The 129,165-nt window shown below is 38.3% G+C and overlaps 4 protein-coding genes across 6 annotated transcripts in view; 3 read left to right on the top strand and 1 right to left on the bottom strand.

The window, feature by feature from the left end:
- Positions 1 to 24,948: 24,948 nt before the first annotated feature.
- On the bottom strand, positions 24,949 to 49,376 carry zgc:110045 (uncharacterized protein LOC664755 homolog). Of its 2 annotated transcripts, XM_038281427.1 has the most exons (13): positions 48,765 to 49,375; positions 39,934 to 40,044; positions 39,763 to 39,786; positions 39,641 to 39,673; positions 39,419 to 39,535; positions 36,938 to 37,069; positions 35,843 to 35,971; positions 35,200 to 35,289; positions 32,911 to 32,952; positions 32,469 to 32,544; positions 29,427 to 29,479; positions 26,145 to 26,314; positions 24,949 to 25,816 (listed from the first exon to the last, which is right to left on the bottom strand). In XM_038281427.1, exons 2-13 carry the CDS (start codon positions 40,009 to 40,011, stop codon positions 25,456 to 25,458), a joined length of 1,305 nt encoding a protein of 434 aa, XP_038137355.1. In that variant the 5' UTR covers positions 40,012 to 40,044; positions 48,765 to 49,375; the 3' UTR covers positions 24,949 to 25,455. The 2 variants fall into 2 exon arrangements, with proteins under 2 accessions (XP_038137355.1, XP_038137356.1); XM_038281428.1 differs by lacking the exons at positions 24,949 to 25,816; positions 32,469 to 32,544 and having other exon boundaries at positions 26,166 to 26,314; positions 48,765 to 49,376.
- Positions 49,377 to 55,613: 6,237 nt separating this feature from the next.
- Positions 55,614 to 83,942, top strand: mocos (molybdenum cofactor sulfurase). Of its 2 annotated transcripts, none has more exons than XM_038281431.1 (15): positions 55,614 to 56,007; positions 56,088 to 56,177; positions 59,758 to 59,824; positions 59,903 to 60,547; positions 60,633 to 60,709; positions 60,816 to 61,015; positions 61,131 to 61,247; positions 67,198 to 67,578; positions 67,676 to 67,838; positions 67,975 to 68,062; positions 68,401 to 68,525; positions 78,088 to 78,184; positions 78,333 to 78,474; positions 78,577 to 78,681; positions 83,762 to 83,942. In XM_038281431.1, exons 1-15 carry the CDS (start codon positions 55,896 to 55,898, stop codon positions 83,816 to 83,818), a joined length of 2,466 nt encoding a protein of 821 aa, XP_038137359.1. In that variant the 5' UTR covers positions 55,614 to 55,895; the 3' UTR covers positions 83,819 to 83,942. The 2 variants fall into 2 exon arrangements, with proteins under 2 accessions (XP_038137359.1, XP_038137357.1); XM_038281429.1 differs by lacking the exon at positions 83,762 to 83,942 and adding an exon at positions 80,693 to 82,716 and having other exon boundaries at positions 55,615 to 56,007.
- Positions 83,943 to 84,631: 689 nt separating this feature from the next.
- Positions 84,632 to 110,496, top strand: si:ch211-117n7.7 (uncharacterized protein LOC751622 homolog). The gene is made up of 13 exons (XM_038281398.1): positions 84,632 to 84,806; positions 96,618 to 96,733; positions 96,812 to 96,917; positions 97,024 to 97,143; positions 100,311 to 100,341; positions 100,438 to 100,483; positions 100,771 to 100,900; positions 107,335 to 107,372; positions 107,445 to 107,524; positions 107,618 to 107,700; positions 107,784 to 107,862; positions 107,943 to 108,064; positions 109,900 to 110,496. The coding sequence occupies exons 1-13, from the start codon at positions 84,718 to 84,720 to the stop codon at positions 109,919 to 109,921; spliced, it is 1,062 nt and encodes a 353-aa protein (XP_038137326.1). The 5' UTR covers positions 84,632 to 84,717; the 3' UTR covers positions 109,922 to 110,496.
- Positions 110,497 to 111,930: 1,434 nt separating this feature from the next.
- The window catches only part of tm9sf3 (transmembrane 9 superfamily member 3), a 17,733-nt gene continuing 498 nt past the window's right edge, over positions 111,931 to 129,165 (top strand). The window contains exons 1-15 of the mRNA XM_038281413.1: positions 111,931 to 112,287; positions 114,666 to 114,861; positions 114,991 to 115,113; positions 118,618 to 118,778; positions 119,250 to 119,327; positions 119,443 to 119,574; positions 119,680 to 119,846; positions 121,305 to 121,399; positions 121,490 to 121,620; positions 123,361 to 123,500; positions 124,719 to 124,787; positions 124,867 to 125,013; positions 125,105 to 125,188; positions 125,271 to 125,347; positions 129,029 to 129,165. The exon at positions 129,029 to 129,165 is cut by the window's right edge and continues 498 nt beyond it. Of these exons, the coding sequence (XP_038137341.1) occupies positions 111,946 to 112,287; positions 114,666 to 114,861; positions 114,991 to 115,113; positions 118,618 to 118,778; positions 119,250 to 119,327; positions 119,443 to 119,574; positions 119,680 to 119,846; positions 121,305 to 121,399; positions 121,490 to 121,620; positions 123,361 to 123,500; positions 124,719 to 124,787; positions 124,867 to 125,013; positions 125,105 to 125,188; positions 125,271 to 125,347; positions 129,029 to 129,096 (2,010 nt within the window). The 5' untranslated portion in view covers positions 111,931 to 111,945 and the 3' untranslated portion in view covers positions 129,097 to 129,165. The remainder of the gene's footprint in view (positions 112,288 to 114,665; positions 114,862 to 114,990; positions 115,114 to 118,617; positions 118,779 to 119,249; positions 119,328 to 119,442; positions 119,575 to 119,679; positions 119,847 to 121,304; positions 121,400 to 121,489; positions 121,621 to 123,360; positions 123,501 to 124,718; positions 124,788 to 124,866; positions 125,014 to 125,104; positions 125,189 to 125,270; positions 125,348 to 129,028) is intronic.

Below are 129,165 nucleotides of genomic sequence, written 5' to 3'. Positions count from 1 at the left end.
CTTTTTACATTTCTCTATGCCCTTTTTTACATTTCTGTACGCATTTCTATCTCATTATGCAAATGAGGTGGGGGTGTGTCCTAGAGAGTCAACTTCTGCTCATTAGTTGGCTTGGCTGTCCATCTTCTTAACTCACAGAGCTCAGAGTACTAAGTTAAATGTTCTCTTTTCTGTTGCTGTTGTTCAATAAAAGTACGTTTTAAGATCATTTGAGGCGAGAACCTTATACTTTTAAGCATCACCATATGGCCCATTCACAGATTTAATGCGTAATTTAAAAGAAAATGTGACGAACTTGAGAGGACCGCGGCACCAGCGGAGCTCCGAAGCTGACGGCAGCCAGGTCCGACCACAGCCCATCTGCAGCGGCCCTCTCTCGGCATAGCCGTGTGTGAAGCGTGTTGGTTAGCATTTTACTACATCGGTGGAATCTACAGGAGGAGAGTCTGATGTCGAGTCTGAAGTCATTAGAACTTGAGTAGGGACTTTGCCAAACTTTGCCAAATACAACAAAAAATCGCCATCATAGCCTGGCTATAGACCTGGCTGCCGTCAGCTTCGGAGCTCCGCTGGTTGCCACGGTCCTCTCAAGTTCGTCACATTTTCTTTTAAATTACGCATTAAATCTGTGAATGGGCCATATGGTGATGCTTAAAAGTATAAGGTTCTCGCCTCAAATGATCTTAAAACGTACTTTTATTGAACAACAGCAACAGAAAAGAGAACATTTAACTTAGTACTCTGAGCTCTGTGAGTTAAGAAGATGGACAGCCAAGCCAACCAATGAGCAGAAGTTGACTCTCTAGGACACACCCCCTCCTCATTTGCATAATGAGATAGAAATGCATAGAGAAATGTAAAAAGGGCAGAGAGAAATGTAAAAAGGGCAGAGAGAAATAAACAGCGGCGAAGAATAACTAAGGTAAAAAAAATACAAAGGAAGAATAAAACAGACAAAAATATAATATAACATGCACATAAATAAATACTTAAAAATATAAGTATTTAAAAAATAAAGTTGAAGATTATAAAGGACAGAAAAATAAATAAGGTAAATATTACAAAGGCAAATAAATAAAGAAGCTAATTAACAGTTATATACATTTATGTCTCACTTTTTTGTTGGCAATTAATTGTATGCTTATACATTTATTGAGCATTTATTTATTTCTGTATTTATTTTTAAATATGGCAGAGTTGGTCCTTCATAGATGTGTGCCTGTATATCGATTTGTGGGTGTGCAGCGGGATTTGAAAATGTGTAAATAAATCTGGAAATGTGTGAGATTTTTTTCTAAGGAAGAGGATTAGGGCCAATGGAAAAAAAAGAAAGTTTACCGATTTTTTAAAAAATATTAATTCAGTTCAATATGGGAAAACAGTGAGAATTGTGACTTTTTTGCTCAGAATTCTAATTTTAATCTCAGAATTCTCACTTTTTTTCCCTCAGAATTCTGATTTTAATCTGAGAATTCTGACTTTTTTCTCAGAATTCTGATTTTTAATCTCAGAATTTTGACTTTTTTCTCAGAATTCTGACTTTTTTTCTCAGAATTCTGATTTTAATCTGAGAATTCTGACTTTTTTCTCAGAATTCTGACTGTAATCTCAGAATTCTGACTTTTTTCTCAGAATTATGACTGTAATCTCAGAATTCTGATTGTAATCTCAGAATTCTGATTTTAATCTCAGAATTCTGACTTTTTTCTCAGAATTATGACTTTTTTTCTCAGAATTCTGACTGTAATCTCCGAATTCTGATTTTAATCTCAGAATTCTGACTTTTTTCTCAGAATTCTGACTTTTTTTCTCAGAATTCTGATTTTAATCTGAGAATTCTGACTGTAATCTCAGAATTCTGACTGTAATCTCAGAATTCTGACTTTTTTCTCAGAATTCTGACTGTAATCTCAGAATTCTGACTGTAATCTCAGAATTCTGATTTTAATCTCAGAATTCTGACTTTTTTCTCAGAATTATGACTTTTTTTCTCAGAATTCTGACTGTAATCTCAGAATTCTGATTTCAGTATGAGAATTCTGACTTTTTTCTCAGAATTCTGACTTTTTCTCAGAATTCTGACTTTTTTCTCAGAATTCTGATTTTAATCTCAGAATTCTGACTTTTTTCTCAGAATTCTGTTTTTTTTCCCTGAGAATTCTGGCTGAATTCTGACAGCTAACAAACATTAAAGCATCAAGCTGTATAAGTATAGTTGATAAATAATGATAATTAATCAAATAAAATAAAAACTTTTTAAAATGACAAAAATCATCACCTTTTATTGTTTTATTTCCGCTCTATTGTTTTAGATGCCGGATGGAGAATCTTAAAAAGAGACAATAGTTGATTAAAAATGGCTGCATGGAACCTGATAGTCTTTCATTTGCTTCAGATAGATTAAAATAATTTTAGATTCTTTTTTTTAAACTTATATTCTGCTTACAAACAACACGGCTGTTTTGTGATTTCTAAATGAAGCTCAGTTTTCTAGCAATCTTCCTCGATTGCTACATTTGGTTAAGTCTTCGAACTCAAAAAGCATTTAAAAGCTCCCTCTTTAAACAGGGTTTCTGTTTAAACAGAAACTTTCATTTATTATTACTTTTTTAGTTTTGTGTTATTTGAATTACTAGTGTGAATTTATCATTTTCTTTAATGGGAGGGTTCGCAAATGTTCAAGCACAACTGTATGTTATTGGTTTATGGTTTCATTTTACCAAGACTTTTGTTGATGCCCCAAATACCTAAAGAAATTTTTTAGACTGTTTATATTGTTAAAGCTTACCAAAAAAACAACTATCTGATGCTGATCAAATGTCCTTAAAGTACTCTACAGCTAATATTAAATAATTGTTTAAGAGAGCAACAATGTTTTTTTTTTTCTTTTGCTAATGGGCCAAGCATACAGCCTGGTGGAACCTCTACTGGTTCAGCAATTATGTTTTAGGACTAAGATGGTGATGGAACCTCCTTCATGTTACCTGAACCATCTTGTGTTCAGTTGATTTGGTAGATTTTGTACCATTATCTATTAAAAAACAAAGTTCCTGGGCCCACAGCATCACACATCCTCCCCTGTGCATAGTAAAGCTTGGTCTTTATCTTGATCATAATTGCGTCATTTCAAACCAATCTAGAGAGTTAGATAAGTGGTTTTTAGTAGATAGTTTCAGGAATTATGTTTTAGGACTAAGATGGTGATGGAACCTCCTTCATGTTACCTGAACCATCTTGTGTTCAGTTGATTTTGTAGAATTTATACCATTATCCATCGGGGGAAAACCCATAAGGACCCAATGTCATCTGCTACCAACTGCAATTCTAAACAAAATTAAGGCATTAGATCTAACAAAGTTCCTGGGCCCACAGCATCATACATCCTCCCCTGTGCATAGTAAAGCTTGGTCTTTATCTTTGTCATAATTGCTTCATTTCAAACCAATCTAGAGAGTTAGATAAGTGGTGTTTAGTAGATATTTGGAATTCAGGTATAGCCATTCAGGATTTTGACTTAAAATATCTTATTTCTGAAAAGGAAGATAATATATTTATCATTCACTCCAAAGCAATTTTGAAGACTTTAGGAGACAATGAGACGCACAGCATTACAAAGCCTGCAGAAGTTGCTACCATTTCTGCTTCTTAGGTGTCGTCCTTTGTTTCACATCCAATCCAGCTGCAGAGTTTGTTCTCCAGAGCACACAGACTAAAGCAACCATGGACATATTTTGGTTGCATTACTTTTAAAGGAATGGTGAGTGTGCAGTATGTTCTTTAGGTGCAAATTTTATTTAAAATGCCCAGTAATTTTTTTTTTTTTTTTGGTGGAGGTCTGGATGAAAATGCACTGTGTAAGTGTCCCTTCTCCCTGTGGCATCTTCCTCACTGATTCAGTTTCACATTCTCCATAACAGCTTATTTCGGCCCCCTCCTCTTTTCCTTCTCACCATGCTTTATATGCAGCTCAGCTGAAAATAATTTAAAAACTACTCTAATGTGATCTGCATCGATTCCTAACAATCTACAACAGTTTTCAGTTTTGCTGTGTGAATATCCTCTGGGAGTCCAGTACAGTGAGGGAGGGGGGGGGGGGGGCGGAAGATGTCTGAGCTTCCTAACAATGTCTACCCAAATTTCATGCTGTTTTTTTAACTCCTCTCATGTTCATTTCTGGAATAAGAAACAACAAGCAAACAGATTGGTGTCAGTTAGCTCAACCATCATACTGTAAGTGTACCATCAGAACAGCCTTACTCATACTCTACCTATAATAAGCACCATGTATTTCCCAGTATGACCAACGACCTGGTTTACTTTAGAAGTCACGCCTTGTTATTGTGCTGCTGCCCTTTCTGCTCTTTCCTGAAGCCGACTACTGTCTCACCCTCTTATACTCTCCAGAGTTTGAAGCTGTGCACGGATGTACATGTGGGCATGGATCATGCAGACTTCATGTCCATGCTTGGTTCATGCTGTGTGGACCGTGTGTTAATAAGCTGAACTCCTTTCTATGCTCAGTTCAGTTTATATTTTAAGGCACACTGCACAACATGACAATAGCAATTATTAATGAAGCTAGATGCTTTTGTCCGTTTCCATTATTTCCAATTATCTCACAGTGACAGCTTGTTAAAACTCCAGTCTGATATTTTAGTAAATATAATTGATCAGAAGCAGATCATGTGTACCAGTAAAAAGACTTGTGTGATGACCATGCAGCAGCTTGTCACTGGACAGCAGTAGGTAGAGGAAAAAGATCAATGAACTGTCCAAATGGCTCGAGCGTCTCACCAGGCTGTTTCAAAAAACAATGCAAGGGAGAATTAAGGTTCCTTCTCAGCGTCCTTATGTGCAGACATCGGCCCTCTGTCACGCCTCTGATTTGGTAAACAGGAAAATGGCAGATGGAAGATGTAAGAGCAAGCCATCAATCCATTCTGCAGACAGGCCAAGGTAAATGTTTCTCTGTCATGTTTGTTAAGCAGTGCAGACAATGATGGACACTGAGAGAAAGTTTAAAGATAAATGTGTACTGAGATGATTCTTCCACTGTAACTGCTGCAGTCCAGGGTGGCACACAGTGGAGATTTAAGGTTTTTGGCGATTTGGGTTGAAATCTGATCAATTTTAAAAATGGTTTCTAACAGGCGACAGAGAAGATGTCCTTTCAGGTGGAGACGAGTATGTCAACAGTCGCTGGGTTTGCAGGTATTGGTGTAGTTGTCTTATTTTCTTGTTGGGGTGGTGCATCTGAGTCAGTGGTTCCAAGAGGGCAAGCAGGGGAGCACTGAGGGGTTTCATGGATCGAGGCAATGCTAAGGAAAGTTCTCCACAAAGATGCAGGGAACTGGGAACCAGACCATCATGGGACAGAAATAGAATATCAACAAGGAAAGTGTTATTTTCTGTGGTTTAAAGGCAGCAAAGAAGTGTGTCAGATATTCCAGGAGATTTGAACACAACAAATAGAGCATCTGAACACTCCTAACGTGAGTAAAACAATCTGGCATCTACCTCAGGGAACCTGGTCCTCTTTAAACTTCTTCGTATTGGCCTTGATGAGCTCAACTGGAAGACACAGCTGCCAGCAACTCCCTGTAAAGATTTGGGGGAAATCATCCTGCAGATTGTTCAATGAACGCGACAGGAGATTGCAATCAGGAGAAAAATGGGACAAGTACCCAGGTGGAGGATTTTTAATCAAATATTAGTTCAGAAGCCGGGTATAAGCCAAATTGGCTCCTACACACTGAATTATAAAACCGCTTTTGTATTATTGGACAGTCTTTCTCCAGATTTTTAAGTCTTTTCTGATTGAAAATGTCATGATTTAATTAAAGGTCTGACCCAAAATGCCGAAGACCAAAACAGAGAGACTGGGGAAAAGTTTAACAGGTTTATTAAGAATATAGTGATGAATCCAGTGCTGCTCAAAACACTGTCAAACCGGAACTGGAAGGTGAGGGGAAGACACTGCGGTTAGTTCAGGCTCAGTGGGAAATTAGATTATTTGGCTTGAATTGGAGGAATAGGTTGCAGACTCACTTCTCCAGAAAAAGGTGTCCTTTATGGAATTCAGTCTGTGTGGAATGCTCCAGTGATTGTCTTGTTTGGTGTTGGGCGGACGGGGTTTACGGAGAAGCTGACTGCCACTCAGATTTCTTGCGGTACTTGAACGGGCTGTGGTGCAGATGAAACCTTTGCTCAGTGTGAAGCTCAAACGACCTCTTGGGGAAAGTGGATCCAAACCTCCTGTTTGTAACCCTAGTTGGCAGAAGGCCACAGGCGAATCTGTACTGTCACTACCTGCTAATCCAGGAGATGAAGATCCTGCAAAGTCAATGAGTTAATGCAATCGACTGGATTTCCTTGGAACAAAACCATTTGACCAATTTGACTGGATGATTTAATTAAGTTGACTCTGTAAAGATGAAAGATGACATGCACTGTGAATCACCGCTACAGATACACTGTATTTAATTAAAAATGTAATTAAAGTAGAACACACCTGCCTGAAAACATGAATCAGGCTCTTAAAAAGGTTTTACATCATGCCTCAATCGAACGATGCAAAGGAGCAGTTGAGGAACCAAGTCTCTGATAGTTCCTCCTTCATGGAGAAGAAGCATATTTACTTCTGCCTCAACTTAGTCTGGATCTCTGCTGGTCAGACAGTACTGGTCCTTTTGTTCAGATAGTTGACACCTGCAAAGCCTGTCAGAGTCAGTTTTTACATTTGGGTCAGAATTCCGTGAAATGCTGCATTCGGATTGGACCTGCATCCTGGACTTAAGGCAGCTCTTTTGTTTATTGTCTTTCATTACCGGATTAAATGCTAATTATTACTCTTTATGGGATTTTATTGGTGGTTGGCACGCAACGATATGGTGCACCACCACCATCAACTGTTATGGAGTGTGAATCTGAATCGCTACTACTTGCATATACTGAACAAACCAAAATCAACAAAACAAAATAAGATTCAAATCCTCTCAATTACAATGATTAATCTAAGATAATAAAAAAACAAATAACATGTTATCTCTTAAGTTCTTTAAAAAACTACTTTTTAATCCTGTATACCCAAATCTAAGTCTTGCTATAATTGTTTCTTCTCTTCTGTTTCTTTCTTCACATCTCCTTTCTCCCACTCTCCTCTGAATTATGTAAAACCACCGCTCTTTCCTCTCTTCTTCCCATTGGTTTTGCCTCCTTTACTTCAGCCTCTGTGTTATGATATTCTTTATTTCAAATCTACTCATTTTAACTGAAACATCGATGGCTTCGCTTGTTGTAGCCTCCTTTGCAGCCATTTAATTTCCTTTAACTCCACTATGTGCTGGTACCTATAAAATTATGGATGAACTGATTAATCCAGATGTGTCTAGCAATGATTACCAAGGTCAGGCACACCTGGATTAATCAGTTCATCCAGTAGAAAACAGACAGGGAACAAAAGAGCTGCCTGAACTTTGAGTGCTATAAAAAAGGATGTTGATTTAAACATTAACATAAGTAAAAATGAGTTAAAGAATATTATAAAAATGTATTTCAAGAAGAAATGGCAAGAACAGTGGGATGAAGGGGGGAATGCTAGATTTTATTATAGTATTCAAAAAAAGGTTGGAGAATTAAGAAAATGTAATAGAATTAAAAAAGAAGAAGATGTTATATCTAGGATAAGGTTCGGACATACAGGATTAAATAGTACTCTTAAAATAATGAATAAGCATAATACAGGGTGTTGTATTTGTGGGAAATTAGAAACTGTCCAACATATTTTTTAGAATTTGATAAATATACTCAGGAAAGAGAGATGTTGCGTAGAGAGTTAGGCAGGAATAAAAATAAACTAGATATAAGGGAATGGTTTCAAAGGTGGCGGTAATGCACCTATAAGTTGTTTGCCAACCGCCTTTAAAAAATAGAAGAAGAAGAGCTGCCTGAAGTTCAGGAAGCAGTGGAGTTGTGCATAGAGCCCATTACTTGACTGAGAGTAAAACAAAAGAAAGTTCCTGCTGCAAAATACCCCAACATAGCTGAATTAAATCAAATCTGCAGAGTAGAGTTGGTCAAATTTACTTTAGTGATGTTAAGACTCATGAGTCATCTCATCAAGTCTTCATGTTCAGATTGCACTCAGTTCAAGAGATGACTGGAGTCTGGTGTGCTACTGCTTGGTTGGAAAGAAAACCTGCAGCCACACTGCCCTTTCTTGAACTGGTTTGAGACCCCTGGTTTAGAGGGTTGGGGTTGTTGTATTAAAAATGTTTTGAATGCATTTTTCCCCTCTTATTAAATGAAAGAGCTTTTTTTTGTTCTTACTCAATATATCAATTTATCTGAGACAATAATGCAGAATCAGAAAAAATCTATAAGGGGTAGAATTTTTACACAACTCTTAAATGTTTCCTTTGGTGCTTTGGTTTCATCCCAGAGACCTAAAGTCTTGATTGTTTAAAAAAAAAATCTATAACTTTACATTACAAAAGTGTAGCCCTCATATAGACTCATATTGGAGTGCATTACATCAAACTGATCAAAAAATGATTTCTTTCCTTCCATAGAATAAGAGCAATCCCTTTGAGAAGAACTGCAAAAGCATAAACCATTAATTTGAGATCAAACAATTGCTCCAGTGATAAAATCCAATAGAGTAAATGGGTTAGAATCAAAGCATATAAGCATACATTTTTAGACAAAAATAATTATTCCCAATGTGATATACTGGATCTGAAAAAAAAAAAAACATTGCTTAGGAATAACAGCAGATGAAAACTGCATGCATTGAATTATATGATAATGATAGTGAGCAGAAATGCTGGGAAACAATACAAAGAAACAAGGTCTGCTTAAGGATTGCAGAGATTTTTCATCAGGAACTGAGTGACAGACTTTCCTGCTAATTTGCTGCAAACTTTTAAATAGGTTTTGCTTCTATTTTGATGTTTAGATCTATTTTTTTTTACTGCATAATGGTAAGCAGCTCTAAAAACAGTCCCTCCCCAATCGCTGCCTGTATCAGGTTGAAAAAGGAAATCATTAATATACCATTAAGGGTTGGCTGTGAACTCATCACTGCTCCAGGCGCACAGCAGCGTACATGCAGCACTGTTCTCTGGTGCTACACCTTCCCTCGAGGTTGAAATGTCATCCTTCACTGTCATTACTTTTTCTCCCCCCATTAACTATTGATTATCTGCACTTCAGCATTTTGAGACCTGCTATAGAAATGGCTCACATGCCTGGCTTGCCATGCTTTACGGATCAGCTAAAGCAGAAGTGCCCACCTTTGGGTTTTTATGCAGAAAATAGTCAAAGCATGCTGTGGGGAGGGGGGGACAAAGAAGAGCAGGGCAGCAAGGACACAGAGGAACATAAGCGTACCTTACCTGGCCCATTAGCAAGCACGCTTAAGCTGACGATTGGAGGTTAAGTTGTTCCTTTTTTAGGACCCCAGGAGAGTTTCCCGGCAGCATGTGTTGAATATTTACTGTGAGGTTAGTCTGGGCTTGTGTTTTGCTGCTCCCAGAAAGTACAGTTATGAAAGTTTGTTTGGGCAGCAGCTTTTGCACTCTCTGCGATCCAGAACACACGGACTAGTTTGTGGGGAAGTGTCAGAACATCCCACACACAGCGTGTCACTGCTACCCTCTGCAAAAATATCAATATACTCCAATCTTTCCTGTTTTGTCTCTTTAAAATCATAAAGTCCAATTAATTTTCTCCTTTTTTACATGTGATAGAGCAAAACAAAATAGTAATCGATAATGTGTGGAGAGAATCTGTGAAGACCATTGAGTAGGCATCCCTAATGTCAGTCCTCAGGTTTTAGAGGTTTCCCTGCTTTAGCACATCTCATTCTGATGATTGCAGTTCAGAAAAAGCCCGTTAATCAGCAATCAATGAAAATCAGCTGTGCAGATGCAGGGGAACCTTTAAAACCTGCAGGACAGCGGCCCTGGAGGACCGACTTTTGGGATGCCGACCATAGAGGTTTGTCAGGAAAGAAAGCATCATGGAGACCAATGAAGGCAGCAGAAAGGAAAGTTCTGTGGAGATTCTGCAACTTCTATATACTCTGATATACACTGCTCAAAAAAATAAATAAAGGGAGCACAAACGACACAGTATAACTTTAATTAAATCAAACTGTCCACTTAGGAAGCAACGCTGATTGACAATCGACTTCACATGCAAATGGAATAGACAAACGGTGGATATTTTATCAAATAGCAACACACACTCATTAAAGGAGTAGTTCTGCAGGTGGGGACCAAAAACCACTCCATACGTTTGCTTTCTGGCGAATGTTTCGATCAAAATTAAAGTCAATTGAGTTTATTCATATAGTACCAATTCACAACACACATCATCTCAAAGCATTTAACAGTTCACCAGATCATATAGTTGAATTGATTTAAAGTTTTCTACCTAAGGAAAACCAGTTGATTGCATTAACTTATTGACCTGAAGGCAATCCCTCACAATAAACATGCTTGTAGGCAGTGTTGTAGTACTCGAGATCGGTCTTGGTCTCGAGACCATTTTTTGATGGTCTCGTTTTAGACTTGACCGCATTTGGTCTCGGTCTTGTCTCGGTCTCGGGCGCTGAGGACTCGGCATTTTATTTAAAGACAGGTCAAGACTACAACTGTGGAAATAACGCTAATCATCAGAATATTATTAGTTTCTTTAAGATCCTTCTTTTTATTGGATGCTTGGATTCAAATCCAAGCAATAACCTGTCTCATTGGCAAATGCATGTTTTTTTTTGTTTGTTTGTTTTTTACTGCTGTCATGCCCACCCCCTTTCACCTGCGCCCGGGCTGCAGCACTTCGATTGAAAGTCACAAGTGGTTGTCTGAGAACGTGATAAGATGTCGGCCAAATCGTTGATTATAAAATTCGGCTATTTAAATCACAAAGAATATATTTGTAAAGCAACATTGAGAAAAAAAGCATACAGAATTTCAAAGCATGAAATTCTGTGATTACTACACAGGGGTACTAAATAAAGATGTTTATTCCAGTTCTGTGTGTTAAATATCTAGGTGCTTTTATGTGAATGTGTGTCTTTTAGATCAATTTTAGTGATTTTGATCATGTTTCACATTTTATTGTCACATACTGGTGCTGGTCTTGGTCTTGACTAGGTCTTGACTTCCCTCTGTCTTGGTCTTGACTTGGTCTCGGACCCTAAAAGTCTTGGTCTTGTCTCGGTCTCGATACACTCTGGTCTTTGTCTTGACTTGGTCTCGGACCCTAAAAGTCTTGGTCTTGTCTCGGTCTCGGGTTAGCTGGTCTTGTCCACAACACTGCTTGTAGGGACAGTGGAGATGAAAAACTCCCTTTGAACATGAAGAAACCTCCAGCAGAACCAGGCTCAGTGTGAGCTGCCATCTGCTGAGGCCGACTGGGGTTCAAGGAGACAGAAGCAGACATAGAAAAAGAAGCAGAGATACAAAAGGCAACTGTCAACCAGCTCCACAGGCGGCCCCGTTCAGGAAACACACAGCCAGCCAGTCACAGTCATTCACTTGAATGTTGGTCATGTTTACACACTTGTGGTGGCAGGAGATGGGCTCTACAACCCACACAAGTGGCTCAGGTAGTGCAGCTCATCCAGGATGGCACATCAATGTGAGCAAGAAGGTTTGCTGTGTCTGTTACCGTAGTATTTAGAGGCAGGATGCACTACCAGGAGACAGGCCAGTGCACCAGGAGACCTGGAGAATGGCAGAAAGCAAGCAGCAGGACCACTACCTCTGTCTTTGTGCAAGGAGGAACAGGAGGAGGTCTGCCAATGCACTGCAAAATGACATCCAGCAGGCCACAAATATGCAACTGTCTGCAAAAACGGTTAGAAACCATGACTGCTATTAGGTACCGAGATGAGATCTTTAATTCTGTGTGATTCCAAATCCAGGTTTCCGTTGGTTAATAAATTTGATTTTCATTCTGATTTTTGCTTGATTTTGTTGTTTGTACATTCAGCTTTGCACAGAACAAAATTGAGAATATTTCATTCATTGAGATCTGGGATGTGTTTGAATGTTCCCTTTATTTTTTTGTGCAGTGTACATCGCCCTGCAGAGTATTGCTGGCTCCTAACGGTTAACTCAGATGTATAAAGACTTGCTTTTTTGGATTACTTTTTGTTGGAAATGTGTCTGAAACCAGGTGATAACTGATTGTTGTTTCTCTTCAATTCCCCACGTTTGATTAGACTAGATGGAGGGTTTGCCACTATAAGCAAAGACATCATTAAATGCAGATTTTATTCAGGCTATGACTTTTTCATCGCTGAAGCTGCAGATTTTTGTGTCTAAAATCACACATCCTGTAGTTTATGCTGTTGTTTACCGACCACCTAAAAAGTGCAACATTTTTATTCTACAATTTTCTGACTCTCAAGAAGTTTTTTATTCCTATTTATGACAATATTTTAATTCGTAGGGATTTTAATCTTTATGTCTGCTGTCCTTCTGACTCACTGGCCTCTTAATCTTCATGTTTTATGTTTCTTTTGTCCTGACACATTCATTATTTTAACCAGCACATCACCCTGGACACATGCTAGATTTTGCTATCTCATTGATTATCTGTTTCCTTTTGTAAAATATCTGAGACTGCTTTCTCAGATCATTTCCCCGTTATCGTTGATTTTAAAGTTCCCTCCGCAGCTAGTAGGCCAGGTTGTTGCCACTGAACCATATTCTTACACCTGCAGCAGCTGGTGCTTTTATGGACTCACAGCTGCACCCCTCAGATGGATTAGATGCCTGGTTTTGTCCTGATGTTTTCTTTCATCTCTTTATGAGACGTGTCATGAGATTCAGGATTCACTTGTCCCTGTTAGTTTTAAACCTGTCCAACCAGAAGCTAAGCTTTGAATGAATAATGCCACTCATGGATTGAGGTGACAATTCATGCAAAAAGATCTTAAGCAGAAGGACAAACTGCCTAAATCTGAAAAAATATTACAAAACAATCTTGTTCAGTATCGGATATCTGTTAAAGAGAAAAATCTCTTTTCTTTTTTACTTTTTGTTTTAACAGCAGTTGTTTTCCAAGTGGTTTATTCATCACAATCACCTTTTATTTTTAATCCACCACTGCTCTACTTTAAACCTCAGTCTTCATATGATAGATTTGGAGGCTGTATTATAATTTTCTCTTTTTTTTTTAGAGACACAGGTGTTATACAGTTTGAACTGAGAAGACATTTGAGACCCACTTGCTGTCCCCTTGATTGTTTTCTATCTACATGGGAATTGCACTGGGTTTCCATACTGTTAAAAAGCCCTGCTTTCTTTATTTTTAAAGGAAAAGTCCGGTCTTATTCAGAATTCAAACTTCTGAAAGTACTTTAAATATGAAAATATTACATGCTGTTCAATAAATATATATTTTTAATAAAATAAATGTTTTCTTTTCCCTTTTAGTGTTGTATAGACCTTAGTTGAGTCACTTAAATTTTAGAGTTGATAATTATTTCTTTTTTCTTTTGTAAATGATTTGATTACGTTAATTGGTTGTGATATCGGTCCGCCTATAAGTAGGCTGGGTTTTTCCCTCTCTCTCTCTCCCTTCTGAACCTTCTGATCGATACACCGTCACAGAGAGAGCGTCCAGACGCGATGTGCACGTCTCCCGTCTTTGTAGTCCGCCACTGACCTCTCCAGCCTGCCATGTGGTATTTTTGTTCGTTAGCCTTTGTTTTTTGCTGATTTGTGTAACTTTGACCTGGTGGGACCGGTTGTCCTGTTTTCGTTCTTTTTTTATTTTTTTAGGGTTTTAACCGTTAGTTCGTTACTAGCAGAGGCTTCGACGGCCCTGTACAGGGTTGGCCCTCTGCTGTAACGTTTTGTTTCTTTGTATCGGCTCACTAGGTCCAACTTTCTGTTCATACTTTGTTTTTGTTTTGTTTTTTCTTTCTTAGAGTTTTTTTTGAACTGGGGAAAAAATCTGACTCCCTGTTTTTTTTTTTGTCTCTTTGCAGAAAAAGAGAAAACAACTGATCTAAAAAGAAGTTCCAGAGATTAAGAATAAAATTATTCTTTTGAACCTCATGTTTGTCTCGTGTCCTCAAATATGTTGTGGCCTAGGTGGTCATAACATATTTAATATTTTTAATTGAGGGTAATTTCATCTGAATTTGCTTTACTGGAGGCATCCATGTTTGTCAAAGAACACTACTGCCACCTACCGGTTTGTTTCATCACGGCGCGGTATTGGCTGTTGATCAAGTCCCAGTGCTGTGTCTGGTGTTTGTCACAACGCGCTATTATCCAAGTCATCTTGAAAACATTCTTCTTCCAAATGTTGGCTACATATTACGGGTTTTTTCTCTGGCCAGAAGTTCGATGGCAAATCCTCCCTCTTCAAGTTGGCGATCCAACGACCAACCCGTCCCCAGAGGATCAGGAATCTGAAAGGTGGAATTACTCTTTTTTTCCCTGCACACCTCAGTCGTGGAAGCATACTGATCCTGAAGATTGCAGCCAATCACCTTCTCTGCAGACCTGATGACAGAAGTTGAAGTTCAGCTCCAAATTTAGGTCCTGTGAGATGATAGTTTCCAGGAAACGGAAAGCCTCCACATTGTCAATTGTGGAGTCGCAGAGGGTGATGGGGATAGCTGGGGCAGAGTTCTTCCTGAAGTCCACAACCATCTCAAATGTTTTAAAGCGTGGAGCTCCATGTTGTTCTCCCTGCACCAGGTCGCCATATGGTAAACCTTCCACCTGTAGGTGGATTTTTCACCATCAGAGATAAGTCTGATGAGATCAGTGTCGTCCGCGAGCTTCAGAAGATTGACAGACAGCTCAAAGGGTGTAAATACTTTTGTTTTTACTTTGGTTCTGCTCACTGTAAAGGTATTTCTTGCTATTCTACATCCTATGATTTTGCATTTATTCAGATTAGCAAAAAAACAGTGCACATGACGTCAGATGTCTGTTTGCTTTAGAGATCTGCATTAATAGAATTTGAGAACAGATTTGCATTAATCTATTTAATAAAAAGTAGAATTCTTCTTTTCTGAAGGTGATTAAAGTGAACAAAACAACTTCGGTCCCAATGCCTCACTGCTTTTTCTCCTTTTTTTTTTTTCTTTCAAACATTTCATTGACCCTGATTTTCCACCTGATCCTCTGCGTTCCTTTGCTTTTCTGACTTCAGCTTGCCGATCAGCCCCTCCAGGATTCGGGTTTATTCCCAACACTATTTGTCTGCCAGATTGTCTGTGTGTTTGGTGCCTTGTTTGTTTCTAGCTCTCTGCATTTTCTTGCTTTCCAGCAGTGCCACTTCCTTGGCCTCAGCCTGAACCTGTTGTTTGTTGCTCGAGGTAGTTTTTTTTTCTCGCTTTGCTTTGCTCACTGGCAAAAGTAGCCTCAACACATCATGATTCTGTGGATTATCCACCCGTCTGTGCGCCTGTCCAGTTCTTGAGAGCACGGCGTCTCTTGCACACTTTTTTGGAAATTTTGCATAAATCGGCCTAAATGTGATGCTCTTCAAAGATGATGAGATTAGATTGAGTTCAGAGATCTTTTATTGCTGTAAAATACTATAAAATGGCTTTTCTGAGTCATTACTCAGAAACATGACTCATAAAGTGGGAACCCATCATTTGCATTTGTCTGAATGAGTTTTCTGTTCAATTGAAACCGTCTTTAAAGATTTTCTGTAGTGAAAGGTTGAAAATGTCAAATGGTATCTTGGTGTCTGATATTACTTTGCAGCATGCCTCTGAATTATATTATCTGATATTATGAAAGCAGAAATGTTACACTGTGCAAAATGAAAATGCAAGTTTAAAAAAATCTAGAATTGCTTTCATCTATATTTTTTTCATCTATAATTTTGCAAGGACAGTTGATATCATCCTCCACTTTTATTTGCAGCCCTAATACAGATGTCAATAGAGGCTTCAGGCAAATTCATCTTTTCTGGCACTGATATAATCTCCTATTGTTAAAAGTAGAAAAATCCCACCATTCAATGGTGCACATTTATTACTGTAAGTGTGAAAACTTGTCCCCATGTGGTAGCATTTGTTGCAACACAATCCTTGTAAAACTTCATGCAGCAGAAACACTTAATTTCCTACAGAAGCGTATTGCATTCACCAAAGGAAAAAAAAAGGTTTTCTCATAATTACGAGGTCAGTATCTCGGTATATCTAAATAATAACGAGATACTGATCTCGTAATTATGATCTAGTAGGGGTGTGCATTGGCACTGCCCTCACGATTTGATTCGATTACGATTCACCAGGTAACGATTCAATTCGATTCTACGATGCATTGCGATGCATCAAAATCCCATTGACTTCGTAAAATCCAAAATGTGCCCAGATATCCGCTTTCCAAGCTTTTGGTGCGTTTTTAATTAGGCCTACCCGTCTATCGCGGTCATCTTCCTCCGCCTCAGCCATCTTGATTGTTGTTGGTATGCCCCCGGAAGTAATGGAAACTTCACAACTTGTCCATTTGAGGCCAGAAAGTAAACAGTGACATAATTGATTATGCACGTTGCTGCATCGATGCTGAATCGTGCATGCCCCGCATTGCAATGCATCGCTGAATCGATTATTGTTGACACCCCTATGATCTAGTTATGGTTCTTATATTAACTGACTAATTATTATCATTTTATCTATATATTTGGTTATAATTACATGAGCTAATAATGTAGCATCTCTCAGAAAACTGGTCTTCATGATTACTTCTTACATCTGCACCTGTTCCACTGAACAGTTCCCTGTACCGAGGTCTGACCTGATAGGCGTTGGAGTTCCGCTCCTTTTTTTTCACTTCATTAATAAAGTACCCAGAATTAACCCTAGGATTACTACCTGTGCAGTAAACATGCAGCCTTATGACCAAACGTGGAAATCCGTCAACGGCTCCATTAATACAGATTCCACACGGTTGTAGTTTCTGTGATGCTGCATGAAGTTTGGACCTGGGTTTCTCTAGAGACGTCATTTTTAAACAATTCTGAAGTCTCAGCTATACTCCTTGAGGATCCTCAGTTCTTTGGGCTGTTTTAAATGCTCCTGCAGGAACAGTGCGACTTCCAGCAAGTCAGAGTAGAGCAGGCTTTTCGCCTAATGCTGACAAATTAAAACTAATTCCATCCACATTGAGGAAACTCCCTACATTGTGTGCAGAATTATTACGCAAATAAGTATTTTGACCACATCATCCTTTTCATACATGTTGTCCTACTCCTAGCTGTATAGGCTTGAAAGCCAACTACCAATTAAATAAATCAGGTGGTGTTCATCTCTGTAATGAGAAGGGGTGTGGCCTAATGACATCAACACCCTATATAAGGTGTGCTTAATTATTAGGCAACTTCCTTTCCTTTGGCAAAATGGGTCAGAAAAGACATTTGACAGACTCTGAAAGTCAATAATTGTCAGATGTCTTTCAGAGGGGGAGCAGCAGTTTGGAAATGGCCATTTGCCATGAACCGCTTGATTGTGCAATGATCCCACTTCAAAAGCTTGGCAAACAGGGGCGCAAGAAGGGTGTCGAAAAAAGAAGACGCAAAATAACTCCCCATGAATTGAGAAGGATGAAGCGTGAAGCTGCCAGGAAGCCATTAGCCACCAGTTGTGCCATATTTCAGAGCTGCAACATGTCTGGAGTGCCGAGAAGCACAAGGTGCTCAATACTCAGGGACGTGGCCAAGATAAGGAAAAGCGAAAAACGGCCACCTTTGAACAAGACGTACAAGACAAAACGTCAAGATTGGGCCAAGAAATATCTCAAGACTGATTTCTCCAAGGTGTTTTGGTCTGATGAAATGAGAGCGAGTCTAGATGGGGCAGATGGATGGATGGGCACCAGGCTGGATCAGGAAAGGGCAGCAAGTTCCTTATCGACTCAGACGCCAGCAAGGTGGAGGTGGGGTACTGGTATGAGCTGGTTTCATCAAAGATGAGCTTGTGGGACCTTTTTGGGTTGATGATGGAGTCAAGATCAACTCCCAGACCTACTGCCAGTTTCTGGAAGACACCTTCTTCAAACTGGTACAAGAAGAAGTCGCCATCATTCAAGAAAAACATGATATTCATGCAGGACGATGCTCCGTCACACGCATCAAAATACACCACAGTGTGGCTGGCCAGAAAAAGTCTAAAAGGAGAAAAAATAATGACATGTCCCCCTTGTTCACCTGATCTGAACCTCATGTAGAACCTGTGGTCCTTCATGAAATGTGAGATCTACAGGGAGGGGAAACAGTGTCTGGGAGGCATTGCTGCACGCGATGTGGATCGCAAACACATAAAGACACTGACAGAATCTATGGATGGAAGGCTTTAGAGCGTCATGGTGGAGATATATTTGTTCTTTTGTTTGTTTTTGAATGTCGCAAATGTTTATTTCTGAAATTTGAGTTGTTATATTGGTTTACCTGGTGAAAATAAACAAGTGAGATGGGTATATATTTGTTTTTTACTGCGATGCCTAATAATTCTGAACAGTTATATTTACCTGCACAAACAGACATCCTCATAAAATGGCTAAATCTAAAACAAAAAACACATCAACTTCCAAAAAATATGAAACTTTGATATTAAGGAGTCTTTGGGTTGATTGAGGATACCATTGTGGCCCCATAATAAGAATAATCATCAAGAATACAACTTGCTTAATAATTGTGCACACAGTGTATTTTCCAGTGTTGCATACCTAAAAGGAAATAAAAGCACATTAATCTGACAGCCCACTCATTGTTCACGTTTCATATAGCGTAGCTCAGCAATGACCGTCCTTCCTGATTTCAATATTATGAGATAGAGAGAAGATCTCATAATTACGAGATTCTGATCTCAATATTATGAGATAACCAGTCTGATTTTTTTTTCCTTTGGTGAATGCAATACGTTGATTCCATTTTCTAAAGAAAAAAAGAAAAAAACATGATTTAGATTTTCTTTTGATATAATTTTCCACATTTTCATTCAGTTGCTGAAAAGTCTTGATGCTGACTCTCTTATTGCTGAGTCCTTCCACCTAAAATAAAATGTGCAGAATGTCTGGCACTGAATTGCATGAAAAAGCAAGGCCTTCACTGTCAGGGTTTTTTTTTTTTTTAAGCAGCATTGGTTGCTCTGCACATTGATCAATGTTTTCTAGTGCTACCACAGATCCATGATTAACCCGGCTACATGCTTTAATGCACCCATATACCACTACAGTACACAGGAAGCTTTTGAGTCGTATGCCTGCAAGAAGCAAGATGCTCCCTTTCATCTTTGGCTCAGAAAAACAATAAAAAATGTGGATCGATCAAAAAAAACTAAAATGTTATTCATATTTCCTTGTTTTACTTTAAGTTTGCCTTAAACAAAGCTGTGTTTTTTTTTAAAGTTGTGAATAAAGTGCTGAAATATTTGTTGCGTTGTTTTTTACTTTTTCAGTTCTCAGTCTTCGTCTTCGTCGTTCTTATGGGTTTTGTAATTTCTGTGACTTTACTGTATTTTTTTAAAGGTTTTAATTATATGTTTGTTACCTTTTTTTATTATTTGTAAATCAAACACTATTTTTTCTTCTGAGGACTTTGAAATTATCTAATCTTTTTCTATTTCTAAAACTGTAAAATTCTAACCTGAAGTGTACACAAAACAAAAGAGAGAGTTAATTATATCAACATTTATTAATAAAGTCAAAATGTTATGAGAAATTAAACCACAGCATGGCTGCACCTTTAAGACCGACCTGTCTAATGTTATCAGCCCCTCACATCAGTTTTAATAGGGAGTTCTGGTTGATTGTTTTTGCAGTTTCACTGAAAAAAAATGCAAACATTTTTGGCATTTACTTAATCATATTTAGTTACTTTAACACAATTGTTTCATGTTAGCAGGGTAGGACATAAAATAATTGTGTTAAAGTAATTGAATATTATTAAGTAAATGCCAACAGCTGTTGTTTTGTTTTTTTCTGTGTTCCCTTCACTTCATTAACGTCCAACAATGTTTGTTAATTATTACCCCTTTCCTTTTTAAGATCCATCCAGAGCATTCTTGTTGCATTGTACTGCTATAGTGCAGACTTTCAGTTTTTTGGGTTAATGTCTCCAAATAATCTTCACCACCACCTCTCAATCACACTGAAGTGTCAGCAAGAGAAATCGAGTTGTTATTCCCTGTGTTATTACTATTTTATCCTTCGCCACAGTCTGTACTTTCAACATGGCAGACTGTCATGACGCTTCGCCAACGGGTGACCAGCATTACGAATAAACTAGTATAAAGACTTTGCTTATGAAAATCTCCCTGATTACTTGTAGAGGTAAAAATATACTAATAACAAATATGTAAAGCCAGTCATCAATTTCAGGCAGTGAAAAAGAGGAATGGTTAATGTCCCCTTTATGTGTTGCAATAAAATAATAAAAGCTGAATTAATCAACTTCCATGTGCACTTTTTTCATGGTTTGTGTCAGGGCTCCTGTCTGTGTGTTTGTTTTTGTTTGTCTCCCTTCCACCAACAGGAGGCGCCTGGTTCCGGTTCGCCTCCTCACACACCTGCTGACGGTTTCCTCATGAACGGAGTGCTCTTAAAGGAATAGTACACCCAAAACATGATTAGCCTTCATTTTCTACTCACCCCCATGCTGAACAACACTCTGGAGTACTTTTTTGATATCTCAAATGCATCTGGAGATCTGGGAGGCTTCTTGCTGTCTGCTGACATTCAAATAATGAAGGTCCATAGCGCCCGAGGCAGAAAGGTCCATAAAAGTCCACAAAAAACGTGTCAATATTCCTCCATACTGCTCGTCCAATGTATTCCAAGTGTCCTGACTGGGTAGTGTCCATAATTTACTCGAAACGAAGTCATTTAGAATGTTTTTAGAGCCTAAACAGTAGTGCATAGGATTTCCTAAAAGCACGTTCACGAGTCTACGGAAACCACGGCAGACCAAACCAGACGAAAGTGCGCATTCAGCGTCTGCTCTGCAGATAATGCAAGCGTAGAAGAAGAAATGTGCTGTTTATCTGTGCAAAGAAAGAAACAACGAAAGAAAAATGTCTGAGGACTTCAGTGTTGAGGAAGAGCATGAGTTCTTTGCCGAGCTGAATTCGCACTGAAAATGAAGGCTAATCATGTTTTGGGTGTACTATTCCTTTAAGCTGCTTACTGCCACTACCTTGAGGCCAGAGTGTTTGCCAGTTTTTGGTACTCTAGCCAAGCTGAGTTTTTTCTGAGTAAGACTGAGTTCTTGTCTCCCTGAGTTTTAACTTTGTTTTTGTCTTTGCCTCTCGGCAGGAAGTCATCCTGCAAACTGAACCTTTTCGGAACTTCTCTCCCAGGAGGGATCAACTGAGTCTAAACTGAGCCAAGGATTCAAACAGGAGGTTTGAATCCCAGATCCTCTGCTTCAAATCAACTAATCAAATTTCCCACTGTGCCTGAACTAACAGTCTGTCTTCCCCTCATCTTCCAGTTCCGGTCGAGCAGAGTTCAGAGAAACTCTGCACCAAAACATCCTCATTTAAACCCGTCAAACTTTTCATCCGTGTCTCTCTGTTTTGTTTTCACTGCATGTGGGTCCGAACCTTAGATAAATCATGACAGTTTGTAAAAATGGCAGCTCCCTGCCTCTGCAGTAGGGTGTCTTTAGGGTACCTGATGGTGTCATTTTGTACTTCTCCAACTTACATTGGAGCTCATGGTTAACTTAAAGAGCCAAAGCTGCCCAAGTTGTGTTTAATTCCCTCCAAACACGGTGCTTTACTGTCAAACCTTCATCTTTTAAAAGAACGTTTCTCCAGGCATCTTGTTCTTTCAGATACAACTTGTGCGAACCTTAATTCTGGCATATTTTGAAAGATTTCCTTGGAAACCTTCCCAAAAGAAACATTGTACCGTTATAAACTTTAACATTTATCATGGTAACTAGAAGCTTGTCTGGTTGAGATTGAGCTCTTGGATTTTGTGTAATTATTTGCACAGTCTGACCTTTGGGTGAATTTAATGAAACATCAGCTCCTGGGAAAATTGCCAATTTAAAATGTGTGAGTATTCGTTCTTTCAGTATTATTGAAGAATTGAAGGTGTTTGAAAAATGACTTGTGACCCTTCGTAAATTGATTGGTAGGTCCCTGATGTCTCTGCAGACGGGAGAAACAACAATAACTGCTTCGTTCATAGAGGTGGTCACATTAAGAATTATCCTAAAAATGACTGCAGGCTGTTACTTGGCTTAGATCCTATCAAGGTGTTAGGAGTCTACTTTTCAAAAGCAAATTTTAACAAAAAAAAATGCATTTCTGGCTTGTTTTTGCCAGAGAAAAGCGTAAATCTATGATAACAGATGAATGAAAGTAACTGATGAAATATTTGGGATCTGATTAAAAGATAAAACTCCTAAAATGAACGAGGGTGTTCTTTCATTTTTCAGAAAGCTTTGATTTTAAAGATCAGACACGTCCGGCTAGAGGGCACACACGGTGGGAGCCATTCTGATTTAGCTTGTAAATATATTTTTAGGCCTGAGCAGCGACAGCGCTGCGAGAGCCTATTGTATCTGTATGGTTTCTTATTATTATTCTTTTGCCCATTCGAACGCATTTTAAGGGGATTTCGCATTTTCAAAAACTCACGAAAACGTGACAGTAAATTGTCCCCCGCGTGAAATAGCCGGTCTATAATGGAAACCAAAATGGCCGCCCCCAAATTACGCCACAGCGCCCCCTAACGTGAGTTGGGGGAAACTGTAAGTCACAGAGATTTGAAATTTGGCACACAGGTAGATCTCCTCAAATCACGAAAAAAAGTCTCTTGGAGGTATGCCCTAAAACCCACAGGAAGTCAGCCATTTTGGGTCAAAGTGCGAGTTTTGGCCATTTTCATTGTTCTTGGTTTTACTATATGTGCCTGGAGCTGTGTTTTAAGACGCCTCAGAACCGAAATCTGATCCGTCAAAGCCCATTAAACGAGGAATAAATCCTCAAGGTCAGCGTTTCCATTAGAAATCAGTGAAATGAGAGATTTTCAGAATCACAGACAAAAACAAGCCACATTCATAAAAAGTTCCATTTATTTCCAAGTGGTTTTATTTACAAATCTTACAAATATGCATTATTTGAGTGTAGACCCGCATCAGAAAGATGAATAAAACATCCCTAAAAATAACCAATCAGCGTTCAATTTCAGATGCTTGTTTTTATTGCTGAAGAACAAACGAGCAACAAGCCTGTACCGAACCAGCGAATGCATCACAGGCCCATTCCTGCTCTACAGGATTACTGGGTGGAGGGAATTCAAATGTGAGTCCATCTTGGCTTTGAGTTAATCCCATCAGAGCCAGCAGCAGTGCATCGCGACTACAGTACTCCCAAGCCTGCTGATGAGAGCCCACAGTGAAAGGAAGAGGGACGCATGACACAAGAATGAGGGGAATCTTCGTTAAAAAACACTACAAAACACTCGCTTCTAATGCACAAAGCAAACTATTTGTACAGGCTCTTAAAGCACCACATCTTATAATACTAAGTGGTAACATTTAATTGAAAAGAAAAGTTACACAGATAGAAAACTAAAACAAGACATTATGGAGTTAGTGCTCCTTTAAAGCTCATGAGGCCATTTCAAATATATGTATATATATTCCCTGGGATACTAAAAATAGCCTGAGTTATCCTCTTTAATTATTATGCATGTCCATATGACATGGCGGCCGCCTCTTTAATTACCAAAGACGTGCTTTAATGCTATCGTCATTTCAGTCTGGGTCTAATATCCTCCTCCTTTATGGAAAACAAAAGGAACACCTGAAAAATATCTATCACACCAGTGTTTTCAAGCCTATATGTTAATATCAAGATATCTGCCATCTTTTAATAAAGTCTTATCAGTACGAGGACTGGGCTGGTCAGAAGTTTACTTGCACTCAGGTTTTAGGAAGAACCTGTTTCACTCTTTCCAGACCAGTTTTATTTCCTGCTTGAACACTTTACTGTGTCCAAGTTTTAAAGGAGAAGTTCGGTCAGCAAGGAATAATCAACGGATCATTATCTATACCTAAAACTGATATGTTTGCAGTGATTTAATTAATTTTGCGTTAATCAGGAAAAAAAAGAAAAAAAAATGTCAGGATTTGGGACATTTTTGCCCAAATATATAATAAAACCTCCCTCCTGCCATCTTCCAGCAGTGACGTCACGGTGCAAGCAAGATCAATGGGAACTACTAGACACATCTGCAATCAACAACAATTATTGAAGATTTCCAGAGGACTTCACCATTGAAATTCACCAGAGCTATAGTGAAACTGACAATGCCCACGTTCATGGCAGCTGGATGCTGGAATACATCGGGTAATAGTGAAAAAAAATTAGTAATTCCACCTTTCTGATTCCTGATCCTCCACGGATGGGTTCGTAGTTGGACTTGAACTTGAACACTGCAAAAACGAGCTAGAAATAAGTAAAAATTTCTTAAATTAAGTGTATTCACCCTTAATTTGAGTAGGTAAATTAGATAATTTGCCAATGGAATGAGTATTTTTACTCTTAAAATAAGATAATTAGATAATATGCACTTGAAATAAGTGAATTCAACTGTGTTTTCTTATTTTAAGTGTAAATTGTCTTGTTCCATTGGCAAAATGTATCTTTTACACCCTCAATCCAAGAACAAATGCACTTATTTTAAGAAAAAATGACTTATCTAGATTTAGATTTTTTGCAGTGAAGAGGGAGGATTTGCCATCAAACTTCTGGAAAAACACGTAATATGTAGCCAACATTTGGAAGAAGAATGTTTTCAAGATGACTTGGATAATAGCGCGTTGTGACAAACACCAGATACAGCACTGGGACTTGATCAACAGCCGATACCGCACCGTGACGTCACTAACCAGTAGGTGGCAGTAGTGTTCTTTGACAAACATGGATGCCTCCAGTAAAGCACATTCAAATAAAATGCCTCCTAATTAAAAACACTTATCATTTATTGAACAGTATGTTATAATTTCATATTTAAAGTACTTTCAGAAGTTTGAATTCTGAATATGACCGAACTTTTCCTTTAACTATTTGACTCTGACATGTCAGAATTGTAGCAAACTGGTTTGGATAGAGGTTTTAAATTACCATCAATTGAAAAAGGTTTGTTTAGAAACAGCGAAATCAGAGATGTTGGACTTTTTGTTTTGTCTAAAGTTGCTCAGACCTTACATTTTTAAAAACCAGTGGACTAGTTGAAATGCTAGATTTGTGCCAGAAGTCTAGCTAAGCTAGGTGCATGTTACCATTTATAATGAAAGGACTCCACAAATATCCAGACAGAATTATGCCAGAAGGTCATTGGAGCCTAAATTTAACCAAACATCCATAGAGATTTATTTTGTTTTACATTCTTGAAGTTTAACTGGATGTAAACTTCTGACTGGTCCTGTAGACGTAACGAGGCAGCATCAATAAGGAGAAAACTTCTGCCGCTCTGATTTCTTCGTACCAGAAGTCGGCATTTTTGCAGTGTAAGCGGCTAAACCCTGAGTTAGGCCAGAAGCTGCTGCTGGATGGACGGTCAGGAGAGGAAGAGTTTTCATGCCAAGCAGGCTGGAAACAGGGAGGGCGTAGTGTTGGCTCTGGATGCCTGGTAAGGTGGAGGGGGAGTGGACGTTAATGGTGGAGGGAGTGGGGGTGTTGGCCGCCAGGACAGCCATGGAGGTGGCGGCAGAGGAGGCGGTGGGGACAGTCTGAGAGAAGCTCATGTTGAGGTCAACGGGGGTCGCAGAGGATGCAACCTGCATGGTGTATTTAGCCATCTCCAAGCTGGGGAGTCGGGAGGATGAGGGAGGGGTAAGAAAGATGGTAGAAAATTAAAAAATGGAGGAAAGGTTGGGAGAAGAAGGGAAGGAATGGGAGAAATAAGAAAACACAAAAATCAAATAAATGGGTAAAAAAATGAATATAAAGAAAGCAGTGAAGATGAGGATTTTTTTATGCAGTCAAGAGAACAGGGCAGTGAGTTGGAACAAATCCAGCCTCACCCAGAAACACAACAAATCTGCCCTTTACAGCAGCATGCTGTTTGGATGTCTTATCATCAGGCTGCAATGTGAAGCACCGCAGGACGTGGCTGCCCTGCGTAATGTCTCACCTGGCGTTGATGAGGTACTGGGCCACGCCGATGCTGGCCGGCGAGCCGCTGATCGTGACTTGGCGCATGGCTGAGCCATCAGTGGCGCTGGCAATTTTGATGTGAGCTCCAGAGACCTGGCGAATCTCATTGATCTTGCTTCCTTGTCTTCCAATTATGCAGCCAATAAACTAGAGGGAAGAGATTGAAAGCATGTAAATAACAAAAGCGCTCATATTTCAGAGCTGTCCAGGAATTAGATCTGACATCAAAAGAAAGAAGAAGCTGCTGCAGCGACAGCAAAAACATCCCTGCCTGTAATATTTTAGTAACAAAGAATGTATTCATCTAAGTTTATTTCCTAGAAATGAAGTAGGATTTGATTGCAAACTGGTGGGATCGCAGCAGTGGAGGATTGACTTTTAATCTCAGCTAATTCTCAGCGTTTCTGTGACTTTGCTCATTTGTTTTCTACTTAAACATTTTAATGTGATGGTCTGTAAATAGAGTAAAGCAGCGTGCTCTGTCTACCAACCAGCACCTCTGAAACTCAGTAATTACCATGTCAAATCTTTCTTGTTTGTTCTATGCGTGGTGTTGACTGACAATTCACAATTTTAGGCAAAGGTTACTTGCTTGACTCTTTCATGCTTCTGAGTCGGTTGCCTGGTAACAACCAGACTCAAGAAAGACAGCATTCCAGCTTGGGAAATGGTCGGACAAGTGCTTTGTTGTTTTTGCATTTCATTAAACTGACACCTATAACAAGAAGAGCAAGATCAGGGTTGAGTGGTCTTTGTTTTTAAACTTTAAGTGTTTAGTTGGTGGCTGCCTGCAGCTGATAACATGACAAGAGTGTCAACATGAATGTAAGTTTAGTTTTCCATTTTATGATTTGCATCCCTTACTGATTTTACACAGGTTTGAAATCATGGCAGATATTTTTTTAACCTCTCCCAGGGCTAAAATTACACATACAGGCTTAAATATAGTTGTGTTTGAAAGTTTACAAAAGCCTTCCACAAAAAAAGACAAAAACAAGGCAAAAAAATCAGCTGCCAGTGTAATAAACCGAAATTGAAAAAGTAACAACAAATAAATAATCTAAAAATGGAAATACAAACACTAGAAGTTCCAGAGATATGAGAATTTTCGTCAATCCCCCCAACAGTACTTCACAACTCGTGGAGAACCATTCTACACCCCTCAGTTTCAGTTTTAGCTCAAGCCTCTCCTATTTGTAATGAAATATAACTAGGTCCACGTCATCTATGGAGGTTAAAAAGCGGCGAAATTAAATAAATAACTACAGCATTAAATAAATAATTAAATGTGTCAATAATTAATTAAATGTGGAATTAAATAAATAAATGTGTCATTCATTAATTAAAACCACGTCACTAATATAAAATGCAGCAATTAAATAAATAAATACAGCGATAAACAATTAGTTAAATGTGTAATTCATTAAATAAATAAGGAATTAAATATATAAATGTGTCATTAATTTAATAAAATACATCTTCAGTTTTTTTCAAAAAATATATATAATTATTTCAGTGTGCATTTAATTATTTCATGGTCCTGTGTCGCAGTGCATCGAAACCATTAAAAGAATCTGTCAAACTCACCCATCAAAGTTAGGGGGCGGAGTTAACACGAATGGAGTCTCTGGCCGTTTCTCAATATGCGTTCTTGAGCGTTCTCGTGTACTCGTGACACGTCATCAGCCTCAGCCCGAGTACCGTTCCAATTCTCGAGAACGCCAGATCGAGAACTCATCAAATCCCCGGATGTTGTTCTCGCCCCGCCCTCTTTATCGAGCATGCACCAGAGCAGACTTGTGCGTTCTTCAGACTGACCGCTTTCCCAGAATGCCCCGCGGCCGCAGCTTGATTCGAGACAGCGCTCACAGTGTTAAGTTAAACATTCCCTTTTCTGCTGCTGTTGTTCTTCAAAAGTACGTTTTGAAATCGTTTGAGGCGATAACATTATACATTTAAGCCTCCCTGTGTGGCCCGTTTACAGAGTTAGTGCGAAATTAAAAAAAAAAAGTCCGACGTTGAGCGGACCAGAGTGACCAGCAGACCTCCGAGGGTAACCGCAGCCAGGGCTAATGTTACCCCGTCTGTAGCGCACTTCTCTCGGTCTAGTTATGTGTGAACTACCGCTCGTTCTGATGGCGGTTTTTTGCGGTTCTGTAATTTTTTTAAAATGTTTTTTAAGCTTTAGAAATTAAAAATATTGTTTTCAAAATGTTTTGTGTAGGGAATAAATAGTTTTGACTGTTAAAGAAATGCTAAAGAACGTTGCATGTGATGACGTCACGGGTACGCTTTTGTTCCAATACACATACGTGCTTGCGTGCTCGCGTTCTCGTCAAGTCCGATCTTCCTGCGTTCTCGCCAAGAACGGACTTGATGAGAACGCGAGTGCGTACTCGTCAAGAATCTCGTCGTGAATTGAGAAACGACCTCTGTAATCGATTTGCTTCGCCTTAATGTGCAGGGTGACCAATCAGATGTTAGATAACTGCCCCCTAACTTCGACGGGTGAGTTTGACAGATTCTTTCAAAGGTTTGGATGCACTGCGACACAGGACCATGACATAAATCTGTTTTACAACTTTGACAGACTTGTAAAACAGATTCTTTTCATATTGATTAACAGAACAGTGTGCTGTAGTCCATCAGCCACTATACAGACAATTTTGTGTTCTAACAAGACAATGTTTTAAATGAAAATGTTAGAATATATTTTCCTGATTAAAAATTTATGCATTATGCAAAAAAAAGAAAAGGCTGGTTCGCTATAATAGTATCACAAGTTTGCTGATCACTACAGATCTACAGTTTAGGTGCAACTTTTAGGAGATATTGAGCCAATTATTAGTAGAGGTGAATGTATTCATATATTTCAAAAATCCTCAGTTAAATCTGTATAGATATACACTGTAAAAACATTTCTGCCAGGAACACTAAAAATGTTCAAAGTAGCACTAAACGTGCAAAATAAACTGCTATTAAGTCTCATACTGAGTGAATAATAATGATTGCATTCCTTACCTGAAATTAATGTGACCATTAAGTAATACTCAGTTACACCTTTAACATCAAAGCTATGGCAATACATTTGGTGATTTTATGAAGAATTGTTTGTCAACCTTGGGAAAGGTAAATACAACAGGTACTTCCTGTTGTTCAGATGTTTTATCCCATAATCCTCCTCCTTTACTTGAAGGTTCTAATGAGGTCATGAGGATGCATAGTGAGGGTGGTGGGATATGAACAGTTGAGTACTTACATCGTTGGGTATTGCCAGCTCCTGTGTACTCGTTGGTGCAGAAGCATCCAGTCCTGCAAATTAGGACAAGAAACGTCAGTAACGGATTTTTGCAGTTAATTTACTCATTCATAAATTTAAAAAAAAATCAACATGGCTTGTTTATTACAACTATATAGCTCAGGCAAACAAATGAATTGAGAAAATTAACAATATTTCAGCATATATGTGTTGTAACTTAAAGAGTTCATCTCGCTGCAGTTATAAGATGACTTTCACATAAAATGCTGTCTGAAAAAAAAAAAAAACTGTCAAATCTACTGATCAATTTAAATTAATCTCATCAATTTCACTTATTTCAGTCATTCAGCTCAAAAATTGAAGCTAAAAATATTCTTTGCACTCAGAGTGTTCATGTTTCAAGCATTTCATTTGGTTAATTTTTATTGATTGTAGTTTAAAGCCAAACAGAACTTCAAAATCAGTTTAGTACTAATAGAGAAGCGTTCAGCTGCCTTCAGCTGGAAATACACTATATGATTTTTTGCTCTTTTCGGGACGATTCTCCAGTGCGTCCTATAGTGTACAGGGGGTAACGACCACCTCCCGATCAGGAATCGTAAGGTCGGGAGAAAATCAAACAATCAGTCGGTTTTCATAAGATCTCATCAGAGCTTCGGGCCGCACATTGTGAGAACATGCATGGTGAGCTGTAAACTTTTAAACCCTGTGGTTTCGTCGTACAGTTTGAGCTGTAGCTGCATGCCACAACGGAAAATATCGCACAGTGTATGCACAGCTTTACTGATATAAGACATGCAAACAGCAATCCTCTGAAGAGACAGCAAGTGAAATGAGCTAGCTTTGTCCTGAATGGATAGCTAGACTCCCACACTGCAATGATTCATTCTTGACATGAGATGGCGCTCTGCTTAGTTTAGCTATCAGAGGAAGAGCCAAGCACTTGAAACATCAGCTAGATCCAATCCAATGGTCCAAGTGATTAGACAACAATGGAGTCTTGCTTTGCATGAGTCTATTTGTTGGTCAATCCACACACAGTATACACAGTGTACACCTCCACCTTATACGAAAAGGTGAAAAGGGTGTAGTTAGACTTTGACTGATTTAAAAAAATCCATAGTTTCTTTAAGGTATACTATGCAACCGGTGTTGATTTTTCAGCGAGACCCCCCCCCCCCCCAGAGGGCGAAAGTAAAAGTGCACTGTCGTAAATATGCTCAGCTGTTCTCCTGGTTTCTCCGTCAAGCCAGGCGCGGTTGTTTTGAGCTTAGCAGACAGGCGAACGCAACGAATCACCATGTCTACTGCGGTAAGTGACTATTTTGTTCCAATTTTCGAGTTTGAAAATTTAGCATGTTTTCATACATTATTTGTTATGTGCGTGTCTAAATAACAAAGATTGTAGTTAGCCAAGTTCTCGCCGTACAGCAAGACCGACTCTCGCGATGCACGAGACTTCTGAGCCTGTGGGTGCGGGCCGAGGGCTCCTGCAATTTCAAGTACGGTATTTCCCCTACAGACCACCAGGGCGGCCGAGAATACCTTTGTTCAACCTAAAATGACTCATTTAAACATCCAAAACGTTATGGAACACATTAATTAACTGAAAAATGTTGCATAGTATGCCTTTAATGCTGCAATAAACTCTGTTACTTGTCGGCACATTTTCCCTCCACTTAATTTTCCATTTATCTGCTTACAAACAGCTAGCCCCTTTAGAAATGACCGTTTGTTATTGACAGAGATGGCAAAAGTACTGTACTCACTTTCCGTACTTGAGTAAAAGTACAGATACTTGTGTTAAAAAATACTCTGGTAAAAGTGGAAGTACTGATTAAACTTCTTTACTCAAGTAAAAGTAACAAAGTACAGGCTTGTAAATTTACTTAAAGTATAAAAGTAAAAGTAGAAACCACTTTTTTCATGCTGTTGCCAACATTTTAAATGGATGTCTACCAATAGGACTAGATCTCCGTTGTGTTCATTTTCAATCATCTCGTCTTCCATGCTACTATGCTAACGCCACCGCCACCAAGCTGCAATGATTTGCCGCAAATCTGTCGATTCATATTGTAGTGGTGCGTCAAATGCAACGTAGATTCCCATCCAATTGGATTGAATTTGGTATTGATGACGTGAAATATAATAACAGTAACTCCATTGAAATGATTCAAAACTAAAGTAACGAGCCAATTTTTTAAAATGTAAGGAGTAGAAGTAAAAAGTCGCCATAAAAATAAGTAGTAAAGTAAAAATATAAGAAAAATCTTATAAAAGAAAAATCTGAGTACAGTAACGAAGTATTTGTACTTCGTTACTTCCCATCTCTGGTTGTTAGAAATATATCACTCTCAGTAGTGTATCTATATAGTTTTAGTTTCAAATCTTTTGAGTTGAATTAATGAAATAAATGAACATTTTAATGATGTTCTAACCGATCGAGAAGCGCCTGTGATGCAATGTAATGTTTGTGGTTAGTTGGGGCAGAATAAATGAGTTTGGGACAACAGAGGTTTGGGATGGTGTGGCCAAGATGATGTTAGATTTAGAGGAGAAATGTTGTGAAGGTAAAGGACATTTTGGAGGGGATAACTTGGTGAATGGGGTAAAATTTGGGAGGAAATGAGAAACGGTTAGAAATATTTACTTGTATGCAAATATTCTGCTCTTTTTTTCACTTTTTCCACCCCCAATAAGCTTACTTTTTTTCTCTATCCAAGTCTGTAACATATTCTCTTTTATTTCAGAGTGTAAATATCTCAGCAGCTAACTTTCAAGATTATTGACAAAGCAATCCTTTGGTGGCTTAACCTTTAAACTGACTGCCCTTTTCTCTTTTCTTTCATCTGCTAAAAGCAAATACTAGTAGAAAAGCCACCAACTACAAAGAAAAAAACCTGAGAGAGTCTGTAAACTCTGAGAGAATGGAGACATCCTCGATCTTCACTGAAGTGACAGCGTTGTATTGATGGTGTGATTTCCAAGAGGAGTGAAGACAGAGGGATAGATGGACTTCCCCGGGGGGCCGTGGGTACGTACCAGGAAAGGTAGGGTTGCTCTGCCCAAGGGAAGGGAGGGGGATATGCTGCATAGCCAACTGGTGAAGCTTGGTCAACTGCAGGGTAGGAAGGAAGTTAGAGCTAACCAATCAAAGTGGATTATTTCAGAGGAGCTGAAAACTACAATCTGAAGTTCACAAACATCACAGATGGTGTCAGTGTGAAAGAGATTCATCTGCCTTAGAAAGCATGCAGAATACAGACACATCCCTGGCTACAACTGATTATAGATCAGATCATTTCCATTTCAATCAATGCAGGTCACTACTGTGGGTTAGTGTTAGTAATGTCAACAGATCAGGGTTACTGAAGTTTCCTCTTTGCAGAGTGGGGCTCAGAAAGGGCGTATCGGTGTGCTTGGAAGGAGTGGGCAGGAGCAGATCATTAGAACGTGTGTCGTTCACTCGGGTGGGTATACTTACATCTTGATGTGCAAATGCATACTGTCCTGGAATAGCAAACGCCTGAAAGGACACAATATATGAGAGGTGAGGATACAACATGCTGGAACATGCAACAGGAAATAGAAACTCTTTCAGATATTCTGAAGTGCGAGGACAGCACAGTGGAAATCCATTCCCTTCCAATTTTCCCTGCCTCTAATGCGTATGGATTTTGATGGAGAATCATCTAAATGTCATCTGCTGTTTTTTTGCCCCCTTTGACTGTGGCTTGAAATCCAATAATATAAACAGATGTCTGATAGGTCAGAACGCACAGAGCCAAAATCCAGGACAGCAGCTTGCCAGGCAGTCGAGCACATGAACTTTACACGCAACCCATCTTTCAGGTTTCGCTCTGCCATGCCGGAATATTCAGAGTCTGACAATCGTAATACAGCCACTAACCTATATGTATTGAAATGGGATTTCATATAACAGACTAAAGCAAGCTGGTGCATGATTGTGAACTGAAGGGAAAAGGGATTCATGGGTTTAATATTGAAAAATATGAAGATTGTGTCAATTTTTTATTCAACTCTAAACCTTTTCCACCAAAGCTGCCATTTTCCTGCTGGAAGGTAAAGCTCAGACCCAAATGCAAGTCTTTCTCACAAGGTTTCCTATCTAAATGTCCTGTTTTTCACTTCAACCATTATTCTGATCTGTACTGAGGAGAACCTTCCCTACATCGTGATGATATAACCACTTTTTATGATTGATAAGAAGACTTACTTTTCCTCCACACATCTTAAAATCAGACATCTGTCTGGGGTTGCCATGGGTCTCTAAGCCTTTTCTCTGATTCATGCTTTTTTTGGCCTACCTGTCCGTTTAGGTTGATAGCCAGGTATCGGTTAGTCTTAAATTTTACTTTTCATTTTTTTCCAGAGATCATCTGAGCAGAGCTCTGTGAGACTTTTAAAGGTTGGGATATTTTTCTGCAACAAAACTTAACTTTAACTCCTCCAGGAGTTTCTTTCTGTCCTGTCTGCTGTGTTCATTGTCTTTTTGATGCTGTTGCTGAAAACTTTTGGCCTCTGGATTTGAATTAGGGGTATCATTGTAAAGAAAGACTTATACAAGAGCATAAATACTTTCAAAATTATCATATGTACAGAAAAAAAAAAACAGAATCAATAGAATTTTCCTGTCTTTGTTTTGGCTCCCTATATTTGGAGTCAGGAAACACAAAGTTGAGGCTCAAAAAAACAATTATCTGAATTATTCTATATGACCCCGCAGGCATATGCAGGACTAATGACTATACAAATAAATATATCTAAATGCCCCATTCCATCAACAGACATACCAATAAATATCCATTTCGATAATAAAATGCACCAGAGACTTATTTCATATTTATCAAATAATCAAATATACCATAAATCATGAAATGTGGAATTGAAAATTCAAATTTTACATAAAAAAAGTCAATCCTCTATATGGATACAGTAAATAAAGCCATTCAAGAATGAATGAACTATTTTTCTCTATATGTATAGAAATAATACGATGATTGTGTTATTTTTTAGGATTCTACGGTGGCCTGGAGGTGCAAACCAACATTACAAAATCTAAAACACTTTTTACAAGTTCCAAAACACATTATCATTTCAGAAAACAATAATGATCATTTGTTTTGGAACTTGTTAAGTGTTTTTTAAATGTAAATTTGTTTTCTGAAATGATAATTTGTTTTGGAACTTAAAAAGTGTTTTTTTTTTTATGTAAATTTGTTTACTGAAATTATAATTTGTTTTGGTACTTGTAAATGTTTTACACCGTAGGATTCACCAGGTTGCCATTATTTTGCCATTACAAATCTATATAATTACTATTTTGCAGGTTGCAGATGAGTGGAAATCATTGTAGAAGATCTCAATAGAATACACTAAAGTTTTTTTTAAATGTCAAACTGTAAAAGGAGCAGGTAAAATGAGAAATTAGACACTTAAACCACATTAGACTCTACCTCTTGTGTTATATTGCCTCTTATTGCATTTTAGTTGCTTATTTGTTGTTTTGGATATTGCTTCATGTTGCAAAGTGAGTCCATGAGAATCAACATTTTAACTTGTCTGCATTCCATGTATATATAAGAAAATTGACAATTAAATTTACTGAAGTAATTACAGTCTGTCAATTACAGTAATTACAGTCATTAACTCAGAACGGTATGTTCACCCAAATGAGTCCCTCTAGTGGTTAATGATCAGTGTGCTGCGGCTGAACGCTTTTATCCTTAAATTGTTTATATTGACCACTTACTTGTGCAGAATGCTGCGGTGCCAGTACAGCATGAGCTCCTGCAGCAAGGACCTTGGGACGGTAAGGAATGGTCGCTCCCTTCGGTGGAGACTGGAGGCACGGCCATGCAAACCAAAGAGGGAGAAAACATAATGCACTCCTACAGCTGGCAGTGGTGCATTTTATGTGCTGCTTTATACTACTCAATCAGCATTTTTATGCCCCTTGCATCTGCAGTGAAAGGTACATGAGACCCTGAAGCAAATAAAGCTGCGAGCAAACCCAATAATGAGGATTAAGTTGAAACTTAAATCCAAGCCCAGTGCTTCACCTGATGCTGCAGGAATACATTAACAGTAAATTCTGCTGCTGACAGCCTTCAGAAAATACTAAGTAGGAAAACAAAGAGGTTTAGATATTCATCAAGGGTTTGCTGATGAGAAATGATATTATGGAGAAAACCTGCAAACAGAAGAATACACATAAGGAATTAAACATCTACCTAAAAATACCAATATATTAGTTGCTTAAAACTTTTGCAACTACTGAACTTCTTCATATCAGGCAGCTTAATAACCAAACACTTTTTGCAGAAGTGTTTGAGTTTGAACCCTGAATAGATGCAGCTGAATGTGAAGATCGACTGCTTTCTGACGGAGCTCACCTCCAGCATGACGGAGCAGATGTGCTTCACACACTGAGTGATGGCCTGTGGAGTGCCCGAGATTGTGACAGCCCTCTCTGTAGAGTCCGGCAGCATGTCTCCCGCCACCTGAACCTGAGCGCCTGTGGTCTTTACATCAGCAGAAAAACACAGAGGAGATAAAAACTGTTTATTCCTGAAAATAACAAACCATCTTGCAGAGTGAAATGCATTTTGAAGCACCTCCAGACTACTTCAGACCCACTGTGAGCAGACCCACTGCAGGGAGCAGCTGCAGGCTAAAAGGCAATGCATGCTCCAGTGTTTGAAGAGACACTTGCAGATATTGTCCATTCGGAAGAAAAGGGGGGGGTTCAAACTATGCTGAACCTTAACCTCTTACACCCTAAGGGGGTATAAATAAATTTCTGCCTGACAAAAACACACAAAAGTAAATAACTTATAGCCTCAAAGCTATTAGATTTAAGAAGAAAGTTTTGGTACGTCTGTAAAGGTAAGATGTCATAGAATGGTTTTCTGGTGTCAGCACCATTGTAGCTTTGACCCTGCCTGAAATATTAGGGACAAAATACAAAATATTTTGCATTTTTTGAACCTTGCCAAAATTTTCTTTGAAATAAACATTGCAAAACACTACCAAAATATTTTTATAGCACAAAAAAGTAGTACAGACTTTTAAATCTAAATGTTGTGTAAAAATATACCAAATTTGGACTCAATCAGATGAATCATATTTATTTTAGAATGGTATTAGTGAGAAATTTCTTAGGCGGAGAGGCCATTTTGGCACATTTATCCATAAATGTCACCAAACTGTGCCAAATATGTTTTTTACATCAATACTGGGGGTTTGGTAAAATTACGAGGTCATGTAGCAGCTGGACCCGCCGGTGGGTCCGTAGGGTTCAAGGGGTTAAGGGGTTATTCATAAGCAGTGACCAAAGAGCCAATGTTGAAAAGCACAGAAAACAAGAAATGTTTGATTTGAGTTTCTGATGAAAATGCTACCCTAGAGAGGAGTATTTTTTATTTCTGTTGGGGTGCAACACAAACAACTTTCTGCTGGGAAAGACAGAGGAAATAAAACCCTCTTACCTCTCTTATCTCTTTGATCTTAGAGCCTCCTTTTCCTATAAGCGAGCCACACTGGCTCCCTGGGAAAACCAGGCGCAGAGTCACAGGTGGCTTGCTTGTCACGTTGCTGTTCGTCATGGCTGCGGTGATATCCTGAGGGAGAATTCAAGAAATATGTTTCCGCTTCTTTTCCCTCTGTTTTATTTACAGAACGTCAATTTTGTTTGATGTGTCCTTTTCAGTTATTTTACAAAGCTGTGGGAGCTGAAAGTTTCTCAAAACTCCGTTGTCATAGCGAATGATGCAGATAAATGTGCAGTCAGGGCAAAAACAAAGTACAACCTTATTCAGCTTTAAGAGTTTACCAGCTTCTAAAACAATTTGACTTTAATTTTAAAAAAAACTACACGCTGTATTACACCTCTTAAACAAAGGGGAGGCAAAAGGTTTAATCAATAGTTTTCCTTTTTTAAAAGAAGTACAGGATCTGCTGTATGAAGCTCTGTGGTTACTGATTTTCATCATATGACCATCGCAACATAAACAGGAGTTTAGGCTACATCGCTGTGTTTTAACACAATGCCAAGGAAGCAGCAATATAAGCAATGTCTTAAGAAACGCAACTGTTGCTCCACATCCATCTGGGATTGGTCAAAACACCTTTATTTTTTTAAACGTTGAGAAGAGCATCAGTCTGTTATTGTTCCTCCACACAGAGAGAAAGACCAGGACTGACCTTCCCCCCCGTCCAGGACTTGATACAGGCAGCGAGCATCTGGACACTAGATTTTTATATCGATCAACTTGTGTTTGCCACTGTGAGACAATGAAGGTAGAGTATGTCCTATTTTCTTAACTTTTTATGTCGATTTTTTTGGAGTCACCCTGTCCTGATACGAGAAAGCAACCGGACTCGACATAGAAAATGAAGGGAAAGATCTTCCCTGTAAGCACATTTAAGACTGTTGCCAATATTCCCATGGGCGGGCAACCATTGTGCATCCATTGCTTGTTTGGAAGCATTTTTCAAGACAATATTACTCGAGCAATGCCCTACGAGCAGATTTGGCAATATTTAATACATGCCATGTTAAGGGAAGAGAACGGAGCACATAAAACAGCTGTCAAGCACGGTGGGGAAAGGATAATGATCGGGTTTGCTCTGCAACCATAGGACATAGACAGCTTGCAGTTCCAGCGATAAGCAATGAATTTTTTGTTCTACTGAATGTGTTTTATAGTCAAATGCGAAGCTCTTCGTGGAGGGCTGCTCAGTGGCGCAGTGGGTAGCAAGAAGGTTCCGAGTTCAATTACCGGCTCAGGGTGGGTCTGCATTAGCCTGGGTGCCATTCCGAACTTAGTCCCGCCCACAAGGTTTGAGGTCGGGAAGTTCGGTCTGGCTCTGCTCCAGAGTAGCGCGAGTATGATCGCCCACTCTCTGGCGATCCAATCAAATTGTCAGGGCGGGCTTTATACGATGATGGACAGATGATCAACAGTAACGTAATCAACCATGTGACCAAAGTGCGCTTGGGCGACAACAACAATGGCTGCTGCTGGAGAGTTGAGGTGAATAGATTCTGCTATTAGGTCTGTTCTAGAAGATATCGACAGCAAATTAATTTTAAAAGAGGAACAGAGAAACGCGATCAAGGCTCATCTTCTTATTCTAGGCGTGCAACTGCGCGCTTTGATTTTTGTTAACAACAACTATGCGTCGCTTAACATACGTCACGCACTCCGTTGTTCTTATTGGTTGTAGGTCTATCCAATTGAGTGCAGAGGCATTTTTTTTCCTGGTTCATTCGAAACACGCCCCATAATCACAGCTCTATGGAGCAGTATCAGACTCATATTCTGACTAGAATTGAGTAGGAATACGTCAGGCTAGGTCTGCATGGAGTTTGCATGTTCTCCCTGAGCATGTGTGGGTTCTCTCTGGGTACTCCGGCTTCCTTGCACAGTCCAAAAATATGACTGTTAGGTTAATTGGCTTCTCTAAATCCTCTTTAGGTGTGTGAATGGTTGTCTATAAGTGTGACAGAAGAAGGAAGGAAGGAAGGAAGGAAGGAAGGAAGGAAGGAAGGAAGGAAGGAAGGAAGGAAGGAAGGAAGGAAGGAAGGAAGGAAGGAAGGAAGGAACGAACGAACGAACGAACGAACGAACGAACGAACGAACGAACGAACGAACGCTTTGTCTGAGTTTGGTCCAAACTGAATTGATCAAGAAGTGAAGCACGCTTGTCTCAGGTCAAACTTCCACCTCAGCAATGTGAGCTACTGATAGAGGCAAACACAGAAACGTAAACACATCCTGTTCTTTAATTATGGGTGAACTGGATTTCTGGAAAACCTTTTTCATGCTTATGTAATAAACAATGACAAAGTGGAGTCTAATGTGTCTTTTTCTACTGTTTTGGTCAAAATTCAGTTATCTTAGATCAAATAATAAATCACCGAGGATCAAAGTAGCTGCAAATTGGTCCCTAATCCGATTCTCTACCTCCTCAAACTTCTGTGCAATCATGGAGAAGGCCCTGTAGATTCCCTCTGTAGGTCCTGTGATTGTCACTATTCTCTCAGGAGATGATCCCTCCGATATGTTGATGCGAGCCCCACTCTATAAACACACCACACCGTTAATTATTCAAGCTTTCTTTTGTTCCAAGTATTCAGCCTGGATTACGGAAGCGCCGCTCGCCACCATGCAGTAAAGACACCTCACCTCCTCCCTCATCTTCTTTACCGTCTCTCCTTTCTGAAATCATTCCAATAAACAAAAATGGGTTTTATGAGGCAAATGCAATGAGACAATAACTGCAAAAAGTTACAGTTAATAAAATCTACCTTTCCAATTATGCTCCCCACTTCCTGTAAGAGAAAATATAGGAACAAGTGAACAAGAGGCAGCATGCTACCAGTTTTACAGCAGGATTTAATCATTTCAGAAGCCGTTACCACCAGATGGGTCATTACAGGAAAAACACAGTCCTGAAAATCTGCACATCTGCTGATTACCTTTCCGTGCATCAGCAGCCTCAGCGTTAGTGTGACGTTAAGACCGCTATCTAAGGCCATTTCTTCCTTGTCCGACATCCTCTGTGATTTCAGATCTTTAAGGTAAACACTCTGCAAAAAGAAAGACAGCACCAATGCTTTAGAAGGAGCGTAATGCTTCAGGATGTGCAGGAAATGATGTGTAAAATTGAGGAGGAAATCAGCCACATCCGAGAATATTTTTCAAAGAAGCAGATTTATCTGTGTTCAGAGTTTGAGTGAGCATGGTCTTTGGTTAGCTATAACTAAGTTATAGTTAGAGCAGAAATAGTCTATGATTTTTTATTACAAATTTACACCTGCAAAAAAGTCAGATCCTTGTGCTTGAAGCCATATCATAAAAAAATGAAAAGCATGACATCCAATCTTTAGCCTGACAAGGCAAAGATGAAAATTTTTATTATTTGGGCCCAAATTTAAGATTGGCAGAAAAGAATTTATAGAAGTATGAAGGTTATCACATTTTCTTTTATTATAACCCTTAAACCTTGTACTGGGATTTCACAGAAAGGAGGGCTTATTGTTAAAATACAAATCTGGAATTTGTGCTGAAGATTTTTCATTTACTGCCATTTACTCTGATGTTCTTAAATAGAATCAAGTTTTACCAGTTGTTTTCAGAATGCAAATAAGTCGTTCATTTCCTGTATGAACTCAGCTGTTAATTTAAGGCTTCATAGTTTCTTTGTTGTTGTTTTTTTAAGAGCATTAGTGTAAAAATAACATAAAGAGATCTTCAAGAAATACAGATTAAAGCAGGGTCGGGTTCTACAAGAACAGTCCAAGCTTTAAATAAACATAGAGAAATTGTAATCCACCTAAATTAATTGGGAATGGTAACTCTGGAGGAGCTGCAGAGAACCACAGCTCAGGGGAGAGAGTGCGTCAACAGGACGTCTATCAGGCATTTATTCAACATTTCTTGCCTCTATGAAAAACTGGCATTAGACCCAACAGTTAGATGAGAACCATGAGAATCTCCATTTCTACCTTTCGACTTACTAATGAGACGTTCTGTAAACCCCAAAAAGTAAGAGGAATCTAAAAAATAAAGACAGTTTCCTCAAAAAGTTTATTAGAAATTACGTTGTACTTCTTCATGTAGATTTCCGTCTAATCGAAACGTATCATTATGCTAAATAAAAAACTCCACATACTACCATTTAACATTTTAATTTATATGAACTGAAACATTTTCAAGTTTCGAGTTCAAGTTTAATGTTCAGTTGCTTCTTGAATCCAAACTATAAACACTAAGACACACTAAGACATCCTGCTACTGCATATCAGCCAACATTTATATGCACTCAGTATTATACTGACATCAATTAGCATAATGTTTATTTCCTCGTATTACCTGAGAGAATCATCTCATCATATTCTTATCAGTTCGTATGAAATCATACGAAAAGTTATGCACCGTATTTCGTACGTTTTTGACGTTTTTCCTCGAAAAAACAGGTCAGTGCGCAGCCAGACAGACGAAAAAAGCAGATCCGCAGACGGACGTAAAACTGGGAAAAACAGGTTGCTTGCTGTTTTGTATCTTAGGGTTAGGGTCAGGGTTAGGGTTAATTGTATATTAAATTCTATGTTACTGAATGGTGCGTAAGATGCGCATGCGCAAGGATATCTTGTCTCGAGGCAAGACGTACAAATACGACGAAATACGACGAAAAAAACGTCAAAAACGTACGAAATTACCGTGCATAACTTTTCGTACGATTTCATACGAACTGATAATGAGAATACAATGATCATCTTGTTAATATTTGTTATCCTCATACCTTGGAGACACTAAACGGTCTCAATTAAATCCATTTTCAACTATTTAACTGATGGTTGCATTACTTCCATTTTACAGTTAAGTTGTTCTTTATTAAGATTTTAAAGTTATGCTTAATCAATACACAAATAATTCAGATTATTACAAAGGTTTAAGTGAAATTAACTCAATAATTAAGAATATTTGATCTCATTTGTTGACATGAAGTTTAACAACATAATGATTTTTAACTACTCAGCCTAAATAATTGCGAAATTAGGGTGCATAACTTTTCGTACGATTTCATACGCACTCATAATGAGAATAGGTTGAACAACTCTGGCTGCACAAAGTGCTTTACAAACAAAGTAGCTGATATTAAGCATTGCAGTAGAAAAAGAACAGAAAAAATTCAAATACAAATACAGAAATGGGCAAATAAAACAGCCAGAAGGAGGAACTACATTCCAGATAATAGTAAGAAGAAAGCCATTAAAGATATATATTTTAAAATGTTTAATTTAAAATGTTAAAATTTAAAGTGTTGATAGGAAGATGGTAACCTGACTCCGCCAGATGGATTTGCCCCGCATATCCATCTGGAAACCTTCCGTTGAAGTAATTTTGGGAAGGGGCAAAAATACTGGTTAGCTGATTGGCCTATGTTGGTGATAGACGGGCCAAATAAACCAATCAGATCAACGAAGCATATGACGTACTAACAGAGCAACGACGAAAACACAACCACAAGCCAGGCTACTCTTGCCGAAACCAGTCGGGAGAAGAGCAAAAACATCTTTTCCTCTGAGAAAAGCCTCCAGAGCAGTGTTTTGCTCTTCTTTCAGTGAAGAAATACTCTGTAATTCCGATCAAACTTGCTAGATAGCCACGCTAACGCTGGTTTCATCGGCTAAAGCAGCCATGTTCTTTAGACTGAACTGTTGCGCTTCTCGTTGCGTCACACCTCAACCCACCTCAAAGCCAACGCTAATTGGACGTTCGTTTGGTGAACGGCTCCAAATTTTCTTTAACGGAGAGTCTCCAGACTGATCTGTGAGTGAAACCTTGAAAGCTCGCGAGATCAGGATGGTCTCATTCCAGGACAATCCTCGAAAAAAAGGCAGATTCTGCTGAAGATATAAGACTGTGAGGAGGTTCACTTTTCAGCAGGATATTGACTAAACCTTATAGCTACTGGGGAATGGATTAGCTCATTTCATGTATTTGGCCTAGTCAGTGTCAACTGAGGATCTACAAGGTGATGTTAACAGAGATGCTTTATCAACTCTGACACAGTTGGGCTTTTTTCACCTAAAGAAAAGGAGACAACAAGCTGTTTATATGTAGGGGATTAGAAAGTAACTCTAAAATTTCATCAACTGCTGCCGAAGGTGATTTTGCATTAACTTGGAGAAGCAAAGCTTTTTGATTTCTAGTTGTAAAGAACTGTAAAAACCACTTCTCTTGATTGCAATAACTGTTTTGCTTTTAGAATTAAATAGTGAAAAACTGTTATGACTTTTAGGGATTTATCTTGACAAAATGTGGAAAAGTTCATGTGCAAAGCACCGTGCAGCAAAGTCAATGAAGCACTTTCCACAGTTTGAACAGACACTTTCATCCTGTTCAGAGGACTATTTCAAGAGTTTTTCAAGGGCTTGGTGTTGTCTGAGGAGTTCTGGATGGTTTGTCTTCTTCTGATGGCGAAGCTGTGAGTGGAGGGGGACGATAAGCCTATCACACGGAGGGATCTTCACGTATCTTTAGTTCCAGCTAAATAAAAGTTGTGTGACTCCCTCGGATAAGAGAAGACACAAAGGAAGCCACTTGTGTTGTGGAAGCCTGACGATCAAGTGATACGAGTGTGACTCGTCTCTGAACGACACACTGTCGACTCTGTTGCGGCTGCGTGTCCAATTCTTTGTATTTGTAGAGCAAATACAGAACGATGATGCTGTACGCGACGGGCAGATTGTTGGACCGTAACAGACAGAGAGACAACAGCAGCTCTATAAAGGACCAACCAAGGACACACTGTTTATGACATTATCATGGCTCTGAGAAGTCATTCTTCAGACTCTGACGAATGACGATGCATAACTAATAGGCATGGAGGGAGAGTAATTCCAGCAAAAGACAGTCTGGATTTTTAGTGAACATTCACTGTAAATCCTTCATGCTAAACCTTGGCTGCAGCAGAGGATGAAGTGCTTTTGGTTTCCTCCAGTGAAGGTACAATAAATGTGATTGCACTGAAAAGCAAGAACTACTCAATCTGTGGCCTGCCAGCAGATAGAGATAAAGAAGATAATTTCTTTTTTTTTCTGGTTTGTATAGGATTTATATGGATCTATTCAATGGCACTTTTACCAGAGATTTTCCGTCCTTCTCTCTGGGATAATCACACAGCACTGAATTATCTTTTAGCCTGTATCCTGCTTCTGAAGGTCTTGCTCTTATTTTCCAGCTTCATCTTACAGCAAAAATTAGTAATAGAAACAAAATAAGTTTTGACCATCTGTAATGATGGATTTATTTCTTTGGTACAACCAGACAACAAGAAGGATGTCTAGTTTAAAGCAGAAGTGGAGTGGGGGGTGGGACATGACAGCTGGTAATCCGATTAAAGTATGTTCTGATGTTTATCATCCTACAGAAAAAATAATGTAGGGTTTTAAAAATGTTCAATTTAATCGTTCTTTTCCAGGGCGTGAATGTAAATACAATAAACACCTTTATGTCTGAAAATACAATAACACATTTGAAGTCATTAGAGAGTTTTTTTTTATCATTATCTGGTCAAACATAAACAAAGGCTCCATACAATGGAGCTGAGGTTGAACCCTAAAAAACAACCTTACAGACAGAAACTTACAGATTCTCTGCTCCAAGTTTACTACCTTTAAGTGTGGCTGAATTTTTTTGCTTTTAGAAAAACTTGTTGGTTGTTTTTTTTGGAAGAGTCAAGCTGAGCCTTTCAATCCAAAACATAGTGTACAAACTGTTATGCATGGTGGTGGCAGCAACATCCTGTGGGGTATCAGTGGGACATTGTTCCAGGTGGTTGGATCAACTAAAAAAGAAGGCTGCCTCAAAAATCTGTAGCTTCACCAGAAATCGTTTGATAAATTGAAAAGTGGACACATGGGAAAATGATCCTACGCATCAAAACTAGATTTAAATGAGAATAAATCAGATTATTAATATTCTTTTGTGATCTATCCCCAGATTTGACATAAAACTTTTTTTATATATATATTTTGGATGTTAAAATGATGAATTAATGCCAGGCATTCAACCAGCATCAGTGAACTCCACCAGTCCACACTGCATAAAAATGAAATCTCAATAAGTCATTTTTTTCTTAAAATAAGTGCAATTTTTCTTGAATTGAGGAGGTAAGTGAGACACTTTGCCAATGGAACAAGACAATTTACATTTAAAATAAGAAGAAAACTGTTTTATTGTCTTATTTCAAGTGAATATTATCTAATTTTCTTATCTGAAGAGTAAAACTACTCATTCCATTGGCAAATAATTTAGTTTAACTGCTCAAATTAAGGCTAAACGCCTAATTTAAGAATTTTTTTTTACTTCTTTCTAGATCTTTTTTGCAGTGCATAGAGGAGCGGACAAAGTTAGAAATCTGTCAGAAGCTTAATCTTGACTAAAGAAAGCTTTTGGTAGAGGTGGAGCAACCTAAGAGGCATTCAGGGAAATATTGACATTTTAATGTATTATTAGGTCTATTTATGATTTCTATATGCTTATAATAAAATAAAATACACAGTAAATCTCACAATTCTAACTCGATTAAATTTTTCTTTAGGATTTGTAGAAAATATTTTTTGTGTATTGCTATACTAGTTCATGCTTTTCTGATTATTATTTTATTGTTGTTTGTATGTATGTAAATCTTTTTATTGTTTGGGGAGCAGTGTGCTGCCATTGTGCAGCGCCTAGGGAGCAGTGTGAAGTTAAGGATTTTGCTCAGGTACCCAGAGTAGTGGGGATCGAACCGGGTACTTGCAACCTTCTCAGAGCACAAGCACACAACTCTAATCCACTAGGTCAGGGGTCACCAACTTTTTTAAGGCTGAGGGCTACTTTATGCAACCCAGTCTCGTGGGAAAATGTACCCCCACTACGTTGGTCCACACTGCAAAACGTAGTGGAGGTAAATTAATGGCAATTTTTTTGTGGTACTGTTACGTTTCTTCTGCCTATACGCTTTCTATTGTTTTACGTCCTAGTCACGTGACTTTCAAGATTCCAGCTGGGAGAAGAAAAAAATATATATAGATGGCCGACATTCGCTCATTTTTTTGTGGAAAGATTAATAACTTGAGTTTGTTTTTGCATTAAAATGAGTTTTGATTACATTTCTAGTGGGAAATGTATAGTTTGTTGCCAGAATATTTACTCAGGGAATGTACATATTCACTTGCTTGTTCGTTTCTTGCAAAGATTTTTCAAGATAATGTGAAACTGAAACGTTTTGGTATAAACATGGCTGAGATTTCTCTAACTTTTAATGGGAAAATCAATAATGTCAATCAGTTTCTGCATTTAAATGGGTTTTGATTACATTTATAGCGAGAAGTGTAGGGTTTATTTACATAATATTTACTTAGTGAACATACATAATCACCCGCTTGCTAGTCTTTGCTACGGTTTTTCGGATCTCGTCAGGATTATGTGAAATTGCAACGTTTTGGCTGCTACCCATCGCCTAGCATTTAGCTGCCGCACCGATTCAACATTGAATTCTTTGTGATTTAACTCCATCTGACGGATCAAACCCTCGCCACTGCGTGCGTTGCGTCTGAGGTGGATTTTCAGATCAATGCATTACGTCGTGGCATACGAGAGAAACTAATTAAACTAGTTAAAAAAAGGATCATGGGTTAAGATCGGATGTGTTCTATTTGGAAATCTACCGGATCCTTTGTGCATTTAACTTCCTGTTTGGTGCGATCTCATTGATGGGTTTTGTACTGAGTCATAGGACGGGCTACCAATACTGACCTATGAACTAGATGAGTCGGCGTTCACCTGAACTTCATAGATAATAAACATATTTCTATTGTTTTTTTTTTTTCATTTTTTATTTGCTTTTAGATATTCTCATTATGAAATCCATATAAATCCTGAAATGTTCTAATTTATTGATTTGATAAAATGCTCAATAATTCCTTTAAAATAAGAGCTTCAGTAAAAAATAACATTTCAGATTTAGTCCACTGGTGAATTGTTTTTTTTTCAAAAGATGCTGAGGGCACCCCATGTTGTCCTTGAGGGCCCCTTGGTGCCAAACGGGCACCACGTTGGTGACCCCTGCACTAGGCTAATATTGGTTGATGTCATTTTTTAGCTCATTTATTGTTGATTAGCCCTTTTTCCTCGCTTGCTCTTTTTGTTCACTTATCATTTCTCTTCACATGCCTTTGCGTTCAAGCTCACATGTTCTCATTGTTTACTGGTATTTTATTCTGTTGTTCTGCTCTTTATTCTGTTTACCTGCCATTTTCTACTATATGCAGCAGCTTCAGCAGTTGTCCCATAATTTGTTCCTCCCAGGAATTATTTTGTAAATTTCTCTAATTATAATCTTGATTTAATCTTCTTCTGAAATGTTAATCTATTAAATTTCATACTTTTTTTTCTTGCCTCGGCATTTATAGTTTCTAACCTAAAGAGAGTCGTTTATATAGTGTCCAATGGCAACATTATAGTATTTAATGTTTGTGTTTCCCTTGAACAAAGGAGGAATAGCTTATTATGAAAGATTCCATAGAGAACTCTATATCCTTATTTAACACAAAAAAGTAGCATGGATAAACCTCAGTCACCGCACCAATCACACAATCCACTTAGTGATAATCATCTGAGGTGTGTTGGGATCAACTGACACCAATAACGCAGCAAATAACCAGGATGAGGAAAAGAAAACAATCTCAGCCCAGTTCTCACTCGATAAAACTGCCTGGATCTCAATCATATGATAAAACTAAACTAAACAATAAGACATGAATAAGAGACTATAGCTTCTTTCTGCAAACATCCACAGTATTCTCCTCCCTGTGAATCGTTACAATGGCGACATCAAACAAACAGCAGCATCTCTCTCTAATCCTACAGCCCCGGATTTGTTTAGTTAATGCTAAGACCCTTTTGACCTATTTCTGTCACCTCCAGCAAGTCCACGCTCAAGACTTCCGAACAAAACCACGGTGCACGACGGCGGCCGAGGAGTCTACACCATAAAAACGAGATCATCTATGTGCAAACTCTGCTCGGTGAACACTGACAGACACAATGCCTCAGACAATTAAAACATACACACGCGCGCACGCAGGGCCTTAATCCTGGAGGGAAATGTCGAACAATGTCTAAGTGGATTACTGGAGGGATTTCGTTTGACTATGAATTCAACATCTAAGGCTAAAGCAAAGAATGTCTCATTCTTAACGATGTAATTACATTAAAATGTGCTACGCTTCATCAAATACTGTGTTATACTCTGTGTTCGAGGTGTCACCGAATCAATAAAGGCATTGTATTTAATAAGTAGCGTGTCTGACGGTCATGGCGATAAAACAGTTTTTAAAAACCCCTGTGAGAGAGATTACAGCGCAAATATCTGAAGTGGTGACTATTTATAGCTTTGTTGTGACCCTGCACATAACATGAGGCCAAGCAGAATGCAGCATTAAGGTTATAATAACAGAGATGCTTCACAAGTTGGATTTAGGTGTGAACTCACATAAGCTTGAAGGGGACGAGTTTGACAAAATAAAACAGAAGAGAGCTGAAAAAACAAGCCGCTCAAAACATCTCAACCTAATAGGAGTCAGGGGTAGAGCATTAAAACAAAGACTCACATTGTCTGCCTTCAATTGGATGTGCAGAAGTGATGCCTTCAAGTATCTCTTTTACTTAAACTCAGGATTACTATAGTCAGAAACTATATAAAGAAGAAGATTTGACCTCCATTCATGAAGGCCGATGATTTACACAAACTGACCTTGTGTGAGAGAATTTCCTGCTCCTCTTCTTTGGTTCTGGTGCCTTTGAAATGAATGGCCCTTTTAGTTTGAAGTCTGCGGTCAGTGTTTGCTCCCTTTGTTTTGCAGTGATCCACAGAGTGGACAGATGGCTCCCTCTGCCCTCAGACCGGCTGGACCAAAGGCAGGCTTTGCTGTTAGTCCCTCAGCTTAGCCCAAGATAAGCCCTTACGCAGGGCAAGTGGGCCCGCATCTCTCGCCTAATTCCCCCTGTCACAGCCACCAAGGAGGCGTTCCTCTGAACCAAGATCCACAAGCAGAGGAGGCCTGGCGGCAGGGCAGGGCAGGGTAAGGAGGCTCGCTGTCCTGGACGCTGTCCAGCACAGATAGAGTGAGTTACACTTACAGCAGCATAAAGAAAAAAGCCAGCATATCAAGCATTTCGCAGTCATCAACAGAGAGAGACAGTGAAAAGATTCCTTGTTAACCAATACGTCTTTATGACCAACGACTCGGCATGACTGCTGAGTCTTTCATTAGATTCTCAGAAAGCTTCCTGCCTGCTTAAAAATAAACCGTCTTTAAACTAGGAATCTAACCGATTGAGATCTGCAGACAACAAAGCAGCATCTGAGTTATTTAGTGGTGTTAAGCATTATGTCTTCATGGGGTGCCCCCAGCCTCTGCCCTACACCCACAACAAGCCCTTGTGGCCTCCCTAATGAGGCCAAACTGGATACAATAAAACCATTCTGCCCAGAAAAAAAAATGTATTCATCTGGGCTCTGAAACTGTGCAGGAAATGAATCAGTGAAGCAGAAGTGGCATATTTAATTATGATTCAGCGTGTCACTCCAAGACAATAACGGCCTCATGGCTTGCCTAGCAAATATCTACCAACAAATCACGTTCACTTCACATCACATCAAGTATGCCTCGTGTACGTCTACCTGAGTTCAGAGTTTTATTAATCATACTGAAATTATCATAAAATAATATAATGCATAGATATTTATACTATTAATAAAATCTGGTCAGACTTTTATAGGATAAGTCAGTCCTCTGTCATTTAGTGCTATTTAAAAACAGTTTATCTCTGATTCTTTCTTGTATTTTTTAAAGATAGTTGCCTGTTAGTTGTACAACATAAAACAAAATCTCCAATTGTTCATAAAACACAGCGCCTTTTTAAACTATTCACACCCTGCGTACTATAGATGGACCGATCCATCAGCCGGCGGATATTTTGGGCTGATATCTGCCTTTATTTTGGTAATACTTTGCATGCCTTTGCTAATTCATTGTTGCAATCATCAGCAATGAATTGAGGTCATGTGAAAGATATCCATTCATTTGCTATACACCAGTAATTCTATTCAATTCAGTTTATTTATATAGCGCCAATTCACAACCTATGTCATCTCAAGAAACTTTACAGAGACAATTCATTCAGATCATACAGTATAGCCTTGTCCCCCTGCGACCCCGTGATCCAAATGAGCCAATGAGCTGTCAGTCTGGGTTGCTGCTGCTGCAACTTTAAAGGAATAGTACACCCAAAACATGATTAGCCTTCATTTTCTACTCACCCCCATGCTGAACAACACTCTGGAGTACTTTTTTGATATCTCAAATGCATCTGGAGATCTGGGAGGCTTCTTGCTGTCTGCTGACATTCAAATAATGGAGGTCTATGGCGCCCGAGGCAGAAAGGTCCATAAAAGTCCACAAAAAACGTGTCAATATTCCTCCATACTGCTCGTCCAATGTATTCCAAGTGTCCTGAGTGGGTAGCATCCAGAATTTACTCGAAACGAAGTCATTTAGAATGTTTTTAGAGCATAAACAGTAGTGTATAGTATTTCCTAAAAGCGCGCACATGCGCGTTCACGACGCTACGGAAACCGCAGCAGACCAAACCAGATGAAAGTGCGCATTCAGCTCGGCAAAGAACTCATGCTCTTCCTCAACACTGAAGCCCTCAGACATTTTTATTTCGTTGTTTCTTTCTTTGCACAGGTAAACAGCACATTTCTTCTTCTACGCTTGCATTATCGGCAGAGCAGACGCTGAATGCGCACTTTCATCTGGTTTGGTCTGCCGGCTTCCGTAGCGTCCTGAACGCGCTGGCGCGCGCTTTCAGGAAATACTATACACTACTGTTTATGCTCTAAAAACATTCTAAATGACTTTGTTTCGAGTAAATTATGGACGCTACCCACTCAGGACACTTGGAATACATTGGACGAGCAGTATGGAGGAATATTGACACGTTTTTTTGTGGACTTTTATGGACCTTTCTGCCTCGGGCGCCATAGACCTCCATTATTTGAATGTAAGCAGACAGCAAGAAGCCTCCCAGATCTCCAGATGCATTTGAGATATCAAAAAAGTACTCCAGGGTGTTGTTCAGCATGGGGGTGAGTAGAAAATGAAGGCTAATCATATTTTGGGTGTACTATTCCTTTAAGACAGAAAAAAGATTTAAAAAATAACAAATGATCAGTTCAGCTGTTTTATAGAATAAGTGAATCAGGAAATTGTCTATATACCAAACTGAACAATTGTTGTTCTCTACTCTTTAGATTTTAAAATGGAACAATTTTTCTATTTTTTTATGTTTATTTTTCTATATAAAAAGTCCATGTAACATGGATGCTTAAACACTTCATTTGAATTCAGTGTTAAATTATGTTTAAAGTAACAGATTATAATTAAAAATGTCTCCTGACCTTTACTGGTTGATGATTTTCTTTATTTGGACCCGCTGATTTTTAACCCTATAATGCCAAATGTATCATATTTGATACATACGGTTACTGAAATGTTTTGCGTCTGACACGTTTTGCATAATTTAATGGTAAAAACTTTGCTCAAAATCCTATTGTACACAATCAGATATACCTGATAACAGCCAGTAGAAGACTAGACAAAAAATAATCTTGACTTATCGCATAGTAAAAAAATATTAGTATCAAAAATGTATTTCTGTTTTTTCTTTTTACATATTTTGTTAAAAGGCCAAATAAGGACTTCAAACCAAAAAAAAAAAAGTAATTTTCTGTTTTGTTTTATTCTTGGATCGGGCTTTAAAGGGTTAAAAAAAATGGGAAAATTTTCTATTTTTTTATGTATATTTTTCTATTTAAAAAGTCAATGTAACATGGATGCATAAAACCTCATTTTATTTCAGTGTTAAATTCTGTTTAAAGTAAGAGATTATAATTAAAAATGTCTCCGGATCTTTACTGGTTGATGGTTTTCTTTATTAGGACCCGCTGATTTTTAATTGGTTACCCCTGCTATAGTGTATCCATTAAAGGTAGAGGTATATTCACATTCTTTTTCCCCCGACATCTAATGGAGCATTATAAAGGAAAAAGGTCAGAAATATAAACAGTGAGGGAGTTTTTTCTTCTTCTTCTCCAAGAAATCCTATTAGATAGCATATAAATTGAAGTAGGAGCGGTAAGGCAAATGTTGGTGGTAGAAATACAGATACAAACATTTCCAGACAAAACAATTTGGATTTTAGGAAGACGATCCTTCTGTTTGTGTCAGCAGCGGTAAAATCTGAGACAGCCTTATTGCAGAAAGAAGGATGGAAACAGAAAAGGTTCCTTTAGCAGGCAGCCGGGGGAGATTCTTACTTGGACCTGTCAGAGGATGAGAGAGATGGAAGTGACTCATCTTTGTGATCCTTGTATATGCATTACAAGATGATGTGAGGGGGAGGAGAAAGGAGAGGCAGGGGGCAGAAACAAGCAGATGGATCCAGACACAAACTGACAAGGATGAGCAGCAACATTGTCCTCTGTGAATCACAACAAACATCTCTAAATGCTCATTGTGCAGAAATATAACAATATCCTGCAGCCAGTAATTGTTCTAAAGTAAGAATAGCACTACTTCAATGTACATTTACGCAAGGAGAGATAAGAAGTAGTTATTCTAAACAATTAATCTGTTCCCAATGGAAGTTTCTGCAAAAACTGAGCAACAGATTCATCCTAATATTTGATTTGATTTAAAAAAAAATGTAAAAACACTGAATAAAATAACGCAACTGCTTTTTGCATTTACTAAATCATATTAAGTTACTTTAACAGAATTGTTTTATGTCTTATATGATTAAGTTAATGCCAAAAATGTTTGCATTATTTTTTTTTCAGTGTACAGATAGAAAACTATAAATGAAGGCAATTTTTTAAAGTAAAAAGTGAAACATTTGTATAAAAAAAAACAACAACAAAAAAAACAATTACATCTAAACAAAATAAGACATTTGAGCAAAAAAAAAACATTACAGCATTTATAAAATCCATGTTTATCTTAAATACTTTATATTTCAGAGCAGTCAAAGTATTTCCAGTAATAACATAAAGTATGTTTTTTGTATTAGTGTACCTTTAATTGGCACAGTATGGATAATAACATTAGAACAATGAAGCCTGTGTATAAACAAGAAATTTCATTTCAACATAAACTTTGTGTTTCTTTGGTAGATGTCTCCTACTAACTACTCACTCAGAGAGAGACAGACATTTTAAATAATTTACATTATTATCATTAAGTTTATTTACTTCAGTTAATCATTGAGTTTATCGTATTAATTAGACACAGACAGATGTTTTAAAGCCATTATCTCTGGTAATGAGAATATAGAAAATGTTAAAAAGGGTTCAGATATTAAAAAAAATGCATAATCTAATTATTAGTAAACATGACTGTCATAGTGAATGTTGGTTTCACAAGATATGAAAAATCGGTTTAATTTTTCTATAAATACTGAAATACAGTAATTATTCTTTTATTCTTGTTTTAAGGTTCTTAAAAATACCAAAACTGTTCATTTTATTTTTATGTCTAATTTTGTAATTTTCACAAATTAAGTTTTGGTTACATCAACAGTTTTCTTTTTGTCTCACTCTATTTGTTGATTGAATCACAACTTTTTACCTTCGCTAATTAAAAAGAAAATAAATAAAATAATGAAGTGATTAATTTTAGGGCCGGGAAGTTAAATAATTTAAATTCTTAATGAAATTATCAGTTACAAAAATGGGATTCTTGGAAAATGAATGTCAGGGTGACATCACTTTTTATTCCCTAGATATTTACTCATAAGTGATAAACTAGCTGACTGTGTATCATCACTAAGCTGCTAACATTGAGTTTGTTGTGTTTTCATTGTTTGTTGTGAAACATTGTTTTACCAGCATTTTTTAAGCTTGGTTTTATTTTTGTCTTGTTAGACCCTCTCCCAGAGGATATGATTAAAAATGAAAGCTATTTTTTTAAGTTATGTATCCAGTTTAAAATTTATATTATGAAATTGAAGGGAGAAAAAATTAATCAATGGGGTCTGGGAGGAAAACAAATATCACATATTAGATTTTTAAGCCAAATCGACGGGAGAGGATTAGGGCCACCGGAAAAAAAAAAAAGAAGAAAAAAGTTAACTGATTGCAAAATTTTATTTCATTTTAATATGGGAAAAAAGTCAGGATTCTGACTTTAATCTCATAATTCTGACTTAATCTCACTTTAATTTCATAATTCTGAGATTAAAAATCAGAATTTTGACTTTAATTACAGAATTCTAATTTAAACTCGCAATTCTGACTTAATCTCAGAATTCTGACTTTAATCTCATACGTAATTCTAATTTGATGTCAGAACTCTGACCTAATCTCATAATTCTGACTTAATCTCACTTTCTTAATCTCACTTTAATTTCATAATTCTGAGATTAAAAATCAGAATTTTTACTTTTATTCCAAAATTCAAATTTAAACTCAGAATTCTGACCTAAATCTCACAATTCAGACTTAATCTCAGAATTCTGACTTTAATCTCAGAATTCTGAGATTAAAGTCAGAATTTTGACTTTAATTCCAGAATTCTTATTTAATTTCAGAATTCTGACTTAATCTCAGAATTCTGAGATTAAAGTCAGAATTTTGACTTTATTCCAGAATTCTAATTTAATCTCAGAATCCTGACTTAATCTCAGAATTCTGACTTTAATCTCATAATTCTAATTTGATCTCAGAACTCTGACCTAATCTCATAATTCTGACTTCATCTCACTTTCTTAATCTCACTTTAATTTCATAAATGTGAGATTAAAAACAGAATTTTGACTTTAATTCCAGAATTCTAATTTAATCTCAGAATCCTGACTTAATCTCAGAATTCTGACTTTAATCTCATAATTCTAATTTGATCTCAGAACTCTGACCTAATCTCATAATTCTGACTTCATCTCACTTTCTTAATCTCACTTTAATTTCATAAATGTGAGATTAAAAACAGAATTTTGACTTTAATTCCAGAATTCTAATTTAATCTCAGAATCCTGACTTAATCTCAGAATTCTGACTTTAATCTCATAATTCTAATTTGATCTCAGAACTCTGACCTAATCTCATAATTCTGACTTAATCTCACTTTCTTAATCTCACATTAATTTGATAATTCTGAGATAAAAAATCAGAATTTTTACTTTTATTCCAAAATTCAAATTTAAACTCAGAATTCTGACCTAAATCTCACAATTCTGACTTACTCTCAGAATTCTGACTGAGATTAAAGTCAGAATTTTGACTTTAATTCCAGAATTTTAATTTAATCTCAGAATCCTGACCTAATCTCAGAATTCTGACATTTTTTTTCCACATTAAATTGAATAAAAATTTTAAAAATCAGTCAACTTTTTTTTTTTTTTTTGTGGCCCTAATCCTCTTCTGTACACATTGCTCAGCCCTACTGTACTTGATTCCACATGTTTACTGATGATCTGCTCCGCTTTTTGATTGGGGCAGAAAGAATCACCCACGGTCTCATTTCTATCTGAGCCGCCCCTGACTCCTAATGTAAAGCAGTCACCGGGTTTAAACGGAACTTTGTGAAAATGTTCTTTTCATGCATTCCTGGGCTAAATTACAGATGACTGAGATCCCCCACATGTGTTCATGTGACAGTGAACCGTCCATCCCAGCAGCCCGCAGGCTTTGGTTCCGGACCGACACAAGGAGCGTCTTTCAAACAGCCGCAGCGGGAGTTTATCTCTGGACTTTGGATCCGATCATGTTCTGACAGCAGGAGGGCGCAGAGAGTCCAGGAGCCGCTGGCTGAGCTCCGCACCGATGGATTTCCACAGCATCTGCTCCTTTGAGTATTTCCAGCAGAGCTGCAGTCAATACGGCTATGAGGGGGACCTGAGCGGCCTGGTGGAGCAGGAGTTCAGCCGAAGCAAAGGTAGAGATGGTCTGAAGCGCTGCTCAGAGGACCGAGGCTGCTGCCTCTGACTAACAGGCCTGTTTTCCTCCATCTAACAGGACTAGTTTATCTGGATCATGCTGCAGCCACTCTCTACCCGGACTCTCTGCTCAGGGACTATTTCCGGGACATTTCCACCAATCTGTACGGTGAGGAAACAGAAAATAGTTGTTTCGGTTACATGTTATTAGTAAACAGCGCTTCCTGGAAGTGAAATGTGACGCGCAGTGGCGCTTCTAGACCCAATTTACCAGGGGCGACAGTTTTGTTTTTTCATGGGGGCACCAGAGGCGTAGCCATAAATTTTTATAAGGGTGTCCAGGCAATAACCAATGTGCACTGAGGGGTGGCCGAAAGCAGATAGGCTCCAGGGTCAAGCCAAAGATAAGACGAATTATACTTTCCTAAAGCCTTCGATGACAAATAGACACATATATTTAAACATCCGTGTAAGAGCCAATTTGAGACAAATTCATCTATAGTTTTAAAAAGGGTTAAAATACAAGATTGATAATTAAATTTAAAAAACTCTAATATTAAAAGCATAGAACATAGAAATGCAATTTGAAATGCATATTGCTGTAATTGTATACGTGTTTTTTTGTCGTTTTTTTTTTTGTTTGCTTTTACGTACTGTACTGTAAGGACTGAGGGAAAAACAGATATGCTGGAAGCAACACAGTTTTTGACCGAATTTAATTTACATGAATGTGGATGTTGTCTTATTTTTGTTTTCTTTTAATAAATATCACAAGTTGAAGAACATTATCTGGAATTGCTTGCGTTTCAATACTAGTTGCTAGACTGTTTTTCCATGCGGTACAGAAGAAACTAAAGGAGCTGGAGTGCCCCTACAATCCATGCTTTCTAGAAAAAGGTATAGTGGATAAAGTTCTTTCAGGTTTGAGTTTTGGGGTGAACATCTTTTCCATTGTCATTATTTACCTACTTTAATCAATAATCATTCTGCATAAAATTGATATTTACAAGTACTAATATCTACATAAATCAAATATTTAATACATTTTTATTAAAATAGGTATCTTTGATTTCACAGAAGCCTCCTAGATGACTTGCAGAGAGATTCATTTTCTTTTTACCCCATAAAACACAAAATCTAGTTCTGAAAATAGCATGAATTTTATACTTATCATCTTTAATGTCAGTATATAGATGTGTATAATTAACCACAGGGTTTTTGTTGTCAAGAATATAGAAAATAGTAATATATGAAAAATTAAAATGAATATTCCACTTGAGAGTATTACACACACAGATAGAAACTGTTTGGAAAACAAAGATTAGCTTACTGTTTTCTTGTTTATTTGATTTTATTATGTCTGTTAGTATAACAGAGATCATAAAAGTAAGATAAATGATACAAGAGATTACATTAGTATAATGTAATCTCTTATTTCATTTATCAAAGCTATTTTATTTGTTATATTTAGCACACTATAGGTTATATTTGCACATTGTTGTTACAGCTAAAACAAAAAAAAATAAATAAAGAACAGGACTAGTTTACTGTAAATAAACTCCAGAATAGTTAATTTTTATTACTTTTAGTAACACTAGATGACTGTAAACAGCCCTGCGTTGAGTTTATAGTAGGTGTGTAAATGATGTGATCATCGTCGCCATGATGATAACGCTGGCAGAAAGGAAGGAGGTAGGAACAGGAAGTAGGAGGTTTCTAGAGATATTTTCTTTAGAATAAAGATCTTGTAAAATTAGCATCTGTTGCTAAGGAGCTATTTGGTCAATTTCAGACCTCATCCATGTTCAGACAAACTAGTGATGGTGAGATGAAGCCTCATGAGGCATTGAACCATTTGGCCAAATTGCTTCAACGATCCCCACAGTTCATGAGGCTTCATGTGAACATGTCACCACCTACTGGTGGACAGCAGAACTACAGTTTGTAATAAAATCTGTGATTTTTTTGCAACTGTTTTTCTTTTTTTCCACTTTTAAGTTCCTTTGAAATTGTTAATGGTTGGTGTTTAAAATGAAATCCTTTGTAAGTTCTTTTTTTTAAATGTAAAATTTCTTAGAACAATCACTTATGCACTGGAAAAAAATCCAAATCTAGATAAGTCATTTTTTCTTAGAATAAGTGCATTTGTTCTTGGATTGAGGAGGTAAAGGAGACATTTTGCCAATGGAACAAGACAATTTACTCTTAAAATTAGAAAACACAATTGCATTGTCTTATTTCAAGAGCATATTATCTAAATATCTGATTTTAAGAGTAAAATTGGTCATTCCGTTGGCAAACTATCTCATTTACCTGCTGAAATTAAGGGTAAATATACTTAATTTAAGACATTTTTTACTCATTTTTAGATCGATTTTGCAGTGTGGTTCACAGTTTTTCTGCCATTTTAGTGAAATAAACTCAAGCGGGCAGTGAAAGTGTTTGTGCAAATCGGGTAATGATAAGCAAAATGAAAGGTGTCAGTCATTTTTATTCAAACATGATAGTTTTTCCACGTTTTTTGATTTTAATCAGGTCGGAAGTTGTGTTCAACCAATCTTTTGACTAAAACCGACCCAATTTACCCAATCTATATTTTTACTTGGGTAAAACAATGAAAATTAGTCTCATCAGCCAAAATAATTAAGTTTAATCCCAACTTTCCAAAGTCAGACAGGTGTTGAACCAGCAACCTCTAGCATGAGGGTATGAGTTTTACAACTGACGCCCATTATACAGTGAACCATTGCACAGAGAAAATACTACTTAATAGTGAGGTGTTCATACTGATTTTGTCCGGTGACTTGCTCACATTTTGATCATTAAATTGTTTATTCTGACCAAAATAGTTTTAAGCAACTAGATTGGTTGGGAAACCAATCTATTCTTAGAATCTATCCAAACTTTATCCAGCTGATAGCATCTCTGCTCCAAACTCCCACATCTTGACTGAACACTGAGGCTGTTTAGATGCCTGTCAAAATTCTTGCGCTTCCCGAACCACTTCCCGAAGCGGTCACGTGGTTTCACGGTAGCGAGGCTTCGCACGTCATCAATTTTGGCCCCTCCCCTAAATGAATCACGCCTCGACACGTGCTTCGGGGGAAACGCCCCCTCCATTACTCGACACACGCCTCGAAGCCTCGGCTCATCTCATAACATCACTAGGACAGACCTGTCTGCTGTATTCCTTGTTTTTTGTCTTTATTGTTCTCCAAAGAACATCTAGAACAACAGGATTTATACACTGCAAAAAATTGAAATCTAAATAAGTCATTTTTTCTTGCAATAAGTGCATTTTTTCTTGAATTGAGGAGGTAATTGAGACACTTTGCCAATGGAACAAGACAATTTACATTTAAAATAAGAAAACACAAATGCATTGTCTTATTTCAAGTGAAAATTATCTAATTATCTTATTTTTAGACTAAAAATACAAATTCCATTGGCAAATTATCTTATTTACCTTCTCAAATTAATGTTAAATACACTTAATTTTAGACATTTGTTTCTCATTTTTAGATGCTTTTTTGCAGTGCACTGAGAGTAACCTACACACACACGTGGTCTGTATTAATTAGGAATATTTATTATTGGGGTAAAGGAATAAAAAATTTAAACCTATTATTTTTTTCATACGCTTCACAGTTTGAAAGCTTGTGGTTCAAAGCGGCCTTTAATTCCTGATTTCTTTTTTGAAACCCTTTGAAGGAACTCCTCTATTAAAACCTTTTTTTCCTGTTTTTTAGGAAACCCCCACAGCCACAATCCCAGCAGCAGCTTGACACATGATACCGTGGAGCGGGTCCGAGACAGGTGATGCCTCATGGCGCCATTCCATGACAGCCAAAATATGGCTGTCTTAAAGACTAAAACCTGGTCATTTTCTTGCAGAGTGTTGCAGCATTTCAATACCACCTCCAAAGCATACTCCGTGATCTTCACCTCTGGTTGTACAGCGGCTCTCAAGCTTGTAGCCGAGAGCTTTCCTTGGAGCTCCCCGACTGAGAGGGAAGCTGGGAGCTTCTTCTCTTATCTTACAGACAGCCACACGTCTGTTGTTGGCATTAGAGGACTGACTTCAGCCCTGGGGGTAGTTGCCCTGCCTGTCTCCCCACAGGAACTGACAAACAGGGCGAAGGACGGAGTTCAGGGAGAAGATGTTTTCTGCCAAACGCCGCACCTTTTCTGCTACCCGGCACAGAGCAACTTCTCAGGGAGGAAGTATCCTCTTAGCCATGTGAGAGGCATCCAGGCGAGACGTCTTTACCCAGCGTGCGACCGCCCAGGCCGCTGGTTTGTGCTGCTCGATGCAGCTTCGCACGTCAGCTGTTCCCCTCTAAACCTGCATGACTGCCCTGCTGATTTCATTCCCATTTCCTTCTACAAGATATTTGGCTTCCCAACAGGTTTGGGGGCCCTTCTTGTCCGTAACGAGGCAGCAGGAATACTAAAAAAGTCTTATTTCGGAGGAGGCACAGCAGCAGCTTACCTTTCTAGAGAGGATTATTATGTGCAGGCAGAAAACATTTCTGACAGGTAAAGTCTTGTTAAATCCAATAAAATCCTCCTGATTCTGTATTTTTTTATCTGAACTGCACCGTGTCTTATTTTCATAATAAAGATTTGAAGACGGTACGGCCTCCTTCTTGGATATTATTGCTTTAAACCATGCGTTTGAATCTCTTTACCGGATGACAGGTATGATTCATTTTAAAATGTCTTTTATATGTAGTTTATTCATAAAAGGAACCTGCACTGGGGTAACACCAAAACTGTTATCGTCTTTATCTGTTTCCGCCTGCAGGCGGCATGCACAACATCCAGCAGCACACTTTTGGCTTGGCACGTTACACTTACATGCTGCTCTCAAGTCTTTGCCATGGCAACGGTAGACCAGTAGCGCGGATATACACCGAGGGCCAGTTTGAGAGTCCAATCACTCAGGGAGCAATCCTGAACTTCAACCTCCTGGATTCTTGCGGGCAGATAATTGGATACTCTCAGGTACATGGGATTGAGGGGATTCATTTCATATTTTAATTGCTTAATGAATTCATGTTTATGCGTAGGAAGGTCTGGTAAAACGCCGCAGCGGTCCTCTCTTTGCTCTCCTCCGTAGGTAGACAGAATGGCCTGTTTGTACAATATTCATGTGCGAACAGGTTGCTTCTGCAACACCGGGGCCTGTCAGGCCTTCCTTAGGATCACTGACCAGCAAATGAAGAGAAACCTTAAGGTAGGAAACTGCAGAGTTCTAATAATTATCATGTATATTTTAGTCTTTTGGCCAAACAGCACAAATCAGCCAAAAAAATAGGAAAGTGGAAGGTAAGGCAAGGCAAGGCAAGGCAGCTTTATTTGTATAGCACATTTCAGCAACAGCGCAATTCAAAGTGCTTTACATAAAATCTGTCAAATAAATAAATAAAACACAGAAGAAACAGTTAAAAATAAAACACAAGAATAAAAATGACTGTTTTTACATTACACTTTACATTTTTGGATAGGTCAGAGTGTTGACATTAAAATAACCATTCCAGGAACTGGTTTCACTGAGATATAAATTTGGCACAGAGACCTCTTTTAAAGGAATAGTACACCCAAAACATGATTAGCCTTCATTTTCTACTCACCCCCATGCTGAACAACACTCTAGAGTACTTTTTTGATATCTCAAATGCATCTGGAGATCTGGGAGGCTTCAGCAAGAAGAAGAGTAGAAAATGAAGGCTAATCATGTTTTGGGTGTACTATTCCTTTAAGAATCAGAAGGACAAGAAAACATGTTCAAGCATCAAAATTTGCCCCATATTGTGACCTATACCTAAAACTTGAACACGATCTGGGTCATTACCAAATTTTAATGAATTGTTCCTTGGCATGAGGTGCAGCTTTGGAAGCAATTTCCTTAAAATTCTTTCATAAGTTCATAAATAAGGCACAGCGTGTGGCTGCAGCCTCTGGTGTTTGTTCTGCTCTCACCTTCTTCATTCACTCTGCTTTCTTATTTGATCAGATGACCCCCCCAGACCTCTAAGTGAACTAGCAGGTCAGAAATGTATTTTGGCCCTAAACCTTTTAGCAGAGGTGGAAAAAGTACTAAAATATCATACTCAAGTAAAAGTACCAATACTTGGATGAAATATTACTCAAGTACAAGTAAAATTACCCATCAGAAAAATTACTCAAGTAAAAGTAATAAGTAGCTAATTTAAAATGTATTTTAAGTAAAAGTTACTTAGTTACATAAAAAAAAAAAAACTGTTGAACGGGGCAGGGGACCTCTCCCATGTAGTAAAAATATGACAAGGAGTCATAAATCATAAATCCAAAACTATTTAGTTGCTGCCAGTTCAGTCACCTTTGGCAGACACATCTGGCATTGCATGATGATCCTGTTGGCCCTACTTGAATTTAAATGAAAAGCAGTCTTTCAAATGTGGCCAAGGATTTTCGTCTTTTTGGGCAGCAGAATTCGATGTTTCAGCTAGCATTTCTAGTGAAACGTTCTCTGAACCGTCGTCGCTCTCCTGATCCACCTCCATCTCGTTCCCAATCTCCTACAGAAACACTTGCTGCCTGGTAGCCTAGATCTACATGCTGATCACGTCACTCGCTGTAGTGCTTCCGGGCCCCATTTTTTGTCTTCCTTTCGGTTTTCCAAAGTTTTTTTTTAACTCAGTAACGGATGGAATTTGTAATGTCACTCAAAATGTAATCAAGTAAAATTTAAATTACCGATTTTAAAAACTACTTGAAAAATACAAACTACTTGGAAAATACAAAATACACAAAAAACCTACTCAATACAGTAACTTGAGTAAATATATTTCGTTACTTTCCACCTTTGCCATTTAGTGATTTATAAACTAGCAAAAGTACTTTTGAAATCAATTTTTTGAGACACAGGAAGCCAGTGTAAGGACTTCAGAACTGGATTGATGTGATCCAGTCTCTTGGTCTTAGTGAGGACTCCAGCAGCAGCGTTCTGAATCAGCTGCAGCTGTCTTGTTTGATTTTTTTTTAGGGAGACTGGTAAAGACCCCGTTACAGTAGTCAAGTCTACTGAAGATGAAAGCATGGACAAGTTTTTCCAAGTCCTGTTGACACATAAGTCCTTTAACCCTTCATATATTCTAAAGGTGACAATTGTAATTGTCTTAATGTGGCTGTTAATATTCATGACTACACCAAGATTTCTGGCTTTGTCTGTTGTTTTTAACATTGTTGTTTGAAGCTGAGCGCAGACTTTTAATCGTTCCTCTTTTGCTCCAAAAACAACCACCTCAGTTTTTCCCCTCATTTAATTTCAGAAAGTTCTGGCATCCAGCCATTAATTTGTTCTATGCACTTAGTCAGTTTTTGTATTGGACTATAGTCCCCTGGAGATAAGGTTATATAAATTTGTGTGTCGTCCGCATAACTATGGTAACTTATTTAGTTGTTTTCCATAATCTGAGCCAGTGGAAGCATGTAGATGTTAAACAGAAGAGGCCCCAGAATGGAGCCTTGGGGAACTCCGCACGTCATTTTTGTACGCTCAGATGTTTAATTACCTATTGACACAGGTAACTGAAAGACATTTTTTATATGATTAATCAAGTAATGCAAGTTTTGTCTCAGATTCTGAGCAACATTTAGGCCTGGACTTTGACTAGACCATTCTCACACATTAATTCCTTGTGTGTATTTCCACTGCTGGGCTCCATGTCTTGCGTACAGAACAGCTGCTGAGGCTGAACTGTTAATTCTTAGAGATATTGATTTAGAGGTCGGGAGCCAATATTTTCAGCAGTAAAACTATAACTATCACTTAAATCACAGCCACTACACTTTATAGCTCATGTAAAGTCACTTTGAAGTACATGAAAAAAGGAGGAGGAGGAGAAGGAGCCCAGTTGTGGTAATAATTTCTACAATCTGTAACCTAATTCAAATCAATTTAATGTAGGAGTTTATTCAATAAACTTAAAGTGTAACTAAACACCTAGTGCAACTTTTTTAAAGATAAACTAAATGATACGGTCTTAGCGGAGGTATAAGCCAGTGTACATTTCAGACAAGAAAAAAATCTAAATCTAGATAAGTCACTTTTCCTTAAAATAAGTGCATTTTTTCTTGAATTGAGAAGGTAAAAGAGACATTTTGCCAATACAACAAAACAATTTACATTTAAAATAAGAAAAAAACAACTGCATTGTCTTATTTCAAGTGCATCTTATCTAAATATTTTATTTTAAGAGTAAAAATACTAATTCCATTGGCAAACCATCATATTTACCTACTCAAATTAAGGGTAAATACACATAATTTAAGACATTTTTACTTATTTCTAGATTGTTTTTCCAGTGTTGTGATTTTTGTTGAAAAAATGAGAACAAAAAAACATGCCATTATTACCAGATTTTTGTTTGTTTTTTTCAATCAAAATAATAATAATAATAAAAAAAAAACTTAAATGGTGTCTGAGAGGTTGGTGTTTAATTGTGCTGACAGTCACCTTTCTGAACCAGGAAGCAAGCTTTGTTTGAACCATCTAGTCTCCAAGGTAACTGTTTCTGGTCTGATCACCTGATCTGAAGTGTTCAGGTGTTTTTTTTTTTTCATTTATATGTCAGAGTTTGTTGAGTTGGTGGACAGACCCAACATGCAGAGGTGGAGACTGAAGTGGGTTCTTGCAGGTTTATTCTTAAGAAGATTCCACTAAGTGTCTCTGGAGATCTGCTGAGATCCTGGCTGAACCTTTAGAGAACCTGTGGAGAACAGTGGAACCGTGGAGGCTGGTTTCTGGGGTGCAGGAACCTTTGAGGCTGGCAGAGTCCTTAAAAAAGGCTTTAGGGCTGCCTGAGCCCCCAGACAGGACCAGGAGGCTGGCTTTGTGAGGAGTGGAGTATGGAGATTATAGAACTGCTGCAGTGATGCATTGGGGACGACGAGGCCTGCAGTTTAATAGTTTCCTGAGCGAGGACAGGCTAGAAGCTGGTGGAGTAGACTCAGGATGAGGCGGCCCAGAGAACCCAAGAAGAAATGGGGAATTCCAAAGGTGGCATCTTTGAGATGAGGAATGCCTTATGCAAGTTATCATTTTGGTTGAAAAAAAAGTAACGAAACTGATAATACTTTTTTGTTTTAGTTTTAAATAAAAAAAATTAAAAAAAAGATTCCTGAATGTACTCTGAGCACTATCTTCCTAACCTGACTCCGCCAGATGGATTTGCTTCGCATATCCATCTGGAAACCTTCGGTTGAAGTAATTTTGGGAAGGGGCGAAAATACTGGTTAGCTGATTGGCCTATGTTGGTGATAGACGGGCCAAATAAACCAATCAGATCAACGAAGCATATGACGTACTAACAGACAGACGACGAAAACACAACCACAAGCCAGGCTACTCTTGCCGAAACCAGTCGGGAGAAGAGCAAAAACATCTTTTCCTCTGAGAAAAGCCTCCAGAGCAGTGTTTTGCTCTTCTTTCAGTGAAGAAATACTCTGTAATTCCGATAAAACTTGCTTGATAGCCACGCTAACGCTAGTTTCATAGGCTGAAGCCGCCATGTTCTTTAGACTGAACTGTCGCGCTTCTCGTTGCGTCACACCTCAACCCGCCTCAAAGCCAACGCTGATTGGACGTTCGTTTGGTGAACGGGTCCAAATTTTCTTTAACGGAGAGTCTCCAGACTGATCTGCGAGTGAAACCTTGAAAGCTCGCGAGATCAGGATGGTCTCACGAGGCTACTATCTTCCTGCTACTGTGCAAATATTTGCATTTTCAGTTAAACATGTTTCATTCTGCAATATTTGGCCCTAAATCCATCTTAGTGCTGCCCTCTATGGTTTGAAACGTGGACGCTGCTGTCAAATGTTCCCTTTGGTTAAAACGAAAAATCTCTTAATCAAAGCCCAGAGTTGGTGAATAACGCTGCCTAGGATTTACCTCATAACTTGGCCTCTATGGCCAATGGTGCGTCCGTAACGCCGCTCTAACTGCTATTTTGATTTTTTGGTACAAACATGCCATAAAACTTTCCAATAAAGTTAAAAAACAAACAACTGAACATTCTTCCAAGTCTGAAGACGTCTTGTTTTCCATCCAGGAAGCTTTTTCAATTTAAATTTTGAATTGAAAAAACCTCCGGAATGGGAAGCGAAACATCTTCAAACTTGGAAACGACGTCCAGTGGATTGTTTTCAACTTTTTTTTGGAATGACTATGACCTGGATGACTGAGAATGTTCACCAGCATGCCACAAAACTATGTCAGTCACACATGTTCTACCATGGCGACTCAGGAGTCTGAACTGATAGCTTTAATAGTAGGGTTTTTCAGGTGAGCATATTTTTACCTATCAGTCAGTATCTACTTTTATTTTAGGGGCCGTTTCCCTAATCCTGACTACTTGGCCTTTTATCTCTGCCCACTTTTGCTTTTTTTAAAGTTTGACTGAGAGCAGGTTTATGCTTTTACTTTGGGTTTAGTTAAACTTTACAGATATTTGATAACTAGAGCTTGAAAGAAGTGTTCATTTGGAGGGAAAGAAAAAAGAGCGTCAGCAGGAGGGCGTCTTTTCTTATCCTTGTTAACAATCCAATGGGTTTGTCTTTACTTGTGCCTCAGAATATAATCTGTTTTAATCTCTGAAATAATACTTTGAATAAAAACAGCATGATCTGGCTATGACTGAAGGATAAAGCGGAAATATTCAGCTAATTCAAAATGTTTATTACTCTCTGCTCCATCCAACGGGTCCTGGAAACAGGGGCGGATTGTGGAAATTTGGGGCCCTAGGCTATGACAGGCATGGGGCCTTCTGAATTGAGAAGACAATACATAAAACAGACCTATTATACAGATAGAGAAACTTTTGTAGAATAGACATACCTTTTTTTCCCTCTATACTTATCCCTTTTTTTGCTATTTTCCTCTCTGTTTTCTTTATTCCCCTTTTCTTTTCATATTGGCAATGTCCTCAGCTGACTTTTCAAGCTGTCTTAAAAGGAATCCAAGATTTTCCAATCACTAAGCCCATTCTAACTTAGCTGATTGCTTCTTCCTGTGTTTCCAAAAAGGCGACGGCAAAAGTAAATAACCCAGTCTTTCTTTTCACTGTAGACAAGCCATGATCTGCTTATCTGTTCTCCATTTTTCATTTGGATGAAATGAAAGATTTTCTTCTTTGCTCTACAAGGCAGGTCATGTCTGCGGGGATAACATTGACTTGGTGGACGGCCAGCCGACCGGATCTGTTCGCGTGTCCTTCGGCTACATGTCGACGTTCGAAGACTGTCAAAACTTCCTGAAGTTTGTGGCGGAGTGTTTCGTGGAGAAACCCGTCACGGTAGACCAAGTGAGGCTGCAGAAGCTGAGAGCAGCCAGGGCATCATCCGGGGGATCAAGTGAACACCCTTCAAATGAAATTTCTAATGGAGAAAACCACGAAGGAGCTGAGAAGAAATCCTTAGAAGTGTCTCAGGGAGGATTTAGACACAGAGAGTCAAAAAGCCCCACGGAGGCTTACACCCTGACCAACATCTACATATACCCCATTAAATCATGCGGAGCGTTTGAGGTTCGAGGACAAGGCACCCTTTTTTTTTCACTCCATCAGGTCTTTTCTGTGTCTTTCTCTGGATTTGCCCGCCTTGATTGGACTGTTCTTTATGCAGGTGCACGACTGGCCGCTGGGACCGCTGGGTTTACTGTATGACAGAGGCTGGATGGTGGTAAATCAGAACGGCGTGTGTCTGAGTCAGAAGAGAGAGACGCGTTTATGCCTCATTCGCCCGCAAGTCCACCTCCCCTCGAATAAATTGTTCCTACAGGCATCAGGTCAGAGAGAGTCTCTGCGTGTCTCGCTGAGAATAAAAGCCTCGCTTAACAAGAGAAGTCTCAATCAGATGAATTTCCTTCAATGCATTTGTAAAGAGATTTTCCCTGCCCCCTCCCTTCCCTTCCTGTCCTGCAGGGATGGATACTATTTCGGTCCCCCTGGAAGACGACGCTGGATTGCACACAAACTCTCGTGTGTGTCTGAGTAAAGTTTGCGGTGACAGGTGAGCGACGGATGGAAAAAAACTGACGGGGGAAGAAAATACCACCACGCATTTCCTTTTGTCAAACGTTTTTCTCTCCTGTCTTTTTGCAAGGCCTCCTTCTCCCTGCTTCTTAGTAAAGTCTTGTTACCCACTACTTTTTATAGCAAAACAAACAATGGGAAAGAGATATTAATCTCCTCTGACATATCCCCCACATGACATGTCACCATGAAAAAAAGCCCTACTATTTATTCTCTGATTCTTTGGATTAGATGTTGCAGGGAACGGCATAAAGCATAAAAAACTGAGGAAATCCCTCCTGGGGCTGCTGAAAATAATCCTCTTCTGTCCCCCAGGGTAGAGACGATGGACTGCGGAGACGAGGCTGCATCGTGGCTCTCAGACTTCCTTGGACAGCCATGCCGCCTGATAAGACAACGTCCTGATTACACTCGAGGAATGAAGAAGAAGCCAGCTGAAGGTAGCTACAGTCTATTACGAAACTCTCCATCATCTCTATTGATTGACTCGGGGGATGCTGGAAGGAAATCTAAGCTATATTTGTAAACTATTTGAACCAGTAATGCCACTGCATCATGTGACAGAAGGGTATAAAAGGTGTAACGTTGAGATGTTCTGTATCATCTATATAAAACTGTGTGATTATTAGATAGAATGTGTATGGAAAAGGATTAGGGCCACTGGAAAAAAAAAAAAAAAAGTTAAATGATTTTTAAATTTTATTGCAGTTTAGTATGGGGGAAAAAAGTCAGAATTCTGACTTTTTCTCAGAATTCTGACTTTTTTCAGAATTCTTAGATTAAATTCAGAATTCTAAGAAAAAAGTCAGAATTCTGAGATTAAAATCAGGATTGTGAGATTAAAGTCAGAATTCTAAGAAAAAAGTCAGAATTCTAAGAAAAAAGTCAGGATTGTGAGATTAAAGTCAGGATTGTGAGATTAAAGTCAGGATTGTGAGATTAAAATCAGAATTGTGAGATTAAAATCAGAATTGTGAGATTAAAGTGAGAATTCTAAGAAAAAAGTCAGAATTCTGAGAAAAAAAGTCAGAATTCTGAGATTAAAGTCAGAATTCTGAGATTAAAATCAGAATTCTGAGAAAAAAGTCAGAATTCTGAGATTAAAGTCAGAATTCTGACTTTTTCCCATGTTAAACTGAAATAAAATTTAAAAATCAGTTAACTTTTTTTTTTTTTTTTTCCACTGGCCCTAATCCTTTCCGTAAATATGTCTCAAAATGAAAGCTGCTTTTATTCTGGAAGAACCTGCAGGTTTGGTCATTTTCATCTGCATGCTGCTAAAACATCTTTTAGCTGCTCTAGAGGGTTTTTACTCCATTAAGCCAGGAGTCTGCTCTGCTTTTGCTTCAGATGTTGTTCTTTTTTGAAAGATTTTTGCAAATTTCCAGGGATTTTGTAAAGCTAAGATTATTTTTTTAGGCATCTAAAGTCAAACTCATGTTTAACCACCATGCATTGGTTTGGTGTCGACTGCTTTAAAGTCATTGCCATATTTATTGGCTTTAGTACTGAACAAAAAGCAACAAAAAAAAACTAATTTTTTCTATAATCTTTTTGCTTCTTTAAATACCAGAATATCCCCTTTGTGGGACAATAAATGAATTCTATTCTATTTTATTCTGAATTAGGCTAAAGTCCTGCTCATGGTAAATATGGAGTCAATATTTTGTGGTCTTTCTTTAAATGACAGGGAAGTTGTGTACGACTTATTTGTTATCTTATTCAGCCACTTGCATTGTGCAAACAGCCTAAATGACATATTTTTAATTGCTAAACAGCAAACAAGAAGTGGATTTAATCACATTTTTTAAAAATATCAATTAGTGTTGCACCGATACCAGTATCGGACGGGGCCCCGATCCAGCACTAAAAAGGTGCTATCGGTATCAGCGAGTACCAACAAATAGGGCACCGATACCATTTTGAGAGCCAAAAGCTATTGTCACCCATTCCAGGTAGGCAATAAAAAGTTCTAATGGATTCACTTTGTATTAGTCTTTTTTGTTCCTGCTTCACCAAGGTAGGCAGCAGCTTGACAAAGCCACGATGGCAATTATTTTACATCCAAGTACCGTATTTTGATGACCATAAGGCGCACCGTACTAAAAGGCACAGTCTCAGTTATGTGTGCCATTACTGTATTAAACACACATAAGGCGCAGCGGACTATAGGGCGCGGGTTTTATATACCTGTATATATCCTCTACTACGTTTAAATACCTCTACTGCGTATTTAAAAATAGAGCGGGAGCAAAACTGAGTATGTTTGTGCTTTATTCATGTCTGAATTAAACAGCTGCGCTAAATCAGACATGCCAATTTCCCCTTCTTCGCTGTCAGAGTCACTTTCCGTGCCGTGCGGCTCCTCGGAATTGATGCCGGCTTTTGCGAAAGCTCGAACAACAGTGCCAGCAGACACGTTAGCCCAAGCATCAACAATCCATCCGCAAACTGTGGCGTAACTCCCCCGGCGCTGCCTTCCACTTTTCGTGAAAACTGTGGTCTCCGTCGGTCATCCATCGCTCCCACGCCGCTCGCAGCCTTACTTTGAACGGCCGGTTCACACCGATGTCGAGCGGTTGAAGTTCCTTTGTCAGACATCCCGGAATAACAGAAAGCACAGCGTTCATTTGTTTCACCTTGTTTTTCACATCGGCTGTGAGATGGGCACGCATGGAGTCACAGATTAACAGCGATGGTGATGCATGGAAAAAAACCACCTGGTCTCCTTACATACACCTCCCTCAGCCACTCTTTCATCATCTCCTCATCCATCCAGCCCTTTTCATTTGCCTTAATAGCGACTCAAGCTGGGAAAGTCTCTTTAGGTAAAGTCTTTCTCTTAAAAATCAGCATAGGCGGCAGTTTCTGTCCATTTGCGTGGCAGCCAATCCACACCCACACTTCCCCCTTTAACGTTCTCATGGTGGTCTCAACAACGTCCGCAGTAACAACACACATAGGGCGCACCGCACTATAGGGCACCGCACATTTTGAGGGAAAAAAAGACGTTTACATGCGCCTTATAGTCGCGAAAATACGGTAGTATGCAGTTCTTCATATATACACACACACATCAATTTCAAACAGATGGTATCGGTATCGGCCGATACTGCAAAGCCAGGTATCGAGTATTGAGTATCGGGGCCAAAAAATGGGATCAGCACAACACTAATATTGATATCTATGCCTCTTGGAGCCAATTAAGTGGAGAAAACTGTCAATTTGGTTGTTTTTAAAGCATAATCGATTAGGATTTATTATCGCAACCATTTTCATAATTTAAAAAAATTCTAGTTATAATGAAACATTAGATAAATGCCCCCCCTACCCCCTGCTTTATGTTCATAAGTGAGTTCTGCTTCAGCTTTGGGATATTTGTAGGTTTTATGGCACAAATTGCTCAGTTGTTTTCAGCTCCAGATAATGAAATCAATACTCCCATGTTTTCTCTCACATAGTGTTTTCTGCAGATTTATATGTTACTTTAGCGGCAAGTAGATTCTACTTTAGACCCCCTCTACCAGCTTTGTAATTCCATATTTTCTGATAATGGACTCATTATGAGTTACAGCGATCAATATATTCTGGGTGCCTTTGCGACTTTTAAAACAGCTGCTGTTCCAGGAACAAGTTGTGAAGGTCGGACTTTTGTTGATCTCTCCATAAATGTTAATAAATCATGCCCATACGCCTGATTATTATACTTTTAGCAGGAAAAATCGCTCTAATTTCACTCCAACATTAAACTAATAACACCAGCAGCTGATCATCACTAAAGTCTTACATCAGAAGAATATTTGGACGTTTAAAGGAGTTCCCAAGTTTCCAGTCTCCTCTGCTTGTCAGAAATAATAAAGAGATAATTACTCTAGAGGAATTAGTCAGGCAGAAGGATCCATACTGAAAAATGAAGAGGACATGTGGTGCTTTCGGGTTATTAACTCTCCTTTAGTGGATCGAATGCTGATTTTTTTTTTCAACGTAGAACGTCCCCATGGTTATGAAGGAGAAAGCTACAGCTCTCCTCCACAGAAGCTCTTGACCTGCATGATCGACCTCCTTCCAGCTCATATCAACACATCCGACTGGCTGCAACCTTAGACTTAAACAAATAATCATCAGAAATGTTTGTCTTTACATGACAAACAAATGTAATAATTAACATTAATAATCATAATTGTTGTATTCTGACACTTCCCTGTTAACATTTTATTTAAATTATGACTTAAAAAGCTGAAACCACTGTAAATCATTACCAAATATGTCTGTAATCGTGACCTGTCCTTTATGACTGAAATGAAAAATAAACAAACTAAACTTAAAGACTTTGAGGGCTACCAGCTCTGACTATGCAGCTAATACCCTTAAAGTGGCCTATTTTACTAAGCCTATGAAAACAACACTAATAAACATATATTCACCTTCAAATAAAACAGTATAGACCAAGTGTTGCCATGATAGTTTTACGGAGTCCTTGTTGGGTCTAAAAAGAAGACATGGACATTGTTGCACACTGTTAGTCTGCCGGCAGCTTATAGAACCAAATTGGAAAGTTAAAAAATGGTGTAAGTGTTTACCATTAATGGTAAATCGTTACCGTTTCTGTAACCAAGAGCCTAAAAATAGCATTGCTGTGGCGGGTATCAGATTTAGTAACAATTCAGGCATCCATTAAATTGGCAGCGAAATCAAATCAGCTTTACCTTTTGTATGCATTTTTTTAATGAGATTCCAAAAAAGTAAAAAAAAAAAACCTTTAGACTTTGTTTCCAAGTTTAAAGACGTCCACCCCTTTGGAATGGGGGTCATTTGGCTTCTTTTGTTAGCCTGCAATGCCCTATACCTGTCTATGCCTCTGAAAGCTTGGTTGTTAAAGGGAATCGTTGGCCTGGCTGAATAGGCAAGGTCTTCTGTTCCCCTATAAAGGGGTTGGGGTTGCGATGATAGCAGGAAGGAATCAACTCAATTGCTGCATTGTAGTTTTTTGAAGGCTGAAATCTGAGTCCACCTGTTTAAGGTTGGTTTTTCTTTCTTAACATAAATGGCTTCCTTCACACCCCTCTCAAACCACCTATTTCCTTTGTCCAACCACCTATTTCCTTTGTCCAAAATGGGCGACAGTGGCGTTGGATGTAGGAGTTTGCCCTGAAATCAAAGGATTGATGGTTCAAGCCCCGACTCCGACTTTCAGTGTTTTGTGTCTTTGGGTAGGATGCTTCACCTGCATTGTCTACTGATGGTGGTCAGAGGGCCTGGTGGCGCCAGTGTACGGCAGCCCCGCTTCTGTCACTGTGTCCCAGGGCAGCTGTGGCTACAATGTAGCTTGCCACCATCAGTGTGTGTGTGTGTGTGCGTGAATGGGTGAATGAATGTAGTGTAAAGTGCTTTGGTCAAGTCTCCTGACTTGAAAAAAGGCGCTATATAAGTACATACCATTTACCATTTACCATTCTGGTCCACATCATGTCCTTTGTTCATAAGGTGTAGATGTTCCGCGAGTCTGGACACGAGGAGTTCCCTCTTCTTTGTTGGGCTATGCATTTATGGAGAGGTTGTTTTGTTTATCCAATATAAAGATCAGAGCATTCCTCACTACATTGAACTGCAGATACCACATATATTTGGTCTGGGGGTTTTGTCTTTAGGACGCACTAGTCTCTGTTTAACTGTTTTGTTTGGTTTGAAATGTACAGGGATTTTGTGTTTGGAGAAAATCCTGTTGTGTTTTTCAGAGACTCCAGCAACATATAGGATGGTGATTTCTAATGAGAGCCTAGAAATGATTATCTTCATTGTGCGTTAGAGGGCCATTTAAAGCCAGTGGTTCATTTAAGTACCTCTTTAATTAATCCCAGCAACAGTTAACCTGAAGAATTTGGGACTGCAAAAATTTGGTAATGTTCATAATTTTCATCCTTGCTCTCAAAAACTGCTAACCTGGCACAAGAATAATAAGTGTAATTCATTGGAATTATGCATTTATTGTTTTGGAAATCTTCCTGTTCCCTAAAGGGAGGGACATTCCATTCAATTCTTCAAGCTGATTGGGTACCCGCCTCCCATGTCGAGTTTTTCGGCCAATCACAGCAGAAGTAGAAGCTGAGACGTATCACATTCTTCATTTATTTCATAGGGTTAAATAAATCACACTCTTACCAAATCCAGTCGGGAGGAAAGCGTAACCTTCTTCCCATCCACAAAGGTAAAGTTTACAATATTTTTTTCAGCTTTCAAAAAAGAAATAGAGGGTATTTCAGCTAAAAGCGGCGCAGCCATGTTTGTTTAGCTTTAGCCTTCCGCCTTTCGTTGACACATTGACATCATACACATCACTGCGTTTCATTGGTCCGAAACATTTCTGTATCAACTCGAACACATCTGCCAGCTTTTGGTGTATTTTCGGGAGTTTGTGAATTTACAAAACTCGCGACAATTCATGTTGCTTGCAAGGTTAAAAAAAATAAATAAGTCAATTTTCATCAGAAGAAAAGAAACCCCATACTATGATGCTACTCCCCCCATGTTTCACTGTGGGTATGATGTTGTTTTGTTGAAGTATTGGTTTCTTGTTTAGTTTCTTGTTTAGTTTTTTGAATACTTTTTCCCTGAAGCTTTAAGGATATTTTGGTTTAATCTGCCTTAGAGCAGCTTGAACTCTGTGATCTTTTTGGGTTTTAGGAGTCTGAAATTTCCTGACAGAAAATGTTTCTCTCTTTGAAGTGCAGAAATCAAAAAGAAACGTACTTTACTTTCCTCTTACAGATTTGTTTGTTTTACAGTTCAATTGTGCTGGAAATGATGTATTATTATGGTCTTATTTCCCTTAAAAGTTTGAGGGCAGGATTTTCTCCTTCAAATCGGGATGTTTTTCATGGTGGTGAGGGAGCGCTTAAAGGCAACAATTTTATACTTTTTGCACCCTGACCCAGTGAAAGCACAGTTATTAAAACCTGCAGTTGTAATAACAACAAATACCAAAATAATAAACAATTAAAACAAGAATTACATTTTATTATTGCTTTTAAACCACCAAGATATGATCCAAAAATCTTGCACTAATTAACCGAATGTTAGAATTTAGTTCTGAGTATTTTTGGGCTTCTAAAAGAAAATATGGATTCTTAAATCAAAGTTTTTTCATCTTAAACCAAAAGAAAAAAAATCTAATATCTCTCCCATCCATTTCCCCCACTGTGCAGCAGATACATCATTTTCGCTGATCCTTCATTACTGGAACAGACCTTTGTCTTTCGTCATTTTGTAATCCAGGCTTTCTTTTGAATGTTTTGTCTCCAACCCCAGCGTGAGATCGTCTGGATGGCATCATCTTGGCAATAACCCCACTCTGAAACCTTCCTAAACTGGGTTCACTAGCTCAGACAGCCTTTACTCAGGAATAAAACCCTCTGCAGCTGAATCAGACTAATGCTTGGAGTGTTTTAGAATGTTAAAGAAGGCAGCTACACTACCCTAAATATGTCATTTCCTTCTTTATTTGCCTAAATTATCCAACTGAAAAAAAAAGTAACACATTACTGTGAAGGTTCAGAATGCCAAGGTCCCCCCCTTTGACTGCCACCCATCACACATTGCACCCGACCCCTTTGGCCCCTCCTACAGGTGGTGAGCCCTCTTTGGGCTTCGCCTGGCCGGGCTTGGGTAAAAACCCGGTCACCAGGCGCTCACCAGTGTGCCCCACCTCCAGGCCTGGCTCCAGAATGTGGCCCCGGTGACCAGTGTCCGGCGAAGGGAACACTTGGTCCATTTGTCTTACTCATCATAAGAGGTCTTTAGGCTGCTCTTTGTCTGGTTGCTCACCTAGGAACTGTCTGCCTTGGGTGACCCTACTAGGGGGCATAAAGCCACCAGACAGCATAGCTCCTAAGGTCATTGGGACACTCAAAACCCCTCCACAACGATAAGGTGGCAGCCCATTGAGGGCACCCTGGTGAGGTGTTCCAGGCACGTCCAACCGGGAGGAGGCCCAGGGGGAGACTCAGGACACACTGGAGGGACTATGTTTCTCGCCTGGGCTGGGAAAAGCCTTGGGATTCCCCCAGAGGTGCTGGACCAAGTGGCTGGGGAGAGGGACGTCTGGGTCTCCGCTACCCCCGCGACCCGACCCCAAATAAGCGGAAGAAGATGGATGGATGGATGGATAGATTGGATGGATGGATATTGTAAAGTGGAAGAAAAATAATGCATTAAGCTTGCTTTTTTTTTGTCCGATCCTCCAGTGCCACCAGCAGGTTCTCTTATCAGTACACAGAATTCTCCTGAGATTAATTCAATCTCAGTTTAAATCCAGCTCTCCTGTGAAGCCCTAAGAGAACATTGTTGGAGGATATTATATGAGAAATATTATAATGAGAACAGTGAAACATAGCAGACCGATCAAAGACGATGTTGGTTTAAAAAGTTGTCCTAAATTTTGAACAACTCAGAGTTGTTTTAAATCCATCATGAGATGACAGATCCACTGTAAACCTACCAAGACATGAAGGTCCACCTAAGATATAAAGCTGAGCCATGAAGGGACAAACCAGAGAAGCTTCTGAGGGGCCCATGGTCTCTCTAGGGGAGCTGGAGGGATCTACAGCTAAGTATAGGTGGAGTGAGTACCCAGAAATTAGATTTCCGCGAGTGTAGCACTACTTTCACATATTTTACCTTTATTAAAAATGAAAAGTGGCCTACCAAGAAATTACTCGATTATAAAGAAGACTCCAGAAGTCCTGAATAACTAATTTCTCCTTAAAATGATGTAATCAGAAACACCTAAATATAACTGTTGTTGCTATTTCTATTGTTTTAGAAATAAAAATAAAACCACACAAATGAAAATGTAAATGAAAAATAATAGGCTAAAGTAGAAGGAGCACTTTTCTAAATCTGTTTTCAATATAAAACCTCTAAAACCATTAAAGTGTGTAATAAACTGGATGTTGGCGTAAACTGCCTCCAGTCCCAATTTACACTTTTTAGAGTAGATTACTTTGAGCATAGAGATTTTATGATTAGGATTAATACAACAAAGCTTGTTTACAACATAAATAGTCATTTTTTTTAGGGCTGAAACATTAAATCAGATTAATCGTGATTAAATGATTATTGAAATAATCCCCAGGTAATGTAGTAATCGGTTAATTGTTAAATGGAGTATAAAGACCGTAGAGCATGCCTTTAGCTGACAAAGCGACCCACTTAGAGCAGAAATTATACCAAGATTGTAAAAAAATATATATATATCTAAACTTTTGCATTTAAGATAAAAAAAAAATCAAGAAGTGGAAAAAGTTTTGTTTCCCCTGGTAAAAGAACCTTGGAATATTAATGGATTATCGAAAAAATAATCAACAGATTAATTGATTTGCAAAATAATCGTTAGTTGCAGCTCTAGTTATTTTAGATAAAATTAAGCTTTTTATCCGGAAGCATTTTTGTTTAAATGTGCTTGTTCTTCATTCAGTGGAGTTAGTCATAGTGGGAAGAATCAGTAGCAATACCTCATAAAAGTATTATGCAGTAAAACTACTCATAAAGGTATAGTTTTGTTTAAAAATTTACTAAAGTAAAAGTAATTAAGTAAATGTAACTAGTTATTACCCGCCTCTGCAGCTTAGGTGTGGAAATCTACTATTCTAGTAGAACAACTATTAGTTATGCTTTCAATAAATCTGGAGTTGGAAGAACAACGAGAAAAGAAAATGTTATTTTTTTAAGGAAGCCGGATGGAGTTCTGCTTTTAGTTTAGAAACAATGTAGGAGATGAAGTTACACATGTGACAATAGGTGCTCTGGTGTATCTGTCTGTCATTTTTTACAGTAAGCATTTGATTCAGCGTCGACCAAACAAATAAAATCTCCTTTTCTCTCCGCTGTCGTAAAAAAGCGAACAACCTCTTTTTCCACTTGTTTTGTGGAAGCAGTGTGCAGAAGCTGTTAATGAGAATGTTTTTCCTGGAATCTTTGCAGTGATATAAAATCTTTCTCTCCTAGCTGCTGACTCCCCGCTCCTCTCCCTGGTGAATGAAGCTCAGTATCTCTTGATCAACCGTGCCAGCGTGGAGCTCATTCAGGATCTAATGAGCAGCAGGTTGGAACACAACACAGTTATTCCAAACTCCCCCCTTTGCTCCCGGACGCGCTGACGTCCGCTCATTTACATCACAGAGCTCTTTTTATACGGCATGCAGAAAAAAACAAAAAAACATGTCATTTGCACACATGCTCCCCCTCCTCAGGCAGGACGGCTGTGAGGGCGATCAGCTCCTCGACGCACAGAGTGTCATCAGGCGCTTCCGTGCCAATTTAGTCATAGCTGGAGCAGAGCCCTTTGAAGAGGATAATTGGTCACACTTGATTATTGGCAACACACGATTCATGGTGAGCATGCACGGTGAGACAAACAGCCAAATCCTCAGAACACCTGATGGGAGCAGGATGTCTTTCAGCGGTGAATGTGTTCTCTTTGTGATAAACCCAAAGGTTGCAGGTCGGTGTGGAAGGTGCCAGATGATTGGAATAGACCAGGACACGGGGAGCAAAACTAAAGAGCCGCTCATCAGCCTGTCAGCCCACCGGGCCGGGAAGGTGAGTCTGAAACAGTCACACTGCAAAAAATGTAATCTAAATAAGTCGTTTTTTCTTAAAATAAGTGCATTTTGTCTTGAATTACAGATGTAAGTGAGACACTTTGTCAATGGAACAAGACAATTTACATTTAAAATAAGAAAAAACAACTGCATTGTCTTGTATCAAGTGCATAATATCTAATTACCTTATTTTAAGAGTAAAAATACTCACTCCATTGACAAATCATCTTATTTATCTGCTCAAATTAAGGGTTAATACACTTAAAGGAATAGTACACCCAAAACATGATTAGCCTTCATTTTCTACTCACCCCCATGCTGAACAGCACTCTGGAGTACTTTTTTGATATCTCAAATGCATCTGGAGATCTGGGAGGCTTCTTGCTGTCTGCTGACATTCAAATAATGGAGGTCTATGGCGCCCGAGGCAGAAAGATCCATAAAAGTCCACAAAAAACGTGTCAATATTCCTCCATGCTGCTCGTCCAATGTATTCCAAGTGTCCTGAGTGGGTAGCATCCAGAATTTACTCAAAACGAAGTCATTTAGAATGTTTTTAGAGCATAAACAGTAGTGTATAGGATTTCCTGAAAGCGCGTTCACGAGTCTACGGAAACCGCGGCAGACCAAACCAGATGAAAGTGCGCATTCAGCTCGGCAAAGAACTCATGCTCTTCCTCAACACTGAAGTCCTCAGACATTTTTCTTTCGTTGTTTCTTTCTTTGCACAGGTAAACAGCACATTTCTTCTTCTACGCTTGCATTATCGGCAGAGCAGACGCTGAATGCGCACTTACATCTGGTTTGGTCTGCCGCGGCTTCTGTAGCGTCGTGAACGCGCTTTCAGGAAATCCTATACACTACTGTTTATGCTCTAAAACATTCTAAATGACTTCGTTTCGAGTAAATTATGGACGCTACCCACTCAGGACACTTGGAATACATTGGACGAGCAGTATGGAGGAATATTGACACGTTTTTTGTGGACTTTTATGGACCTTTCTGCCTCGGGCGCCATAGACCTCCATTATTTGAATGTCAGCAGACAGCAAGAAGCCTCCCAGATCTCCAGATGCATTTGAGATATCAAAAAAGTACTCCAGAGTGTTGTTCAGCATGGGGGTGAGTAGAAAATGAAGGCTAATCATATTTTGGGTGTACTATTCCTTTAATTTAAGACATTTTTACTCATTTTTAGATAGTTTTGCAGTGCACATCTCAGCCACCGTGATGCAGCTAAACAAAATCTAGATAAGTAATTTTTTCTTAAAATAAGTGTATATGTTCTTGGATTGAGGGGGTAAAATAGACATTTTGCCAATGGAACAAGACAATTTACACTTGAAATAAGAAAACGCATTTGCATTGTCTTATTTCAGGTGCATGTTATCTAATTATCTTATTCTAAGAGTATAAAATACTCATTCCATTGGCAAACTACCTCATTTACCTACTCAAATTAAGGGTGAATACACTTAATTTAAGAATTTTTTACCTATTTCTAGATCGTTTTTGCAGTGCAGGCTAAGGACCCCATAACTGATGGCCAGATGAAGCGGGGACCCCCTAATTATATATATATTGTTTGAAATTGTGTTACATCAAACTGGTCCTATAGTCACTATTACAGATGGAGTAATGTAACCAAAGTAATTTCGCCCTGGGATTATTAAAGTATTTCTGATTTGTATTCCTCGTTGATGGGACAGGTGTGAATGAAATGAGGATGTTGAATTCATGTTAATGCGTATTTAAAGACATTTTAATTAGTGGAAAAAATTGCAGGGGGGAATATATATATAAAAAAAAAGTAAAAAAAAACAAAAAAAACAAAATTTTGTCGACCCCCATGCAGTACCTCCGTGGACCCCGTAGGGGTCGCGGACCCCCTATTGAAGACCTTTGGTCTAGATCGTTTTTCTAGTGAGTATGTGGGGGGGTTTGTTGTGTCAAAGTATAAAAAGTGCCACTGCTAAACTAAAAATATGTTTGTTCTTTTTCACTTTTAGGTGACGTTCGGCGTTTATCTGAGTCACCAAAATCCTGATTGTTCCACCGGATCTAACGTCCTCTCTGTTGGCTCCCTGATACAGGCCGAAGCACAGGATTGTTGATCAGAGCCATTATACACTACTGACAGCTGTGGCCCCTCAGAGGCCCCTTATCCTCTCTACATTGTGAAGATCACCTCACCTACAGTAGCAGCCATTCAAAATGGCCCATTCCAGTAAAAACGCCACTTCCCTCCATCTCCCAGAAAAATGCAGTGACCCCCTCTTGCATATTTTTTTACTCTGACTCCACCCTTTTCCCTGAATTACAGGGTCTGACCAGGAAATAAGGCTTCCCTTTAGATCTTAATGTCTACAAATCATGACAGAAAGAATATGTTAATACAAATATTGATTTTTAAAAAGGAATTGTAGGGGAACAGCCAAAGACTAATTAAGGAAATTGTGGGAATTTTGAATGGCTACTACTGTAATTGCCTCAAGGAATTTCTTGTTTTTGTTGTTTTTTAATCCCAATCAGCCATGTTGAATCCAACCATGAAGCTCTGCTTCGGTTAATATTTCTATGAAATTCATATAATCCAGATTAGAATACATGTTTAACTCTAGTTTTTGCCAATTCTGTAACATTTCATCAGCTTGGAGCATACAGATAGAGAGACCTTTAAACTTTTTCGGTCTGTTTTAAATCATCAGGACTCCTGGGCTCTCTGTTCGGCCCTAAAAGTCGGGTTATTATCCCACTGAAAGACCCACTGATGGCCCATTTGCAGTCCAGCAGACTTTTATTTCAAACTGATTTTTATACCTGGTGTGACCGAAGTCTTTCAGTGCACTTAACAACAAGCATGACATGTTTTTCCACATTTTATCCTTTCTGTGAAACAGAAATCACCTGGAGCGATCTGTCTTTAAAAGTTCAATTTGAAACTCTTAAACCTTTTTCTTTATAAAGGAGTTAAAACCATTAAAGGTACACAGTCAGGTAATATGCCTGTACCAAAAAGAGCAAAAACCAGTGGATTATGTTCAAATCAGGCTATGCTACAAGCTTTTATCCTGGTAGTGTTTTGATGGTCCTTTTTGGTGCTACTGGCATTGCCTCTGAACTACCAGAAAACCTGATGGTGGCCATTGATGCAGCTACTAAATAAATCCTGACTGTGCCATAGAAAACTGACAGCTTGGAGGGCAGGGCTTAACAGCACTGCTAACACCAGTAGCATTATTAGCAAGGACATTGTCAGGTCTAAGCACCTAAAACATCATACATGCATACAGGGAAAGAAAGAAAGCACAATTAATTTAGTTACTTGCAAGGAGAGCAGGAAGAGACTGCGGAGTTAACAATCTCCACCCCACTCTGCAGTCTCAGTAAACATGTCCTCTAAATCTCAGGGTTCAGTCAAAGTTTAAGCTGTTGAAGCTGTTCAAAGTTCAGCAGGTCGAGTGCTGCCCGTAGATCAACCACAACCTCCCCAAAAGCAAATCCACAAATCACAGTATACTTCAGAAAAGGTGGCTATGAAAACACGCACATAGCATACAGCTTTATGCATGATAACACTACACAAAAACATTTATATACAATTATTCTAACAGACATGTACTCATATGTCTATCAAATAACATTGACAAGTGAGACTTTTTTTTTTTTTACCAGCCTTGAAATAAATGCTATTTCTGACATTTTGCACTATCTGTACTGTAGGCAGCGCTACAGTAAATTACTTCCCACTGTCATCAGAACCCCCATCCCCTTACAGGGGACCAGAACCCCGCCTGTTCAGCCAACAATCCCCTCTAATGACCCCCCCTTCAGAGGCATAGACCAGTACCTGGTATTACAGGCTAACAAAAGAACCCAAACATCTCCCCATTCCCTGCTTTTCCGGTTCAAGTTGCATGTTTTCAAAGCCAAAAAGAGGCTTTGTTTTTCATCCACACCATGAAACCTCAAACTCAACACTATTTCTGATATTTTGAATTGAAAAAGCTTCCTGGATGGGAAGCGAAGCATCTCCAAACTGGGAAACAAAGTCTAATTAATTTGATACTTTTTTAGAATGACTGTGACCTGGATGACTGAGTATCTTCACCAGCATAGTGCCTTTCACTCTAACAAAGTTCCCAATGTCTCTGGAAAAAAAAAACGAGCCCACAGCATCACAGATCCTCCACCATACTTAAAACTTTGCCTGAGCAGCTTTGTCATTTATCAGTTCAGTCAAGGCAAACCAACCAAGAGGTTTGCTGTGGAGAAGCAAAATAGATCGGACTGAATTCTGGTTCCAGTAGAACTCCACGGGTATATTTGTGCACTGCAAAAATGATCTAGAAATAAGTAAAAATGTCTTAAATCAAGTGTATTTAACCTTAATTTTAGTGGGTAAATGAGATGATTTGCCAATGGAATGAGTATTTTACTCTTAAAATAAGGTAACTGTATAATATGCACTTGAAATAAGACAATGCAGTTCCTTTTTCTTATTTTAAATATAAATTGTCTTGTTCCATTGGCAAAGTGTCTCACATACCTCCTCAATTCAAGAAAAAATGCACTTAGTTTAAGAAAAAAATGACTTATCTAGATTTCCATTTTTTGCAGTGTGATGGTAGGATGGTTGTGATGGTTGTTTTGACCCTCAGATGTCACTTTTTATTTCTTATTTCTAACAGTGGCCTTTGAATGATTATTTGCTTCTATCCCAAGTCAATTCATGTCGCCAGGAGAACAGAAAGGCATAGATAGGAATTACAAGTTCATTGGCAGTCAGTTAGAAAAAAAAATTAAATGCTTTTGCAACAATAATTTCGAAAGCTTTATGAGTTACCAAAAAATGGGGCATGAGTGATTTTGCTTCAATTTTTTTTTCCTCAAATGTTTCATTTTAAATTCTGCTTCAGCTTTTTGCACAGCTTTACCAGAGCTGCAAACAAATCTGTCTGCACAGCATGTTCTTTAAATCAAGCATTTCAACTGTATGCAAAAGCCTGTGATCATTGTAACATATTAACTTTTTCTGTTCTCCTGCTTTGCTGATCTCCTGATCTGGAACACCTCAGATGAAGGCAGCTGTAGAACCAACCCTGAAAAAAATAACGCCTGCACAGGAGGAATAAACCTGCAGGAAATCTCAGGAGTTTGGTCATTGGAACTTCTTAGAGTGTCGTTCTTATCTCATAAAACACTCTCTTATGTGGTGCTTTGATTTCCTGAATCAGAAAAAAAAACCTTTTAGTATACTGCTTTCTCTTTGTGATTGTTTGAACTCTACTGCTGATGTGTAACAATGGGTTAATTTATCTTTAACTTGCTCTTGGTTTTACCTTTTTTAAAGAGAAATTAGATAATATACTTTAAAATATTTATTTTAGCTGAATGGCTTTGCACCAAAACATATTACAGATTTGTTGTCTGTTTTATAAACCACTCAGGTTGACTAGCTCACCTCTTTTTCTGCTCCACTCATCTGGAACAAACTTCCCGAAGGGCTGAAACCCAAAGTTATTTGTTCAGAGTTGCCTTATACTTGTGTATTTAGATTGTTAACTTTGATTGTAGTCCAACTGTTCCTTATCTGCCTTTATTATGCAACTGCAATGTACTTTATTCTGTTTATATGTTCTCATGTGCTCTTTATAATTCAGCTCTTTGAATTGTAGCACAAATGTTTATGCTTATAATTAAACTTGCAAAATTGATCTACATTATGAATCTGTAAATAACAAAAAATAAATTATTTATCTGATTAATTTATGCTGTATTCATTTCTGGATAATAAAGTTTGAACTTTGCTGATTGTGTAATTTATTTAAGGTAGTTCCAGTTGCAGTGGCGTTGTCTCCAATAAAAAAACCTATGTGTTGAATCGGTACCACCTTAACAACCCTGGCACCTCCCCCCCTTTTTCCTGTGTTTAAACTCCACCTTCATCAAATCTAGACTTGGTCAAAGTGCACGAGCAGGAGTTTGGAAACACTGGAAGGTTTTAGTAGTGAGGTGTTAGGAACATTAAACAATGAAGAGAAGAACCGTGAAACCTGCTGATTCCTCCCCAGAAAGGAAGGACAGGAAGGCAGCCAGCAGCTTGAAACAGCAGGGGTCTCAGTGAGTAACTCTAGCTGCTTAAAATCATTAACAAAGTTATTCTGTTAGGTTGTCAGAGATTAAATTAATCTGTCTGAGGAATTATAAGCTATTCAGGTTGTCCTTTTTATTATAAGAACCCTAAACAAAGTTTGGTTTTCTTACTTTAAAAAAATAAAACTCAAAACTGGGGCAAATGTTTGTATAAATCTTCCAGTTAATGTGCATAAAGTCCACTGAAACCAATTTATAAACATCAATCTGTCTATTTTATTTCTTATTTTTATTTTGTTTTTCATTGTGTGCGATACATGTACACTGCACCTTAATCCTTATTTATCTTGATATACTGTATATATATTGTGTATTCTTAATGCACCTTCTGTAACTTCTATGCCAATAGGTGACGAGTGAATTTCTCCGCTGTGAGATAAATAAAGCTCATCTCATCTAATCTAATCTTTATTAAGAAATCCCAGTTTAACCCTTTATAGGGAACTCAGTGAAATACTTTCAAAATCCAAATTTCAAGCCAATAGTTCTATTGGAATCCAGGATAAGACATTATTACCTTTGTAACATTAAAAGAATATGGATATTTTAATGGCAAAAATGAATGTCAATGTAAAAACAAGAAACGCCAACTTGCGGAATATATCTATATAAGAAAAATTAAAATGCTTCTATAAGAAGTTCATTAAAAAACCCTTTTTTGGTACAACATAACCTTAGAGGCTTTAATGCTGATACTGAAATGTACACTGTTTAGTATATAAACCTAAATATAATTGTTAACTAGGCTTATTAACTTCCGACTTGATTTGCAGTAGCTAATATATTATTTAAGAGCTCATCTTATTGGTCAAATGCCAAAATAAGATGTACAGCCATGTAGCAGGATTTTTGCTGAATGGCTGGATATAGATCTTGTGCTTCTAGAACTCACTGAGGAACAAGAGGGGACTCCATTTCTAAGGGGAATGCAAGTGATCAAAAACAGTAACGTGCCCTTTAAAGGATCACTTAAAGCTGTGAAGAGAAGCAGCTAAGAAGACTGCTGTTACTCTGCAGGAGCTGCAGAGATCTCTAGCTCATGTGGGAGAATCTGTCAAGACACATGTCAGTTATGTACTCCCTTATAATAATGGACTAAATGGATGATCGGCCATAGTTTAAACCAGGACTAGATCATGGTAGATCCCATGAATTGGATACATGTAGAAGAAGGAAAAAAAGCCTCAACAGAACATAGCTACGGTGAAGTTTGGTAGTGGTAGCATCATACTGTGGGAGTGGGAGTGTTCTTCTTCACCAATGTGCCATAATTTTCTTCAACTGAATAAAAACAAAACTGAAGTAATAATCTTTGGACCAATAGAGGAGAGATCTAAAGTTAGCACACAGCTTCAGTCGCTTCAGCTAGTAACCACTGATCAGGCCCGAAGTCTAGGTGTAGTGCTGGATTCAGACTTGAACCTCCAAAAGCATTTAAAGACAGTTACACGGTCGGCTTTCTATCACCTGAAGAACATTTCCAGGATTAAAGGACTAATGTCTGAGCATGATTTTTAGTCGAATTGATCACTTCAACGGTGTTTTCACAGGTCTGCCTAAAAAGTGGATCAGACAGCTGCAGCTGATCCAGAACGCTGCTGCCCGTGTCCTCACTAAGACTAAGAAAGTAGAGCACATCACCCCAGTTCTAAAGTCCTTACACTGGCTCCCTGTATCTCAGAGAATAGACTTTAAAATACTTCTGTTAGTCTTTAAATCTCTGAATGGCTTAGCCCCTAAATACATCACAGACTTGCTATCAGTGTATCAACCCTCCAGACCACTCCAGGCTCCAGCCTGCTCTGCATACCTAGAACCAGAACTAAACATGGAGAAGCAGCATTTAGTTCCTATGCTCCACTTATCTGGAACAAACTTCCAGAAAACTGTAAAAAGTGCGGAAAGCCTGAGTTCCTTTAAATCAAGACTAAAAATACATTTGTTTAGGATTGCCTTCGACTGTTCTAGTTAAACAGTTCAATTAAAACATATTTTCTTAGTCCTTTTTTGTTTCTGCATTTTTTATTTTATTTTTTATTTTTTTTCCTACTTGCTTTGATTCTGTTTTATCTTCCTGTATTTTAATCATGTAAAGCACTTTGCATTGTCTTTGTACTGAATTGTGCTATACATATAAATTTGCCTTGCCTTGCCTTGCCTTGCCTTGCCTACGAATGACACGGCTGCTGGTTATAGTTCAGGATGCAGTTGAAAACAGGCAATCCTGGAAGAAAAACCTGCAAAAGTTCTCAGCCTTAGTCTTCATACCCTGCTGTGCTTCATATGTGCTTTTTATTCATGATATCACCAAGTGCTGCTGAAGCCTGTTAATCACCTGTTCGTTTGGAGCAGGAGGGGCCCAGTCACCTTCCAGACCCTAGATCCAAAGAAAGATCTGTGAGAGGCTTAAGGATTGTTGCTCACACCCTCTTTTTTTCCTGTATTTTTTTTTCTTTTGCAATGAAAACAGTAAAAAACAGACTTCCACACAGCTGTTAGAGACACAGCTCAGGGAATCCCACGCTGCACATGAAAATACATGTCAAACTCTTTTTACCATACGAGCAGGCACACATTTCCTTCCACAATTATGCATCTCTTCATGTTAATCTGTGACAGAAATCTCGGTAATGATTGTAATGTTGCCAAAAGAACATTAATTCATTAAAATGCACGTTTTAAATTACATATTCTAAGTTGAAAACATATTTCTAGTCAATTAAATTAACACTAGTTTTTCTTGCTATACTTATTTACTTCTTGTTAGTCCTGAGAGGCTCATTTAATTATTTTTTCAAAAAGCAAACAGGAAATTGCAAGCTTGTTTCTGCACAATAAAACGCGCTTAATGAGCACCAGCTAATGCTGAAACTGTAGGTTAAGGTTGTAATAATAAATAGTGCTCCAGGAATATGGCTTTGTTTTCATTCCTGTTGGATAATGAGTATTCAGAGTCACTGAGGTCCTGTTGTGGTTTGTAAACCACTAACACATCTCAACACACACACATGATCTCTGTTTCACTCTGCTGTTACTCTGTGACATGATGCATTACCTTGCCCTTTGGATCGGAGTTCTTTAGCTCAACCCTGAACTAATTCTTCTTCTAAGCCGCAGCTAAAAGTCGGATCAGACGTTTGCATCTTCTAATCTTTGGCATGAATGTTCAATTAATTTGGAGCTTATAATGTTTTAGTTTGAATTGGTCCCTTTATGTTCGCTGGCCTGGTCACACAACACAATGTTTAATGGATTTTTCAAGCAACAAATGAGGGGGGATATTTAAATTAATTGTCTTTTTTTGCTTCTTTCGCGCAAATGGTCAGACTTAAACATACAGATGTTTCCAAACAGACTCATGTTTGGTCGAATATGACAGAGTTCATTTGAATTTCCCGACACAGACTCTGCTTTTAGGCATGAATTGTCATTGAGCTCAAGACCGGGGTCATACCAAAAGCTCAGTGTTGGCTAACTTTATCTGTTCCACATGTTACAAATCCTGTTTCATGTTTGAAACATTTAATAGTGGAGAATTTTTGAAAAGACCTATGGAGGATAAAAAGTGCCAAAATTAAATAAATAAATACAGCATTAAATAAATAATTAAATGTGTCAATAATTAATTAAATGTGGAATTAAATAAATAAATGTGTCATTCATTAATTAAAACCACGTCACTAATATAAAGTGCCACAATTAAATAAATAAATACAGCGATAAACAATTAATTAAATGTGTAATTTATTAAATAAATAAGGAATTAAATATATAAATGTGTCATTAATTTAATAAAATACGTCTTAATTTTATTAAAAATATATATATAATTATAAGAAAACTCATCCATCAAAGTTAGGGGGCGGGGTTAACGTGAATCGAGTCTCTGTAATCGATTTGCTTCGCCTTAATGTGCAGGGTGACCAATCAGGTGTTAGTTAACCGCCCCCTAACTTTGATGGGTGAGTTTGACAGATTCTTTTAATGGTTTCGATGCACTGCGACACAGGACCATGAAATAATTAAACGCACACTGAAATAATTATATATATATTTCTTTTATAAAATTAAGACGTATTTTATTGAATTAATGACACATTTATATATTTAATTCCTTATTTATTTAATGAATTACGCATTTAATTCACTGTTTATGGCTGTATTTATTTATTTAATTGTGGCACTTTATATTAGTGATGTGGTTTTAATTAATTAATGACACATTTATTTATTTAATTCCACATTTAATTAATTATTGACACATTTAATTATTTATTTCATGCTAAATTTATTTATTTAATTTTGGCACTTTTTATCCTCCATAAAGACCGTCCCTGTCTACTTAAAAAATAAAAATGCACATGCACAACCCTGTTAAATGCACGCCTATTAAATGCGCGCAAGAGCCTGCGTGAGATGCTGTTTGCATCACTCATAGATGCTCAAGCCGGACTTACACTGTGCAATTTTTTGCCCTTTTCGGGCCAACTTTCTAGTAGTGCGAGAAGTTTTTCGTGTGTCGTGTAGTGTACAGGGGGTAACGAGGGGGGATCAGCCTCCCATGACCACCTCCCGATCAGGAATCGTGAGGTCGGGAGAAAATAAAACATGTTCGTGGGCAAATCGCTCAGTCGCAAACAAAGCCTCCTCTTCTTCTTCCTCTCAGACAAAAACACAGAAGCATTGCAGGGGTGCAAGTGAAATGGAGTTCTTTCTGTAAAATTGACAGACTGTAGTAGCCATGTTTGCTCAGTCATGTCTTTATCCAAATATGTTGTCACCTTTTCTTTTTAGGGCTATTAGCACAAATTGCACAAATTGCCAAGGCAGTGCGTTTCACTCTAGTGAGCTTCATATTCCTCTTCTACTCAATTGGTTTCCGGATAGACGAATCTGAGCAGCGCCATCTCACTGCGGAGCTGAGTCCGTCGTGGTTTTTAGACGTATGGTGTGAGCAGGTAGATCGCATCAGAGCGTCGTGCTGCACAGTGTGAGAACATCCATCGTGACCTGTTAACTCATACTGTATAACGAAACCCTGCAGTTTTATCGAACAGAGTGAGCTGTAGCTGTGTGCAACGATTGAAAAACTCACACCGTCTATGCCTGGCTTACTTTCCAAAAGAAACTTGGAAAAGAAGATTTTCAATTTTTTCACTATGTCAGATTAACCACTGTTAAGTGAAAATGGGGAGGAACACGTAGGCGGACTTACGTAAACTTATCGCCAAAATGATTGACAATTAGGAGGACCGTTTATTTCGATGATCCACACAGGAAAAGAAAATCCTCCACTATACCTTTAACCAAGTTCCAACCATCTATCTGCTGATTTTAGGTGAAGGTGAGAAGTTAAGAGGCTTCCACTCTTCATCACGCTGCCACCACCATGCTGGTGAGCTGATACAGTGTTCTTAAGTTTAAAATTCTTTCCTTGACTCTTGCAACCATTAATCTTGTAAACAAGCTCAATCATTGTCTCCTCCTACCTTAAAGCCTTTCAATGTTATCTGTGTGCAGCTCCCAAAACGTTACTCCTGACACCCTAACATCCCGCCTTTCACCCATCCCAGCTTCTATCTATGGATAATGAATGAACTATGCCTATAAAAACTGGACTGGTCCAGTAAAATCAAAAGACAGAGCTGAACTCTACCCCTCCAGATAACAGTTACAGCTGGAAGGAAAGACGCAACCTGCTAGGAAACATTTAGCTAATATTTGTGGCTTTGCATACAGCATGGTTGAGCCTCTATGCATGGTTGTGTTTCTGTGGATTCGGAGGAAAATTAAAGCTGAATGAATAACATTTGTATATTAAAAGAAAGGAAGGAAAATACCTGCATGGATTTTTACAGCTTTTTAACAAATGTTAGATTCACCCAAAAAAAAGTTAATTCATCTTTAAACCTCTAGTCACACCTTTAATGCATTAAGCATCAATAAATTAGGAGCTGATGAATATGTAATGGTTGAATTCACAAGTGGAAGGAGCTTTAACTAAAAGCCATACATTTATTGTGCAAACCAGAAAGTGTCCAAACTTTCCCTCTTCTGACCTGAAAACTGGTACCAGAGTGAAGTCATGACCCAAACTATTGGTTAATGAAACATTGAGGGGGGGCTAGGGGTTAGAGCAGTGGGCTTGTGCTCTGAGAAGGTACCCGGTTCGATCCCCACAGCCTCCAATCCACTGGTCCCTGAGCAAGACCCTTAACCCCACACTGCTCCCTGGGCGCCGCACAATGGCAGCCCACTGCGCCCCAAGGGGATGGGTTAAATGCAGAGGTGAATTTCTCCAGTGTGAGATTTAAAAAGTTTAAATATTATTCAAAATAAAAAAAAAATCTAAAGAGATTGAAAACAGGATCCAAGCCAAAGTACTTAATTCTGTTCATGTTTAAATTATGCTTTTATAGCTATAAGCATCCATCCATTCTCTATCACGCGTATCCCTGCTCGGTTGTTGGGGTTGCTGGTGCCAATCTCCAGCTGTCTACGGGTGAGAGGCGCGGTCCACCACGGACAGGTTATCAGTCCATCGCAATATATATATAACCTGACTCCGCCAGATGGATTTGCTCCGCATATCCATCTGGAAACCTTCCGTTGAAGTAATTTTGGGAAATACTGGATAGCTGATTGGCCTGTGTTGGTGATAGACGGGCCAAATAAACCAATCAGATCAACGAAGCATATGACGTACTAACAGAGCGACGACGAAGAGGAGCCAATTGATAGATCAAACTCTTGCCGAAACCAGTCGGGAGAAGAGCAAAAACATCTTTTCCTCTGAGAAAAGCCTCCAGAGCAGCGTTTTGCTCTTCTTTCAGTGAAGAAATACTCTGTAATTCCGATAAAACTTGCTCGATAGCCACGCTAACGCTTGTTTCATCGGCTGAAGCCGCCATGTTCTTTAGACTGAACTGTCGCGCTTCTCGTTGCGTCACACCTCAACCCGCCTCAAAGCCAACGCTGATTGGACGTTCGTTTGGTGAACGGCTCCAAATTTTCTTTAACGGAGAGTCTCCAGACTGATCTGCGAGTGAAACCTTGAAAGCTCGCGAGGCTAGCATCTATAAGCAGTTTAACATAAATCCAACACCAGTGTTGGCTAACTTTATCAGTTCCACATGTTACAGATCCTGTTTCATTTTTGAAACACTTAGAGGTAAAGTGGAGCACTGTTTATTATTACAACCTAAAAAAAATACTATATTTTAAGATTTTCTGATGTATTATTCCCTTAATGTGTAAATTATCCAGAAATATAAGATTAACAATTGCAAAAACGTTGCAAACAAATCTTGACTTTAGTAATTATACCATGCTAAATTAGAGTTGTATCCAGATACACCATTTAAGTTTCTTAAGAGTATTTATAATTTTGAAAAATCATGTGTGGGATCCAGTTGAACTGAATCTGAATCTAAATGACTTTATTTCATTAAATGCAATAGATTAAAAGCCACCAATATCAGTGCAAAGACAAAGTAGAAAAGCATTTTTAACCTGAAAAATATGTATATAATCTAAATATATGAACATCAGTGTAAGAGGTAGTCTTGAGAATTTTTTTAAATAAATATAAAAAAACGTTCTTGTTAGGTTTTAGTTCTTGGCAGTGCTTAGTAGCACTGCAGTCAGGTAACCTGATGAATTATTCCCCAGTTTCTAAATCAACTCCTAAATGCCTCATCAGAGAAAAAACGTATTACTATAATGAGGGTATTTTTTTTTTCATAACTGTATTACACCTTTTTATGTTTTTTAAAAATCTCCTAAGAAGCTTTTGGATATATTTTCACAAAGAAATAGAAGTTATTAATCAAAGATGGAGTTAATTTCAGAATGAATGGCTGGCAATATGTGTCCCTTGAGCCCCGTAAAGACATTGGTCTTCAGCTAAAAAGGCTCTGCAGGCTGATTAGAGCATTAATAGAGGGAATGAAGGGAGGTATTGTCCATTAATTGGCTGTAGTCTGGAACTGTTCCTTCTTTCTGTTGTCGCCTCTGGGGAATCAAGACACTTAAATCTCAACCAGGCGTCTCTCCTTATCTCTGCAGCCACAGAGCAGTACGCAGCTCTTATGTTCATGCTGATGGGCTGGAGTCTGCAGCCCAACATGCACCTGCTGCAGCAGCCCTTCATGCTTCTCTGAGGGAACTCCTAGGAAAGTTCCTCTTGTTTTGTCAGGGTTGTATTACAGGAAGCAGGGTTAAAGGGTCATTCTGTTGCTCTAAAACACCTGTGTGGTATATTTTCTGTTGACTCTAAACAGACGAGTGCAGGAATGATTCATCGCTGTTTTATAAAAACTGTTTTGAGCAGAAAAAGATGAGCAGAGGGAAGAACTCATTAGGTTCAGTGTCAGAAATTGTTCCCGGTGTTTTATCAAAAGTACAACCAGGCTCGGACTGGGAACGATTTTCAGCCCTGGCATTTTTCCATCTACACCGGCCCACTTATAGACTTCCTAGAAGCACAGTCAAACGCGTGTATCTCAAATATTAAACACATTACCAATACACATTGTGGATTAACTGATCTATCTTCAAGCATCAAACGACAACCATCACCAAGACTCCTAAAATGCAGTTTTACTGGCTTTGGTTATTAACACGGACGTAACAGTGGGTGCCAGATTTTACTAAAAAAATTTTCAGATTTTTTTCAGCCTAAAAAATTTTCATAAACCGCCTGGATTAGGGATGGAACAGTTTATGAAAACCATCCGAACCGTTCGGTTCCACTGTCTCGGTTCGGTTCTCGTGTGTTTCGTTCGGTTCATGCGCTGCTCCATTTTCTCATAGGCGAAGCGTTTACACTCCAGAGCAGAAGGTGGCGGTACTGCGACCAAAGCCAACCACCAGTAGTAAACAAGAAGAAGAAGAAGCGAAGAAAAAAATCAGTTGTTGTGGAGAATTGTGTGGGTATGGCGAGTGGGAAAGAACAGGAGTTGGAAGACGCGCCAGCAGCACTTTATAGGTCTGCTGTATGGGACCACTTTGCATTTAGAGTGACCTACGATGACGGCGGAAAGAAAGTTGTGGATAAAACTAAAACATTGTGCAACACGTTTTGTTTATGCTAACAGCAACATGACCAACATATCATGCCAGATCATGTCCAGACCGCCTGCGCAAAGCAAAGCCTACAGCCTCCACTGTGGCGCTGTCCGCTCCGCTCTGATCCAGGGTTTCCGCGAATCATTAAAAAATAATTACAATTCATTAATTTTTGGGGATTTTTTCATTAATTTCATTTAAAAAAAAATTCATACATTTTTTTAATTTTTATTAATTTTTTTATTTTTCGGTGTAACAATAAACATATACCGAACCAAAAACCGTGGATTTTGTGAACCGTTCCACCCCTAGCCTGGATATACAAAATCTCGCCCAATTTCAACCAAAGTCTATTAATCTCTTTGGTCATAAATCTAAAGAAAAACATTTTTTAAACATAGACGGCCATCCTAAACTGCCAGATTGGGAACCATCCCAACCTGGCAACAATGCACGTAAGACGGAAACGTTAGCCTGTAGATTCAAAACCCCATCATGCACCACAACATGTTTTTGGTAAATATTCAAACACAAATTCGAAAATATAAGAGCAACATAGTAGTTTGGTTTAAAGAAAGCATTTTTGCTTTATTATAATTTAGTTTGTTGCAAGGATTTTGAAGTTTGAAGTAATAGAAAATTACACCATATGCCAACCGCCACAAGGATGTGCATGACAAGGAAGGGCTACATATATTGTGTGCGTCATTTAGGTAGTTAACATTGTATTACTTCTTGAGTTAATTACTGTCACAGGTAGGTGCTTCAGCCAGAGAGTAGGTGTGGGGGCCGGTATGATACAAGGAGGGCAGGCACACTGAAATTAGGACCGGCCCACCGAGCAAATGCGGGTATCCCAGATTACCACTCCAAGCCTGAGTACAACTGTTTTTCAGTGAGCAAACTGCTCCCTTCAAATAACCTATTGGTTAGAAATTCATCAGTGATGTATAGTGCATCTCATGCCGCTGCTACAGTCAACTATAACCCAGTTACCTGACTCTCATTGACTTTTATTCCTGGCTTCCGATGCAATCAGGAAAAAAACACGGTGCTTTTAAAGGATTTAAGAGGCAGAGTACATGCCAATATGCTGCTAATTAAAGCATCTAAATAATTGATCAGCAGCGGTGTGACCACAATTTGCTTTACTGGAGCATCCAGGTGTGTCTGTGTTAACATGACACCAAGTCAGTGAGTCATCAGCAGTGACCTTAGACGAGAAACCTCTGCAGCCCTTTAATTTGGAAAGTCCTATGAACCCATTTACAATTTACAGCCTTTTTGTTTTCTTTTATTTAAGTCCATAATTGCACGGTAAAACATTCTTCCTCTTTCTTTCCAATGTTCTGAAATTTTTTATCTAACAGTTTAAAATTTCATGAAGCATTCCTTTATAAATGAGATCAGTTAAAGGTATAGTGGAGGATTTTTGTGAGGATTTGGAAAAACCTGCCCTCTACACTTTAAAAAAAATGCACCCGCTCCCGAGAGGGAACGCCAATTTAACATGTTAGAGAGCGTGCACAAACCCATTTTTCCTCGTGCACGCTCTGTTTAAAAGTTGCTGTTCCCTTTAAGGGATTCTTCTCCGTTTATCAAAGTTGTTTCAAAGTTAAAATGTTTAAGGTTGAGCTCAGACCAAATGTTGGGTATGGTGGTGGAAGGGTGATCATGTGGGCTTGGTTGGCAGCCATATGACCTAAGTATCTAACAGAGTGGACTATGAACTAATCTCTGGGACACAGTATTATTCCTCTGTGTGATTTGGATGTTTCTGGCAGTCATTGTCCCTATTTAACTAAACTTTCCTCCCTTGTCAGTATTGGTAAGCAACAGGTTATCAACTGGACAACGATCCCTAAAACCACTGAAATTATGACGGAATGACTATAAAACCAGTAGATTAAGGTGTTAGAAATGGACCAAAATATCTCGGATTTAGACGTTGATGGAGTCCATCCAAATCTCTTTTTTTAGTGTTTAAATGAGGAAGTTATGTCCCTTTAAAAAAGCTGTTGCGCCACAGGGGGCTTCCTCGCGTTTTTTTTCCTGGGAGCAAGTTATTTACTACTCTTAACTCAAACTCGGTAAAACAATATAAAAAGGACTATAAAACAGGAGTAAAAAATAACAGAGTTTATTCCAAATCAGGTCGTTACAGGACAGAGAAAATGCTTGGAGCTTGCACAGCTGTGGGCTCAAAAGTCACGTCCGCGAGCGTCTGGCAAAAATTGAGCCCCGAACAAGGTCATCTCCTGCTTCTTATAGCTCATGAGTCTATGTGTTGCATCATGTTGATGTTTAGCTATCCGTATCAGAAACTGACACGCCATCCATGTCTTAAACTTCATGCAGCTTGCTTCTATGCCTCATGGTTACAGATAGCTCTCCTCTATCAGACCGGCTCCAAGATGTTCCCATATCCTGTGTATTTTTAAAGACACGAAGGCTGTCCTGATTAGATGACCTCCGTACACACAGTGACATCCACAATGTGAAGGAAGGCCTTCTACTCTGTCTAATCTGGCTAACAGAATAACAATGCACATGATGTATAAATAATAAACCTAACACTAGACATGGATGAATCAAGAAAATGTATTATTATATTATTGTGTTTTCTGCTACATTTCCATTGGATCGCAGGCTGGAAATAAATATTCCCACCACTGCAGATAAGTAAAACAGTTCTCTGCTTGATTTCAGGTCTGGTCGGAGGTTAAAAAAAGGTTTACTGATTGCTGTTGCTGTCTGCATTCTGGTACCTGTCGTTTATAAAGTAATCCCTGATTTTATTCAGGCGGTTATTTACACCTACAGACGTAAGTCAGGATCCTTTCTGCATAACAGAGGGGTTTTAAAGCTCTAACAAAAAAATTGTCCTTCCCCTTGGTGTGCAGTTCATGTGCCTTTCTTTGTGGACCTCGGCCGACCTGCTGATCTCTCCCTCAATCACACCATCAACATGTACTTAACATCAGAGGAAGGGATTTCCCTGGGTGTGTGGTGAGTATAAGACGGGTCTTTGTTTTTTTTTTTCTGTCATAGGTTTAAAGCATGTAGTGCTAGAAAAAAAAATTTTATTTATTTGTAGGTGATGTTTTATCTTCAGGCATACGGTTCCTGAGAGTCGGTGGAAAGAAGCTCAGGGGAAGGACCTGATTTGGTACCAGAACACTCTAAATGATGGGAATCCGGTCTTCTTATATATGCACGGTAACACAGGCACGAGGTAGGAGGATTTATACGTTCACACCTGATCCACAAGGTTTCAGGACTAGGGCTGCAACTATCAATTGTTTTGCAATCTGATTAATCTGTCGGTTATTTTTTTGTTTGATAATCGGATAGCCAAAGATTCTTTAAAGAAGAATTTTGCAACTTGCAATTGAAGAGTTCTGGATATAACATATTGGCAGAAAGAAAATGTTTTTTTTTTATCTTAAATGCAAAATGTTTATATATTTCTTACAATCTTAGTGTAATAATGTGGAGGAGTGAAGATGACGACACAAAGCAGGCAGGTTTAAACAGTTCTTTACTCTACTCCAACTGAGAGCAACTTTACAGAAAATCCATATACCGTAAATTCTCTAATATTGGCCTGTATTCCAATAGCGGCCGCGACTCTAACATTGGCCGGTCTCGCTGTCAGAGGAGGTAAATAATGGCCGGTCTCTAATACAGGCCGGGGCTATAAACATTTTTTCTGGGCATACCTCAACATTATACTTGTGGTAGTAAGTAACATACAAGTACCACAGCCCTGCGCAGCTGGACGACAGGCCCTGACTGCTGCCCGTCTGCGCGAGGAAGAGAACAGACACGCAGCAGAACAGGAGGAGCGTGAGTGATGAGGAGATTAAAGGGAGAGATGAAGAGGAGGAGAAAAACTGAGGAGGAGAATTAAACAGAATTGGAGGATTTTTTTTTTTTTTTTACTTCAAACCAAGCGAGACATGGTAACTGTACTTTTTCAATAAATGAACCTAGTGTTTTATAGGTTCAAATAGACACAAAATCTCATTTTTATTCATTCCACTGGTAGTCTGTTTTGCTCAAATAGCAATAGAGGGCTGTCTCTAATTCTGGCCTCTATCCAATAAAGGCCTGGACCGCGATGCACTTGAGTGAAATAAAGGCCCGGGCCTATATTAGAGAATTTACGGTATATACACATCCGAACAAACATAACTGCAATCTCTCCACTGAGTGAGAGTGGAGCCCCCTAGTGGTCCGCCACAATAACTGCTGTAAGTGGGTCGCTCTCTCATGTTTTAGAGTCTCTCTATATAGGATCTATACTCCAGTTAACGATTAATCGGTTACTAAATTAGTCGATAATCAATTAATCCGATTAATTGTTTCAACCCTATTTAGGACACTCATTTACTTCAGTACTTCCATTCAAAACATGAAGCTCATGTTGTTTCCCATTAATGTCACAAAGATTGATGAAGTTCAGGCAAAGTTAAGGCAGTTTCTGGTAATTTTGACGTTTGTGGCATAAAGTCAATAACTAGAACTGATATTTAATAGAGATGGACAGATACATCGGGCTGCCAATATTTTGGCCGATATATTAGCACTGTTTAAACTGCCTTTGCATCAGCTGCTATGTAAATGTCACTGGAGCATTCAGCAGCCACGCTTTGAGATCATGTGAAACTCGATGCTGGTCTCTCCATTTGCTCTCTGTAGGTGATGTTTTTTTCAATTTGTTAGTAATGTCTTTTCATTTTCATTTTAAATTTTATATAAAATTTGCTTTCATTGGGGCATTTTTATCAGAGAAGAATGCAAAAAAATCTAATTTCTCTTCATTTGAGGAGATGATTAAGACAAGTTGCCAAGAGATTAAGATAATCTAGGTTGAATAAGAACAAAGTAGTAGACTCCATGATCTTATTTAAAATGCACAATCTCTTATTTCATTGGGAAATCGTATTATTTGCGTGTTCAGAAGAACAAATACACTTATTTTTTTAAATTTTTGCAGTGAAAGTAATATTTGGCAAAAAGAATTGGCTGAAAGAATGAAAGAATCTGCAAAATTGGTTAAAGGATCAGGAATTGGGTTAGAGAAAAGTCGAAATAATCGGAATCAGCCTTAAAAAAACTGTATCTGTTCATTTCTAAACTAATACATTGTGCATTGTGTATCATATGTTCACCTACAGCAAATAAACATGCATATTCACTGTCATTAAAATTATTTCTTTGTTCCCTGTGGGTTTTTCATCAGTGTATTTTCATACCTTCCTCATAAAATCATTTATTTGTGCCTTTACCATTAGGGCTGGGTGATAAGGCAGTAAAATCTTATCACAATATTTTGAGATACTATGGTATTAATAATAAAAGTGAGGATCTAAAAACTTTCCATTACTTCTTTACAGTCTTTCTTAGGTAATTGTATGGCTGTGAGTTCATGTCACTGCAATCATAGTCCCAGATTCACACATTTAGATCTTAAAATAATACTAAAGAAGTGTGATTTATATCACTAAATATCCCACAGTACTCACATTTGATCATATTCTTTGATTTTTTTAATTGCTCGAATGAAAAAAGAAAGGGGGGAAAAAGAAAATAAGGATTTTTTAAACGTTATGATTTCAAATTTTTCATTTGAACAATAAATCAAAATTATGATCATATATTATGACAAGAAATGCATCCCAATAACCATAAAGGGTATGAACAATGCCCAGTCCTAATTGCAATGTAGGCAGGTAATAAGTCCTGCTGGAAAATATCATTTGCATCTATTTAAAGGTTTTCAAAAGGAAGAAGTATGAATGTTTCTATAATCGATTCGTTGACTGTGCCGACATTAAACTAACCAGTTTAACATTAGAGGCGACTGACATGGCCTCTGCTTTATGTTGGGCATAACATAAGGAGTAGAATAGCTGTTAGCAATTTCCTTGATGCCTATGGATATTACTTGGTCATGTATTTTAACCACTGTTTCCCTTCCACTAAACTTTCCATTCATTCTTTGAACTACCAGAATGAATGAGTGGCTTACCTTCCTTTTCATATCTCAGTGCTATTAAATATATAATGATATAACCTAACCTGTCTGGACCGTAGAAGTAGTTTTATTGGCCAATTTAATATTTTTATTTGTATGGGAAAAATTAGGTTTTTGGTTTTAATTAGCTTTTAACCTTAACGATCAAAATGAGAACAGTGTCTGAGTGATAGCTCTGTGCGGCATGTGTCACATTTCAGTAAGCTTCTGTTTTTTCAGAACCACCTTTCTGTGATAATTGGCTTGCGAGGAGAGAAACCCATCAGCGCTGCTACACATATTTGCTGCCATTTATTTATTTATATGTTATAGTAATCATTAATTTGTCTGCATGTATGTTTGCCAATTAATTTCCACAGAGGAGCTCCACACCGAGTGGGAGTGACAAAAGTAAGTAATCACCAACACTGATTAGTTCTTTTGCGTGACATAAGATTGGACTTTATCTTTCTAAATGATCATTTTTTAAACATTGTGGGTCAACAGTTGCTGAGTTCGATGGGTTACCATGTGGTGGCACTGGACTACAGAGGTAGGAGCTCTTTATTGTCTTCTTTCTTTGTTCCCTCTCTCCTCTGAGATCCAAGGTCCTTTCCATTTCATTTTCTCTTCTCTGAAGCCCTATGATCCCTGTAGACCTTTGCATTTGCTCTCTGAGTTGTTGGCTGTGAAGCAGCCTAAAAGCAGCAGTTCAACCTCAGGTCAGCCTTGATTGCAGGTTTCCCTCTTGAGTTACAGTAGTGCCATCTCCTGGTGGAGAAAAGCAGTCTTTCTACAGCTCTGTGTCAAAGCTGCAGCTGATGTCAGAACCTTTGGCAGGTTTTGGAGACTCCACCGGAGAGCCGACCGAGTCTGGCCTGACCACAGATGCCCTGCATGTGTACAACTGGGTCAAAGCTCGCAGCGGGGACAGCCTGGTGGTCATCTGGGGACACTCTCTTGGCACTGGGTTAGCAGAAAAAACACAAACCTTTACACTCTGGCATCTTAAAATTAATGTTGGATCCAAAATTGAAAATGCAAACAGTTAAAACCAGATATTGACAAACAGAGTGAAAAAACACACCTATTATTTTCTCTCTTTTTTTTTTTTTTAGGTCATCTAGAGTCAGAACTTGAGTTGAGGAGGAGATGGCATCCTCTTTCTTAAAAAAATCATCGCTCGTCTTAAATGAACATCCCCCAATACCATCCCATGTGACATTTTAATACTGAATGTGTAAAATTTCTACTATTCATTAACAGTACACTGGAAAAACTCCAAATCTAGATAAATATTTTTTTCTTAAAATAAGTGCATTTGCTCTTGGATTGAAGAGGTAAAAGAGCGATTTTGCCAATGAAACAAAACAATTTACACCTAAAATAAGAAAACACAATTGCATTGTCTTATTTTAAGTGCATATTATCCAATTAACTTATTTTAAGAGTAAAAATACTCATTCCATTGGCAAACTATCTAATTTACCTACTCAAATTAAGGGTAAATACACTTAAATTTTTGCTTATTTCTGGATTGTTTTTCCAGTGTAATGGCAATAATAGTGCTCTTACAATATTTTACTGCTTGTGGGCTTATGAGAAGCCTGAGCAAAATAAATAAAATGAAAGAAGTGTCCTACCATGACTATGAAGCTGATCTCAGTGGGAAATTTGTCCCTATGTAGGGGCAGGGATAGCCATCAGGGACTGACTGCAGGTCCACTGTCAGCACTGGAAAATAATCCAAATCTAGATAAGTCAAATTTTCTTAAATTAAGTTTATTCTTGAATTGAGGAGGTAAGTGAGACAGTTTGCAAATAGAACAAGACGATTTACATTTAAAATAAGAAAAAAATAATCACATTGTCTTATTTCAAGTGCATATTATCTAATAATCTGATTTTAAGAGTAAAATATTTTTGTTGTGAGTTGCCTTGGCCTACCTGACATGTAACAACTATACCGTGCATATTGCTTTAGGTTAATAGAATAGGCAATGCATGCTTCCAAAAAAAAAATATTCCACCATCCCCCTTCTTTTTTTTTTTTTTACAACTAGACTACTGACTAGACTTACCAAAAATAATTAATTTGGGTGAAATGGACACATAAAAATACAACTAATTATTTTTTAACTTTCTGTCAAGGGTTTTTTGTGAGTTTTTTTTAGAATTGCTTTCTAATCTGTAGGTTTCTAACAGACATTTGCTGCAGTTTTGGCTCATTTTCCATAATTACTTTAATGGAGGAAGTGATTCAGCGTTGAAAGCAGCCTCACTCACAGATTGGGATCCGTTTCAAAGGTTGATGGGGGTTTTTTTTGGCCAACTTTGTATCTTGAGCTATGATTCCTTTAATTGTCCATTTTGAGGGTCCAATTTGTCGTCATGCGTTTAACTTCCTGGCTGATGTGTTCGGATGTTCCTCACTGCAAAAACATCTAAAAAACGGCTCAAATGTTCTTAAAATAAGTGTATGTACCCTTAATTTAAGCAGATATATAAGGTGATTTGCCACCAGAAGGAGAATTTCTATCCTTGACATAAAATTATTAGATATTATACACATGAAATAAGATGACAGGTTGTTTTTGTCTTATCAAGTTGTTTTGTTCTTAAATCAAGGGCGTAGGTTTGATTTGAACTTTGGTAGGGACACTATTGGTCGGGTGTCATTGGTGCTATGCAATATGCATGTCCTTTTTTAAGCTCGATGTAAGCATCCGTACTGATAAGAGGAATTCATTGTTAAAAGAGAGAAGCATCCTTTTGCTACATTAATAAAAAATGTATAAGCACTACACTCATTAGATGCTGTTTATCAATGTTTGAAGTATCACCGGCTCTGATGAATGTGGAATTAGGACTTTTGTCCACTTTGAAAATCTTTTCATTTGAACGACTATAAGAGAGAAGGTAAATACAGGATTTTCCTTTTTAAGATATAGAATTGTGCAGAGTTAAACCCCACTCTTATATTTTACCTACTGTAGCCTACTATGCTCTCTCTGTATCAAGCAAAATAATACATTCATTAATATATTAACTTCACTATAAAAGTTGAACATCTGGGCTGTAGATACTCTGCATAGCCCATTTCATGTATTTTATCTGGGGCTAAAAAAAATTAATCATATTAATTGATTATTTCAATAATTGTTAACTAATTTAGTATGTAATTTATCATTAACTGGAGTATGGAGACTTTAAAACATACAGTAATATAAATGTAAAATGTGCCTTTCCCCGACAGAGCAACCCACTTAGATCAGTAATTATACCAAAATTATCCCAAAATTGTAAAAATACAATATATACATATATATATATGATTTAAAAAAAAAATTGTCTGTCAATATTCTCCATCCAGAATTCCTGAAGAGGAAATATTTTAGTTTCACCTGGTTTATTTAGACATCACCTGAAGCACTGAAGGGCAGCTGCTTCACCTACAAGCTGCCCCTGCATCATTATTACTGGATATCTGTGTTTCCTATAATCATATAATGTATAAGTGCATTTTTAATAGTAAAGGATTTAATGAAACACAACCTTTTATCATCGTCCTATATTGCTTACTGTCTGACTGTTTAAATAGCTCCTTTCCTTTTTTAGTGGCATCGTCTACAAACACAACACTAAGAATGAGCTGTAGAATGAGTGTATTCAAATATAAAATCACTTTTAACAATTATAAAAGACAATATAACACTATCTTATCTGGAATTTAATAATATCCAAAATAAACAGCCAGATTCAAGCATTTTTACCAGACATTAATGTTTGTACTAATTTACTTATAGAATGTGTGGAAATCTATGTAAGATAAAATCAATATTAATATTCTTCCTCTGTTTGTTCTTGTCTTTATCCTATTTCTAGAAGTATAAATAGTCAATTAAATTACTATTATTATGTGGAACCCTAATTATGCTTTTTAAACCAAAAATAGCAGATGTATAGACACCGTTTCTTGTTGTTATACTCTATAAGAGAAATAACACCTGCTAATAATTATACCTGAACTTCCTCAAAGAGTCATCAAAAAATGAAAACAGTAATAGCAACTCGATATTGGCAAAAAGGAAACCCTCACATTTTCTTTTTTAGTTGGCTGTGGCTAAGAATCAGAAATGTTGATGGCTTACAGCCTTTATTTGCCCATTTTTCCAGCAGTCTTCAGAACTCCTGGCGTTTTATAACAGAAAAAAAGGCTTTTGTTTTTTAGTGTACATGATATTCCTTTTTTTTTTAATTGGGACTTGTTTTGTAGCCTAATATTAATTGTAGTAACCGCTGCATTCTAGTGTGAATAAATTTTCAATTTTGTGCTCCAAGTGCACGCAGACTAAAAAACAGCCAATCAGAGAGAGAGAAGGCGGAACCTAAGGCAGAACAACCAATGAGAGTGGAGTTAAACAGCGCAGCACAGTTCCATGCGCTGCTACGAGAAAGCGACAAGAGAGACCAGGCAGAGGAGCTGCGAGAGGAAAAGACTACTGCTGTAAATTATAAACATGTTGCTCGCATCCAATTATTGGTAGGGACAATTAGGTCGGTTCAAAATTTTGGTAGGGACATGTCCCTATGGTCCCTATGCAAACCTACGCCCATGTCTTAAATGTAAACCATCTTGTTCCATTGGTACATTTTCTTACTAACCTACTCAAAACACGGGAAATTGGCTTAAAGCTACAGTGTGTAATTTTCAGCGACATCTAACGTCCAGACTGCAGCAACATGAACGTCTCCCCCCCACCGCTTCTCCCCCTTCAACAGTACGGCGAGCGTTACGGGACAAAATGTCTTCCACGACGTCGGAATCACCTACCTTCTCAAGTGATGAGGTTTGTTTACATAGATAATTTTACAGATAGTATTTCATTAGTCTGTGTAGGGTATAGATTTCATGTAGACTTTAGATAATAAATATACCCGTTATTTTTTCTACGTCGTTGTGACGTTTTGGTGAGCTGCTTTGCATGGTGATATAAACAGACGAAGTAATTGTAGTCATTAGTTTAACAGCGAGATTGTGTTCGCTAGAAGAATATATATTCCCCGTTTACAGAGTCCAAGTCTTGTTTGTGGCACGGGGGTTACAAGGCGAGGAAGAGGGAGAGGAAGAGGGCAGAGAGGCCGGGGTGGGCGTGCAGCTAGGGCCAGGCGAGGGAGGGGTGCCAGCGGGGTGAGAGCAGAGGAAGAAAGGCTTGAAGATCTCCAAAGGAGCCGGAGAGAATTAACCGAGGTATATATCCAGAAAATTGTTTTACAGAAAATTACTGAATCATTACCTGTGAAACGTCAGGGACGTTGCTGAATAAGTATACTGGAGAGTAACAGCATCATCACGCAGCATGTTATTGTTTTAGACAGGTCTGAGCATCCTGTACTCCAAAAACTGCAGTGATATTAGACAATTGTGTGTGTAGGATTAATTACCTGTCCAAGAGAAAACTGGCAACTTGAGCGTCACTTTGAAAACCTTTTTCCTCCATCAGTGACTTCCATCGTGTAAATGCCGTGCCAATGTTGATCCGTGTTTTTTGTCGTTTCTTCTCACGCTTGCGTTTATTCTCGTCGTGTTTCCGCTTCTTAGATGACGGGGGTTCGGTGTCCGCCGCTTTTCGTTGTGATACAGAGTAGGCATGATCCTCCATTCGTCTGATGTTTGGCCACACAGTGCCAAACAGTTTGCAAAGTCACTCACGCCCTGCCGCCTTGTTCACCTTTCTTGTTACTGAAGCGCCGTATACCTGCTTCTTCTTCTTCTTTGGTTTCAGGCAGACTAAACGCTTCTCAGGCATAATACTGCCATCTACTGTTCAGTACCGTCTCAGTTAATCTCTCTCAACTTGCCGTAGTTATTTTCGAGCGTAATGGGAGATCTCGCAATCGCTAGTTTGTTGCCTCTGCGCTTGCCGTAGCGCAAAGATGTCTGCCCCCATGGCTGCGAGACCCGCTCCTATGTAATTATAAATAACGAATTCTAAGGCAACGCAAATATTATGGTTAAAAGGCTGAGCTCATAGGTGATGATAAATAACATAGTTATGTATAATATGTTAAATTTCTGACTTTATATCCCTGTAATTATTACACACTGTAGCTTTAATTAAATATCATTTTTTTCATTAATTCAATAGTCAGTAAAACTACTGAAGAAATGGAAGGAAGTGGTTAGGGCACAGAGCTTGGAATCCTAAGGTTCTGAGTTCGAGCCCCACTCCCACAGCCTGCCACTCTCGATCTCTGAGCAAAGACCCTTAACCCCCAATTGCTCCCCGGGCGCTGCACAATGGCTGCTCCCCAAGGGGATGGGTTAAAATGCAGAGGTGAATTTCTCCAATATGAGATCAATAAAGTTCAATTATCTATTATTTATTGCCGCCTCTGTAGCTCCCAGTGATGATGGTGTTTTCAGGCTTGCTCCAAATGTACTAATGGTCTAACCTGACTCCGCCAGATGGATTTGCTGGATTTGCTCCGCATAGCAAAGAGCAAAAACATCTTTTCCTCTGAGAAAAGCCTCCAGAGCAGTGTTTTGCTCTTCTTTCAGTGAACAAATACTCTGTAATTCCGATAAAACTTGCTCGATAGCCACGCTAACGCTAGTTTCCTCGGCTGAAGCCGCCATGTTCTTTAGACTGAACTGTCGCGCTTCTCGTTGCGTCACACTTCAACCCGCCTCAAAGCCAACGCTGATTGGACGTTCGTTTGGTGAACGGCTCCAAATTTTCATTAACGGAAAGTAACCAGACTGATCTGCGAGTGAAACCTTGAAAGCTCGCGAGATCAGGACGGTCTCAGGAGGCTAACAATGGTCACCATGGCGCCAACTTTTTCATTTTTGTTCAACCAAACACACAGAATGCCTTAAAGAACAACATATTTGTCTCCGGCTTCTTTTTATCTGGTATTTAGAGTAATGGCTTCTTCTTACTGAGTGGCATTTAAGTCCATGTTGGTACGGGACCTGTTTCAGATGGTTAATTACTCCATCTTCTCGAGGTCTAATTTGTTTTGCGTTAATTTGCTCAGATTGGAGTAAAACGCCTTCATCTCTTGGGGTACAGAACTCAACTTTCTGGGCTGTTTATACAGATAAAAATGATGACTTCAGACATCCGGAAAGAGGATCCATAGATGAACTAGATTCCCAGATCCTGATATTATGGCTGATTTTGTTTTTCCAATGATTTTACACAAAGAAGCAGGTTAAAGCAGTCAGACTCCGAGGCTAAGAAGGCTAATATGCATCATGTTTTGAACAGTGTGTGGTGATATCTGGTTTTAACTGTGTCTCATGTTCATCCAAAAATGAAGCCTGACATTTGGCACTAAAATCTACGTGGCGAGGAGGTAAAAGCTGGACAAACTGAAGGCTGTGTTTCTGTGCAGGGTGATCTCCAACACTGCGGTGAAGCTGCTTGAACAAGGTGTGTTCTACTGCTGGCCTCTAAGGACATGTTAGGAAAGTCTCGATGCTAATTTGTTCTACTCCTGTTTAGGCGTCGTTTTTGATGGCGTGATTCTCGAGGGGGCGTTCAACAGTGAACGACAGTATATGCCGTTTTATGTTTTTGGCTGGGTAGGCTGCACTAACCAAACATTTTTCACAATTTCTAGATTTTTTTTCTGTCGCTAACGACTTTGCAATGGTTTTTTTTTTCCTTCCTTAAAGTATTACATGACATTTCCAGGCATTAAGAACCTGTTCAGGTTCCTGTGGGAACAAAAAAAGGTTGTCTTTCCTACAGAACAAAAGTGAGTGGGTTCATATGAGCAGAATATTACAAGATGCATCATATGAAAAGAGGATTTTCTGTTTACCAAGATATGTTTTTCAGTTTGAAGAAAATGAAGAGTCCGATTCTGTTTCTTCATTCAGAGGATGATCACTTGGTTCCCATAGAAGTAGCTCGACAGGTAAGGCTTTTTATTACTTTCAGGCAATGTTTGCTTTACAGTCATCACTGTAATTCAGCTGTTCTGTTTAACTTTCTCAGACGTACGAGGTTGCTGCGAAGGCGCAGGGTAAAGACAGAGTCAAGCTTGTGACATTTGATGGTTCTCTGGGATATCTGCACAACGGCTTATATCGCGATCCGAAGCTTCCCGGTGTCTTAAAGTGAGAGAACATTTCTTTGACTCCTTTTAGTGTGATTGGGATGTAGTTAAACACTAATGCACCTTCAGCTCCTGGCTGCAAAACAAGACAAACTAAAAATTATCTGATTTTTATCAGCTTTTAAAGTCTTCAAACTCTTATCATATACAAAAATACAAAAGAATCTGAATTTTCATTGTCTTAAAAGCAGATGTAGCCCAATTGGAAATGCTTAGTTTGAAAACTATGTAGACTCCATGCTCTTGCAATGAAGAATCACCTTCAGCAACGAAAGCCCTTTTTCCACTGAAAGCCCCTGGATTTGTATTCACCCAGTAATAAGAATCCTGGGTAATTCATCAGTGTGCTTTCCCATCAATCTAGAAGCCCCCAGGCAATCAGCCTGAGAAACTGCACTACACCTACAGTCCTGTAGTTGGCAGTAATAAAAACACACAACTTGTTCTCCATTTACCTCCTATGTATGCTGCCAGCTATAAGTACATCCCCAAAGTTAAAAAGTTTTAAGTTTTAAAAAGTTTTTTTTTCTATCATCTGCATCTGGACAGAGTCTTTTTTGAATGTATGATTCAATTAGAATAACAATTATAAAACATTTTACACAGGTATTTTCTTTTATTATAATCAACAGTTAACTCTCAGATATCTACAGCAAAAACACATAAAAGTTTTTTATGCCAAAACGTTATCTATAAAAGTCCACATGTGCATTTATTTATATTAAGCAGCTCTGCTTCGACACAATTTAAAACCAGGCTGTTTGACTATACAGGTGAGGGTATTAGGTGTACTTTCTCATCTTAGGTGTACTTTCTCATGGGTTACAACCAAATCACTGACCAATGTTAAAGCTGCTGCCATTCCACACCGGCCAGCCCTGATCACCCAGGGCTCTGCCACTGCTTGAGACACTGACCACAAGAATAATTCAAGCTGAAGTATTAAGGTGTACTTTCTAGCTTAAAAAAAGATCTAAATATAAACATCTTTTGTAGACTTTTTACTGGTGGAATAGAGCACTGAAGCTGTATATCAACTACCCCTCAAAATCCTGGAAGGGACTGGGTCCGCAGAAGATCCACAGCCCTGGTAAAGTGAATTTACCTGCATAAATGCTACCTGGGCGTTCAAAGCACCAATCCTTTTAGTGGCAATAGAGTGGGCTCATTCATTTTAGCATTTATTCAGTGTGACACTTTCAACATGTCGACCATTCCTGTTTGCTGAATCAATCTATCACAGCCATAACTGTGTGTTTCTGGCTGTACTTCTCCTGGTTGGCGACTCCTTCCCAGTCTCAAGTCTTCTGAAGGCTATAAAACGTTTGGTTGCTGGATTTATCTGTATTTAGCTCATTTGTTCTTCTTCAACTCTACATAGCATCCCTGTCCCTAATAAAGACAAGGATCCCAGCATTATGCTGCCACCACTGTATTTTACCATGAAGTTTCTTTGTCTTCCTTGGTAAAAACTGCTAATTTTTTTTTACAATTTTATTTCCTTCTTGGTTTTCTTCCTGCAACCTTTCCATATAAGTCAGACATGTAGAGTGTAGAACTATAGATCTTACCACATAAACCAGTTTTAACTTTCTCCAAAATCTTTGCGGTGTCTCTTGGGCTTAATGAAGCTGTTTATCTAACAAACCTTTCACAAATAAGTTGTGTAGACATTTTTCAAATGCTTTTAAACATTTTTTATTTGATAAAAGTAATTTTAGAGTCTGGTCAAAACCATAACATTTTTTAGGTACTTTTTATAAACTAGAAATGAGAGATTTATGTTTTTTTTTTTCTGCAAAGCTTACACTGTTTCCTTTTATTTCCACTTGGCAGGGAGTTTGTGAATTCGTTGTAGCATTGGAAAGAGTACTTGGACCTCGGATAAAGACGGACCTGAATGTAACAACAAGTGTTATTTTCTTCCACTGGTTCGAACACCTTCTACCATCAATAAAACACAACAGACCCGGCCGGAAGCCCATCATCAAGCAGTAAAGAGCCTAATGCTCCGATTTCAGAATCAGAATTTTGGATCCATCTTTTAGGTAAAACCTTCTGGAAAGATCATCCAGTTTGCATTCAGGAAATAATCTGGAAAAATTAATCGACAAAAGGTTGAATTTACATTTCAATATCTAAGCAAATTATACATGCAACAAACCCAGAGTGGAATTTGTTTTTTAATACTTTAACATTTTCATAAAATCCTTTAATAATCACATTTTTTTAAATAACTTTTAATTCATATGCAATAAATTGTTGCAGCTTTTGATAAACATTGAAAGTACTGGAGTTGAATGATTGGTTAAACATACTGAAGTGTTGTATCCTTTTTTTGTAAAGTCGGTTTCTTATCCTCTAAATACAGAACATGTAAAGCTTCAAGATGATTTTTACTGTAATAAATTCATTAAACCTTTTGAAATCCTCTCTGTGTTGTTAAATGCTTTTTGATTCATGCATTGGAGCTCAGTTGTGGGAAAGAATTAGCTGGAAAGCCAGAGGGGTTCTCTCTTACACAGGCTCTGATTAGCAATTTAAGACTAAAAAATTATTTTTCTTTTCTTGCATTAAAAAGTTCACAAATTTCGATGGAGTATGGGTTATAATATTGGTTTAGTGTGATACAAACAGAAGAAAATGACCAAATTTCATGTCCCTGCTGAATAAAAAAAATCCCACAGCATCACAATGCCACTGCTGTGCTTCTTCACAGAGATACTGTTTTCAGAGTAATGTGCAATATTAGGTAACATTCTACATATAGAATTTTATATGTAGGATGTCTCCAGAATGTATTTAATTGTGGTCTTATTCTGCCATGTTTCTTTGGTTTCCCACTTTTCTCAAAGCAAACAGGTCCTGTAATGTCCTTCTTTTAATAATGGCTTTCTTATTAGCACCCTTTAATAAATGATAGATTTTTGGAGCTAATGGCTAATCGTTGCTCTATCAAACAATTATTTCATAAGCTTTGCATCTCTGCAGCTCTTCTAGAGTAACCAATAGCTTCTTAACTGATTCTTAGTGTCTCTTCTGTCAGTGATAGTTTAAACTCTTTGGATTTTATATAGGGGTATCAGAGGAAAGGAGGCAAAATATGTCACCTTAACCTGCTGTGATTTGATCCTTAAACTGTTTTTGAAAACTTTTTTCTTTTTAGAAAAATTGTTGATTTGTTCTAAATGCATAATTGAACGAATTAAATTTTATTTTTATAAATGAAAAACAAAAAGGAAAAATATATAACAATAATAATTTAAAAGATCCGAAAGAAAAATACTGTTTTATAGTAAAATCATATTAAAAAAATTATACAAGTATCATACTAAGTACTTTTGTGATTTTTGTCTAAATTCCAGATGCATGGATTTATATTGTTAAAACACTTTACAGTATTTTATGTCTATTATCTATTAACTCTTTACGATTATGTTATTCTTATAAATTTTTCTAAGGTCCACAAGTTTTTCTACAGTCTTTTTGCTGCTGTAAACAGCAGAATTCCCCCAATGTGGGACAATAAAAGGGTTTTCTATTTTATTCTATTATTAAATAACTGCACATTTTTAATAGAAAAGTCTTGTGGGAAACAGAGAAGCTAATATATTCCATAGATATTTCATATTGATATATATTGTCTTTGTAATTTTGGTAGTAAGTTTAAATAAGCTCATAAAAAGTTTTTGAAAAATTCCTGCAGCCATGTGATGAACTGCATGCTTATGAAAACAGAGTTACAGTTTTAGGTAAATGTGTGAAATTATAGTTCAGAATTTTTCAGAAACTGACAGAACCCCGTCCGGGCCACGCGTGGACCCGGATCGTGACCCTTTCCCCCACTCTGTCAAAGGTAAAGCTCTCATCTCGGCAGTCGGGATGACGTGGCTGAAGCTTGCGGAAGATGCGCTGACAGAGTTCCTCCAATCATCGCTGGAGCCATCGCTTTCAACGCTGATTGGATACCCAGAACCACGTGACTCCTCCCGACCAATCCGGCGTAGGTGCGATGAGAGCGTACAGAGAGCATCCCTGAAAATTGCCTCTGTCATACAACCAGGAAGAAGGTGGGATATTAGCCCAACGAAGCTAACAGCCCCAATCTTTCTGCATACTTTCACCGAAATTATGGGCTCTTCCCGGTGGAAGGTGGCAGTGGCGGCTTTCCTCGCAGTAGTAGTCTCTCTCTTACCCGTTGACGCGGATGAACACGAGCACACGGTAAGAGAGCGATTGATTAAGCGCCGACTGAAAAGAGGAGAGCGTTGAAAAATAATGGACGTTTATGCCTGTGTGTAAGCTGCTAGCTGTAGCGGCAGAGGCTAGCTGCGGTTCAGGACACAGAATCCCACCCGGCGGGACTAAGGGCCTGGCCTGTTGAGTGATAAACCGATACCTGCCGCGTTATCAATCAGATAAGCATTCAGTTAGCCAGCTAGCATGCAGCCGTTAATTAGCCTAACTGCTTATGCTAACTGTTAGCTTTTTTGCAACACGTCTGCTACTAGCTTCCCGTTAGCACCGGTACAATCTCCTCATCCAGAAGCAGCATACCAACATCGGTTAGTTAGGGAAATTAAAAGTAGATTTACTGTTGAAGCGTATCTAAAAATGCAAAGAGTCTTAGATGAGATACCAGTGAAACGTTGAGGCCTTTTAGCATTTACTCTGCCATACGTTTAATGGGAGTCAGATAAAATCTAGAAATGTTAAGCAGATCTCAGGCTGATTTATCTTCCTAAAAAAGTCCTTCTGGGTGTGAAAGGAGTTAGGTGAGTAAACGGATACAGCGTGGAAGTTCACTTCCTTAAACGTAAGCAAACATGGCTAAGGCATATCACTCTTTGGTTGTACGGCTCTGCCTTAAAGTGATAACTAGGATATTTTCATGAGTTTGCATTTCATTTTGATAGCAATAGCCTTCTGTTTTAGAGCCAGTCCAGTGCTTATGGTGGTTACTTCACTCTTAGTCAATATCAGGCTCTTACTGTGTGATAACAGGGAGTGAATATAAAGCAACATCTCAATTTAAATGCCCAAACTGCATTTGTTTTAAACAAAAAGGAGTATTTCTTCAGGATTTTTTAAAAACATTTGTACATCAAAAACTTTTTCAGTTGGAAAGTTGCAGTTTGTTAAATGTTAAACATTGCAGACAGTATTGTTTTCCTCTCAATTGATTTTGAAACCAGTGTAACCCAAAATCTAAAAAAATAATAATAATAACCAAACCTTAATTTAAAGAAAAGGTAATTACTACTTTTATCCACATCCTTAGTTTGAAAAAAGTCAGTTATTCTACCTGTAATGGTAAATAACATTTTAGTCACCATTAAATACAGATATCATTCTGCCTTAAATCAATAAACCATTCATCATTCCTAACATTTTAATTCATTTAAGAAATGGCTCAAACAATCCTGTTAAATCGATTATTGGAATTATTGTCCACTAATTTAGTAATTGATTAATCATTAACTGCAATATAGAGACTCTAAAAATGCCATTAGCTGGAAGGGCAACCTGTTCAGAGCAGTTTTGTAAAAAAAGGGAAAGAAGTTTTACATTTTGCATTCAAGAAAAGCCTTTTTTGTCTATCAGAACACAGAAAGAGCCTTTTACCCTATGATTATTAATCCATTAGACAATCAAGATTCATTAATTAGCAAAATAGTCACCAGTTGCAACACTGTTTCAAATGGTTTATTGAATCCCAAAAGTTTAGCTATGAATATTTCCAGTTTTGAACTGAATATGGACCTTACAGGTACTAACTAAGGAGTGTTTGCATATGTTCATTCAGGAATAGATACATGAAATCATTAACAACAAGACTATTTGTTGGTTATAAAGATTTATACATTCCTTCAGAGAATCAGATATGACTTTGTCTAACTAAAACCTCAGCATTAGGCTCTGGATACATTGCTGATGGGAATCAATAAAAACCAGTTATGAACTGGCATTTCCAGTACTCAAATATTTAAATTATAATGGTGATTAGAAAAGTACTTTGTTTTATATAGTACTTGTGACAGTGTAATGACAATAAAGCTGAATTCTATTCTTTGGATCTACAAGCAAAAAAAAAAGAGACAAAATGTATTGTGAATTTTAGGTGCGTGTTTTACAGAAAACTTGATCTCTGAATAGAAAAAACAGACCAACATGGTCATATTATCTGGATTATTAGTTGGGCTATCTTCTTTAGTTTTAGCTTTTTTTTGCAACTATTTCTAAATAGTTGGACTTGCCTTCAATGTAAGCAAAGTAAATGTATGGTTGCCGTCTTTCAGCTAGCTGACCGGCAGTGCAAAGCAACATCTGCTTGATTGACAGTCAATATTAATGTAGGAAGAGTATCTGATAACAGTTTTGCTTTTTTTTTTTTACAGACTGATGCCCAATAAACATTTATTTTAATTTAAACATAATTATCATACCCTGTTGAACTGTTACTGTTAATTGAAATCTGTATTTAAAGCTACTTATGCCCGCATCAAATCAATAGTGTATACTTTACAACCCGAAGGACTTGCAGAACAGGTGTTGCATTCTTGGGACTGCCCTGAATGCATCCTTTTGTTTTCCCTTCCCAGTACACAGATAAGGAGGAGGTGGTTTTATGGATGAACACGGTGGGGCCTTACCACAACCGACAGGAGACATACAAGTATTTCTCTCTGCCCTTTTGCGTGGGCTCCAAGAAGACCATCAGCCATTACCATGAAACACTCGGCGAGGCTTTACAGGGAGTGGAGCTGGAATTCAGTGGCTTGGATATTAAGTTTAAAGGTATTCTGCTCTGTTTGGTGGAAGTGCATTTATAGCAAAGTTAACGTCTTTATCAGTTTTCTTCAGCATGGTGAATGTACTTCTCACAATTTATGGTTCCCAATTGTGTTTTTTTTTAACTCTCTGCAGAGGAAGTCATGCAGACAACATACTGTGAAATTGACTTGGACAAACCCAAACAGGATGCCTTTGTTTATGCCATAAAGAATCACTATTGGTATCAAATGTACATAGATGATCTCCCCATCTGGGGTAAGTGATGCTATTCTCCATGTTTTATTTTCTTTCCCTAATTGCTACATTTTTTCCCAGTATGTATATATTCCTTTTTAAAAGAACAACACATTTTATTTTCCAGAAAAAAACGATAACATGCAAAGTTTTGTTTATAAATTATCTTAATGCGCCTAGTGTGGATAATTAAACTGAATTTTTGTGCTTAGTTAATTACTACTTTTTATGAAGTTTCCCTAACTTAAATGCAGTACACTAGAGAGTACAAATTTTCCTTTTAATGAGGTTTGGAGGCAAATTAATGCAGTGACATGCAGTGATTATAATAACCTGTGCTCAAGAGCTTTGATGTCACATATTAGAGGGGTATGAATGACTCCCTGTCATTACAGACATTTCTATGGTCTCTTCCTCTTCAGGCCAAATCTATGCTGCTTCTTTTACAATAATAGCCACCACTTCTCCAGCTGGTTAAACATACGCGGCGTGTACGCGGATGTTGTCTGCAGCGGGTGGGGCTCTGATATTTACTCTACTGTATTTAAAGAGTTCACACATGAGTAGTGAGATCTAAGATTGTTAGATCTATAGTTCTATAGCTGTTTTACAATGCCTATTTGGTTTATGCATGGAGAACGCCTGTTTACCTCAAACAGAATCTCTAATTTATATCCTGAAATCTGTATAGATGGTTTATTGTTGAGTTGCAAACATCTCAGGTGGATTTAACTCATAATCCAATAAAATTCAGTTTGGTCTGATAAGAACTTGTCTATGGTAGCAGGGCCGGTAGTGTCGAGTCATTGACTTAGGAGGAAGGATACATGATAGAACAGGGGTTTACGTTAAGGATTTTTACCACTTGCCCTTCGGGCAAGTGACTTTCACATTTCATTCGCCGAGAAACACTTTTTACTTGCCCAGTATAATGTTTGATAAATATAGTTCCTAATATTTATTTTTGTATATATATCAATGAAACATGTTTGTTTTTTAAATGTTTTTTGTAATTCAGTATTTTTTAAGTTTCCAGGTTCCTGGTGTGTATATGCATGCGTCAGATAATGAACTCAAGCCTACATTACCGTGTTAACATGCTTTTCAATTCTTCCTGCACATTCTTTTCAAACTAAACTTTGCTTTAAACTGTTGTGTGCTTGGAAAAATATAAATTGTTATGTTAAAAATCTAAAAAAAAACTTGACAGGTTAAAAACTAACACTACTACTACTCACCAATTTAACATGTTTATCTCTATAACATTTAAATGCACCACTCCAATGTCTAAGAGAAAAATTTAATGAACATTTTTTAATGTATCACCACCGTACAAAAGACTGCCATATGATAGAAATATTTACACTGTGCGCATACAATTATTATTATTTTCCTAATCCCTGACTGATCATTTTTAATCTAGCGTGTATTATAGTATTGATTAAATTCATCATCCAGCTGCTGCTCTGCAGCATTCTCTCCCCAAGAGCTAAATCACGCAATCTAGCGGAAAATTATACGAGAATGTGTACAAAACAACAAAGATGGCGCAGGCAACGCTTGTGGGTCGTTTTCAGCGAATATCGCTGATTTTTAAGTAATTTTGAGTGATAATTTTATTTTGGCGAAATTTGTACTCTACCGACCATAAAAATTACTTGCCCCGGGCGATCGGGCAATGGTTAACATCGAGCCCTGTAGTATGTGAACAAGCTCAATAACAGCGGGACTTTTCCTTTGTGACTTTGGGGAATTACTTAGTACAGTTTTAGATGTCTGTTACCCATTGAAACTAAATTCTCAATTCTCCCAGGATGGTTTTAGAGAAGAACACCGGCTGCTATGATCTATTTTAACAGTTTTTAGCACAGAAGTTTGTCCTATGCCTTTTTCTGTAACAGGAAGCAAATTAACATATGAAAGCTTTCCACTGGTCATTAAAAATCATGAAGTAATTAAAAAAATTTTTTTAAATAAGACCTTAATTGGCATTAAAGTTCATTAAATGTGATTATCGTGGCATTTAAAATTATGAAAAAAATTGTTTATAAAAAAAAAAAGACAATTTGTCAGATATAACTGGTTCCATGTGTTTACACGGAACTGCTTCCCGTTGATCGTAAAGCCATATGTTCGGAAAAGAAGCTCGAGGCGGAGAAAAAGTTAGAGAATGTGGAAATGCAAATTTCAACAAAGGTGGCTGAAAAACGAGGAATTCTGGATGTGGCTGCAGCCTGTGGATAGTAAAGATCACAAAGGATTTTGCTGTGTTTTTTATATATATATGTATGAGCGTCATGGGTACTTGTTTATGTCATTAAAATTATTTCTGAGAGCATTAAAAAGCATTATATTAGAGTTACTCGTTCCTGTATAAACTCTGATATGCTTCATAGCAGCAAACCAAAGGAAACTATGAGAATGTTACAAGATATATTTAAAAACTGAGCTTCAGTATTGAATTAGATTACTAAAGAGCACTAATGCTAAAAACATGCTACTTGTTGATACATCCTGTTCCGAACAGTAATTAAACCATAGGTCTAGAATAGATATATTCATTTTGCATTTAAGATGAAAAAGCTACGGCCTCAAGTCATGCATGTTAGGTTGGTCAGTTTATCTAAATTAACAGTTAGGAAGTGGTGATCAGTGCATGGTCCCGTGTTTCTCTGTGCAGCCCAGCCCTGCCCAGGGTATATTCAGACCCCTCTGAACCTTGCATGGTTAGGCTGGAAGAATATTTTCCCTTTAAAGTATATCACACCACCTCTAGCATGATGCAACTAAAAAAAATCCAACTGTTATTGATATGCTTCTCATATTATATGGAAATAGATAATAGATTTATCCAAGGTTCAGTCATCAGTGCAGCCCTTCTAATTTTCTGTTAAACTGTTTAATTGAATAGCTTTAATGGAGACTTAATATTATAATCGTCTCGTCTGGTTTGAATTTGACTTATTTAAATATGAGTGTTGCTTATATAATTAAAATAAAAGGAACTCAGATTGATTCTGTCACCACACAGACTCAATCAAATCCTTCCCTCAATAAATTTATAAATGTGTGTTCAGATGGATTAGTAGTAGGAAGTCAGAGTGAATTCAGCAGGTTACAGAGGGCTGAGTTTTGTTTATGCTTCAACCTTGCCTATTAACTGCTACTTTGGAAGTCTGTATGCAAAAGTTAAAAAGTTATTAATGATATAAATGTGATGGGAGCTTTATCACTTCTGTCACCATTAGTTGCATGTGTTTCTAGATGCTCGCCATGCATATTTCTTGACTCAAAAGAAATTTTAAAAGCCATAAAAGTGGAATGATTATGAACACTGTTGTAAATAAAACACACTGATTATGTTTACGTGCTGTAGTTGCCATAGTAACACAATGCAAAGAGCTCCGTCTATTTTAGTTTGTCTATTTTAGTTCGCAGTGTTGTAAGCTGAGACTTGCAGTTCTCCTTCAAACAGTTTCGCTAACCATCATATCTTTAACTCCATGCTTGTCGGTTATTTTTAAGGCATTGTTGGTGAAGCAGATGAGAACGGAGAAGAGCACTACCTGTGGACGTACAAAAAACTGGAGATCGGCTACAACGACAACAGAATAGTTGACGTAAACCTGACGAGCGAAAGCAAAGTCAAACTCATGCCCAACACCAGGATTGCAATGTCGTATTCTGTGAGTGCTGAACGGTCCTTCTTTTAAAGTATGCAAATATCCGCTTCTGTCTCCTGATTTCATGAAATCAGGAAATGCAAATGCAGCTTTTTCTGTTTGTTAGGTTATGACATAAGACCACCAGAACTGAGCACTAGTTAAATACGATTTGATTTATGAGTATAGGGAGAATTCCCTGCACTAAATATTATATAAACATAGTTTGTCTTTAATAATCTTTAGTTTACTACAAGCGTGTTTGCATAATTTTATCCTCCATGTGTGATATGGTTGTTATATTCTTGTATATATTAAGCTTTGTGATTTAGTGCTTATATTTAGTGAGACCAGATGATGTTTTCCAAGTCTGAAAGGATTTTATTTTTTAACCTCCATCTGATTAACTGCTAACGGATAGAAGAAGAGTTTGGTGGTTTTCTGTGCTTCAGATGGGACACAGCCTTAAAAACCTGCACCTTTGCTCCCATCCAGGTGAAATGGAAGAAGTCTGATGTAAAGTTTGAGGACAGGTTTGACAAATACCTGGATCCATCCTTCTTTCAGCACAGGGTGAGTGAGACCTGGTCTTAGTTTTTCCAAGTTTTTTGTCATGAACAAAAAAAAACAACCTTCAGAGCGGTTTGAGTATTTAGTTTCATAGGTTTTTTGAACCTTTTTCTTTTAGATTCACTGGTTCTCCATCTTTAACTCCTTCATGATGGTCATATTCCTGGTGGGCCTGGTGTCCATGATTCTAATGAGAACCCTGAGAAAGGATTACGCCCGATACAGCAAAGAGGAGGAAATGGACGACATGGTGAGCCGTCGATCTTCATCTGACTCCAAGGTGTTAAACACAATTCTTTTAGTTTTTGCTTCGTAATGCAAGGTTTCTCTGCTTTCCGTGGCAACATATCCACAGGACAGAGATCTTGGTGATGAATACGGGTGGAAGCAGGTCCACGGAGATGTGTTCAGGCCTTCAAGCCATCCTTTGATCTTCTCCTCGCTGATCGGCTCCGGCTGCCAGATCTTCTCAGTCTCCTTTATTGTCATCATTGTTGCGATGGTGGAGGATCTGTACACAGAGTGAGTGATGGTCTCTGGACAATCCTGGGGTCAAAAAGTCTCCAAGAGGATGGTTAGATACTGTCTAAGTGCCAGCAGCTTGTTTTTAATTCATGCCAGGGGAAAAAAAAGTTTCTTCTGTCTGACCATCATACGACGGAGTATTAGGGCCAGGCTAGAGATTTTTTTGTTTTGTGTGAGAATGAAGTCGTAATATTACGAGAATGAAGTCGTCATACAACAACCCATTTCAGAAAGAAAGCTTCGAGCTCCAACCAGCATATGACGACAAACCAGCTCCACCAAACAGCTACCTGAGTCAACTTTGACATCCTGCCCAGTTTGATGCTTGTGGTAAAAGGCTTAAGATTTCCTTATTTGTTAAACCGATGACAAAGTATAACTTTAAATGATGCTCGACATTTCTCATTTTAGGGAAGAAATAGTTTCTTGTAAGAGTTTTCATAAAATACATCTGTATTCTGGCAATGTTGTGACTTTAAGACTTTATTCTCGAAATAGAGTTTTAAAAATCTTCGTCGTAACATCACAAATATAAACTTCACTGGGACTTTTTAAGTAATCTGCTGCTGACTGTCAACTATGATGTAGGATCTGTGTACTGTGGGCCTGGTTCTTCCTAAACTTAACCTTTTTGGTTTGCTTGACAAGTTTTGTAAAAATACAAAGATTCTTAGTGGAACCAGTGGTTCCCTAGCCTCGTGAGACCATCCTGATCTCGCAAGCTTTCAAGGTTTCACTCGCAGATCAGTCTGGAGACTCTCCATTAAAGAAAATTTGGAGCCATTCACCAAACGAACGTCCAATCAGCGTTGGCTTTGAGGCGGGTTGAGGTGTGACGCAACGAGAAGCGCGACAGTTCAGTCTAAAGAACATGGCGGCTTCAGCCGATGAAACTAGCGTTAGCGTGGCTATCAAGCAAGTTTTATCGGAATTACAGAGTATTTCTTCACTGAAAGAAGAGCAAAACACTGCTCTGGAGGCTTTTCTCAGAGGAAAAGATGTTTTTGCTCTTCTCCCGACTGGTTTCGGCAAGAGTTTGATCTATCAATTGGCTCCTCTTCGTCGTCGCTCTGTTAGTACGTCATATGCTTCGTTGATCTGATTGGTTTATTTGGCCCGTCTATCACCAACACAGGCCAATCAGCTATCCAGTATTTCCCAAAATTACTTCAACGGAAGGTTTCCAGATGGATATGCGGAGCAAATCCATCTGGCGGAGTCAGGTTAGTGGTTCCCATGTTTTAGTTCAAAACAAACATTTATCTGTTCAAGTTGTGAAATGGTTCACCTAACACACAGTCAGCCTGATTTAATGCTCCTCCCAAAAATCTGCCAAAAGCCAAATGATGAGCTAAGAAGAGAAGAACTGAAAATAGCAAACCCTCTTGGTGTGGAATAAAAATCCAAGCATTATCAGAGGAAGGTAAGCTGAACTCAGACCTTTGCTCTCTGCAGGAGGGGCTCCATGCTGAGCACAGCCATCTTTGTGTACGCTGCAACCTCTCCCGTCAACGGCTACTTTGGTGGAAGTTTGTATGCAAAACAAGGAGGTAATAACGAGTCAGCACATTACATTGTGTTCCCCGTGATAGAAGAAATCGGCCATTGAATCAGATTAATGTATGTTTTGAATGCTGCAGGCAGAAGATGGATCAAGCAGATGTTCATTGGGGCCTTTTTGATCCCAGCAATGGTGTGTGGGACGGCCTTCTTCATTAACTTCATCGCCATCTACTACCACGCCTCCAGAGCTATCCCGTTTGGAACCATGGTGAGTTTTTCTTTTTTTTCTTAACCTTGCAACACTCAGAAGGAATATGGATCAACTGTGTCTGAAAAACGCCCCAGCCCAATTATAGTGAGATTACAACATTTCAGTGATTAAAAGCAGAAGTAAAGATGAACTGTAAGTTAACAAACATAGTTCAGCCATAATAAACAGATTTCACACAAAAAATGTCTCCAATGCAGTTGCTAACGACTATCCTGTGGGAAGTCTGCTTGACTCAGTGCTCAGTAGCTCTCTAGTCAGCAAAGTTAGTTTCTCTGAATCGATTAGATTGGTTATAAAATGTCTACCAAAAGTATTCACACCCCCATCTGTTTACAGATGGGGGTGTGTGCACCGCTGGTATGTTGGGGTCTAAGCTGCTCCGACAGAAATAATATTGGAAGGCAGGATGGTAATCTGGTTGAACTGACTGCAATGATTAAGTTTTCAGGTGGATTTTCTCACTTAAAAACATATTAAAACTACTTTATTCCCACTGATCACAGCAAATATAGCTGCAAGGCAAAGAAAGGATAGAGAAGCTCCGCCCAACGCGCGTCAGACACACTTTTTCACCGTGCAGCCAGAGCAGCAAAGCTGCTTCAGCCGCGCGTCAGAACTAAACTGGTACAAGCAGCAAAAATGAAGCAGCAGACGCGATTTTGCTGCTCCTGCTGCGTCCGGTGTGAACGTAGCATGACGGTGGAAAAAAAGTTGTGGATAAAAGTGCAACAGTGTGCAAGCATTGTGCAACACGTTTTGTTTATGCTAACAGCAACATGACCCAACATGTCAGGCTAACAGTCAACATGTACCGAACCGAAAACCGTGACCACGGAACTGTGAACCGAACCGTGGGTTTTGTAAACCGTTCCACCCCTAGATCAGATTGATTTGATTATTTCTGTAGAGAAATAAAGTGGTTGTGTATGACATTTGTTGCTATGTAAATCAGCTGATTAGAATTGGACCCTGCCCCTTAATTAAAAGATTTCAGAAATCAAATCATTTTAAGTGAAGATGTGAGCAGAGGGAGGCCAGCCTGATGCATACTGTGCCAGCTGCAGATGATTTCACGGTCCGTTACTAGTCATGTATTCATTAGTGTTTGTTAGCTTTAAAATCAAACATTATCACCCAACTAAACTTTTATTGTTGCAAATTGCAAATATTCGTTTTAAAAAGGATAGTGCTGGCGTTGATCAAGCGTTTAATATTTGTAAGCTAATCTTCCATTAAATTACCGTAGCGTTTCAGCGGGGACCGTTCACATCCGGTCTGCTCCTCCATTTACTCTGTCCTCTGCACTGGTTTTAACCCCGTGGTTGTTTCTCCATGAAAAGGCCATCTTCGCTGGAGATGCTCGATTTGTTGCCGCTTTGTAAAATGGTGTCAGGAGTCGGCACCTTGCTGTGTCTGTGATTACTCTGCAGCTAGCTACGGTGAATGTGCACTCCTCTGTAGGGAGGCGAGGCATAAACTATTACTTCCTACATCTGGTGGAGTAATGACTTCTTTTCTGCTGTTTGCTTTGAGGCTGATGTACAGAGGTATAGCTATGTCCAGGTTAAATGTCATTGAGCAGTTTTAGGCAATCAGTTTACCTACTGGTCACTTGAATTGATTTGCATACATTGCAACCATCACTGTCCCCTTCCCTTTAATCCTTTCAGCTGTTTTTATGTAAACAGAACGAGGAATATATCTCCGACTACAGAAGTCGTTTTCTTTCTTCCACAGGTTGCCGTCTGTTGCATCTGCTTCTTTGTCATTCTGCCTCTGAACCTCGTGGGAACAATCCTGGGAAGAAATCTGTCTGGTCAACCCAACTTCCCCTGCAGAGTGAACGCTGTGCCGCGGCCGATCCCCGAGAAGAAATGGTGGGTGTGGAGCGTATTGAAGGAGGGCGCGTTATGGCAGTCAGAGAGCTAAATGCATTAATATATTTAAAGTGCAGCTGGGGAAAGCGTTTAATGAAATTTGCTCATGGCTTACTGTGCTTTGCAACAGGCAAGGCAGATTTATGTAGCAGATTTCAGTAGCGTGGCATTTTAACGTGCTGCACACAAGAAGAAAAAGAAAAGTAATAATTCAGAGGAGACAACAAATTATTAAAATAAGGTAAATGTATTAAAAAATGTAAACTAATGTTTAGATAGCAGAGGCTACTTTAGCCAAACAAACCTTTAACGTCCTTCGTATTACATCCTCTTATAGCCACAAGCTAGGGCTGGGCAATTTGACCTTTTTTCTCCTTCTTTATAATTCAAAATAAATTTCAAATATTTTGAAACACTAAACGACACTAAACTCTCCTCCTCTTGCATGGAATGGAATGGAATTTCACATTGGGAACCTACTAGCACTAAGTTGCTAACTGGTTACCAAGATGCTTCCGAGAAAACGACCACAACCAAAAACCTTGCAAACCTTCTGCCACAATAATCCAACCCCCTTGATAAACGACCAATAACATTCACTAGTGTAAAGTTGGGCACCACCAGGAGAATTCGGAAATGCAACGGTTGGAACAGCTGCTTCACTACGACTTTAAAGTGGGTTTACCGCCACGCTGAGCGAAAGATTTGCAGATAGCGTGGCTACATGTGATTTTCCACACAACAGCAAAGTCCTGTCAGAATGAAACGAGGTCTGCATTCAAAGCTGTGAATGAAACTCTAGAGCCAAATGTGTTTATGGTTGTGGTTAATGTGGAGAGAATGTTGCAGTTGAAATTAAGTTGCAGTTTTGGTCACAAACATGGTAATTTAGTGGCCAGTACTAACTTTGTGATGACACAGGCTAATGTAGTTCAGCATTATTTGTAAACGTTCAATATAGAAATAGTTTTCCTGAATGCAGCGCTGCTCCCGGCCTGCTGATTCTGGGCACAAACTGCTGTTACAGAAACATCAGCTTTAAAACAGAACAGATGGCTGTGGCTCGGAACAATGTCTGACTTCACATCTTTCGCTTTATTCTGTTTGTTTATTTTACAATGAAACCTTTGTTTTTTTTGTTTTGTATGTTCTTCCTGAATGGAATAACAGTGGAGGAAATGCAGCCGTCCTAATGATTGGAATCTTGTTCTGTCTCAGGTTCATGGAGCCGGCTGTCATCGTGTGCCTCGGAGGTATCCTGCCCTTTGGCTCCATTTTCATAGAGATGTAAGTTGTTTATCTGAGGAACTGAAGCGGTTTCTCTGGTCAGACGTGGCTCTCACACACGCTCTCTTACCACCATCAGGTACTTCATCTTCACATCTTTTTGGGCCTATAAAATCTACTATGTGTACGGCTTCATGATGCTGGTCCTGGTGATCCTGTGCATTGTCACCGTGTGCGTCACCATCGTGTGCACGTACTTCCTACTCAACGCCGAGGACTACAGATGGTAAGCGTCTCTACTACCCATCTGATCTGAGATGGCAGGTTTTAATTTTCTCAGACATGTTTATGTATATTTTGTTGTTTCATCTTTCCAGGCAGTGGACGAGCTTCCTCTCCGCTGCATCTACTGCCGTTTATGTTTACATGTACTCCTTTTACTACTATTTCTTCAAAACTAAGTGAGTTATGTTCATTTTCTTGATAAAATGCTGTAAGTGATAAATGTTCCTCTCTGAAATATTTTCTCCTGGTGTATTTCAGGATGTATGGCTTATTTCAAACATCCTTCTACTTCGGCTACATGGCCGTGTTCAGCACTGCTCTAGGGATCATGTGTGGTGAGTTTCTGCTATTTTATTATTTTTCTTTTCCTATTTAAATGCATAAATATTACAAAGTGAAGTAATTGAATACCCTGATTTAAAGTGACCAAGACTTTCATTAACGTTAGATACTATTTTGATGTCGAAGCTGAATTTTGAAACAGCTTCATGTGGTCCCAGTTCATGACTGATGTTAAAGCTTTATAGCAGGCGTCCTCGAGGGCTGCTGTAATGCAGGCTTTAGAGGTTTCCTTGCTCCAGCACAGATGATTTTAATTGAAAGCTGATTAATAAGCTTTTGTTCAACTGCAATCATCATAATCAGCTGTGCTGAAGCAGGGAAACCTCTAAAACCAGGGATTGCAACATCAAGTCCTTCAACAACTATTTCAAGCTTTTTTGCTGAGAGAGACCACCTTAAAGTCGTAGGGAAATAACATTTAAATGTCAAATCATTCTGGCTTAAACATGTATATAAATGTACTCTTTATCAGTCTATATTGTCCCAAAATTTAGAAATTTTCTCGGAGGAGACTCATCCTCGACCTCTGACACAAAACTCCATAGCGTTTCTTGACGATGTCGCTTGTACGTGCTACTTGGTCCCAATGGAATTTCCCATTGGGAACCTACTAGCACCAAGATGCTAACTGGTTAGCAAGATGCTTCCGAGAAAACGGCCACAACCAAACTGGCTGGTGAACCTTCTGCCACAACAAAGAAATGCAACGGTTAATACAGCTGATATTTCATTTTTTCCTCCTCCATTTACATAAGTTACACAATAATTAATGCAAAAAAGTCACAATTTAAACAAATGGAAGGAGCAGCAAAGCAAACTGTTTGCATGTAATGTAAAGTGCATTCACTCAGTGCTTTGCTGGGGCTCCTTTTGCATGAAATATGGAAGATTCACTCAGGAGTAGAATCAGTTTAAATTCTGTGCTTTGCATTTCTATTTGTCCTCTGTGGTCTTGATTTCTACTTAACTGCAACATTTCTTTATTTTAAAATAAGAAATTTAGACTACTGAGCAATATTACAATAATGTTGTCCTTAGCCCAGGTAAGGACAGAAAACACTCCTGAAAGTCAGGAGGGGCTTCACTCATGTGACTGTTGCAGGGGGCGCTAATAAGGATCGGAACTGTGAAGCCTTACAAATCTCCCCAAAGAGTTTAAATTGGTTATAATCCTTTTAAAGTTGGATTTATCCCAATTCTTCTTTTTGTGACAGTTTATCCTCCCACTTAACTTTCCATTTAATTGCATGCATACACTACTCGATGAATAGCCAGCTTTCTCAGCAGCGACTTTCTGTGGCTTGGCTCTGTCCATGGCCACATCTTTATAAAACACCTCTTAAAATAAATCATGTAATTTAGTGTTTTCTTAACTAAAAAAAGGATAAATGCCTTAATATAAACACTTGAGATACTAAAAGAAATGGTAATTTGGAGGATATTTGAGGCGCACTTTAATCATCTCTTTGTAGCTCCGATCATCATGCAGTTAAAATAAAATTGAAAGATTATTAGCAGACTAATTTACGGAAGAGGATTAGGGCCACTGAAAAAAAAAAGTTAACTGATTTTTTTAATTTTATTTCAGTTTAGTATGGGAATTCTGACTTTAATCTCAGACTTCTGACTTTTTTTCTCAAAATTCTAATTCTGACTTTATTTCCTCAAAATTCTGACTTTATTTCCTCAAAATTCTGACTTTATTTCCTCAAAATTCTGACTTTATTTCCTCAAAATTCTGACTTTATTTCTCAAAATTCTGACTTTATTCCTCAAAGTTCTGACTTTATTTTCTCAAAGTTCTGACTTTATTTTCTCAAAGTTCTGACTTTATTTCCTCAAAGTTCTGACTTTATTTCCTCAAAGTTCTGACTTTATTTCCTCAAAGTTCTGACTTTATTTTCTCAAAGTTCTGACTTTATTTCCTCAAAGTTCTGACTTTATTTCCTCAAAGTTCTGACTTTATTTCCTCAAAGTTCTGACTTTATTTCCTCAAAATTCTGACTTTATTTCCTCAAAGTTCTGACTTTATTTCCTCAAAGTTCTGACTTTATTTCCTCAAAGTTCTGACTTTATTTCCTCAAAGTTCTGACTTTATTCCCTCAAAGTTCTGACTTTATTCCCTCAAAGTTCTGACTTTATTTCCTCAAAGTTCTGACTTTATTTCCTCAAAGTTCTGACTTTATTTCCTCAAAGTTCTGACTTTATTTCCTCAAAGTTCTGACTTTATTTCCTCAAAGTTCTGACTTTATTTCCTCAAAATTCTGACTGTATTTCCTCAAAATTCTGACTGTATTTCCTCAAAATTCTGACTTTATTTCCTCAAAGTTCTGACTGTATTTCCTCAAAATTCTGACTGTATTTCCTCAAAATTCTGACTGTATTTCCTCAAAATTCTGACTGTATTTCCTCAAAATTCTGACTGTATTTCCTCAAAATTCTGACTGTATTTCCTCAAAATTCTGACTGTATTTCCTCAAAATTCTGACTGTATTTCCTCAAAATTCTGACTTTATTTCCTCAAAATTCTGACTTTATTTCCTCAAAATTCTGACTTTATTTCCTCAAAATTCTGACTTTATTTCCTCAAAATTCTGACTTTATTTCCTCAAAATTCTGACTTTATTTCCTCAAAATTCTGACTTTATTTCCTCAAAATTCTGACTTTATTTCCTCAATTCTGACTTTTTTTCTCAGAATTCTGAGAAAAAAAGTCAGAATTGAGGGACAAAAGTCAGAATTCTGCCTTTTTTCCATACTAAACTCAAATAAAACTTAAAAATCAGTTAACTTTTTTTTTTCAGTGGCCCTAATCCTCTTCCGTACTAATTAGTGCATTACTCTTCTACCTTTAAGACGACAGAAATATTGTTTAGACAAGGAGACTTTCCACTAGAGCCAAATTATTAATTGTGATTAAATGATTATTGAAATAGTCGTTAATTGGATTATAGACTTCAAAATATCCCCACAGCTGACGGAGTGACCCACTTAGAGCAGTGATATCAAAATAGTAAAAAAAATATGTATATATTAACAGTTTGCATTTAAGAAAAAAAAAAAAAAGTTTTCATCCATCAATATGCTCTATCCAGAACTCCTCAAGTGAAAAAGTTTTTGTTTCACCTGTTTTAATTTTATTTAAAAACCTTCTTTAAGGAGACTTTGGCTCTCCAATTATTAATCAAGCAAAAAAATAATCGACGGATTATTTTCCACCACAATAAAGTCAACATTGCTGCTTTAAATCCTAAGCAATCAATCTGTTATGAAAGGGTTGAAATGTTGCTGGTAATTGAGCGCTGCCTACTCAGGTATACTCCTCCTAACCCCATTTAAAATAGCTTTACGTAGAGATCCAAAAGCTATTAAAACGTTTGTCTCTCAGCGTGGCATCTCCTGTTCTTCCGGCTCATGTTGAATGAGGTGTACTGTTGGTTTTGAGCCTCTTTGTGCTCTAAAGTAGTTTGTTTCTGCTGCTGGGTGGACCTGTTGTTGCAGCAGCAGAGCTAATGAGCCACAGCAGACTTATGGACCTGTTTGCTGCCTTCTGGGCTCACCGTGTTCAGCTCATGTTTTCTTTTTCTCCTGCTCAGACTTTTATTACGTCTCCTCGGCAGGAAACAACCCGGCGGTGCGTAGTGAAGAGCTGATATGATTTAATCCCTTCGCAGGTGCTGTTGGCTACATGGGAACAAGTGCCTTCGTGAGGAAGATCTACACAAATGTGAAAATCGACTAAGAAGCAGAGCGGCTACACGGGGAGTTAATGGATTCACCTACGTGTTCTGAAAGACGGCAGGCACAAGTC

This window comes from Cyprinodon tularosa, unplaced genomic scaffold (genome assembly GCF_016077235.1).
Source record: "Cyprinodon tularosa strain WSP-4 unplaced genomic scaffold, ASM1607723v1 ctg170, whole genome shotgun sequence".
Lineage (NCBI taxonomy): Eukaryota > Metazoa > Chordata > Actinopteri > Cyprinodontiformes > Cyprinodontidae > Cyprinodon > Cyprinodon tularosa.
Note: the sequence above shows the minus strand (reverse complement) of the source record. Positions and strands in the feature narration are given on the sequence as shown.

What these genes read in the sequence shown, in the direction of transcription:
- zgc:110045 (XM_038281427.1), bottom strand. Translation starts at nt 40,011, where the DNA reads ATGTCGGACAAGGAAGAAATGGCCTTAGATAGCGGTCTTAACGTCACA. An exon ending in TTGCACAGAAGTTTGAGGAG is followed by an intron (nt 37,070 to 39,418) that starts GTAGAGAATCGG and finishes ATTCTCCCTCAG; the next exon opens with GATATCACCGCAGCCATGAC. An exon ending in ATGCATTTGCACATCAAGAT is followed by an intron (nt 32,545 to 32,910) that starts GTAAGTATACCC and finishes CCTACCCTGCAG; the next exon opens with TTGACCAAGCTTCACCAGTT.
- mocos (XM_038281429.1), top strand. Translation starts at nt 55,896, where the DNA reads ATGGATTTCCACAGCATCTGCTCCTTTGAGTATTTCCAGCAGAGCTGC. An exon ending in CATTTCCACCAATCTGTACG is followed by an intron (nt 56,178 to 59,757) that starts GTGAGGAAACAG and finishes CCTGTTTTTTAG; the next exon opens with GAAACCCCCACAGCCACAAT. An exon ending in ATCTCTTTACCGGATGACAG is followed by an intron (nt 60,710 to 60,815) that starts GTATGATTCATT and finishes TTCCGCCTGCAG; the next exon opens with GCGGCATGCACAACATCCAG.
- si:ch211-117n7.7 (XM_038281398.1), top strand. Translation starts at nt 84,718, where the DNA reads ATGAAGAGAAGAACCGTGAAACCTGCTGATTCCTCCCCAGAAAGGAAG. An exon ending in CACGGTAACACAGGCACGAG is followed by an intron (nt 97,144 to 100,310) that starts GTAGGAGGATTT and finishes TAATTTCCACAG; the next exon opens with AGGAGCTCCACACCGAGTGG. An exon ending in CCATAGAAGTAGCTCGACAG is followed by an intron (nt 107,863 to 107,942) that starts GTAAGGCTTTTT and finishes TAACTTTCTCAG; the next exon opens with ACGTACGAGGTTGCTGCGAA.